The 144,179-nt window shown below is 42.3% G+C and overlaps 1 protein-coding gene across 1 annotated transcript; it reads right to left on the bottom strand.

Moving 5' to 3' along the window:
• Nucleotides 1-35,744: 35,744 nt before the first annotated feature.
• On the bottom strand, nucleotides 35,745-133,616 carry LOC126474515 (juvenile hormone esterase-like). Its single transcript, XM_050101985.1, has 10 exons — nucleotides 133,575-133,616; nucleotides 132,808-132,942; nucleotides 119,266-119,542; nucleotides 88,551-88,736; nucleotides 76,991-77,190; nucleotides 66,343-66,493; nucleotides 61,903-62,084; nucleotides 57,131-57,260; nucleotides 49,711-49,849; nucleotides 35,745-35,913 (listed from the first exon to the last, which is right to left on the bottom strand). Exons 1-10 carry the CDS (start codon nucleotides 133,614-133,616, stop codon nucleotides 35,745-35,747), a joined length of 1,611 nt encoding a protein of 536 aa, XP_049957942.1.
• Between the last annotated feature and the right edge of the window lie 10,563 nt (nucleotides 133,617-144,179).

The following is a 144,179-nucleotide window of genomic DNA, read 5'->3' as shown; positions in this document are numbered from 1 at the left end:
GGCAGACTAAATGCACACTACGCTAAAGAGATAGGTAATTCTATCATTTACGTGAGAATAAAAGGAATAACTACAATATGCCACAATAAGGTCGTCTAATCCAGAGAAATGTCCCATATGTTTAAAGAAATATTTTTGGAGCACGATAAAAGAGGCACCTTAATGGTATCCATGGAAAATTTTTCAAAGAGAATCAGCAGGTTCACATAAAATAGGCATCCTTCCCTTATAATCAAATAGTGGAGCGACCTTTAAAGTTATAAGCAAGGTGAGTTTAAAATATTTCACGTAGTTTCAAACAATACGACACTATCGCAACAAGAGATGTTTTCAAAAAAAATATCGAACGAAACTGTTTCACTGAAAACACACGACCCTCATACAACAGGGGTTTTCCCTATAATTTGATAAGATCAGATATGAATGTGGCCAGGCACGTTATGTTATCGAATGATTCTCGTAGTTCTCAGGAAGTGTTAAAATTGGAACCGAATACCTCATTTTTACCTGTGTAAATAGGCTGTTTAGGTTTTTATATTGGCAACGCCACGTAGCGCTCTGTATGAAAATCACTGGCTGTGCTGTGTGCAGTCTGTGGGTGGTTGGCATTGTTGTGATATTCGCTATTGTAGTGTTGGGAAGTTCGATGTGAACAGCGCGTAGCGTTGCGAAGTTGTAGGTGAGCCGCCAGCAGTGGTGGATGTGGGGAGAGAGATGGCGGAGTTTTGAGAGCAGATGATCTGGACGTGTGTCCATCAGAAACAGTAAATTTGTAACACTGGATGTCATGAACTGATATATATATTATAACTTTTGAATACTATTAAGGTAAATACATTGTTTGTTCTCTATCAAAATCTTTCATTTGCTAATTATGCCTAGCAGTAGTTAGTGACTTCAGTAGTTAGACTCTTCTATTTAGCTGGCCGTTTTGGCTCTCACTGTATTGCAGTAGTTCGAGGAAGGAAGATTTTTGTAAGGTAAGTGATTCATGACAGGTATTGGTTATTGTCAGTCAAGGCCATTCTTTTGTAGGGATTATTGAAAGTCGGATTCCGTTGTGCTAAAAATATTGTGTGTCAGTTTATTGACGATCTGTATAAGTAAAGAGAGAAATGTCCGTGCACGTTCAGTTTTGCTCAGCTGTTGGAAAATCAAATAACGTAAGGGGTTGATCAGCACGGTAATTGACTAATTTTTCTAAGGGGACGTTTCATATGTCGACCCTTAGCCGAGGAAATCTCACTGGAATCATCTGATTTTTTCTTGTAGTTTGTGTAATTAGTGTAGCTATTGTTTACTGCTAGCACGTAATTGTACAGAGAATCTTCTTTGTAGTTGTAGTTTTTCATTGTTTACAGTAAAACAGATGTGGCATGCACGTAGATTTGCACCAAGTATTTCGCAGTTGTGCTTGCAATTAATTAGATATTATTTTCAATGCTATGTTAATGTGTTTTCTTATTTTGCTCTTCAAATTGTGCTTTTCTGTGTTATCGTGTGAAATATTGGGACAATAATGGCGTGTGAAAAACGTAATACTAGTCTCCAAAGTAAACTGAGAAATGACAGTGAAGACAAAAGCAGTGTGTTAGCGCCACCGTGTAAAGAATTACCTGATGTTCAACATAGTATTTGGTAATTGTGCATAGGGGAATGGATCAGGCAATAAATAATCGTGTAGACAGTGAAACAGCTAGTGAAGGTAGTATTGTCGATCGGTCGGTTGGCAACAGCTTACCACAAGGATCTGAAACGACAGGACACAATTTTGCAAATACCGTAAATTCGGGTTTTGAGTCATTACCCATTTCTCAATCACGTCAAGACACATTTTCTGCTTTTCAAAATTCGAATATTGGCTTTTCAAATGCACTGCCGAGTAGCACTGGGGAACATGTTTCAGACACCAGTGCATTGTTATTACAATTAATGTAACAAATGGGACAAAAGCTTCAAAAGTTAGACACAATCGCAAAAAATCTTCACAAGTTAGACACAACAATGGAACAAAATAAGAGACAAACACAGCAACAGCTTCAAAAGTTAGACTTAATGAAACAAAGGCTTGAACAAACACGTGAAGGTTTAACTGCTGAGTTACTTAAAATCGAATCGAAATGTCAAAAAGTCTGTAATGACGTAAAAACACAAATTTGTGAGAATTTTCAACCTATTATTTCGCGTCACGAAAATGCATTGCAGAATCACGAAGCAGCCATAAAAGAACTGTAAACTATTGTTCATGAAAATAACGAGACCTTGCGGGCTCAGATTGACTCAGTTGCATCTACCGATTCGGTTACACAACTTGAAAAAACTCAGGAAAACTTAAAGGACACAGTAGATACTAGTAGGGGGACAACCTTTGTGCCAGTGCCCGTTGCATTGTTGCCAAATTTATTCAAGATGGCGGCGATGACGTCATCCAAGATGGCGGCTTTTGGCGGGAAAATAGGAGAATTGTGCTACGTCCACTAACCTAACCTCAACACAAAATGGCGGGAATTTTGAATTTTGGCTATGTCCACTAACCCAGGCCTCCAGAAGAAAAAATGGTGGGAAGTTTGAATTCCAACAGGGTAATGCATGCAAAGACCGTACATGTCTTTTTAATATTATTGATTATCATTCATTAACATTCATTATTATTTATTATCATTCATTATCGTTTACTATCATTTATTATTATTTATTATCATTTATTATTATTTATTATTATTGACCTGCCTCCACTAGAAAACTCCCTCCAAATTCAAATTCCAACATGACAATCACTGCTAAACCTTACTTTGGTTTATTATTATTCATTATTATTTATTAACATTCATTATCATTCATTGTCATTTATTATCATTCATTATCATTTATTATCATTTATTATTATAGGCCTACCTCCACCAGAAAATTGCGCCAAATTCAAATTCCAACACGATATTTTCTCGAAAACTGTACTTCTATTAAATATTATTATTTATTATTTATTCAAGATGTCCGATTTTCTCGGTGAGAAAGCCATTTTCCTTACATCCACAACAAAATCTATCACAAGTTCAAATCCCAACACCATAATTGATCACATGTACGAGGTTTCTCTGTCACTTATCTTTTTTCATTGGTAGCCTATCATAATCACATCAAATAATAAACTGCACTTATTGTAATGTAATTTACGTCCTTTGATTTTGCAGGGGGGAAGGAACAGAAAACTATATTTCAAGCTGTACGGTCATCACTTGTTCTCCAAACAGTCATTACACACAACTTTGATATCGCAGTGCAGTCACCACAACGTCCGCACTCCAACTGAATTAGTTCAAATCCTCGCCACCCGCTGGCCAGCGCACGGAGACACTGCCTACACCTGTCACGTGAGACGGCCGACCACTAGCACAGGGGGCGAGCCCAGGATCGCTCCCACGTCGTAAACATGTTTTCGCTGGACACGCTGGAACTTGCCGAGTTTGACATCACAGTGGCCCCTTGTCCGCTCACCATGTGTATTCGTCGCCTCCGTATGTTTCCCGCACAAAATTGTCTACCTCGGAGCTGTATCACACAAGGGTCGGCCGTTTCCCTGCAATACTTTCGGCGCCAAAGTTTTTTGTCCTTGGCACATTCAGACCTGTCAATGCAGACCGCCCACTGTCCACCACGTGTCCCTGTGCGAGCGAGAACGCAGTGCTACAATTTTGGCGGCAAAGTTTGCTCGGCAGTGCAATCCCCCATGACTATATGACAGCACGTTTGGACCGCACTAGATCGCCTGCTATTTGACTCGCTCTCGCGCGCGTGAAATAATGGTACAATCGTTCCGCTGCCGCCCCGCTTACGTCACACACCCTCCGTACACGCGACGGACATAGCCTTCTCTAAATACCTGGAAAATGACTCTTTATTTCAGACATTATGGTCATACAGGTGTGTTCCAACTGACTTCTCCATGCTCACACAGCGAAACACCAGAGCGCAGCTGACGTACGCGCGGCCGGCTGAGCCCGCTCCATCGACAGCTCCCTGGCCAGCTGACGTCAAGCAACCAGCAGTGCCTGCACACCCCCACGGCCAGCGCGGCAGGTGGGTGGCGAGCGGCGCCTCAGGGTCCCGCCACAAACGGTCAGCCGCGCTCACCTCAGAGTCCGACTACGTAAACATATTTCCGTGCCCGCGAGCACTTTATGCTGGACAGGCTGGAACCTGTAGACTGTGTGCCGGACAAAAGATACGTTTGGCGCCGGAGTTTGACCGACAGTGGAATCCACCATGACCGTATAACTCACCACCCCGCTATATTAATATTTGCATTTACAATTTCGTATACATATGCAAACATGTTCAACTCCCTAATTTCAACTACTTTTCGAGGACCTGACCACCACCTCCTCCTTCTAGGAACTAGCGCCAAGTTTGAAATTCGCCACTAAACAAAGCTCACTTGCATTTCCGCCACCAACCTAAGAAAATTGTTTCATACTAAGCCACCAGCACTCAACCTCTTCCTACAGGTTTCTGGTAAACGGACTCACCCTGCACTAGGTCCATTGATGGAGGAACGAATTTACTTTATTTAGGAACGGAGTATATGTATCACACCGACATGTGCCACATCATATAGACCTGCAAAACACTCCTACATAACTCATTTATAATGTTCTAGAACAAGCTTGCTAATTGTAAACAGTTAAAAATAACTCATAGCATAGCCTACAGACATGCGAACTGCTTGTAAATAATGCAAAACATTTACCTCCAAATGGCCAAACAACTGCTAATTTTCGGAAATAAGTTCAGTGCATGGGCTGATGGAAGGAGGAACAAGTGTGCTTTTATTTATTTGCGACATATCTTTTTGAAATTTTTACTTCTCGTAGGTTTCGATATGTAAGGCTGACATAAGGCAGTTTCTGGATTCCAGTAGTGCACTACACATGGCAACACAACCACACCCATCAAGATATTCTGTAACCTCCCCATAAAATAAAATAAATATTATGGATAATGATTCTGATTTAGTGTAACCTCAAAACAAAATTCTTTCACAGTGTAACCTCCCCACAAAAATCATTTACATTTAATCTCCCTACAAAATTCTTTCTGATTTAATCTAAGCTCAAAATTCATTCACATTTAGCGTAACTCAAAAACAGAAAAATTCCTAAACCTCTCAACACTAAAAATTATAATTATGTCGTTCACATTCAGTGTAAAGTCCCAATAAAAAAAATAAATTCGGTAACCTGGTAACAAAACAATGTAACTAACCTCTCAATTAAATTGTCACTCACTTATGACTTTTCAATAATTCACTGTGAATTTAACCTGGTAAATTTTGGACGACAGCAGTGCTGCGTCATGGCCCTGAAAGATCATTCTGAATAAAAAAAGGAAAAATTCTTACCTCAATGAAGTCGCCGGATATATCTGCTCTTACAATAAATTTTTCCGGCACAGATCTGTGCAATGCTGGCCGACCTACCTGTCATTTATGAAAGGGAGCAACTAATTTTTCTATTGCAATAATCGGGATGCTCATGGATGGGAGAAATTAGTAAATTCTTTAAATTGAAATGAATGGTTGTTAAAAGTTACATTTTATGAGGAAGATTATTATTACGAGAGGTTTAAAACATTTACATGCGACTGGAGATAACATTTGCGCGAGGCTGCTTTTTACCTTATACAATAATACTCAGGCTCCAGCGTCGCTGCACCGCGACCGGCCCAGGGAACACGATACACCATACCATACCAGAGCAGACTCCAGACTACCAACAACTTACTGCTACAGCTACGCAAGTCCTACTGCAGTCAACACTGCTCTCTGGTCAGAGACCTTGCATATTGCAGGCAGCGCATGAGCAATGCATCGACATTGCATCTGCTCGGACCTCTTACAATTCATTCCAATCCAGACCTGCAACTCCTCTACACATAAATTTGTCCAGTTATTTGTCTACTCACTCACATTCTGACCAGATTGCCGTTATTGCGCAAAAACAGCTCAGACTGCGCTGTGCTGCTCGGGGAAGTAAGGAAGGGGTGCACTCTATTTAATTGGAGCCCTTTTATTTAGTTGTGGAGTATATTTGTCACAAAACACCCACACTAATCCGACTGTGGTCATCTGACACAGGCCGCAAACACGTAAACAACTCCTAATTTCACCACGCAATAGCAAACAGCAGTATACAGTATCAGTAGACGAGCTCTGTACTCTTAAACTGTCCAAATGAAGCACCACACATTGCACAGACACGCTCGCAAAATAGTCCAACAGACGCGCCCAAACACCACCAGGTGCCAAACCGACCAAAAGTCTCTGCTCGGCCTCCCCCAAACATGACCTCAACGCAGTCGCATTCGCACCGATCACCGGAGAAATTGATATCACCTATGCATCTTAGATTACGCTCCAAGGCAGGCCATGCATGCATGCGGTTGGGGGGGGGGGGGGGGGGAGGGGGTTCCAGAGTCTCCAGCCAAGTTCAGCTTCCTAGCGCTCGACACAGCCGACACATGTGAAAGCTGCATTGTTCTTCTCATGTACACCACCAGCGTCTCTGGTCTGGACCTGCCTTCACATCTGTTGTCAGAATAGCTCATAGCTCGTTGACACACTCGATTAACGCAGGTGGGAAAACATTTAATACTCGCATGCAACCGAGATGGGGACGGAAAACCAATCACACTGATCTGCGCTGCAGGCGCGTGTAATCATTGAGAACACTCTATATATTTTTTTCGAACAACTTATTTAACCATACATTATATGTATCACACTATCACAAAACACCAATCCCAGATGTGCCCTGGGCCATGTTGTACAGCCCACAGACACACACCCAATCATAATTTCAGTACACACTATAGCAAACTGCTACTAAATAATACATCACACAGATGTGTAGATACGCTCAGTACTCGTAAACTGTCCTAATAACGCATAGCAGAGCCTGCATATCCGCTCGCAAAATAACTGAGCAGACGTGTGCAGGTACCCCCACTCTGCACCCTGACCACAGGATCGTGAAGTCACCCATCCGTCTGATTTCAGACCTCGCACAGCCCCTGCTCGGCTTCCGCAAGCGTGAGTTGGCGCGGTCAACGCGCTCGTCAGCTGTCAAAGCACACACATACGTCCGTCCAGGACCGCGATCCCGAGGCGCGACCACCCAATGTGGGTGAAAGTCAACTTTATATCAACGTAGCATAATTCCAAAGCGCAGCCTCCATACGTGAGACACTTCATAGCAGCAAATGTCTTTACCTCCTATGACACTGTAGCATACTGCACATTGCTCCTCACACGACATTTCACGGCCCTTTATCTAAACATAACTACACATCCCTGCTCTCGCCTCGTCGCATGACCTGCCATCTAAAAATCTTCTCAATATTATTCAAACTTTACAACATTTTTTTAATAATAAGGTCTAATTTACACCAGCGACTGCACCTAACCTCACACCCATCCCACCATCAACATACGTCCTCAACCCTAGTTTGACACTCATATATCACCCCACAAACCATGCCCATCAATCAATTTACCATTCTCATCCCCTCTTTTCGAATTACAAACGTAACCTCTATCTAAACACCAATCAACTCATTTTTCTCGCACTTTCAACAGTATAATTAGTTTTACACATACTCAGAAATACCGAACGCAATTCAAGAGTCAAACTTTTATACAGAGGATCAAGCACATACGACACTCACACCAATATTCAAAGCCTGGTCCATATTTACCACCTCCACCTTCAATTAAATATTATTACCATTGCAGCAACATTCTGCCGGCGTTCTATTTGTACCTATTTTTCAGCTCTTAACTGTTGTCACTAGCAGTCGAATATCACTATCTATAGATTACATAAATTTCCACATAAAAAAAAAATCTTACCCCGCCATTTAGAGACTCCTATATCCAAACACATACCATCATTCAACTATCACATGCCCTTATCTAATAACTCATCCATCAGGTCTGGAGCAAGGTCATCCCTTTCTTTCTTTCTTTCTTTCTTTCAGCAACAGACAGCTATTTTCTACAGTGGTAGCTAATCTGCGCCATCAACTTTACATCACCATTCACGAAAAATATCTTCAAATACGTAAACACACTTACTCAATTACACAGCGGTCCCGCTGAGTACATGACCTTCAATATTACTGTTCCTAATCCAATAACCACCGAAACAAGTACTAAATGCTCAAACTAATCCCATAGCGCCTTCAAAGCGAATGTCCAAGCGCCGCCGGCGTCATGTCAAAGCCACATAGCTGTCCATCTAAACAGCCGTCCACTCAGCCCCAGGACCAGAATGCTGAAGTGGGCTCTCCCTATACCTGCTCTCCAGCTGTTGTCTAACGACATACAGTGCACAAATGGATTCCTGAATAGCGCATATCTCTATCTCCCCCTTGCATCTCCAACAGGGCATGTAAACAGTGTCTCCCCCAGCCAGCGAACCTGACATCATTCACCCTTCACTTACAATTTCCACTCGCATATATAAAACCATATTCACTCCAGCCAAAACTCAATAATAAAAAAGCATTTTCCCTTTCTAAGCATAGATGAGTATGCATTTATCTTCACCCATCTGATCTCTGCAATTTAAGTTGGAGAACGACATATCTATTCCCTTCTGCAACCTGTCTATAAACAGAACAATCTCAGTTACTACAACAGGACCTTGTTTTGACCATTCGCCGGAAATGCATGCAATGTTGTACGCCTCAAACTAGGTACAAGTACAACATCTCCTCAACACCCTATCATCTTTATCATCTACCATCAAACAGTGAAAAAGTCAGGAAGGAACCAAAGTGATCCACCTTCAAGGCGGATAAACGGAATTCACTATACTCCCCCCCGAATAACTCAGAGGGCAACCATCCAAGAAATCCTAACAGCTCGCCAAATCCAACACCTCAAACTACAGATGCCTATATGAAAGAGATCATATTAAATATACACACACGCTGCAGAGATCCCTCTAAAGTTTGATCACCAATACTCTAAGCGAATGAGAAGCTGCCTCTGGCCCTTGTTCAAACAGTGTTTTCTAACACGCTTTTGCACACTGCCGAGCGTTTCGTCTTTCTGCCACATCTTTGAAGTCACTGTCTGATTCTAAACAGACATTAACACGGACTGATGCGTGGCCTCTCACAGGAAACTATACCTTGCACCTTATAAATCATATTCTTACAGTCGATAGCATAACACTGAATGATTTTAAATAAAGCACATCCACAACACAAGGAAACTAGAAGAGCCTGCTGGCGTTGTAGCGACTTCCCTCGAAAGTGATTGACCACCTCTGCATTTAAACTCATATGTCGCAGTGACTAAATAATTTATAACTCTGCATTCCACTTCTAGTGATTGGTCATTGTTGCACACAAGTACAGGATCACCGTTTTCGGTGCTAGCAACCCTGGAAGTTGCGGTCCATCAATCAATATTTCTCCCCCAACTCAAGCAAGCATTGTCAGTCAATCATTATGTCGTACCCAATGTACAGATGCGATGGATAAGACACCACCGATCTACTTTAATATGATTCATCACAGCTGATATCGCGAAAAATTTTACAGTAAGTCCAACACTGGGCAGTCATGTGACAGCTTGTTTTCTTAATTCCAGCATCATAGCTAAACCATACATCCTCTACTTTGCAAGTATCATTGCGACTATTCATAGATGACTGCTCAGCATTTCCATTCTCACTTAATTCTCGAACACATAAAGATGATCAAATTATACCATACAATGCTATACATATTTCTAGGACCTTGCACATAGTACTCGATCAATCTCTCTGCGTATGGTGGTCACAGAGCTATCTAGTCCTCTTACGTTAAAAGACAATCCTCACCTTGGCATTGACCTACCTGCACCGCAACATGGCTACCCAATTATTCCCCAATCGAGCAGACGAATACAGCTACACTCCACCTCTCTTGACTGAATAGAGCTTTCCTAGTCCTAACCCATCCAAGTGCACCACATTTCTCGAAATGTAACCAAGCCTTGGAGCTTAGCACACCATATCGACCTATAGTAACAGATCTCAAAGTGCCTTAATTGAATAGCATACAGTTAAGAAGAACAAGAATGGAGCGATATTTATACACAACGTAGCTCGATAGATTTTTAAGCAAATAATCCGACCTATCATGTGTAAAGTATTGTTCTAGAGTCCATGATCAGTGCATTGAGGGTACCGGTAGGAGAGAGAGAGAGAGAGAGAGAGAGAGAGAGAGAGAAAGAGAGAGTGACAGAACATAAACACAGACACACTCCTAAGACTAGAACGTTGAGCACTTAAAAACGGGCAATAACCTTAGATTACTTACTTTTCCGTCCTGTCAGACATACATCCTTCTTCCCGTGTACAACATTGTGTGCATTTCCGGCGAATGGTCAAAACAAGGTCCTGTTGTAGTAACTGAGATCGTTCTGTTTATAGACAGGTTGCAGAAGATAATAGATATGTCTTTCTCTGACTTAAATTGACAGATGGGTGAAGATAAATGCATACTCATCTATGCATAGAAAGGAAGAATGCTTTTTTCTTATTAAGTGAGTTTTGGCAGGAGTGAATATGGTTTTATATATGCGACTGGAAATTGTAAACGAAAGGTGAATGAAGTCGGGTTCGCTGGCTGGGGGAGGCACTGTTTACATGTCCTGTTGGAGATGCAAGGGGTAAATAGAGATATGCGCTATTCAGGAATCCATTTGTGCACTGTATGTCGTTAGACAACAGCTGGAGAGCAGGTATAGGGAAAGCCCACTTCAGCATTCTGGTCCTGGGGCTGAGTGGACGGCTGTTTAGATGGACAGCTACATGGCTTTGACATGTCACCGGCGGCGCTCGGACACTCGCTTTGAAGGCGCTGTGGGATTACTTTGAGCACTTAGTACTTGTTTCGGTGGTTATTGGATTAAGAACTGTAATATTGAAGGTCATGTACTCAGCGGGACCGCTGTGTAATTAAGTGTGTTTACGTATTTGAAGATATGTTTCGTGAATGGGAGGTGTAAATTAGACCTTATTTTAAATAAAAAATGTTGTAAAGTTTGAATAATTTTGAGAAGGTTTTTAGATGGCTTGTCACACGACGAGGCAAGAGCAGGGATGTGTAGTTATATTTAGTTAAAGGGCCGTGTAATGTCGTGTGAGGAGCAATGCGCAGTATGCTACAGTGTCATAGGAGGTAAAGACATTTGCTGCTATGATGTGCCTCGCGTGTGGAGGCTGCACTTTGGAATTATGCTATGTTGATATAAAGCTGACTTTCACACGCATTGGTGGTCGCGCCTCGGGATCGCGGTCCTGGACGGACGTATGTGTGTGCTTTGACCGCTGACGAGCGCGTTGACCACGTCTCGCGTCCGTCGACCGTCGTAATTTAATACATTATTATTTTTATTATTATTTGATTGTTGCCGACTTACGTTGTCGGCCTTAATAAAAATGATATTTCATTTAATTTTGATTTACGATTAAATGCTTTCCTGAAGTTCTCCTTTTTAACAATATTAATCTCAAATTATTTGTTACGTTAATGAATGTTAGACTCGCAGAATCTTTTAAAACATGAGCATATAAGTTGAACAATGTAATAAACTTTTCATATTAATTTCCTCGGCTAGTCAGTTCACTTTAAAGCAAGAAATCTGTAGTTATTAATTACAATTACGGCCCACACACGCGCGAGAGTATTTTTCTTACCTCCGTTAACCATTGTATTGTAGTCGGAGTCCTGGCTCTGGCTGTCGGCTATGGTACTGAAAATAAGAATCTTAAAGCTACGTATCTCTGCAACTTCGTGCGGCTGTGGAGAAAAATTAATATTATGTCAATAGCGGGCGAGTATTTCGCTTCCGCTCATTTTTCATAAGTTAATATCGCCACGTAATGGCGTCGCTGGTTGCATCGGTCGCTGCGATTGTTGAACTGTAAATTACTTGAATGCAGGTTAATTCACAGAAGGCGGACATGAAATCGGGATCACCTCTTACAAATTAATAGTGCACAATAATATTAAATGAATATATTATATGCTTAACTCATACAAATATGCTTACATTTGCCAGCACTCGCAAGATGTCCGTCTATACACAATCAAGACAAGAGAAGAAGTGAAGACGACTAAAAAATTAACAAAAGAGCGTATCTTGTCATCTCTTTAGATCATTTTGTTATAAATTATTCCTTTGCAATCGAAACCTACTCAAAGAAATTATTTTTTTACGGCTACATGATAAAAATATATTATTCAATTTTTAAATGTCTCTTCTTTATAAGTACTGTTTTTTAAGTCTTTTCGTAATACAGCACTGGGGACGCTATATTGCCCTCCGAAATGTTTATGTCATAATAAATGTTCGTGTTTTTTGACATAAATAGTTCCTCTTTCATGTCCACAGTGTCCACACGCAGATTTTTCTTTCACAGTCTGCATATGTCACATCATATGTTTAAACCGTTGTAATTACTGAGGTGTGTTGCACAGAAAGTGTAATACAGATGAAGTTATCTACATAACAATATAATATACAGTTGGTTACGTATACAGTCATGTACAAAAGGACATAGAGTACAATTAGTTTCATTTTGGCTGCTTCTTTTTAGTGCTGCAACTTTTGCCGTGTTCAAAGGTATACAAGCACGAGTTAGTCCGGAATATTTGAAGTCCCAGGGGTGTCAACTGTTCGCTACCCATTTGGCGCGGCCGTAGGGAAACCCTGGGGGAAACCTCGGCGGAGCGACAGACTAACAGCTTTGGTCACTGTCACTTAATTGTTTCTGGGATGTCATTGGAGTACAGGATGTGCATACATTACAAATGTTTTTTGGTTGCACTATGCAAAGAAATGAGGTCATTATCACAATTGATTGCTGTGTCGTTGATGATCTACGCCGCGACGTTTAGCTCGCGACGGCGTCGGTTGGTGTGTTCGGTGCTCGGCGTTCGCGGCAGCTGCGGAGAAGTCAACGCTCGCTCGACGCCGGCGTGTCTCTCGCCGTCGCGGAACGTCAGAATCAGCTGATCGGCTGCACGGTTGGCGATGCGCTTCTGTCTCGCCCGGGCGTGGCGGAGTGGGATGATATTCGCCCCCCGCGCTTGTTGGCAGGAGTCAGCTCTGCAAAGCATCTCCGACGTAGTACATGAAACATACACACAACCAACGTAATATTTGTTTCCCGCTGCAGATGGTTACGCTAGTGGGAAAGAAGCATTTATTAGTGCGGCAGTTGTTAAGTTTTCGCCAGTTTCCGAGTGTCAACCCAGCACTGTCCCACAGAATACATGACATGGATCTTCCCCCGTGAATGCAGTTTTGATGGAATACTGTTTCCATTACACGTCAGCTTTTGTCTTGACAAAATTATTTATGTTTTCGCCGCACTCGCAGGCACTGGTGAGTGTCCCAATACGAGTTTAGCACAAACATTCGCCGTTTCTGCGGTCGCTGTTTTGCAACAGTCCACGCATCGCTTTCCAATCTCGCGTTGTTGTACTCTCTGAAATTACAGTTTGTCCCAAAAATATTGACTCTGGGTTCACTTCACGTTAATCGTTCACATTTATAAGTAAATTCACAGTTTTTCGTGCGTAATATTGGCGTTTGGTGTCTTCACCGCTGTTGAACGTTCAATACTAGCACTTCACTGTCCGTATCACAGTTTCACCTTCACAGATTCTCACACTGCTTAAAGTAACTGTTTCGATTAGTTCACAAACACTAATGTATTTCATTCAGTATGAACTGGAATTTGGCTCGTGCTGGATTTTACCAGTCTCTCGCACTAATTATCTCTTTTCATTTTCCACTTAGAGTAGTACTTGCCTTCAGATTTTTTTGACTGTACAATTGTACTTCCGTCTCATCTGTAAGTCCCCACGTCATGTCTGCCCACTCATTGCGTACTTGCAGTCCAGAGCCAGGCTCGACTTTACAAAACTTTGCCTCTCGCATTACTGTACACATTTTATAATCTAGGCCTAGCGTGCAAGTTCCTAGATTAGTATTAGAATTGTGACTTTTGTTTACACGATAAATTCGTGCAAATCTCTGCCTTAGCAGATGGCAATATATTTTAACAGTGCTTAGCGGTAGTCGCGTTTACTGATGTGCTTTGTACCTTGACCACAACACATGAGGTACCTTGGGTGATGTACATCCTGCGCTCATGGTGTTTAGTAAATTATGATTGAGCATATCTCAAAATCGGTATAGACATAAATACATGGAACAACATATACTCTATAATATTGAATTTCATAACTTGCATTACTACTACAGTTCAAAAACATTCATGACACACTAATGAAAAATTCTTTCATCATTACATGCTGTTGAATTTTTTTAAAATGTTTTTTAACGCATTTTTAAACATGAAAATTGTAAAATATTCTTAAGCCTACGTTCATTTTTTTTCTTTCAAAATGCAATTGCTTAAAAATACTGTTATTCCTTAACATCTACAAAATTGAATCGCACTAATCCTGTGTGCCTCATTGTCTTTAAATGTTACACTAAAATCTGAACATTTACTCACCAAAAAAATACACTATAAAGTTAATCTACTACTCATATAATATGTAAACGTTGCTCTACTGAGCCAACTTCTTTAAGTCTTTGTATGAATTTTTCTTGTTTCCTTCGTAAATGCCGCCTTCTTTGACCACGGGATGGTGTAGTTTGCGTGACAGAAAGTATCGTGAGGTACCACTTCGATGTTATAGGTGTAGCCCTCGATAACACCGGGTTTTTCCGAAAACACATTCACATAATCTGTAAGTAGCTGAGTCAATTCGTTTTGTTGTGCTTCAGTCAAATGTTCTGGCTCCCTGACTTTCACGGCTATCAGTTTCCTTTTTTCCTCTTTGTCCTCAGTAATAAATTCTTTATAACATGCTTGTCTTGTACTTAAGTCAGAGTATAAATTCATTACCTGTATTCCTTCGAATCTCGACTGAAAGCTCCGGCAATATTTACCGTGCACTTCCCGTGTCCTCAACAACGGCAAAATTACCCGTCTACCCTCATTCATAAGGCTTACTTCCCCGCACAAGAGGTCGATTTTTGCGTCCCTCTGGCGTAAAAATTCCATCCCCAGGATGCAAGCAACACCTAATCCTTTAACTGCTCGGAACGAGCTTTTCATTGCTTCATTTCCTGCCGTAAACTCGACTTGCACCTGGTGCTTTATGATATGAGAATGTGCACCTATTGCACCTGTCACACGACAATTCTTCACTGGAAATACTGGTATTTTATTATTTTGACTCAAGTACTTGTAAAAATTTGCACTCATGACATTAGTTGACGCACCGGTATCGACTATTATCTGTATTGGTGCTCCGTACATATCTGCTTGCAATATAGCCTGCACAACACTTTTGTCGGTTCAGTTACATTTCTGCGGTATGTCTACATACCATTTGGTACTAAGTTACTACCGTTACTGTGGCTGCTATTGTAATCGGCTCTTTGTTGATTACAGCCTGCATGGTTCCACTTGTTTTCGGTTTTCATATCTTCGATCAATAAGTCAACAGAATCCACTTTTTCCATGAATTGTTCTATATCGTATTCTGGCACATTGATGAAATATCTTTTAATTTCACTGGGCAACTTCATTTTTATTAATCTGATTATGTCACGATCGGACATTGGCTCGTCCCAGTACCTGGTTTTGTTTATACACTTCTCGAAATATTTGCGTAACGTTCCCATCTTAGGATTGTACATTTCTGGACTGTACAACTCCTTTCGTAGTCTTTCTTGGACGCTATCGGACCAGAATTTTTGCAAGAAAGCACCTTCAAACTTTTGCATCGTTAGACATTTTTTGGACACGTCGGTCGCCCACAGTGCCGCGTCACCGTGAATAAAGGAGACCACGAACTGTATTCTTTGTCTTTCCGTCCATGTCCTGGGAAACACATTCCTGAAGCTCTTAATAAATACAACAGGGTGGAAATTTCGTTTCTCGCTATTGAAGGGTTGGAATGTCCTGTGTTTTATTACATTGTCCTCTTTCTTGCACATCTGATTGCTACAATCTGGGACATTCATTACTTCGTGATGTGCGCTGCACGGTATCGCAAGTTGTTCGTGCTCATAATTCACATTACGTTGCGGTTGCGCACTCGCACCCTGCATACAGTCTGCGTTATTATAGTAATCAGTACGCGGAGCTGGATTCATTATCTGTCCGCCACTGCTTACATTGCTTTCCAACGCAGACAGTCTCCGCGCGACCTCGTGTTGCCAATTTGGCAACTCCGCTGTCACACGGGATTTGATCTGTGTTAACTCAGCACGTAGTGCGGCAGTGCTAGCGTCAATATTTACATTCGCGGCAGCAGTCGCTTGTTCTACAGCTGTTTTTACGTCGCTTTCAATCTTTGCAGATATCTCGCGATCCTTTATTTCTAGCCATTCATTTAATTCTTTTTCTACTTTTTGAGCTTGCACTTCCAAATATGAGTCAATACTTTTCCGTGCATCTATCTCCACATTATCCACGCGGTTGGTTAAAGCCTGGACATTGTCTTCAAGCCTAGCCTGCGATATCTGTAATTTTTGCATTTCGCCGGCTAAGCTTTGTACAAGATTGGGGATTTCTTTGCAAGCGTCCCGCATCTCGGCAAGTTCGCTTTGGCTACTATCTAGCTTCGCTTCACTGCGCTGCTCTTGCTCAATGAGCTTTTGCGTTAGTTTTTTCTGCTGCTCATGTAGCATCTGAGCCAGTTTCTCGTCTCTTTGTTTTTCCCTCTGTTCTGACATTCTTTCTTTTTCCCTTTCTTTCGGTTCTCTTTGTTGCTCTTGCTCATGCAGCATCTGAGCCAGTTTTTCGTCTCTTTCCCTATCTCTTTCTTCTAAGCTGCGCAGAAATTCAGCAAAAGGGTCTGCAATCGGTGAGCATACTGGTGCCCCGCTTAATCTAGCACTCGATTGGCCCCCCTGCCCAGGCAGTGGAGTCGTTACTCTATTCCCATTCTGCTGTGGAGCGTCATCCACCGACCACAGATCCTCGCCCCCCACTCCGGAAATTATGTTCTCCGAGGCGGTGGCTTGGGATTCGTTTACGTATTGAAATTGACCCTCACTTTCCATATTAACAAAATTTTGTTCGTCTGGTACGGATGCTTTAGCTTGTCCTATCTTACGCAAAATACATTCACTTTAAGCCACTGACAAATCTTTAACACTGATACACACACGAATAATTAACCCCTCCAAAGATAAACGCATAAATACTCAAATGCACACAATTTAAATTGCACTTTACTTACTATTTTTTTTCTCCGAAGGTATCTCATGTGCATATGGGTTCGATATTCCGCACAGAGCTAGACAGGATGCTTGCACAATAGGCCTTACCTTTGTTTTTCTTTCTCGTAATCCTTTTTCTTTTCTACACTTTTTCTTCTCCAGCTCTCCTCAGGGTGTGGTTTTGTTATTGTACATGTAAAGGAATTCATATAGGCATTAATATTTTACAACAATTACACACATACATAATTACATTCATTACAATAGAGTCAGATTTACTAAATTTCGTATTTTCTTTGATCGGGCACCAAAGTTGCGGCGCCAATCTCGCGTCCGTTGGCCGTCGTAATTTAATACATTATTATTGTTATTATTATTTTTTGATGGCTGCCGACTTACGTGGTGGGCCTTAATAAAAATGATATTTCATTTAATTTTGATTTACGATTAAATGCTTTCCTGAAGTTCTCCTGTTTAACAATATTAATCTCAAATTATTTGTTACGTTAATGAATGTTAGACTCGCTGAATCTTTTAAAACATGAGCATATAAGTTGAACAATGTAATAAACTTTTCATATTAATTTCCTCGGCTAGTCAGTTCACTTTAAAGCAAGAAATCTTTAGTTATTAATTACAATTGCGGTTCACACACACGCGAGAGTATTTTTCTTACCTCCGTTAACCATTGTATTGTAGTCGGAGTCCTGGCTCTGGCTCTCGGCTATGGTACTGAAAATAAGAATCTTAAAGCTACGTATCTCTGCAACTTCGTGCGGCTGTGGAGAAAAATTAATATTATGTTAGTAGCGGGCGAGTATTTCGCTTCCGCTCATTTTTCATAAGTTAATATCGCCACGTAATGGCGTCGCTGGTTGCATCGGCAGCTGCGATTGTTGAACTGTAAATTACTTGAATGCAGGTTAATTCACGGAAGGCGGACAGGAAATCGGGATCACCTCTTACAAATTAAAAGTGCACAATAATATTAAATGAATATATTATATGCTTAACTCATACAAATATGCTTACATTTGCCAACACTCGCAAGATGTCCGTCTATACACAATCAAGACCAGAGAAGAAGTGAAGGCGACTAAAAAATTAACAAAAGAGCGTATCTTGTCATCTCTTTAGATCATTTTGTTATAAATTATTTCTTTGCAGTCGAAACCTACCCAAAGAAATTATTATTTTACGGCTACATGATAAAAATATATTATTCAATTTTTAAATGTCTCTTCTTCATAAATACTGTTTTTAAGTCTTTTCGTAATATAGCAGTGGGGACGCTATACGCGCCAACTCACGCTTGCGGAAGCCGAGCAGGGGCTGTGCGAGGTCTGAAATCAGACGAATGGGTGACTTCACGATCCTGTGGGCAGGGTGTAGAGTGTGGGTACCTGCGCACGCCTGCTCAGTTATTTTGCGAGCGGATCTGCAGGCTCTGCTATACGTTATTAGGATAGTTTGCGAGTACTGAGCGTATCTACACATCTCCGTGATGTATTATTTAGTAGCAGTTTGCTATAGTGTGTACTGAAATTATGATTGGGTGTGTGTCTGTGGGCTGTGCAACATGGTCCAGGGCACATCTGGGATTGGTGTTTTGTGATAGTGTGATACATATAATGTATGGTTAAATAAGTTGTTCGAAAAAAATATATAGAGTGTTCTCAATGATTACACGCGCCTGCAGCGCAGATCAGTGTGATTGGTTTTCCGTCCCCATCTCGGTTGCATGCGAGTATTAAATGTTTTCCCACCTGCGTTAATCGAGTGTGTCAACGAGCTATGAGCTATTCTGACAACAGATGTGAAGGCAGGTCCAGACCAGAGACGCTGGTGGTATACATGAGAAGAACAATGCAGCTTTCACATGTGTCGGCTGTGTCGAGCGCTAGGAAGCTGAACTTGGCTGGAGACTCTGGAACCCCCTTCCCTGCCGACCACACGCACACGCGGCCTGCCTTGGAGTGTAATCTAAGACGCATAGGCGATATCAATTTCTCCGGTGATAGGTGCGATTGCGACTGTGTTGAGGTCATGTTTGGGGGAGGCCGAGCTGAGACTTTTGGTCGGTTTGGCAGCTGGTGGTGTTTGGGCGCGACTGTTGCACTATTTTGCGAGCATGTCTGTGCAATGTGTGATGCTTCATTTGGACAGTTTAAGAGTGCAGAGCTCGTCTGCTGATATTGTGTACTGCATTATTTAAGAGCTGTTTGCTATTGCGTGGTGAAATTAGGAGTTGTTTACGCGTTTGCGGTCTGTGTCAGATGACCACAGTCGGATAAGTGTGGGTGTTTTGTGACAAATATACTCCACAACTAAATAAAAGGGCTCCAAATAAATAGAGTGCAGCCCTTCCTTACTTCCTCGAGCAGCACAACGCAGTCTGAGCTGTTTTTGCGCAATAACATCAATCTGGTCAGAATGTGAGTGAGTGGAGCAAGAACTGGACAAATTTATGTGTAGAGGAGTTACAGGTGTGGATTGGAATGAATATCTCGATGGGTGTGTTGCCAAGTGTAGTGCACTACTGGAGTGTAGAAACTAGCTTATGTCAGCCTTACATATAGAAACCTGTTGTTGTGGTCTTCAGTCCTGAGACTGGTTTGATGCAGCTCTCCATGCTACTCTACCCTGTGCAAGCTTCTTCATTTCCCAGTACCTACTGCAACCTACATCCTTCTGAATCTGCTTAGTGTATTCATCTCTTGGTCTCCCTCTACGATTTTTATCCTCCACGCTGCCCCCCAATACTAAATTGGTGATCCCTTGATGCCTCACAACATGTCCTACCAAGCGATCCCTTCTTCTAGTCAAGTTGTGCCAAACTTCTCTTCTCCCCAATCTTATTCAATACTACCTCATTAGTTATGTGATCTACCGATCTAATCTTCAGCATTCTTCTGTAGCACTACATTTCGAAAGCTTATATTCTCTTTTAGTCCAAACAATTTATTGTCCATGTTTCGCTTCCATACATGGCTACACTCCATACAAATACTTTCAGAAATGACTTCCTGACACTTTAATCAATCCTCGATGTTAACAAATTTCTCTTCTTCAGAAACGCTTTCCTTGCGATTGCCAGTCTACATTTTATATCCTGTCTACTTCGACCATCATCAGTTATTTTGCTCCCCAAATAGCAAAACTCCTTTACTACTTTAAGTGTCATTTCCTAATTTAATTCCTTCAGCATCACTCGAATTAAATCGTCTACATTCCATTATCCTCGTTTTGCTTTTGTTGATGTTCATCTTATATCCTCCTTTCAAGACACTATCCATTCCGTTCAACTTCTCTTCCAAGTCCTTTGCTGTCTCTGACAGAATTACGATGTCATCGGCGAACCTCAAAGTTTTTATTTCTTCTCCCTGGATTTTAATACCCACTCCGAATTTTTCTTTTGTTTCCTTCACTGCTTGCTTACTATACAGATTGAATAACATCGGGGAGAGGCTACAACCCTGTCTACTCCCTTCTCAACCACTGCTTCCCTTTCATGTCCCTCGACTCTTATAACTGCCATCTGGTTTCTGGACAAATTGTAAGTAGCCTTTCTCTCCCTGTATTTTACCCCTGCCACCTTCAGAATTTGAAAGAGAGTATTCCAGTCAACATTGTCAAAAGCTTTCTCTAAGTCTACAAATGCTAGAAACGTAGGTTTGCCCTTCCTTAATCTAACTTCTAAGATAAGTCGTAGAGTCAGTATTGCCTCACGTATTCCAACATTTCTACGGAATCCAAACTGATCTTCCCCGAGGTCGGCTTCTACTAGCTTTTCCATTCGTCTGTAAAGAATTCGCGTTAGTATTTTGTAGCTGTGACTTCTTAAACTCATAGTTCGGTAATATTCACATCTGTCAACACCTGCTTTCTTTGGGATTGGAATTATTATATTCTTCTTGAAGTTTGAGGGTATTTCGCCTGTTTCATACGTCTTGCTCACCAGATGGTAGGGTTTTGTCAGGACTGGCTCCTCCAAGGCCGTCAGTAGTTCCAATGGAATGTTGTCTACTTACGGGGCCTTGTTTCTTGTACTTCAGCGCTCTGTCAAACTCTTCACGCAGTATCGTATCTCCCATTTCATCGTCATCTACATCCTCTTCCATTTCCATAATATTGTCCTCAAGTACATCACCCTTGTATAGACCCTCCATATACTCCTCTCACCTTTCTGCTTTGCCTTCTTTGCTTAGAACTGGGTTTCCATCTGAGCTCTTAATGTACATACAAGTGGTTCTCTTATCTCCAATGGTCTCTTTAATTTTCTTGTAGGCAGTATCTATCTTACCCCTAGTGAGGTAAGCCTCTACATCCTTACATTTGTCCTCTAGCCATCCCTGCTTAGCCATTTTGCACTTCCTGTCGATCTCATTTTTGAGACGTTTGTATTCATTTTTGCCTGCTTCATTTACTGCATTTTTATATTTTCTCCTTTCATCAATTAAATTCAATATTTCTTCTGTTACCTAAGGATTTCTACTAGCCCTCGTCTTTTTACCTTCTTGATCCTCTGCTGCCTTCACTACTTCATCCCTCAAAGCTACCCAGTCTTCTTCTACTGTATTTCTTTCCCCCATTCCAGTCAATTGTCCCCTTATGCTCTCCCTGAAACTCTGTACAACCTCTGGTTCTTTCAGTTTATCCAGGTCCCATCTCCTTAAATTCCCACCTTTTTGTAGTTTCTTCAGTTTAAATCTACAGGTCATAAGCAATAGATTGTGGTCAGAGTCCACATCTGCCCCTGGAAATGTCTTACAATTTAAAACCTGGTTCCTAAATCTTCGTCTTACGATTATATAATCTATCTGAAACCTTTTAGTATGTTCAGGGTTCTTCCATGTATACAGCCTTCTTTTATGATTCTTGAACCAAGTGTTAGCTATGATTAAGTTGGGCTCTGTGCAAAATTCTACCAGGCGGCTTCCTCTTTCATTTCTTACCCCCAATCCATATTCACCTACTACGTTTCCTTCTCTCCCTTTTCCTACTGACGAATTCCAGTCACCCATGACTATTAAATTTTCGTCTCCCTTCACAACCTGAATAATTTCTTTTTTTTCATCATACATTTCTTCAATTTCTTCATCATCTGCAGAACTTGTTGGCATGTAAACTTGTACTACTGTAGTAGGCATGGGCTTTGTGTCTATCTTGGCCACAATAATGCGTTCACTATGCTGTTTGTAGTAGCTAATCCGCACTACTATTTTTTATTCATTATTAAACCTACTCCTGCATTACCCCTATTTGATTTTGTGTTTATAGCCCTGTAGTTACCTGACCAGAAGTCTTGTTCCTCCTGCCACCGAACTTCACTAATTCCCACTATATCTAACTTGGCACAAGTAATACAAGAATTACATATTTCAGAGGAGACTCGCGCTCAAACACGGGAAGAGGGACTTAGATATACGGAAAAGCCACAAAATAATAACACAGGGCATTTCGGAAGTTATGAAAGAAATTGGCAAGGTGCACCGAATTCTGAGATGGAACGGTCGACACGACGTAACAATGACCGGTATCCGACTCGCCGACACGATGACTTTGACTATAAGCTGTTCATTACTACATGTAAACTCAAAACATTTTAGAATTCTGGCAACGACATTCATCCACAAGTTTGGCTTCATCAATTCTCTCATTCTTTTCCTCCCAACTGGTCATTGGAGAACAGATTACAATTTATGTGTGGCTACTTAGAGAATGAACCAGCTGTGAGAATGCGATCGATCATTCACAATTGTCACAGTGAAGGAGAATTTTATCATGCCTTCCTCTCAGCATATTGATCTCAAGCTACACAAGACCAAGAAACACATAGCATCATAATGATGAAACATTTCGAACAATCTGAATTTTCCAGTCTTGTGAAATATTTTGAAATATTGCACAAGAATCAGTACCTGTCAAACCCATACAGCCCCTCAGAACTCATCCGCATTTGCTAAATCAAACTGCCTGAACGTTTACGACATATTATTTAGACAGGACGTTGCAAAGACGACATTGAAGCTTTTCAGGTACTCTTACAAGAATTGGAAATTGACACTGACAATCGCGGGACGCGAAAACAGGAACACAACAATTACAGGTCACGTCCGTCACAATTCCACGATGAAAGAAATAATAACTGGACACGGCAAAACTATTCTGACAACGCAGTTCGTGAACAAAACAGACACCACCCGTATGACAACCGTTGGCAGAGTAGTAATAATTACAGGGAAAGATCACCTCTCTGCATTAATGACTATGACAGAGACAATCAGAGAAACAGACAATATGGGAACCAAAATAATTATTATCAAGGGAGACACAATAACTTCAGACACAACGGTCCACCGCGCAGTTACGATTCCGGTAGAAATTCTCCACCACATGAGCGAGAAACAAGAAACTATGGAAACTACCGACATAACGACAGACCTGAATTTCATAAGAACTGGAGGGATTCAAACAGGGCAGGACCCTCTCGGCAAGGTGAATTTGTAGAAGTTAGGTCTCCTAATCTCAATAACGATGTGCGCCAACAGAGAGAGAGTAGGCAATGACTCACACTGCTGGCAGCCACAAAACGTGCTTATGAAGCTGACGACGTAGCTGCCGTGGCTAGGAAGACATTAGGGACGTCTTACTCCAGGAACACGACGTAAAACATAACAACATTGCATATCCTGTAATTCACATGACGTAAAATTTACGGCAGTACTTGACTCTGGCTGTCCCATTTCAGTAATTCGTGAAACAGCCTTTAGCAAATGCAACAAATCGAATGATTGCCCCACACTTCCTTTACGTAAGATTAGATTACAAGGTGCAATCGTTGGAAAAAGTGTACATGTACGTCAACAAACCAACTTAGAATTCTTTTGTCAAAGCCACCCCTTCTCTATGAACTTTCTTATTGTTCCATTATTGTCGACGGAAATTATATTGGGAGTAGACTTTTTGAATGAATACAAAGCAATCTTGAACTTTCGCGATGCTGAAATAAGTTTACAGAAAGAAGGCAAGTCAATAGCTTTGAAATTTGAAGATTGGCTCTCAAACCATGAAGAGGACATTAATCTGCTTTACCTTCTGTTAGACAACAATTCGGAATTTTCGACGGAACTAGACAGTAACAATCACTCTGTAAGTACTGACAGGGATGGTATCGACGGCGTATTTGATACTAATGAGTTAATTCATAATAAAATTCAAACAATTGATAATTGTAATGATAATGATAGGCAGGACCTTTTTGAGATTTTACAAGCACATTCCACAGTTTTTAATCACAAAACAGGAACAATCAAGGGATTTCAATACCAATTTCGTGGTCGTGATCACACTAAATTTTGTGTTAGACCATACGTAAGTCCAGCACATTATAGGGACTGTGTTAGAACAGAAATACAATCTATGCTTGACAAGGGCATTATTGAGCCTGCAGTAAGCTCATACAACAATCCATTACATGTCCTAGGAAGAAAAATGCATCGATCAGGCTTGTCTTAGATTCGAGACAAAACAATACTATCATCATTCCTAAAACAGATAGGCCGCAAAATTTGAATGGTGTGAAAGTGTTGTCTTCCATTGATCTCAGATCCAGCTTTTATCAGACCGAACTTCATCCAGAATGTAGAAAATACACAGCTTCTCTTTGTTTCTGCGTTTGTTATCCATTTCGGAAACCTCCTTTTGGTTTGAACATTTCTTCTGCAGTATTCACTCGTGGGCTAAATTCCATATTACCTGAGTTCTTAAAACGTCACATCCCCTTATTTGTGGTCGATATTCTGATAGCAGAAGCCTCATGGGAACAACATAATCGCATCCTCAACAGCGCGTTACATATTTTTGCAGAATCTGGAATTACAGTTAACTTGGAAAAATCTGAATTCGGTAGGACAAAGGTGAAGTTTTTGGGACATATTATTTCTTCTGAAGGCATTCAATCGGATCCTGAAAAGTTAGAAGCAATCAGTCATTCCAGTTCCATCCACGAAAAAACAAGTCCGCAGTTTTCTAGGTCTCGTAAATTTTTACCGTCGTTTTCTTAATATGCAAATTCTAGTTACACCAAAACTTTGTTCTCTCACTGGAAAAAATACTATTTGGGACTGGGACGAACAAGTACAGTTGAAATTCAATTCTTTGAAAGAAGCGCTACTTAACGCGCCAATACTAGCTCATCCAGATCTGTCACAAGATTTCTGCCTTAGCACAAATTGTTCTAAAGTCGGTCTTGGTGCCCATTTATTTCAAGAAGCCATAGAAAATGACACTACTATTCAGAAAACCATCGCTTTTGCTAGCCGAGTGCTAACAAAATCTGAAAAAAAATATTCCGTTACCGAATTAGAAGCTTTAGCTATCGTTTGGGCGTTTAACAAATTCCGTTTCTTTGTTTCTGGTAAGCACGTAAAAGTATACAGTGATCATCGTGCATTACAATTTCTTATGTCTTCAAAATTACATCATGACATCTACATCCATACTCCACAAGCCGCCTAACGGTGTGTGGCGGAGGGTACCTTGAGTACCTCTATCGGTTCTCCCTTCTATTCCAGTGTCGTATTGTTCGTGGAAAGAAGGATTTTCGGTATGCTTCTGTGTGGGCTATAATCTCTCTGATTTTATCCTCATGGCTTCTTCGCGAGATATACGTAGGAGGGAGCAATATACTGCTTGACTCTTCGGTGAAGGTATGTTCTCGAAACTTCAACAAAAGGCCGTACCGAGCTACTGAGCGTCTCTCCTGCAGAGTCTTCCACTGGAGTTTATCTATCATATCCGTAACGCTTTCGCGATTACTAAATGATCCTGTAACGAAGCGCGCTGTTCTCCGTTGGATCTTCTCTATCTCTTTTATCAACCCTATCTGGTACGGATCCCACACTGCTGAGCAGTATTCAAGCAGTGGGCGAACAAGCGTACTGTAACCTACTTCCTTTGTTCTCGGATTGCATTTCCTTAGAATTCTTCCAATGAATCTCAGTCTGGCATCTGCTTTACCAACGATCAACTTTATATGATCATTCCATTTTAAATCACTCCTAATGCGTACTCCAGATAATTTATGGAATTAAATGCTTCCAGTTGCTGACCTGCTATTTTGTAGCTAAATGATAAGGGATCTATCTTTCTAAGTATTCGCAGCTCCTTACCCTTGTTAAAACGTTGGGCATTGTTTCTGCAAGAATTCCACTTTACAATAGTCTACATTCCCGGCAAGGAGAACACTGTTGGGGACACACTGTCACGTGCACCTGCCGGGCTTGAGAAAAGTAACACAGAAGGCAACCTCGAGAAAAATTTCAGTGTTCGTTACATTCAGAAAGTCGCCTTTGAAAACTTTATCACCACATCTTTAAAGGACATTGCTCATGAGCAAGATAAAGATCCGATTTGGAAAGATATCAAAAGTAAATGGTATGAAAAGACGCACACACAGATTCGGCATTATTATCTGGTTAGAAACAACATACTCTTCAAACGCTGCACTGTTGATGACAAGCTATTGGTACTTCGCATTCCTGACGATTCTGATACTAAGCTCAGTTGGTACATTCAGCTACGTACATTTTGGTCCAAGAAAATGTTATATTCTTCGGACGACTTGTTATTTTAAAAATATGGAAAAGAGAATTCGAAGAGTCTTGTCTATTTGCAAACTTCGTCAAAAAGCTAAACCATCTACCATCTCACATCGTGCTCCGTTGTTTCCTATCATTCCTTCTAAATTAAAAGAATTTGCTGCTGTTGATCTCTTGGGACCCCTTGTCAGGCCATCGAATGGATTTTCGTACTTTCTAGTCGCTGTTGAACTTACTTCAAAATTTGTTTCTTTCACACCGTTACGTAAAGCCCCTGGACGGTCTGTATCCAACGCCTTTGTTAAAAATTTCTTACGTGAAGTTGGACACGTTAGTAAAGTCATTTCAGATAACGGTCCTGAATTCAGATCTGCTGTTTGGTCACGCATGCTTCGGAATCATAAAATCAAACCTGTTTTTATTTCATTGTACCCACCACACTGTAACCCGTCAGAACGGATTATGAAAAAAATCAATAACCTTTGCAGACTTTATTGTCACAGAAAGCATCAGCATTGGGACAGATATTTCCACTTATTTCAAAACGTGCTGAATGAAATGCCTCATGACTCCACTGCCTTACCACCTATTCTTGTACTGAGGAATGAAGAACCACCAAACAGAATCAGAGAGCTTGTGTCTTTTTCGAATATACGTAAACTTCGACACAAAGACAACTGATTTGACTATTAAAAATATAAATTGTGCAGCAAACAAAAGGAGAAAACTACACAGTAAAGCAAATGCAAAGAAATTATATATTGGTCAAAAAGTTCTCATTAAAGCTCATTCATTGTCACATAAGAAGAAACACTTGAGTCACAAATTCTTACTGATTTACAGTGGACCTTACAAAATGGCTCTGAGCACTATGGGACTTAACATCTGTGGTCATCAGTGCCCGAGAACTTAGAACTACTTAAACCTAACTAACCTAAAGACATCACACACATCTATGCCTGAGGCAGGATTCGAACCTGCGACCGTAGCAGTCACGCGGTTTCAGACTGAAGTCCCTACAACCGCACAGCCACACCGGCCGGCTGGACCTTACAGAATCCGTCTTATACCCCATGATAATTGCGTTGAAGCTGAAACTCTGCATACTAGGAAGAGTAAAAGATTGCACCACATTTCACATGTAAAACCGTTTATTGAGAGATAATCTGCTTTTTAACTAAGTCTTTGCTATAAAATTTTTCACTCCACATTACTAGTACGCTTTGACACACTTAGAAACTGTTAACATGCAACAATGTTTTGAAGTTAACTATCCAGTCTAGAACCTAGGGAACATATTTAGTCAGTAATTACAAATGCATTGTTATAGTGAACAGACGACACAGTGTTATTGTGTGTGTACATTCTTGCTTGTTAGTTGCACGATTACGTAACGACTATAAGGCTTATATACTTAGAACATATACCGGTACTGCCAATGAGATTTTAATGCAACGTTTTGGAAAATACAATCTGGATTTAAAGTACTTTCTGAGACATACCAGATAACACAGTGGTTAGTTTATTTGACTGCTACACGATTATATCACGATGCTACTAGTGAGTGACACAATTTATATTACTGCTTTGGCGCTGTATCTGTTTCATATCTGCACAGTTTTTCTGAATTCTTCTGGAAAGTAAAACATGTTTTAGTAATAACTTTGTGGTATAGCTACAATGAGACAGCCTTTTCCTTAGCACAACAATACTTTACAGTACAGTACCTTCTTGATAATGGCAATAAGCGTAATAACTACGAGATCTATACGCAAAGCATTTCTCTTTTGTTTATGAAGAGGTGAGTACATTGACTTCTGCAGAACTTTGCTTATGGAGGACGATAACTACGACATTTCCACAGAATTATCTTACAGCAAGACCCACATTTAGCACTACAGGACAAGCATTTGAGTGATTAATTTTTTACTTAAAACATTTATTTATAAAGATTTTTGAATTACGAAGATACAAAGGTTTTCCTTGATACATTTCATTCCACTGCTGTAATCTATAACACCTGAGGATGTAATTACTTTAATACTCAGGGGGTACACGCTTACTTTGTGTGCCATGTGTTTGGCAAGCACAAGGAGCCTTAGCTAATATGGTATTTGCTTCAAAATGGCTCTGAGCACTATGGGACTCAACTGCTGTGGTCATCAGTCTATGGTATTTGCTTACACACCTTTACGCATCGGTACCATATTTCTCTAACACATAATTACACAGCTATCTGATCATTTAACTGAGAGAGACCAACTTCTTTTTTATTACTACATCAGCGACACTTGTTTAAGCAATTACCCAGTTAGATAATTTCACACTTATGTAAATGTATTTTGTCTGTACTTTGTGAACTGTTCATATTTTTTTCCGAACCATTGTGATACTATGAGAGCTTTGAATGATGTATTTGGTATGGGATCATGATTTTTAAAGTACGTTTGAGGTAGATGACACTACTGAAATGAGCAGAGAATTTTTTTTAGGTTTTGAAATTATTGCAGAAAGCTACGACATTTTTGACTTTTGATGAGGTTTTATGATGTTATTATTACGATGACGATGGGTATTATGCTGTTGAGGTATGTTAATGATCAATACGCTGATGCTGCGGTATATGAGGAATATGATCACGTGTTTATATGTATATGAATAATGAATAGAAGTTAGGGACTCTGGTTTGTGAAAAAGGATATTGGAAACCAAGAATCGTACTTTAAGGGCTATGACTTGTGTATCCATGCATGAATGTATCACAACACTGCTGTTCATAAGATTTCGTTTCTACGCATTTCTACTGTAATTTTTCGATCTGTGAAATTTTTTTATAGGAGACTATCATTGTAGCACAAACTGCTCTCGTAAATATTTCGGTAAGAAAGCTAGGTGACCTTGACGTCATGCGTCATGGGCGCCCAGCTGTGCCAGCTGCCTGGAGAAAAAGCCATTAGGTGGAGAAGAAAGAGGCCATTAACCTTGCTATTGACGTTCCTTTGTAGAAAGCATCGCAAATATGACACGCTATTACTTAAAAAAATATGATTATACTGTGGAGCACGTACTTTGTGCTACTTACCGAAATACTTATGAATTGATGGGAAATATTCTTACATCTGCACGCCTGATTATGACAAGTGTCTTTCTACGAGAGTTGAGACAATTTCTACTGACTTAATAAATGCCACATGGCTATTGAATGATGTTTTTATGCTTTGCTTTACATAGTTGTTTATTTCGTTTGGTATCTGGTTTCCAGCTGCGTTGCAGCATTGGTTTTATAAAATAAAATTAAATGCAATTGCTAATGTGAACACTTTCTGTCAACAGATCTATTAAATAATTATTTAACGATCCACATTCTTCGGGAAAGGAGCACTTGGAAAGGAAATAACTATGAGAAGGGACTAATAACAGTAACTGCATACATAATTTTCTTTTCAACTACTTGGTAATTTTTTTGATAGAATAAGTTGTTGTGGTGCACCACTTTAATGACATAGACACTAATATGTGAATAGATGATTCCCTTATCTGCATTGTTGTCTTTAGTGTACTATTTTTTCTACTTGAGTTGTGTCATATTTAGGTATCAGTTACTGAATTTGCTGCTGTTTTTTGCCAGGCATAGTGCTACTGAATTTCACTTTGCATTACTCTGTTAAGCCAGTTTTACTACTGATTTATTTTTCTTGTTGCTGCACATTGGCTCATATTAGTTGTAATGTTGCATTTGCTTTGCTAATTTACATTTATTGCTACTAGCTTTGACAATTTGCATTTTTTTGTCACTGTTGTTTATGTTAATAGTTTTGTGTTGCTGCCTTGCCTTGTGCCTTAGTTTATACATCTGAGCTCAGTAGATTTAAGTTAGCTTAAGAGGGCATAGGCTATATAAGAGAATGAGTTGTGATGAATTGGAAGAAATGCATTGAGAAGTTATACGAAAAAAGTTTATTTTTTTTAAAAAAAAGCTTGCTGTACAATGAAGAATAATTATTTTGGAAGAGGATATGAATAGATTACAGAAAACAGGTATAGAGAGGACTTTTGGGAATAATGATGAACGAAGGGAGATCTCCAAGAAGTAAAGAATGTTTTGTTTGCAAAATACTGCAGTAGAAGAAACCCTGTCCTTTCCTTTTGTGTTATTCCGCTCTGTGTTTGTGTACCCTTGTGTATTTGTGTTCTTCCTGTCTTCATGTATTTATCTGACAGGAGTTATGTTGTATAATTTTTCTAATAATGTGTTATTTACTTTGTAAAGATGTTTAGACATTATTTATTCTGTTCTCTTTTAATGCTCATGTGTGAAATTAATGTTTCGAAAACTATTCTCATTATTTTATTAATTTATTTACGTCATAATTCCTGTAACACTGATATACAAGTTTATTTCTATTCTTTTGTAAAGCCCATATTACTACAAATGTTATCTGTACTACTATCTTCCTTAATGATGTATTTTGTACCTTTGTAATTGTATTCTTATGTTGTAAATTTATAATTGTATAGATACCAGTTCTTCAAATTAAGTTTCATTTCACTGCACACGTTCTTGTTGATGATAGTACGAGGGCTATTCGGAAAGTAAGGTCCGATAGGTCGGGAAATGGAAACCACGGTAAAAATCTAAAATGTTTTATTTGCAACAGTTAGATACACCTTGCAGCTACTTATCTCCATAGTCGCCGATCCGACTTAGACGTGTATCGTAGCGTTGTACCAACTTTCCAATACCCTCGCTATAGAAGGCAGCCGCCAGTGCTTTCCGCCAATTCTCTACGCTGGCCTACGGCTCGTTGTCTTGTGCCAAAATGTTGTCTTCATAGCCAGCGGTTCATGTGAGCAGAGATGAAACTCAGAGGAAGACAATTACGGGCTGTATTGTGGGTAGTCAAACATTTCCAATTGAAAACGATGCAGGAGCATCTTCATTGCCCCTGCAGAATGCGGCGGAGAATGGTCTTGAAGAAGAAACAGCACGACAGTTATGTAATGTTAGCTGCATAGCTTCAGGCGAAATTTCTCACCAGGCCCTCGTACTTGGCGGCAGACACTATTTTCTAGACATCTTTACGCACTCACTGCGAGCTCAGAAATGGGACGAGCGACGTGATGGTAACTGGGGTTATACTAGAGACACTACCCAACACATCTGTGCAAAGCTTTATCGGATTGTCATAGTCGTTTCCATTTCGCGACTGATCGGACCTTACTTTCCGAATAGCCCTCGTATATGCACAATATGTGCGAAGTTGGGACTGTTAGTATTTGCACATGTGTTAATAATTCAGCAAGGGACTGGTTAACAGCATTGCTGGTTCTAAGGACAATTCCAAAAACATTGTAAGTGCACAAGTGGGAACTTTGTGAGTGCACAAGTGGTGGTTTATGGACTTGCTATACTGTCCGCAAGACTCTTCGATGGTGATTGTGCACCTTCACAGTCGCAGCAGATGGCTGCTGGCAATCTCTACAAGGACTGCAGTGGGTCTGTACCTTTGATAGCCCACCAATACCATACTCTCTACCAGGACTACTGTGGGTCTGCTCTGTGATGACCTACCTACCAATATTCTTTAACTTCGACTTATTCTGCTGTGGGTTAGCTCTGTTGTGGATCATTACCTGTCTACATGTCAAGAGTCAGCATTATCTTTCTGTTGGAAGGACAACACTACTTTTTCAAGACTGCATGGAAATCCGCTACTTCCGTGTACATTTTCTTTTACTACTCAGACTTTGTGCATAAAATTGTAATTAATACTGTGATGAATGATCAGGAATGTCTTTATGGACTGTTAGAAAATTTTAGCTTTTGACCAACATTGTATCGATAAGTGTATGCATTTGATATACACTCCTGGAAATTGAAATAAGAACACCGTGAATTCATTGTCCCAGGAAGGGGAAACTTTATTGACACATTCCTGGGGTCAGATATATCACATGATCACACTGACAGAACCACAGGCACATAGACACAGGCAACAGAGCATTCACAATGTCGGCACTAGTACAGTGTATATCCACCTTTCGCAGCAATGCAGGCTGCTATTCTCCCATGGAGATGATCGTAGAGATGCTGGATGTAGTCCTGTGGAACGGCTTGCCATGCCATTTCCACCTGGCGCCTCAGTTGGACCAGCGTTCGTGCTGGACGTGCAGACCGCGTGAGACGACGCTTCATCCAGTCCCAAACATGCTCAGTGGGGGACAGATCCGGAGATCTTGCTGGCCAGGGTAGTTGACTTACACCTTCTAGAGCACGTTGGGTGGCACGGGATACATGCGGACGCGCATGGTCCTGTTGGAACAGCAAGTTCCCTTGCCGGTCTAGGAATGGTAGAACGATGGGTTCGATGACGGTTTGGATGTACCGTGCACTATTCAGAGTCCCCTCGACGATCACCAGTGGTGTACGGCCAGTGTAGGAGATCGCTCCCCACACCATGACGCCGGGTGTTGGCCCTGTGTGCCTCGGTCGTATGCAGTCCTGATTGTGGCGCTCACCTGCACGGCGCCAAACACGCATACGACCATCATTGGCACCAAGGCAGAAGCGACTCTCATCGCTGAAGACGACACGTCTCCATTCGTCCCTCCATTCACGCCTGTCGCGACACCACTGGAGGCGGGCTGCACGATGTTGGGGCGTGAGCGGAAGACGGCCTAATGGTGTGCGGGACCGTAGCCCAGCTTCATGGAGACGGTTGCGAATGGTCCTCGCCGATACCCCAGGAGCAACAGTGGCACTAATTTGCTGGGAAGTGGCGGTGCGGTCCCCTACGGCACTGCGTAGGATCCTACGGTCTTGGCGTGCATCCGTGCGTCGCTGCGGTCCGGTCCCAGGTCGACGGGCACGTGCACCTTCCACCGACTACTGGCGACAACATCGATGTACTGTGGAGACCTCACGCCCCACGTGTTGAGCAATTCGGCGGTACGTCCACCCGGCCTCCCGCATGCCCACTATACGCCCTCGCTCAAAGTCCGTCAACTGCACATATGGTTCACGTCCACGCTGTCGCGGCATGCTACCAGTGTTAAAGACTGCGATGGAGCTCCGTATGCCACGGCAAACTGGCTGACACTGACGGCGGCGGTGCACAAATGCTGCGCAGCTAGCGCCATTCGACGGCCAACACCGCGGTTCCTGGTGTGTCCGCTGTGCCGTGCGTGTGATCATTGCTTGTACAGCCCTCTCGCAGTGTCCTGAGCAAGTATGGTGGGTCTGACACACCGGTGTCAAAGTGTTCTTTTTTCCATTTCCAGGAGTGTATTTCTTAGCGTTAATATAAAATTTTTTTAACAAATATGTATTGGCCAGTGCCCAAAACAATTTGTAGAATTTTTTGTGGGGAGCATGGGGGCTATGTAAGCAGGCTGTTTAGGTTTTTATATTGGTAACGCCACGTAGCACTCTGTATGAAAATCACTGGCTGTGCTGTGTGCAGTCTATGGCTGGTTGGCATAGTTGTAATATTCGCTATTGTAGAGTTGGGCAGTTCGATGTGAACAGCCCACAGCTTTGCGCAGTTGTAGGTGAGCCGCCAGCAGTGGTGGATGTGGGGAGAGAGATGGTGGAGTTTTGAGAGCGGATGATCTGGACGTGTGTCCATCAGAAACAGTAAATTTGTAACACTGGATGTCATGAACTGATATATATATATATATATATATATATATATATATATATATATATATATTACAGCTTTTGAACACTATTAAGGTAAATACATTGTTTGTTCTCTATCAAAATCTTTCATTTGCCAATTATGCCTATCAGTAGTTAGTGACTTCAGTAGTTAGAATCTTTTATTTAGCTGGCCGTATTGGCGCTCGCTGTATTGCAGTAGTTCGAGTAATGAAGATTTTTGTGAGGCAAGTGATTAATGACGGGTATTGGTTATTGTTAGTCAGGGCCATTCTTTTGTAGGGATTATTGAAAGTCAGATTGTGTTGTGCTAAAAATATTGTGTGTCAGTTTATTGATGATCTGTATAAGTAAAGAGAGAAATGTCTGTGGTTGTTCAGTTTTGTTCAGCTGTTTGAAAATCAAATAACGTAAGTGGTTTATCAGCACAGTACTTCACTAATTTTCCTAAGGGGCGTTTCAACTGTAGTGTTTTACATCAAGATAAACCATTTTGCCACAACACTGTCAACCATTCCAAGTATATCTCTAAAAATTTCCTCTTGTTAGTGTTCGTAAAACAATTACACAAATTGAGGAAATTCACATTCTATTAGAAATTTCTTGTGAAATAAGCATTCAAGAATTTTGGAAGCAAGCCTGCTCTGTGAACTTGCAGTTTTAACTTGTTCTCTGTGACGAACATTGTATGGCCATATGGCAGATGTGTGTGGACAGAAACTAACTCCTCGTCGACTTAGACGTCATCAAGGTCGGCGCAGTTACCAAAAGGATTTGAAACGTGGTAACAACCGAGGTTTTTAATGAAACCACACCTGTGGCTTAAAGAATACCCTGCACTCTATTACAGTATAGGATGATCGAAAAAAGGTTATTCCGAAGGAAACAGTTACCTACAGAGAAATGGTAGCGTAATTATAATTTCGCAAATAAATATTGGTTGTACAAAACAAAAAATAGTGTGACGTGCGGATACGTCACTTGTTTAAACAAAGAACACAAAGCAGAGATATAGGAAGAAATATCTATACTAATATTTTATTTCGCAGCGATTTTTGTAAAAAGCTACTTTTAAAACATGCAAAACTACTTATGTGAAATATTGAACAAAAGTTTCGTAATGTCGAGGTGCTAATCCAGTATTCAGAATCTCATGTAACTCTCGTCAGTAGGTTCCGGGGAACGCCTCCAACGGCACGTTATCGTTCCAGAAGTCCATGCGCTCACCAAGCCTGTTGTGTGCGAGCGTGAAGTTGGCCTGCATCAGGAGGTAGCTGCGATTGGTCAGGTTATAGGGCTCCCACACCACAGGATCCGCCTCGGGGGTTGGATTCCTGGGAAAACGTTCGAATGAAACCGTAATTACATTTAATTTTGATATGTTACCTACAGTTCAATTAACACATCGCTTAAGCGATTTTTCTTACTATTTTACAGTAGCTGTTAAGGAGCGACCACATAGGAGAGAGAGACGAAAGAGGAGAAGCATAGACTTGTAGGCAGTGGTCTTGAGTTAGGGATTATGTGAACGATTATTAGTTTTCCTTACATGTTTTTGGTACATGTCGCGCAATAGTGTAATACAAGACTTAATCTCATAGTTATGTCCATACGGCAGCCTAAAGTAGCTGCATAGTGTAACATACATTTATATAACTTTGAATAATGTACCATCATACTAGTCTTCCTTCAGTTATCACTATTCTTAAGCAAAGTGTAGGATGTATCGGAACTACAACCACAGATAAATAGTTGATGAACTGCAGAATATGATATAGTATAAGACGACACTAATGGAACTATGGGCATACCGGCCCATTGATCTGGGAGCCCATTCCCCGCCCTTCATGGTCAAGTACACACTCTCTCCTCTCCTTCGCCCCTCCCGTTAATGTTGGTTGGTGAACTTGCATGAAGTGTGTTTATTTAGGACCTCCTATTTATCATTCACTTTATTGCCCTTACGAAAACAACTTATTACTCAACTAATTTCTGATCAAACATTGTCCCCAATTTGAGTGCCAAAATCAAACATGGCGGTCCAAGATGGCAGGAAGGTAAAGAGTCACCAACATGATGGATGTGTAAGAGTTCATATTAGCCGACCCTCGACGTCACCCCATGACATCACAGTGGACATAATCCAGTGTAAGACGACGTTAAATTAAGTAAAAATCTTACTGAGATAGCTTATTTGACATTTTTAAAACAGCTACATATTTCATGATAGTTGCTGATTACGCCAAAAACTGTTGATTATAACGGAAACCGCTTGCAAAATTCAATTTTCTGGTTTTTAATTTTTGACTGAGGCGCAATTCACGTTTGACGCGTTTTTTTAGGTTGTATACTGTACACGTGAAATGTTGGAAACAAGCAGGAACAGCTAGTGTTTGAGAGCCGTCGTGCCGTCAGCCTGTGGAAGCTCTGTGGCAGTGAATTATTTGTTTAAACAATTAGGGACGTTCTTGAGTCCCTACAGAGATGTGTGTAGCAATAATACGTTACTAAAATACAATGTAAGAGTTCTTATATTTTTCGTGTGGTTGCGCTGTATCACAAGGATTATCAAGGATCTACTTGTTTTACGCAGTTACATATTACGTGGTCTATTTATTTAAATATTTAGGAAAGTTTGCAGCTCGTCACAGGACATGTGTGTGGCAGTATTTAAATACAAACTCACTGGAGGTGGCATGCTCAGACTTTCAATACATCGCTGATTGAACGGGCCAGCACCTTCTGCCGGCTTCCACAGTGGACCTCACGTTATGTGTGCTGCCACTTGTTTGTGGCACCCACACCACGCCAGAGCTGGAACCGTCTTTTCTCCCAACCACAGCCCCACACCACGCCTGTTGTGAGTGAAGTGCAAGGGACATATATTTTGACTCCAGTACGCAAAGGAATATCAAGGAGAGCATGGGCCAGCACAGCTAAGAGATCCTGAATATTATTAGTACATTTCTCGACAAAAATTTCTTGTAGAAATTCAGTTTAACTATTCATCACTAAGGCTGAAAGTCAATTTACGTTTTACTCCTTTATCGAGTCATACACTTCCATGTATGGAATGTGCGAAATATGCAGGAACAGCTAATGTTCGTGAGCCATCGACTCTACTGCATGAGGGAGCTATGAGATACTGGACCGATCACAGGCAGTCGCACACTCCAATGAGTAGGCCTCCATCCCGTTCTACGAGTCGCCTTTTCTTGTTACAGTGTGCATGCACATAAAATGGACGGGTGTTATGGCTAAACTTCATTTAAACACAGCATGGTCTACAGCAGAAGTTTTCTGAATATCAGAGGCAACTGCATCAGTTGTACATCGGTTTTAAATAAGCATGTGACAGCCTAGATCGGAATAGACCCTCCAAAGTATGAAAGGTTTTAGAATCCCAATAAAATCATTGAGGCTGATGGGAGTGAGAATAAAAGTGACAGTCTGTAAGGACAGAATAGAACAAAAGTTGACAACAGAGTTCCATGTAGGGAGGGCAGGAAGATGTGATCTCTGCACTACTCTTTAAGTTAGCACTAGAGAAGGTAATGCGCAAAGACCGATTAATCCTGGGAGTATATTATTTAACCCATGGGTCCACGTGGTTTCGTACGCTAATGGTGTAGCATTAAGTATGAGGAATGACAGAAACCTGAAGGATAATTATGGTCTATTAGAAGGAGCATCACGGAAGTTAGGACTGGAAGTGAACACAGGCAAAAAAAGTATCTGATGATGGGACGTAAGGAGGAGAGACTACAACAAAAATAAACGGTAAAGAATTTCAAAGAATGGAAGAGTAAATACGTGGGTTCGACACTAACCGAAGATAACAGGACAGCTGTAAAAATGGAAAACAGGTTCCTTTCAGAATACATTGAAGTCCAGAAATAAAATAATTGAAATATAACTGACTATGTTAAGACCTACAGTAACGTAACTTATGGATCTAAAGGCTATGAAAGAAAATTTCAGGTTACTGAGATGGGGTAGGAAGACTTTGTCTGATATACACTCCTGGAAATTGAAATAAGAACACCGTGAATTCATTGTCCCAGGAAGGGGAAACTTTATTGACACATTCCTGGGGTCAGATACATCACATGATCACACTGACAGAACCACAGGCACATAGACACAGGCAACAGAGCATGCACAATGTCGGCACTAGTACAGTGTATATCCACCTTTCGCAGCAATGCAGGCTGCTATTCTCCCATGGAGACGATCGTAGAGATGCTGGATGTAGTCCTGTGGAACGGCTTGCCATGCCATTTCCACCTGGCGCCTCAGTTGGACCAGCGTTCGTGCTGGACGTGCAGACCGCGTGAGACGACGCTTCATCCAGTCCCAAACATACTCAATGGGGGACAGATCCGGAGATCTTGCTGGCCAGGGTAGTTGACTTACACCTTCTAGAGCACGTTGGGTGGCACGGGATACATGCGGACGTGCATTGTCCTGTTGGAACAGCAAGTTCCCTTGCCGGTCTAGGAATGGTAGAACGATGGGTTCGATGACGGTTTGGATGTACCGTGCACTATTCAGTGTCCCCTCGACGATCACCAGTGGTGTACGGCCAGTGTAGGAGATCGCTCCCCACACCATGATGCCGGGTGTTGGCCCTGTGTGCCTCGGTCGTATGCAGTCCTGATTGTGGCGCTCACCTGCACGGCGCCAAACACGCATACGACCATCATTGGCACCAAGGCAGAAGCGACTCTCATCGCTGAAGACGACACGTCTCCATTCGTCCCTCCATTCACGCCTGTCGCGACACCACTGGAGGCGGGCTGCACGATGTTGGGGCGTGAGCGGAAGACGGCCTAATGGTGTGCGGGACCGTAGCCCAGCTTCATGGAGACGGTTGCGAATGGTCCTCGCCGATACCCCAGGAGCAACAGTGTCCCTAATTTGCTGGGAAGTGGCGGTGCGGTCCCCTACGGCACTGCGTAGGATCCTACGGTCTTGGCGTGCATCCGTGCGTCGCTGCGGTCCGGTCCCAGGTTGACGGGCACGTGCACCTTCCGCCGACCACTGGCGACAACATCGATGTACTGTGGAGACCTCACGCCCCACGTGTTGAGCAATTCGTCGGTACGTCCACCCGGCCTCCCGCATGCACACTACACGCCCTCGCTCAAAGTCCGTCAACTGCACATACGGTTCACGTCCACGCTGTCGCGGCATGCTACCAGTGTTAAAGACTGCGATGGAGCTCCGTATGCCACGGCAAACTGGCTGACACTGACGGCGGCGGTGCACAAATGCTGCGCAGCTAGCGCCATTCGACGGCCAACACCGCGGTTCCTGGTGTGTCCGCTGTGCCGTGCGTGTGATCATTGCTTGTACAGCCCTCTCGCAGTGTCCGGAGCAAGTATGGTGGGTCTGACACACCGGTGTCAATGTGTTCTTTTTTCCATTTCCAGGAGTGTATTTAGGACAGTGAGAGAGAAAGAAAGCAGGGCAGATAAATATTGCATTGAAAATAAAGCAAGGAAGAATATTATCAGATAGTCATGTACAGAGAAGACCCAGAAAAAGATGGATTAAATTTATGGAAGAAGAACTCAAAGCAATAAGAGGAAATGGAAAAGGAAAGGAATGGACACAGAAAAATGAAGTCAGGTGCAACGGAAGACCTGGTTTTATCAGTATTTAAACATCCAGGATCATTTGTAATAAATTGCAGGGCATCCATAAAGCAGTATTTAATTATAAACACAGTGCACGTGACGGGCTCGGTCACGCAATACATTCTGACCACGCAAGACAACGCATGCCGCACTCCTCTGCAGTGCTACGCTCAGTATGGCTGTGGCTATCCTTTTGCAGCAACCACACCACGCCAGTGACACAGGTCACCTTAACTTCCAACCTCACACCACACCCAGCGCTAGGGGCGTATTTTTGCCTACAAACACGAATGAACAGTCTCAGAGACCATGCACCGGCACAGCCAATAGTTGCTGATTACGCCAAAAACTGTTGATTATAACGGAAACCGCTTGCAAAATTCAATTTTCTGGTTTTTAATTTTTGACTGAGGTGCATTTCACGTTTGACGCGTTTTTTTAGGTTGTATACTGTACACGTGAAATGTTGGAAACAAGCATGAACAGCTAGTGTTTGAGAGCCATCGTGCCGTAAGCCTGTGGAAGCTCTGTGGCAGTGAATCCATCGCAGGCAGTTATACTGAACAAAGTTTGCACTGCTGTGCACTCCTGCAAGTCGCCCTTCCTTCTTCAAGCATGCTCATAATGAAGGTGGGTTTTATGTACACATTTTATTTCAATACAGAATGGTTTATAGCAGAAATTTTGTATCCCACTGTTGTACACAAGTTTTTCTACACAATTTGTTTAAAGTAATTTGTTAGCCTTACTTGCACGTGTTCAATAAGCTGCTCTTTCTCCGGTAGTAGTTAATATTATTCCTTCACGGCAATTCCTTTCAACCATATGCCTCAGCTTTCATATTTTCACTTTGATCCCCTCCAGATCTAGTATTAGTTTTTGTAGACATAAGCATTAACTGTACCTAGAGGAATAATAACTTTAATAGATAATGGTTCAAGTCTGTTTGACATAGTATTTCTTTTTCTTTCCTAAGACCTGTGGAATAATATTGTTTGCTTCACAGATCCAAACACACAGTCCGTTCCATGGTTATAAATCGTACTTCTAGTCTGGCAATACCACGTTCTTTTGACAGTAAAAGTTTCTCACTGCTGCATATATGGTGACCTTACAAAATCTGTAAAATGGTTACCAGCAACTTTGTTCACTCCTGAACTTGTGTTTTGACATATCTGAGAGGGATTGCGAAAAGGAGTATCTTGCCAATATTGGATTTTGAGTTATTTTCATTTTTAAATTCAGCAATAATTTATGAACATCTCTTTAAAAATAGATTTCTATTTCTAAATTTGGGTAAGTTATGAAACAGCGTAACTTTGGAATGGAAAAGAGGTGTTTTGAGATAATACATTTTAAAGTTTAATTTTATTACAACTATTTAGTTGGGCATATTTGAAAAACAAATACAGCGTATATCCTACTCTTAAAATGCCTTTTGCCAAATGGTACATAATTTTTTTATTTAAATTTGCATGTTGTGTGGCTAATCCCTTCAGACCTATATTACACTTTATTGTATATAAATTTAAAACCACATAAATTGGCCCTACACTGAGAAAAATTAGTGAATCCTCTGCCCTTTTATTCTGGCAAAGTGTTGTACTTTTATTCTGTGATATGACAAATTGCCATTTAACAACATCTGAAAGGGTTTTTCACTCTAACATAAAAAGTGAACACTTGCCTTCTTTGAGATTATTGTAAGCAGAAAATGTTCTTCTTTTATATAGTACTACTCTGGGCTCCTTAAAATGCCTTTAACATGTAGGAGATGCCATTTTGTGAAGCGTTGCATACCAGGTGCGAGATTTCGAAAAGGTGTCTTTCGTCAGGCCTATGTTATTTCCCCATGACGACAAGAGAACCATTTGCAGAAGACTGGCATCCATTGCTTTTGATGATATTATTGCCTCCTTTGTAATCGATACAGTCATATACAAAATAAAAAAGTATTATAAAACACAAAAAACGAAAATGGGTATTTTAGGTATTACCGAAAGTTTTTGTGTGTACTGAAAATTTCGATACTCCTACAAGAGCTCCTTTCACGCTTTCTGTCAGCTCTGTTAAACACCTTTATTCTACCACAGGATCTTGTCCATGTTAATCAGTATATTCCGACTGTCTTATCGTTGCTTCCAGTCAAATTCCTTTTTCCTTGGTAGTCTCCTCTCACACCAAACTCGTCGTTTGATGTTAGGTAGTCACGCATTCCCATTTCCGTACAGAGCTCTGCAAAATCATGCATTATATCCACGTCCATGAGATAACAGTCGTGTATACGATGATGTAGCAAACTGTAGGCAGTTGATCCATTTGACATCCATTTTAATATCAGACAGTATCAGTCTGTGTTACACCTACATGATTTGTGTATTTCTTCGAAATTGTTCTAACACATCTATTCGAATATGCATCTTTCTGTCATGTTCCCCTGTGGAAAAGTGGTACTTTTTTCCTTTACACCTTGTCTTGCAGAAATGATCTTGAAGAATTTATCAAGTAGATAAGTGTAATTTTTTCTTTAACATTACAAACTTGCACTTCTTTCGTTGTTCTTGACATCCCACATGATAACAGACGTTAACCACCACAATGTTGTCTCTAAACAGTACCGCAATGTATATGTAAATTTTTCTTTTCAGGGAGAATGCTATTTTTGGAATAATTCACGTTACCAATGTTAATAAAATGTTGTCCAGAGTCTTCAGTAACAACCACAAACCAAACTGTTCATCGGTTGGCCTCATCTGCATCCCTAATAGCTGAGAGATGTTTAGCACTTTGGAGCCAAATATGATGACACTGTCTGGTACCACAGAACACTGATGTGTCTTGTTATTTACTACGAGGATCCAACATGCTGACGCTTCTGGTCATGTGACCAAGTTAACAGTTCCAGTTACACGCCCTACATTTAAAAGGCAGTCGAATGCCGCACTCCTGTTTCATGCAATTAAAAAGTCATAGCATTGTGTATGTATAGACAAAATTTACCGAAAAGCAATTACTTTTAAAACATGTCATCACCTTTTAACGTCTCCGTTAATAAAAATACAGTTCGCCCACGTTAGCTGAGTGGTCAGCGCTGCGGAATGCCCGCCAGGTAGCCCGAGTTCGATTCTCGGCTGGGGCAGGAGATTTTCTCCGCTCGGGAACTGGGTGCTCTGCTGTCCTCATAATCATTTCTTCCCCATTTCCGACGGGCTAGTCACCCAATGTGGCGTCGAATGCAATAAGTACTTGCCCTCGGCGGCCGACCTTCCCCGAATGGGGGAGTCCCGGCCCACAATGCCGTACGCTCATTTCGATTGCCAATAAATATACAGTCCTAAGGGTAACAGTATGCATACAAAACACATGGAATTTGCTTATCATAATACGTACAGATCTCTAATCATGAACAAAGGAATCTAATTGATGTTTGATCCAAGCAAAGGTGTGTTATCACCATATCTAAATTATCTGCATCATTTTGCTAAAACCAACTGGTCTTATTTCTTCTAAAATCATATCAAAGTCTTTCATTCATTAAAGTGAGCCCCCAAGCAAGGATACCATTTGACATTATCACCTGGTTGTCATTACCTTGTTTTTCTTAAGTTATTCTAGACATTTTAATCGGTGGGATGTAATGTTCACTTGGGAGAGACATCTCACAGTATTAAGACATTGAGGCTGCTCCTTTACCGACTGCACACCGCTAAATTTCCTCCATGGGAAAGTGTTTCGGTGTGAAGAGCAACACCATGCATACAAAAAATTCCCAAAAGTTGCTCGTCGTGATGCACACTTATGATTACAGCTCCAAGATGCTGATCACAATCATCGAAAACGTTGTAACAAGATAAGTGTTTTTCAGCATGTACCACTTCACTGTGCAAGAGAACAGTTTGGCTGCCAAAAAATACTAAAAATGGAGGGGGGCGGGGTGATTGTGTTTCAATACATATACACCGAGAAATATCCAGTCAGTGTAAGCGTTGTGGGGTGGAGAGTAATAGCATGTGTGTGAAAGATGTGCAGGTTGCTTATCATTATATGCAACTACTCCTACCGATCTCTGAACAAAAATTTATTGGATCTTGTTTCATAATAAACTTCTCCATATTATTATTTTTGAAAATACATTATATTTCGAGTATAAATGCCCATGACACTTCAGTGGTAAATAACTTCTTCTTTAGTAGTAAAAAATACATATGGATCACACATAGGCACTATCGATGAAATGTCACTTGTTTGGATATGGCTAACCTGCAAAGCAGCAGCACCAATATAATTATCCTGTGGATAAAGTCTGAAACTTTGTGAGGCTGGTTGCAGATGAGGAGATGGGAATGTGAGTAGAGCGTAGCGAATTGCAGGCAGATTTGCAGAGGATAGATGGTTGCTACAGAAACTGGAAGTTGGCGCTGAGTTTATGTATGTGTGATGTATTGTACCTACATAGGGCAAAATATCCAGTCCTGTATGGTTACCCGATTGATGAAGAATCACTACAACCCAAAATAATCGCGGAATGCCTGGAAATAACCATCCAGTACAACATAAAGTGGAACGATTACATTAAAATAAATGTACAGATAAGCAGACGCTAGGCTCAGATGTATTGGTGGTATCTTAATGGAGTGTAATTCATCCACAAAAGAAGTGGCTTAAAAATACTCCTTCTATAGATTTTAAGAATATTATCAGGTCACATCAATGGAAGAGTTAGACTAGTTCTAAGAACATGATCGTTTAGATGGCGAAGCGACATTAGGGCGTTACAGAGACGCTAAACGAACTGCAGTGGACGCTGTACAAGAGCGGTGCATCACGGAAATGTTTTCTGACGAAAATCCAAGAGAATATTTTCCAGGAAGAATTTGTAAACATATTACTTCCTCCTAAATAAATCTCGTGAAATAACCACAGCGAGAAAATTAGAGGTAATATGGTGGTTTATCACAATCGTTCTTTCCACAAATCATCCACTAATGAAGCGGGGACCAGAAGTACTCTCCACTACATATCACAAGGTAGCATACGGGTGTTACACGTCTGATCATTGGTATGGTTTTCGTATATACAGTAGCATTGCCTGGGAAAATCTTTATGACGCGTACAATGTTATCTATTGTAAACAGCGCTGGGAGCGCACACGTGGATTGAGTAACGCCTGAAACGTAAATTAGACACGTCCTTGCCTAGGAAACTATCTGTCCTATATCGTAAAGATTCCGTACCACGCGGCAGTACACTAAAAGAGGGCTAACAGGCGTAATGTAGGCAATATCTTTTGGTATATTTACTATACTTTCTAAGTTTCCTGACAGTAACACACAGTATTCAGCTTTCCCTTCGCTGTGACCTAAACACTGTTGTAGAGAGCAGTCGCGTTACTTCACACTTTCTGTGTATGTGCAGGTGTTATTCATAACGTGAAACATGCTAAGTAATGCACAGTTATTACTAATTTAAAAGAGGGAATTTTTTGCATTATGCTCCATTGGCACAGTAATACACATTTAATGGAACAGAAGAAATCTATGTCACGTATCTGACCCATTTTGCTTCCTCACAGTCAGTGTCAGCTCGTGGATGCTATAAAGATTATAATACTATGACAGCTGACAAGTCTTTCTGAGTCTGTGCATAAGCAACGAGCTGAAATTTACACTGTGTGACTACTAGTTGAGATAAACACAACAAAATAAGTTTTGCATTACCCCGATTCCCAGAACACCTAAGACAGACTTTGACTGTCTATATTTTATCACAGACACATTCCCTTTGACTGTTCAGAGATGTCACTAGACCGGCCCAAAGATGTAAACAACCAGGCACGAGCACCGCCTATTAGGCGGAGGGGGTCCGACAGCCGATCAGTTCCAGTCATTCCACCAGGAACGAGGTACATGGCTCGTGTTGCTTTTAACATTAACATTTAGGTGGGTACTCTACAAATCACATTCAAGTGCCTGGCAGAGGGTTCATCTCTATTATTCCAATCTCGTATGGTGCCTTGAAAGAACGAACACCTATATCTTTCCGTACGAGCTCTGGTTTCCCTTATTTTATAGTGGTGATCGTTTCTCCCTATGTAGATCGGTGTCAACAAAATATTTTCGAATTCGGAAGAGACAGTCGGTGATTAAAATTTCGTGAGAAGATTCCGTCTCAACGACAAATGCCTTTCTTTTAATGAAGTCCAGCCCAGATCCTGTATCATTTCAGTGACACTCTCTACCATATTTAGCGACAATACAAAAAGTGCTGAACTTTTTCGATGTATTCCGTGAGTTCTATCTGGTAAGTATCTCACACAGCGCAGCACTAATATAAATGAGGACGGATAAGCGTAGTGTAGGCAGTCTCCTTAGTATCTCTGTTACGTTTTCTAAATGTCCTGCCAATAAAACACAGTCTGTGTCTAGCGTTCCCCAAACATATTCTGTGTGTTCCTCCCAATTTAAGTTGTTGGTAGTTGTAATTCCTAGGTATTTTGTTGAATTTAAGGCCTTTATATTTGTCTGTAGTTCAACCATGCCTAGACGGTCAACACCGCGGTTCGATCGCGTCCGCTTTGTTACTTTGTGCCAGAAAGGGCTCTCAACAATGGAAGGGTTCAGGCGTCTCAGAATCAACCGAAGTAATGTTGTTCGGACTTGGAGGAGATACAGAGAGACAAAAACTGTCGATGACATGACTCGCTCAGGCCGCCCAAGGGCGCTACTACTGCAGTGGATGACCTCTACCTACAGATTATGGCTCGGAGGAACCCTAACAGCAACGCCACCATGTTGAATAATGTTTTTCGTGCAGCCACAGGACGTAGTGTTACAGCTCAGTCTGTGAGCAATAGGCTGCATGATGCACAACTTCACTCCCAACGTCGATGACGAGGTCCATCTGTCCGCAGCTCGTGGTCATGCGGTAGCGTTCTCGCTTCCCACGCCCGGGTTCCCGGGTTCGATTCCCGGCGGGGTCAGGGATTTTCTCTGCCTCGTGATGACTGGGTGTTGTGTGATGTCCTTAGGTTACTTAGGCTTAAGTAGTTCTAAGTTCTAGGGGACTGATGACCGTAGATGTTAAGTCCCATAGTGCTCAGAGCCATTTGAACCATTTGAGGTCCATCTTTGCAACCACGACACCATGCAGCGCGGTACAGATGGGCCCAACAACATGCCGAATGGACCGCTTAGGATTGGCATCCCGTTCTCTTCACCGATGAGTGTCGCATATGCCTTCAACCAGTGAATCGTCGGAGACGTGTTTGGAGGCAGAACGGTCAGGATGAACGTCTTAGACACACGTTTCAGAGAATGCAGCAAGGTGGAGGGTCCCTGCTGTTTTAGGGTGTCATTATGTGGGGCCGACGTACGCCGCTGGTGGCCATGGAAGGCGTCGGAACGGCAGTACGATACGTGAATGCCATCCTCCGACCGATAGTGCAACCATATCGGCAACATATTGGCGAGACATTCGCCTTCATGGACGACAATTCATGCCCCCATAGTGCACATCTTGTGAATGACTTCCTTCACGATACCGACATCGCTCGACTAGGACATGCTACCGGGTATTAGTGGTACCGGTGTGCACAGCAATCTGGACCACCACCTCTGAAGGTCCCACGGTATGGTCGTACAACACGCAATATGTGGTTTTCATGAGCAATAAAAAGGGCGGAAGCGATGTTTATGTTGATCTCTATTCCTGTTTTCTGTACAGGATCCGGTGCTCTCGTAACCGCGGTGATGGAAAACTTTTTTTCGTGTATGTATTTAATCTTGTCCGTTAACTACTGTGCAGTGTATGGTATTTAAACAAAATGTGGAAGTAAGCAGCTATCTGGTCTATGTGTACACACACTACAGCGAGAAAAGGCGACTCCCAGAACGGCGCTGTGCTGTACGCATCCCAGCACAGAACTGCTTGTGATCAGCCCATCGCCTCTTAGTTCCCCCATGCTGATGGCTCGCAAACATTAGCTGTTTCTGCGTATTTCCCACATTCTACATGCGCCAGCTAGTGATATCGACACTTTTATATGTTGTCTCACAGTTTTCATGATCATATAATGAAATGCAAGTGCCTAGTCTTCTCACTTCTTTAGGATTCCTGCTAACTGATTTCAAACCTAGTGAAATATTGAAAAAATGACAGACTTTTGCTCTTTGGGTGAGGAGGAGGGAAGTTAAAATTCTCGTTCACCCTTACAGATCTTTTTCCCTTGAATCGCTGATTCACTAGAGACCAACATTGTAGTGGTTCTTTTAGGAAATGCGTGGACGATTCCTTGTTCCATGTTTCTCAAATCGGAGTTGGTGCTTCGCATCTAACGTCGACATATCACTAAAACATTTATCTTCCCTCCTATTTTCTTTGCGGAGCTCTGCGTATGGAACTGCTTCAATAAATTGTTATTGTGTTTAATATATTCATGATGTCTAACGGATTGTCTCTATGATACTTAAGTATTTAATAAACTTTAACATGACTATGCAGTTTCACTCCCATGAATGAAAACATATGTTGATATTTTACTACTGTAACTATTTTCTTTCCAATTCCAAGGCAGTGTGTCGCTAAATCTCAGAGCCCGAGTGCGGATGCTGTTAATAGTTTTTAATAGGAGGTGGAATATATGGCACGTCTATTGAAGTCGCTACTCCGGTTACACCATGCTGACGCTTACGTACGGGAGATCCAATGACGCTGTTCACAGAGAATAGCACGGTGCACAGCTGACAGAACATATTTAACGAATTTATCGCAACTGTTCTTCTTTTTCTAGTTTTTAAGGTAACTGCTAATGACATATATTTCCCTCACAGGTCTGCGCGTATAACTGCTCAAAGCAAGCAAATGAAAAGCAGAGAGTCCAACAAGCTTTCGTCTTGAAATGTATTTGTGCGACACAAAAGATTAGGCGGTCGCACTCAAATTCAGGTTCCAACACGCATTTCTGTATGTACTACCAAGTAATCTCTGCAGCAGCTAAGTAAGGGAATCTCTTGCCGAAGGAATGTGAAAAGCAAAACCCACTTCGTTAGCATAGTGAAAAATTTCAGTTTGTAGTCATCTTCTGTAGAATTTCACATAAATTAGGCACTCTCGTAATTTCTAATTAGCGATTTCAAGAAAAAACAGAATAAAATTTTTGCCGGTAAATTTTGGTACATTACACACTGATAGTGATATCCTGAGGAGGACTACTAAAGTAAAACATCGGTGCCTTCCATATCTCATCTTTGTAATGTGGAAGACCGAAAATGTGATTTTATTTCTATAAGTTGTAATAGTTGTTTGATAAATATAGCATTATCATTACATAAGAACGACAAATACTACAGATTACTGAAACAATATAAAACCCTTCAATAATTATTTACATACAGACACCACATATTTGGACTTAGCTATGGAGATCCCCTGATCTCCTCTGTTAATCAAACTTTTGTACCAATCCTATTTAGTAAGAAGAAGTATTCATACCCGTATTTTACGAAGTTGGTCCATAGACGCAGCATGTTCCTCCGCACTTGATCCTCTTCAGATTGTGGGTCCAAGTTGTAATTGAGGTCGTTATTATAATGGAGGAAGAGGAATCCTTGCTCTCCACCGTGTTCAACGCCTGAAACAGAGACGTGTACCGATCACAGATAACTGGTCGGAGCACAACATGATGGGTTGCACCTGTACCTTAAGTAATTACATAGAATGCAACAATAGTGTAAGAATGACGTCCCTCATTAATTTGGGAAAGGTAGGTTGATACTGAACCAAGAAATCTCTTTCTCAAGGAAAAAAATCTTAATTAATCTAGAGTCTTGTAACACTTCGCTGTACACCATTAATAAGAATCTACAAAGCAGTCACCTAGCCTTTGAGAAAAACAGTAGCAGAGTTTATAGTGCGAGCGCACTGCCCGCCGCCAAATTTGTGGCAAGTTCCCATGGGACGAAACTACTGAGGCTATCTGTCCAAAGGCTTAATATAACTTAAACTAAGTTACGCTAAGGACAACACACACACCCATGCCCGAGGAAGGGCTTGAACCTCCGACGGAGGGAACCGCGCGAACCGTGGCAGTTGGGTAAGGAGTGCAGCTCAAGATTACTTTCTTTTAGCAAAGCTGCGCAGTCAAATCATCGAGGCGAGCCAACCTACGTCCTTGTGAATCTGCACATCACACACATTTCATTTGCGACATTCCTCTGGTCGAAACCCAGAAGAATCTAATATACATTTATTACAAGGATATGAACATCAATGTATTCTTCTATAAAACTGGTACCAATGAGAGTCTTTCGGTCATCCATTTCTTAGCGTTACTTTGCACAGCACAGGGCTAATCATTTTAAAATACGGGACGATACCACTGTGCCGTGATTATCGCGGCACGGTTGTAGTCCTGTCCGGAACTACAGGTGGCGCCAAAGCTGCAAGAAGTTTTCACTCTGAGAGCAAAAGGGCACTGGAATCATCAGGGCAGGCCGCAGTTAGCGCCACCGGTGTCCACTTAAGAATGACTGGAGCCAACACGTGGGGTCTTGCTGAAATGAGCTGAACGAGTGGCTCACCTGGCCAGCGGCATAAGAGATACACTTGGCGGCTGGCGGCTTTGAAGGCGGACGAAACATGGATCTCATTTTAGCGTATTTAAGAGACTTGCAAAACTGCAAAGCGAGGTGCTCCGAGAACGTTTGAGGAAAAATAAAAACACTGCAGAGCCCTCTCTTTGTTAGCCCATTGGCTGTCTAGTTGGCCAGTGTGCACAGGAGCATTACGGTCACTTTTGATCCTGGCACTACGAGAGTTTTTTTTCCTGAAGTGTCCCGGCAGCGCTTATGCATTGACTTGAATTGTGTGCTCTCTACTTCAGTCCCAAAGTAGAACACTTTTGTGCTTTATTGACGTTACAATGAATTGACTGTCTGTGTCATACGGTAGAGCATGCATAATGTTCATCTATCTTAAAAGGTGAAACTTTGCAGTGTATTGGTAGTGAGTGCACTACTGATTTCCTGTTGAAGCTTCTAAATACGCTAATTCCATTTCGTTTTACATATGTTTCCCGCACTGTTAAAGGGTGTCAGTAGGTATCAGGAGGAGACTGAAACCCAGGAGCAGGTAACAAGCAGCTTGGCCAGCGGTGAAGAGGCTAAACCGTATCTGTTGAAGGACTCGACTGTGTATGGCAAGGCACTCTATTACCGCCCTAAGATTACAGTCCACGCTGAGCTTATCATGACGCTTTTGGCCAACTGTCATCAGTTACTCTAAAAGGTATACAATACTTGTGTCAATATTTCTGAGGAGCTTACTTTTAAGGGTGTGGATTTCAGCATAAGAACGATGATACGGACCTGTAGAATATGTTCTATTAGTAAACCTTCGCAGGACACCAAGCAATATGTGATGATTTCGCAGCTAGCAGACAAATGTGGTGGTTGTCTCACTCAAGTTTCGGAAACCAATAAGTGTGGATATTTTTCGAGGGTTTCTTGGCTGTTTCCCACCTGTGTAGCCACGACAAAGGCGTCGTTCGGTTATGTAAAATGATTATTTGATGTCAGTGGACTTTACGAAATTTTGATATCGGATGCCGCTACCATTTTCAGTACCATTCAAGCAGTTTTGTTTTGTATTACAGGTAAGGTACTCTGTCACCACTGGTTGTTATCCGAACCCCTCATTCGCAGAGAGGGTCAATGGGAACCCTTGCAGTGCGATTATTGCTTAACAACATCAAAATCATGGGATGACACATTGGGGTTCAAATGGCTCTGAGCACTATGGGACTCAACTGCTGAGGTCATAAGTCCCCTAGAACTTAGAACTACTCAAACCTAACTAACCTAAGGACAACACACACATCCATGCCCGAGGCAGGATTCGAACCTGCGACCGTAGCGGTCGCGCGGTTCCAGACTGTAGCGCCAGAACCGCTCGGCCACCAGCGGCCGGCATACATTGGAGTTGTTGACGTATGCCTTCAACACTGATAAAACGTTTTACACTCATGATCCTATTCATTAATATTTATTATTGACGACCGTTTTCAGTTGCTGATACTGCCATCTGCAGATCTTCAATTTTTTTTCGTAAATCGTGTTCAATTTATAGACAGTAAATTTTGAAGATCGTAAGATGACACTTCCAGCTATTGAAACCGCTCGTCGATAATAAATATTAATTAATGCGATCTTGGCTATAAAATGTTTCATCAAGTTAAATATAGATCGCTCTTTCCATTTTGTCATCATAAGAAACTTCACCCTTCATCATTCCCAAAAATGAGTAACGTAAGGACACACCAAGGGGGCTTCGGTCTTCTGTACGGTCGAATGCACTAGTGTGATTTAAGGTGTATTTACATATAACTACCTAATAAAAGAAATATTTATTTGAATTTCACGCTACGCGTACACCCTGCTCTTATTGCATCATTATTATCCCCAGCAGCATTTCTTGTGTATAAGTCTTTGAGACTATTTATTTCCAATAGGTATAATTAATGTCGTAAATGCCGACAGTTGATAGTACACGGTACTAGAAACAAGAAAGTGTAGTAAATGTGGGCTCAACAATGCAAACGTGAAGAGCTGTTCAATTGAACATACGTCTTTCGCAGTCGTGAAGATGAACAGCTACTCATAGCCTTATAGGTATACACTTCAGATCCCAGATTAAATGGACCTTTTTTTCTTTTATTGGTCTAAACTAGTACTGGTGGTTGAGCAGATTTGTTTCCCAGTATGGAAGAGGAAGAAGTGCCAATACCTCTTGAAGGTTTAGAACCCTTGCTTACCGGACGTTTGTGCTCTTATTTCATTTAATTTCAACTGCATGCTTTTACGCCATTAATTATGACGCATCTTGTATTTTATTATGGTTTCATAATACCAGACACGTTTCTATTATCCTATCTCGTTGTTTCTTAGATATATATCCATTATGTGATCAAAAGTATCCGGGCCCCTGGCTGAAAACGACTTACAATTTCGTGGCATCCTCCATCGGTAATGCTGGAATTCAGTATGGTGCTGACCCACCGTTAGCCTTCATGACAGCTTCCACTCTTGCAGGCATACGTTACATCAGGTGCAGAAAAGTTTCTTGGGGAAAGGCAACCCAATCTTCACGGAGTTCTGCACTTAGGAAAGTGCGATCCAAAAAATCCCAAAGGTATTCTATAGGGTTCAGGTCAGGATTCTGTGCAGGCCAGTCCTTTACAGGGATGTTATTATCGCCCGCCACAGGCCGTGCATTATGAACTGGTGCTCGATCATGTTGAAAGATGCAATCGCCATCCCCGAATTGCTCTTCAACAGTGGGAAGCAAGAAGGTGCTTAAAACATCAATGTAGGCCTGTGCTGTGATAGTGCCACGCAAAAAAAAAAAAAAAAAAAAAAAAAAAAAAAAAAAAAAAAAAAAAAGGTAAAAGACCCCTCCATGAAAAACAAGACCACGCCATAACACCACCGCCTCCGAATTTTACTCTGGCAGATAACGTACACAGGGCAATCGCCATATTCACACGCTGCCGTCGGATCGCCACAGTGTGTACCGTGATTCATCACTCCACACAATGTTTTTTCCATTGTTCAGTCACCCAATGTTTACGCTCTTTACACCAAGCGATGCATCATTTGGCATTTACCGGCGTGATGTGTGGCCTATGAGCACCCGCTCGACCATGAATCCAAGTTTTCTCACCTCCCGCCTAACTGTCATAGTACTTGCAGTGGATCGTGATGCTGTTTAGAATTCCTAAGTGATGTTCTGGATAGATGTCTACCTATTATACATTACGACCCTCTTCAACTGCCGGCGGTCTCTGTCAGTCAACAGACGATGTCGGGCTGCACGCTTTTGTGCTGTACGTGTCCCTTCACGTTTCCACTTCACTATCAGATCGGAAACACTTGACATAGGGATGTTTAGCGTTGTGAAAATCTCGCTTATAGACGTATGACGCAAATGAGACCCAATCACCTGACCATGTTCGAAGTCCGTGAGTTCCGCGGAACACCCCACTCTTTTTTCTCAAGATTTCTAATCACTACTGAGGTCACTGAAATGGAGTAATTGGCAGTAGGTGAAGGCAAAATGCACCTAATATGAAAAAGTATGTTTTTGGGGGTGTCCGCATACTTTTGATCACATAGTATATATAAAATATTTTGCATCACCTCGGTTCCGAGAGTTCGGGAACCTGCACAGGAAATTGGAACAGAGATCAACATAAACATTATTTCCGCCTTTTTTATTGCTTATGAAATCCACGCATTGCATGTCGTATGACCACACACCGAGACCTTCAGAGGTGCTGGTCCAGATTGCTGTACACACTGTTACCTCTAATAGCCAATAGCACGTCCTCTTGCACTCATGCATGCCTGTTTTCTTCGTGGCATATTGGCCACAAGTTCATCAAGGTACTGTTGGTCCAGATTGTCCCACTCCTCAACGGCAATTCGTCGTATATTCCTCAGAGAGGCTGGTTGATCACGTCATCCATGAACAGCCCTTTTCGATCTATCCCAGGCATGTTCGATAGGGTTAATGTCTGAAGAACATGCTGGCCACTCGAGTTGAGAGATGTCGTTATCCTGAAGGAAGTCATTCACAAGATGTGCACGATGGGTACGCCAATTGTCGTCAGTAAGACGAATGCCTCGTGAATATGCTGCCAATATGGTTGCACTATCGGTCTAAGGATGGCGTTCACATATTGTGCAGCCATTGCTGCGGTTTCCATGACCACCAACAGCTTACGTCATCCCCACATAGTGACACCCCAAAACACCAGGGGACCTTCACCTTGCTGTATTCTCTGAAACCTGTGTCTAAGACGTTCATCCTGACCGGGCTGCCTCCAAATACGTCTCCGACGATTCACTGGTTGAAGGCATATGCGACACTCATCGGTGACGAGAACGTGACGCTAATCCTGAGCGGCCCATTCGGCTTGTTGTTGGGCTCATCTGTATCTCGCTGCATGGTTGTAAAGATGGATCTCACCATGGACGTCGGGAGTGGAGCTGTGCATCATGCAGCCTGTTGCTTACTGTTTGTTCCTAACACGACGTCCTGTGGCTGCGCAAAAAGCATTATTCAACATGGTGGCGTTGATGTCAGGGTTCCGCCTAGCCATAATCCTTAGGTAGCGGTCATCCACTGCAGTAGTAGCCCTTGGGCGACCTGAGCGAGTCGTGTCACCGACAGTTCCTCTCTCTCTCTCTGTATCTCCGAACAACATCGCTTTGGTTCACACCAAGATGCCTGGACGTTTCACTTGTTGAGAGCCCTTCCTGGCACAAAGTAACAATGCGGACGCGATCGTACAGCGGTATTGACAGTCTAGGTATGATTGAACTACAGACAACACGAGCCATGTACCTCTCTCCCGGTGAAATGACTGGAACTAATCGGCTGCCACACCCCCTCCATCTAATAGGCGCTTCTCATGAGTGGTTGTTTACATCTTTGGGCGGGTTTAGCGACATCTCTGAACAGTCAAAGGGACTGTCTCAATGTTACAGTATCCGCAGTCAACGTCTGTCTTCAGGAGTTCTGGGAACCCGACCGATACAAAACTTTGATATAAAGGTCAACTTTATTGCCTGTAATACAGCATACAGTCACCTACAATCCTTATTTTACAATCGTTATTGCCTACTTTGGCCCAAAGTTGAGCTTCTTCTTTCTTCCAGTACACAAAAAAAGGGCCTATCTTGAACCAAAGTACCATACGGGACCTTAACTAGCAGTCCTGTACTGTCTGTTATAGTCCAGATGTTCCAATCAAGATTATATGTATCAGGGAAAATTTCAAGGCCACCATAATGTGCATGGTTCCCCCATATAGAAGCAAGGTGAACCAGGTACTGCTTCCAATCACAGCACAAACATCACAAATGAACTGCACTCCAAGTTCACAAAAGTCTTTTTGGACCACCAATAAGCTGCTGCTTATTGAATTGGCCAGCAAGGTCAATGACTACTGCATTCAAGCACTTGCACACATGCACACTGCACCGCCAACGGCGACGATAATAACGTCGGATATGCATTGCACCGGTATGTTTACACACAGTGTATGGGGGAATCATGCAAATTATGGTGGCCTTGAAGCTTTCCCTGATGCAAATATTCAGGTCTGGAAGACTTGGAGTGCATCAGAGACATCAGGACTACTATCTAAGGTTCCGTATGGCACTTTGGTTACAGACAAGCCTTTTGTTTTGTTAACAGAGGAAAGAAGAAGCTCAACTCTGACGAGTATATGTATATTATTTATTATTATTTTCGATTATTCCCTTTGAACAGAGCGATTGAACTGGAGTAGTTCTGGTTTCTTCTTCTTTCTTCGTTCTCCCAAATTCTCTTCATAATTTCACTGTGTTCTCTCTTTCTTTCTTCTGGCCATCTTCCCCCCCCTCACCCCCACCCCCGTTGTTCTTCATGTGTTCTTGTTTACATAAATACCATAAGCTGTTATCCGTGCGTCACAAGTGTAGTACTAATTCTGGCAAGGTTATTCCTTATTTCATATTAAGAACATCCTAACCTTAATAACGTGAACTAGCGGAAATTTCCCAAACTAAACTTAGAAACAACTGAGGGCAATACTGTAATAAGGATCAGATTTTTTTTTTGTCCAGAGTGTCTGACACGATCTAAATGGAGACACAGGACATCCTTAATTATAGGGAATAATTTTGACGTAATTTCAACACCAGATATATTTATTTCACGCAGTTTCGGTTTCGGCCCCCAAAGCCATTGTCAAGTGTGATTATCTCAAGTGTCATGAGTGACGAAGGCTGAGATAATGCCCTTCGGGACCGAAACAAGTGATGTGCAAAATAAAATTGCAATTGGTGTCGAATTTTTTTTCACTTACCCCATTCGTTTGTAGGTACGTTCTCTCCGCGGTAGTCGAACTCGTAGTAGTAGACTGGTAGATCGGTAACTTCCACTATTTTCCTGACGAGTGCATCAGTGGGATTGAAGAAATCTATGTCCACCTTAAGCTGTAAGAAAATGAGATATATGTGTTACTGCCGAGTGTACAGAACATTCTTGACTTACTTTCCAAATACATTCAAAATTTGCAGATCTTGCAGTAGCCGTGTTAGCGAAAAAATTACTGGATATCAGTTCTACCAGTTATGCAAATAACTGATTTTTACATACTGGTATTACCTCCAACTTGTTTCAGCACATCTTTGACAGCGCGAGTGGGAATTCCTTATTTAATTTTGTAAAATACTAATTTGTTTTAAGTAATAGTTGTTCCATCGGAATTAGACTAACAAACGGTTTTTCTCTGTTTCTGTCATTACCTTCATTTTTCTACATTATTATGTTATGTAAGACGCTTTGTGCATAGTTGGATATTGGTAGCTTGTCATCTGCATCTGAGTATTGTTACTGTGAGTTTTGATGATGCTCTAAGACGTGCCCATAAGACCTTGCGCAACAAGACCGAAAAACGCAACACACAATGATCGCACACAAGACACAATATGTATCGTGCAATGTACCGAAATTATTATTTTATATGTCTCTATTATCTGACGGTTTGTAGCATTAAGGCATAGCAATTTAGTTGTATGTAGTATTAAAATGAATATTTGGAAAGAAAGTGCGAAGATGCAGGTACAAAAATATGCCAGTAGGAAACGGGCGATCGACATCTTAATTAGTTTTAGTGTCAGACAGACACAGAATATCGTTAAACATTACAATAATTGTCAATTACTGATTAATTATTTCAGGTTAACAATTTCATCGAATTTAATGATTATTAATAGCATTACATCATACATATACCACTACAAATTCTTTCTCGTAGACATATCAGCATAATGGGGATAAAAATGGCAGAAAGGTATTTTATAGTTTCTCTTACGTCGCGATCGAACAAAGTACGACAAGAATCAAGGTGTGCTTGCAGAGCATCAATGGATTCTTGCATTACTGAGAGCACAGGCTACTATGGTCGCAGATAATAATATTCTAAACTTCATATTAAAACATAGCAAGAACCAATACACAAAACAAAATGGCACATACTCACCTACAATAATAAAGTAGTTTACAAAATAGGCAATATGTTAAGGAAACAGCGACATCAAATAGGACACAGCACAAAGAACACAGCATAGAAAAGCTTGGGAACACAGAAAATATCCACAGACAGATCCAACGGATCAGACGTATATCAACTTATATGTAACTCTTATCATTCATTATACAGAGTGAAAACATGCAGCAAGTTTAAAACCAAATATTCAGAAAGTCTCACAGCTCTATTAGGCACCAGCTCTAATAGCACATTTGGGGACCACTGATTAACCCATAATCATAACTCAACTGCAACAGAAAGTGATTTAAAAATGCTAAAATCCTACCATATCGATATCATAAATTTGCTCTTTCAGAATCCATTAGCAGAAGGAAGACAGATTATGAACAACAACACTACACTATGCCATTACAGACTACGTATGCCATCAAAAGGAACTCTACCAAAAAGTTAAAACACACAGACACACACACACACACACACACACACACACACACACACACACAGGAAGAGCAATTACAAGTAAATGTTAAGGTCTGGTGCTAAACGGATATAACAAATGAACATCAACAGGGCTGGGCACACAACAGCTTTATTAATAACGTGTTTTGTAAACCGAATGAGATAATTGCTAATGAGGTTCCGCAAATACCTACGACGTATGTGTTTGTGATTCAAGAACAAATGAGACTGCAGAGGAAAAAAGATATTTTGAAAGCAGTCTTTAAATAATCACAAAATATAGTCACGAGATACTTTTTCACAACAGAACTGTGTTTGGAAATAAAGCCATTCGCTAACAAAATGCACAGTAACATAATTTAGTTGCAGGTGACAAGTTACCGATGCCCAGTAATGTACAGTGGGTCCTACATAACCCAATAATAGAAAAATTAAGGTAATGACAACAAGAGACAAGAAAAGATTTTAGACATAATGTCATTAGGATAATTGTTACTTGAAACGTGTTTACGTATCACAGGAATGAATACGGACTATCCAGTGGCTTTGGGGCATAGGTTCTGAAACATGTTTGGGTTTATGCATAAAAAGTAGTTGTTTGCGTAAGAAGTGAACGTCATAGGAGGTAAATTCGAAATACAAGCTACGGACTTGAATTCTGCACGTGGGTATGATCTTATGTGGAAACATATACAAACAGCCATGGCTGAATCAATTATTTTATAAGTTATTGTGTTTCATGTCACTATCAGGTGAACAGCGACTGTCGTAAAATGTGCTTATTTAACATGAGCTGACACTTGCAAGTAAACGACATGCACATATAAATTTTTAAAGTTATTACTTGGAGCAGATGGCACGAAATCAGATCCGCCTCATATCATGTGCCACAAGGGGCCTGTAATTGTGACATAAAATCAAGCAGGAATAATGGAACAATGCGAAAATATTTTTTTAACTCCCGCCTACATAGGAAGAGACGACTGTCATAACAAACAAGAGAAATTACACCTCTCACGGAAAGATTTAGGTTTCTCTTTTCCCGTGTGCTACTCGGGAGTGGATCGATCGGGGAATACTCTGAAAGTGGTTCTCTGTACCCCTGCCCCGTAATTGAGCGTGAATTGCGGAGTAGTCATGTAAATGCATATCTAGACGTAGCTGCTGATATAGTGTTGATGGTTGTTTACTTTTAACACATTTTCCACTGCTGTTTCTCTGTCTGCGTGTCTTCTCTACTCTGTTTGTGACAGACTTCATGTCTAATTGTCTTTAACATGCAACGTTCTGATCAGTTAACTGTTGTTTATGGCTATTTATAGCGAGATGGCCAAGTAGCAGAGTCATTTCGTAGAAAATGTGTCCCCAAATCTCACAGTCGTACGGACTCAGAAAGACGGCGACTTGACGATGTTATGTTCCATCTTCGGGTAAATGACTTCAATATCTATTTTTTTTATAGAAACGATTATTACTGATATGATAACATTTCTGAGCTGGGGATGCGAGCCCTGCTTCCGGTGCTTAGTGGCAGTATTGCTCGGTATGGCTACAAAACTTCAACATGCCATAGGGTTGAAAATCTATGGTGCCTTCCTATTAGCTGATATAGAAAGAATAGGTGAGCCAGTGATGCATTCATAGTCTGACACAGCACTCAATGATCTGAAAGCAAGAAGTCACCATAAGCTGATGATACACTTTTGCAGCTACTCAAGTCTGTGGTAGTTGAAGGAAAGGTTATTTGTATTGATGTTGAAGTATCTATGAAAAGTGTGAATTAAGCATCGGATACGGTACAAACCATTACCATCGCATTACAGAGAGAAGTAAGTATGAAAAACTGTGAAAAATTTGTTTACTAAGCAGTGCGTCATTCTCACTGCGCGCCTCTATCCAGCTATAATAACGTCAACGATATGGAGGACAGACAGCTACAAATAAACTTAATCAGAGGTGTTTCGTAAGGAAGTAGACGCTCGTAACCATGCTCGTAACGTAGTATTACTAATACCACTTGTTGCTTAGGAAGGAAGACGGAAGCTCATGGTCTAATATACAGTCCACGATGAGGTTATTAGAGATGGAGGACGAGCTATGAAAGCATATTTTTCTAAAAAAAATGGAAAATATGACTCCCTTGGTCTACTCAATAACACCGTACTCTAAAAACATATAATACCAGAGATTTGTTGCTACTTTCTAAGGTGCTGCTTACACGGCTTTTCACTTATCTTTTATATAGGAAAGTGTCGGAATCCCCCTTTTGGCTGAACAAGGTCACTTACTATTTTAAACATATTTACCTTGGTTGGAAACATAATGTGTTGTTCATATAAATTATTCTCTGAATAATTAATGAGTTATTTATATAAATGTATTCTATTTGGTAGCAGTATATGAAACACATAGTTAAATGTAATTAATTAAACGTAACTGTAAGTTAGCATTTTCACAGGAGGCCGTTTTGAATAGGTTTGCAACCCCAGTGTTCAATGACTAAACGATTTGAGCTTCATGTTGGCTCTTTCATTAATCATTCCCGCATTAGAGAAAGAATCTATCCTTATATCAGAAGAAGTTCGAGCGCATTAATTTTTTTCTTTGCGCTTTCGCTGTCAAAAGGTCATGGAAAAGTAGTAAGAGATACCCAACGATGGGAGATAGGTAAATGAAAGTGTTTAACATCAAAGTAATTACGTTTTCTTGCAGCAATCACTCAGATTATGAGAAATAATCCCATGGCTATTAAAATGTGCTCTCAGCCGCGGCATAATATGTACGCTAAACTTTTCGATTACTCGCATCTTAACATACCACATGACTGGAGGATCTTTCCTTTGTGTACTTACCACTCAGTTGAAGGTTCATTTCAAAGTTCGGAATGGGAAAGAACGTATAAGAAACTTAAAAATGCCTATTCAGACGAATCATCCCGCCATTTACCTTCAATGATTTCGCAAATTCAAGGAAAATCTTAACCTTCGTTATCAGACTGGAATTTGAGCAACAGTTCTCCAGAACACAAGTCCACATTCTTCCCATTGCACAAGTCATAACCAAAACACAAGTTTCATAACATTTTTTGGATTGAATATTTAATTATCACAGTATTTACTTACCTGGACCAAAGGCTCAGGATTATCTAGGCTGATAGTTTCGTTGCCAAAATAGAAATTCCTAACTGTAAGTGCTGCTTGCGTCTGTTCATTCGTCGTCTGTAGATGAAGACATGGCCCCACCACAGCTTCAAAATTTTCGTTGAGGTTGGCAACAACGTCTGTTTCATTCAGAATATTGGCCCCTAGATGAAACAACGTGTTATTAATGACTCATCGAAAAATTAAAATGTGCAGTAGTACTAGTAATCCATATCTATCTTTACTTACTTTCTGAGCCGGTCTCACCGACTTTATTGTTCACTTATCATGATGAAATCGTGAAGTGTTACTGTTTTATAAAATTTCGTCACTCAGCAATGAGTACGATGTACACTGACTTCCTAAACCAGTTAATTATTTCTTAAGAATAAATTTGTCAAAAGCTGTAACATCTATCTCACGACCCACAACACCAAACGACTCTTAACATTCGCATACACTATATGAAAGTCGTAAATATCTATTGTGAATATGATCCATGGCTTAAAGCGATCGTGGAGTTACTGAGAGACTTCATCTTCGATGCCTTAGCTGTGATTCATACGTTTATACCATGTAAAATCCTAGTTTCGAACTTTATATTCATATCAACAATCTGTAATAGAAATACAAGTGACTTTTGCTTGCATCGCCGAGAGTGACGGTATTCACTACAAAATTTGAAACACGTCTAATAAAATATAAAAATATAATATACATAGAATGAGACGAAGACGGTTTTGTCAAATAAATAAAAACATACAAATAAAGATGGTTACATACGGTTGCACCTAAGTACAGACGAAGTTTTATAAAACTCTGTATTGACACATTATTCTTTCAAGAATAGTTTACACCCCTAAACATATGATTATAATTTACAATACTGTTACAGCATATATCACAAAACATTCAGCTCTTATCTGTACTTAGAAGTCTATATAACAGACCTCTGTTGACCGACATAAATGTTCCTCCTTTGCAGCCAGCAACGTAATAACTTGCATCGAAATTCAGTTTTCTTATATAATGAATATGGATCAACGACATGCACTATACCGATGGGGTCATACTCGATAACTGTTTACAACGTGCCACAGTGTTGCAGTCGAGATGACAAATTTGGTATGTTATACTTACGTTCTATCAGACCGGGAAACAAGCTGAAACTGGCCTACACAAGCCTACACGACTGTCGTGCGAAATGTTTCAATATCCTTTCGTCTTAGTCGGATATTTCGTTAACCTTGTGCATTTAAACTTTCCCTTGGGCATAATGAAAGAAAAAAAACTTTTGTAAACATTATGCTAGAACTACTTACGTTTACAATTCGATAAAAACTTAATACTTACAACAACAGTATTTACATAGTTAGAACGCCAGATAAAAAATTGATTTAATTGTTAATTTTGTGTTATTAACATTTACTACATTTTGAAGTAAAATTTACACAGCCGTCAATTTTACGTTTCGAACGTTCAAGAACAGGAAGCTTTTAGTATTCAGGGATGATTTTAGGCAAACTGTCGCACGGCGCGTATGTGATGTAGCTTAGGTGGCTTTTGTTGGTCTGCTTCAGGTTGTTTCCCAGGTTGACAAGCCACAAATGTGACATATCTGTTCCTCCATCTCGACTTCATCTATTATTCTTTTCGACATATCTACACCATTGTCTTACGTTGCAAGCTGTTGTTGTCAACACACTGTACACTACCTACACAGCTGGTCAACATAATAAGACACAGCAAATCACTGGACCTATTCATCATCACCAAACAGAAAAAAATGGTTCAAATGGCTCTGCGCACTATGGGACTTAACTTCTAAGGTCATCAGTCCCCTAGAACTTAGAACTACTTAAACCTAACTAACCTATGGACATCACACACATCCATGCCCGAGGCAGGATTCGAACCTGCGACCGTAACGGTCGCGCGGTTCCAGACTGTAGCGTCTAGAACCGCTCGGCCACTTCGGCCGGCACCAAAAAGAAAAAGAAACCATTATAGTATCAGAGACCTTTAATTGGTTTCTAAATTCAGACACAATGTTAATACTGTAAGGCAACACTTTTTTCTGCATTTCACTTTTTTCTGCGTTTCTTCTTTTTATACACTAATGAAGAATAACATTTCTTTTCCTAGGCTAGGTAGAATCTAAGGGCGCGAAAAACAATGCCTGTTGATTTTGTTTTTAGTTTCAACAGAATCGCTTCTGAATACCGTTGAGAAAAACGATAACAGTGCCATTTATCTGTGAGTTGAAGAACTCTTGAAAATGACAGTGATGTCATTACCTGTGAATGAGGTGGAGTGCACGCATAGGCCAACTAGAGGCGTAATATTCACCACCAGTTCAATTCTGCTGGCTCAAAGTAATGAAAAATTACTACTATGTGTCATTTATGGTGATGTGACATATGCGTTTTATTATTTGATGGACATATACTTATAAGGACATCAGACACTAATATAATCTTAAGATTCGTCTGTTTTCATATGAGAGGAGAGATAATTTTAAGAAAAGAAAACTGCTTACACGTTTGAAGGACTGCAGCTTAAAATTTCCTATGTATAAGCTGCGTCTTTAAAAGTAAACCCCATAAATAAAATACCTTTAGGTCCGGACATACCCCAGAGTACTTAAGATACCATGGAGATCGAGAATAACAAATGAAGTTTTTAAATAACTTTCCAGAGACTGAGAAATAGTCAATTAGCTAGGAAGAGAGAGGTTGCGCATTTAGGATATATCAAGCGAAACGAAAGATAGCAATCTCGTGCCGATAATGGTAGGCAGAAGAGGAAATGGAAGAAAAAGGGCGGCTCGGCTGAAACAAAATAGGCAGTAGGAGAAATTAACAGCAATTCAGTAGCTGAGGCACCTGAGAAGCTGCGGAAATACACTAATAGGCCAAAACATTATGACCACTGTCTACCGCAAGGTTGTATGCTGCCTGGTGACGTTGAGGCCAGGTAACATGGTAAGAGAAGCATAGGAGTGGAACAGAGACGGATAGGGAATCATTCTAGGAACGATAAGTTGAGCAAAAGGGGAAATCCGACGACTTAAGCTACTTTGACAAAAGCCAGGGTGTTGTGGCCCGGCCGGCTGTTGTGGCCGAGCGGTTCTAGGCGCTTCAGTCGGGAACCGCGCTGCTGCTTCGGTCGCAGGTTCGAATCCTGCATCGGGAATCGATGTGTGCGCTGTCCTTAGGTTAGTTAGATTTAAGTAGCTCTAAGTCTATGGGACTGATGATCTGAGATGTTAAGCCCCATAATGCCTGGGAGCGGGAATCTCGGAAACGAAACTCGTAGGATGTTTGCGTGCTGCTGTCATGAGCACCTATTGGGAAGTGGTTGAAGAATGCTAAAATCACGAATAAGCGACAAGAAGTTTGACGTCCATACCTCATCACAGAACACAGCATCGGAAGGTTGCCCGCTCTCTAAAACAGGATAGACTGCGATCTGTGGCAGATCTGACGACAGAGGTTAGTGCTGGCGCAGCCACATGTATTTTGGAGCACACAATTCTGTGTACAGCGTTGAGGATAATGTTCCGCAGCAGCAGGCTCTTAAGCGTTCCCACGTTGACACAACAACATCGTCAATTATGATTATAATGGACACGGGATCACCGAGTTTGGACCGCGGATCAATGGGATAGCGAAAGTTGATCGGATGAATCCGGTTTATTGTTAATCCAGGTCGATGGTCGTGTCCACATACGCCGCCATCCAGGCGAAACACATAGGGGGGCCCGGACGCAGGCTGGTGGGAGCAGTATGTTATGGGCGGCATTCATCTGTGCTTCCATGGGACCTGCTGTAGTAATCGAACACACCATAACAGCAGACTACGTGATTATTATTAGGGAACACCTGTAACCACTTCCCTCAACGGCGACGGCATCTTTCAGCAGGAGAACTGTCGGTGCCACAGGGTCGGAATCGTGCTCCAGTGATTTGAGGAGTGTGATAGTGAACTGGCGTTGGTGCCTTGGCCAACAAATTCGGCTTGTTTGAATCAGATGGAACCAAACTGGGTCCGCGCCCACAAACCTACAGCCAGTAAATTACGGGAAGGTTGTGACCTGTGTGTAGGCATCTGTTGCCACAAACCTCTGGAAACCCATCAAGTACTTGTCGAATTCATACCACGCAGAATCACTGCTGAATTGCGCTCCAGAAGTGGTCCAACGCGTTTTTAAGTAGGTGGTATAGTGTCTTGGCGCATCAGTGCATGATCCCAAATACCCTTTATTTGATAAGCATTATATTAAAAAGAAGAATGAAGCAATTCTGATAATAGGAATACAGCGTAGAACCATTTTTTAAACGGTGACTTTAGTAGCTTGACAGCCCGTCGCATTACACCATGGTTTGTCGTAGTCGAGACACGCTCGTTACGTACACTTACCGTTCTCAATAGATGTAACGCCGATCATGATGGGCACTCTGTTGAAAGTGCCTGCACTCACAGTCCGAATTGGAGACTCTCGTACGAAAGCACCTTCGATATCCGGTTCGATAGTAGGTGCCCAAACGTTGTAAGAGAAGTACAGTTTTTCCTGAAAGACAAACGAAAACACTGCATTAAATTTCCATTTTCAGTGCAAAGGTTTCTAAGCGTGTTACTCGAAGCACGTAACGTAAATCGATTTGCTCTAATTTATTTTTACAACATTGTAAGTAGGTAACTGATTGTGTAACTATAAATTCGATATTTCTACACACATTTACTCGCTCTCGACAAGAATTTAATTTGTAATGCTACAGGTATCCAGACAATTTGTACTCTGTCTGCACAATTATGGTCTGATATTGTCCATCATAACTCCGTTTCACCTTCGGCGCCATCAATGTAATTGTATAATGCAACTTTCGTTCATCGAGAAACCCCACAGGAAGGAAATAACCAGAGAGATACACGTAAGAGATACTGTCTGTGTGCACTGTCAGTTTGTGTAAGATAATATACAAAGTAAGGAAAATAATAAATTAGAGTACAATATTAATGGATTACTTCTCAAGCGCATCACAATACTCGAATATTTAGGTGTCGTTTAAAAATTGATACGAAAGTAACGGACGCATAGATGCCGTGGTAGGGAAGGTGATCCAAGACTTAGTAATAGTAGCAGTTTTATTCATCCATGGATTATTTATACAAGTATGCAGACATTGTCATAACATAATAGTTCAAGAACACACGACTAAAACATTGGCACGCACATAAAGACTTTTACGCACTTACTGGCCTAATTTGACTGGGACGAGACAGATTGTTGCCCATGGCTTTGTAACAAGAACCATGGCGGAATTAGTCTCAAATACATATAGGCAAACCACATAAAAATCTAGACCACATTAGCCCCATGGAGACTGGAGCCCCCGTCCAGATTTCAGTGCCAAGCATTTCATAACAACGCAGCTTCATTCACTTCGTTTCTATGTGCCGTTTGAGAACAAGCTATTTGATACTGTGAAACGCTAGTTCTACACTGTAAACTCATCTCTCACTGGCAGTGACTCCATTCACTACAGACTCTGTCAGATGACATCAGGATCTCATCGTTTATGTTTTGTGTACAGCAACTTCTCATTTGATTGACTGAAAAATTGAATCAGAACTCTCCATAAAGAGTGAGAAGTTGACCTCGCAAAGAGCATAACGTGATGTTATCATACATTACAGAGGTTTTTTACTAATATATTCCAGAAAATAAAAAAGTAGAATGAAACATTGCAGCACTAAAGTATAGTGTCAAGTTACAGAGATGTTTTATTCTTGTTGTTTACCAGCTGCCCCCGACCCTCCTTGATGTAATTCAGTCTGGTTAAGTGGAAAGGAAAGAAAAGAGAACACGTACGTTTCTAATATGCATGGCAATTAAATATGCGTCCTAAACTCCCTCTTCCCCCTCTCCCCCTCCCCCTACCAGCTCCGTTCATTCGACCCCTATGTCCATCACCTCCTCTCCCTTCCTCTGTAAGTGTCTTCCTCCCCATCTCCTCTAGTCCCCTCTCTCCCCCAAAATTTCTGGCCATCATCTCCTCCACCTTTCTATGTCCATCTTCCCCATCCATCCGCTCGTGCCCTCCCCCTGTCCATCTGCACTTTTCCCTCTCTTTGACCTTGAGTCTCACTTATTGATCTTCCAAATTCAGATTCTGTAGCAGTATTCTAATTATAATCCAATATACCATAAATAGAATCTTCCTGATGGTTAACAATGTTTTGTTGTTGCATACTACATATATTTATATATTGCATCTACTAAAAATATATAGACTACGCCTGTCTGTATGTTCATTAGAGTATTGTGTAAAAATTATCATGTGTATTTATATACCTATATATTTGAATGCAACTTTGTGTGGAAACATCAAGGGAATTGGTGAAGAACTTTCGGATATTTGTTTTCAACAGTGGAACATAAAGTTTTTGCTAACAACATATCTGCTTTACGAAGTGTATTAATATGGCATATGATGCTCTAATAGGTATATAGAAACGCGCTCGTATTTAAATCCAACAGTCTGTCAAAATTTCAAAGCAATCGGTGTCTAACTTTCGGAGGCATACTATTTGGAACCACCGAACATTTAAATTTTCATTCACATAAATTTGCGTTACTTTTTTGGGGAGTTCGAGTTAGTATTCACACCAAGACTGCTGACATTCTTAAAAATATCCGGAATCCGATACATCGATATTTATAAGAATGTTTTTATTGAATGTCGATATATCGGGGAAATATATCGTTACATCGAAGAAAAAATATAGATTTACCGTCCTATAAAAATATCGGCTGCACTTGTAAATATAATGCCCATTTTAGAGTTGTATATTTAAGTATTGATTCATTGTTATATATTCCGTACATCAACAAGCCAGCAGCCTACCGATCCCCCTTAGAACACGAACTGAAAGGAAAACAATGCACTTTCATGCTTGGCGATAACCACTTTGCTAACAATGGTAACTGCATGTAAGTGCCGCGATAAAAGTTGTCCGTCGTCCAGTTTCGACCCATATGGGATTTGTCCAGTGTACTTTATGACGATTTCCCTGTTTTTCAATTCTGCCAACCCCAACGACCTAGCAGTTGTAGTTTCAAAATTGCGTGGTGAAGTTAAACGTTGCAGTTTCAGTTGGTAGCGCCGAGCGCCGATTACATCAACATTTCCCCCCACACGTCACCAACCAGCAAGACCAGTCTTGTTATTTAGATTTTTGTTCATTTTGAAGAACGCTGATGAGAGGAAATAACACCCTAGTTCCGTTAATTTTTTTTTAACGCTACTTCCTCACATCGGGAATCTTGTTGTTCCATTTACACCGCCACCTTCCCTTTTCCCTCGGCCCCCAAGTGCAATCGGACCACTTCTTTGTGTCACCTATACTTGCTGGTGCTGCACACAGCCAAAGAGAAAGATTAGACGTGATGCAAGCGCAAAAAGTAGTATGACTTTTTCACATGGTGAAACTAAAAATTATTTTCTATTACTGTTTCAAATGAACAATTCGAAATATTTACCGAAAATTGCGGAAAAAATAAAAATAAAAGAATTGGCGCTTGATATTGCCATTTCGATATTGACATATAGACATATCCTGCAAAAATGTATCTACGACATACATACAGATTCTTATCGAAAAAATATCGATATGTAATATTCTTGAAGTAAGAGTGGTGAGACAATAAAGAAGACAACGGCCTAGGTTGAAGCATTTGGAAGACATCTAGAAGAGGAAGCGTGTGAGAATTACATGGAACTGAAACGAACAGCCAATAGTAGACGAGAGTAGTTGCAGCGTAGGGGTATTACGTTTCGAATATGTGTATGCTACTGTTTTCACCAAACCCAACACATTGTTACGTAAGTAAATCTTCGCTGTAAAAAATATATTGTTGAACAGGTACTTCTTTACCACTCATTTAAATTTTATTTTATTGATCTCTTCAGCCTTCTTGCGCGAATTATTGTACAAAAGCTGTTTTTGAGTTCAGATTTATTCTTCCTTGTTAAATGTAAATGAGGTCAGTACCTGGTACCATGGATATGTACTCACTGTTCCTGCAGTGATCATCAAAGGTTTTTTTATGTGTATTAAGAACTGGGAAAATTACTCACATGTGTAACTGAAATACCCAATGTTTTTAAGAATTTTTTGCAGTTGGCCAGATTACTGCATTGCCTGTATTTTGAAAACTGTATTCACATTTTACGCATTTGTTCTCGGGAACAGAATTCCATAGCTAAAAAATCAGTACCGTTACTCATCCGAACAGCAACTAGACAACACTGGCTATTACTCACTGATGACAGTACCCTATAGCCATAATCTGCTAACAACATTCTATTTCCAAATATCTGTGTGTATTTGTAATGTTCTATCTCAAATATACGGTTCACCGCTTTCAGTTCGTTTTGGATAAAGTACACTTTAATAGAAAAAATTCAGTGCTTGTAATGATAATAGATAGTCACTGGAATACGACAGAGTAAAGAGAGTTGTAGAGGCTGGGACTGGTGCGTCATCCCATCAGTGAATGCGAAACATGCCACACGAGAGGGTGCGCTAGTCAGACAGACGGAATTCGTTCGCGGGCTGCGGTGTTAACAGGAGATTTGCACAGCGAGGTAGATTCGAAAACGGCAGATTATGCTTGTGTGCATTTGCGAGAAGTGAGTTAATTTAGCAGCATGGGAGATTCTCGCAAGCCTGATATTCATGACTTGCAGGGGGTAGGGACGGAAACCGAGACAAGAGCTTATGCTACAACACAATATTAATAAGTTGTCGCTAGCTTCGGATATAGAGCTGTTCTACATTATTGTTGTCGCCGACCAATATTTCCACAAGATTACAACATTTGACGACGCCGGCATCCCAAGACTGTACGATTGACGCTTAGAGTGATCATCAATTTAAACTGCAAATCCCAGTGATTATTTTGAAAAATAGTTGTTATTGTGTAATTTAGTATCTTGTAACGGTGTGGAATCTGTGTGGAAACTACATTATAGAACTATAATGCTGTTACCTAGGATAATGGTTCAAATGGCTCAGAGTACTATGGGACCCAACATCTGTGGTCATCAGTCCCGTAGAACTTAGAACTACTTAAACCTAACTAACCCAAGCGCATCACACACAACCATGCCCGAGGCAGGATTCGAACCTGCGACAAAGCGGTCACGCGGTTCCAGAGTGAAGAGCCTAGAACCGTACGGCCACAACTGCCGGCGTGTTACCTAGGATAGAACCCTAATTTTAAGATTTCTATTCGCATGAACTAGAATCACGAATACGTAGTAGAATTTAACAGAAATGCACCAAGTATTGTTTCTTTAATAACTTCACAAGGAAATCTAAATTAACTAACAGCCAGTTTGCGCAATCACCGCCGTTCAGGTTAGTATTGTTGTTCAACGCTAGCAGTGGCAATGTATACTAACAATAGGGAGGGAGGGAAGAGGACGAATCCATGAACACCGCAAACAAATAAAAAATTACAAATTTCGGTAACTGTTGTTCACTTTCAACAACACCAAGAAAATATTTGTATGACATTCGCTGTGAAAAGTCGCATCCACTGCTACTGCCTTCATTTTTGGATGAAGTTTAAATGAACAAATTTAAATGAACTATAGAATATGGTACATAATTTAATTAAAAGTAATATATATTTCTTTTAAAAAGATAATTACAAAATGTGGGTATTCCTTGGGTTAAAGTAGGCCTACTTACATTATTTGTATACCGTTACTTAACAGATTTAGATAACGAAATAAATTGGCTTTTGCTTCTACATTACTGTGTGTTGATCATTTGGGGTGCCTTATTTCAGCTTTGTTTCAACAGTTCATATTTCATAGTTTCAGTGGTGTGAACTTCTATTTTCCTTTTCTCAATAATACATTTAAAAATAAATTTATGAAGGTAAGTGTTAGTGTAGTGGAAATCTGTATGCTGTTGTTTTCAAGGTCATTTCAGTATTACAGTAATCAAAGTATGTTTTATCATATTAAGAATATTCTAACAAAACTATTCGGCAGGGTAATTCAGGCTTGTTTATTCAGTAATTCCTGGATATATTTGCATCAGCAGAGAAAATACAGAACTATGTAAACGAGTTATATATGAAGTTGTAGATCACGTACTACACTGCTCTTATCATCTGACTTTGCAAGACGTTTGTTCAGTTCAACAGCTACAGTACTATTCCTAAATCACCCATGTTCATCTGAAGAAACTGAAAGAATCACCTAGCGCTAATGTCTGTTTTTGAGAAAGATCGTTAATAAATGGTTCAAATGGCTCTGACCACGATGGGACTCAACTGCTGTGGTCATCAGTCCCCTAGAACTTACAACTACTTAAACCTAACTAACCTAAGGACATCACACACATCCATGCCCGAGGCAGGATTCGAACCTGCGTCCGTAGAGGCCGCGCGGTTCCAGACTGTAGCGCCTAGAACCGCTTGGCCACTCAGGCCGGCGATCAGTAACAATTGAAACCCTTTAACCCATTAATAAATCCATGTCAGATATACTATAACAGTTAAATCAGTTGTTATTGCCATTCTCGGCAGCGAATTGAATGTGTTTTCTGATATAGACAGTGGAGTATTAAAACGTGGTAGCTTTTGCATTTGAAGTCCCTAGGTATCTATAAGATCACATAGTCAAGTGTTTTAACTGATTGGGTTATGGTGGCCCTGCATGGTCATATCACTCCAACTGAGAATCACTATTTATTCCTACGAATTTTGTGTTTGTCATCCACTCTGTAGAGGTACCAACTACATTTAACAGTTTTATCCTGACCTGAAAGTCGTGGCATTTGTTTTCTTGTAGTTCAGCGTAAGTTTACTGAAAGATGGGAAATGTTAAACTTTATTGAGTTTTTATCTGATTTTGGAACAAGTATTTCGCTTGTTTTCTCAGCGATTGTAATATTAATGTCATGAGCGAAGAGATTTTATTCCTCATGAATAACACTATTGGGTTATGTCATTTATGCGTACCAGGAAGAGTGTTGATCCTATTATGCTATACCGAAAAACTCACACGTGTTTGTATTTTGCTCGTACAGGCGTTTCACTAAGAGTTCAGCCGTTTTCCAGTTTTGTGTAGTCTCTGTTCCATGTAACCGGCCTGCCTGGCATTATTGAAACCAGTAATTAAGTACACCTCCTTCTGGTAATGATTCTACTCTAGTTAGTCGAATATCATGATTAAGACTATAAGAAGCCACAGAATGGGCTAAGAGTGTGTTTGTGGCGCACTAATTCCCGTCATGGCCATCAGGTACCACATCTGTAAGTTCTTATGTAGCTGATTATGTATAGCTAACACTTGTGGAATCCCTGCTGCGATCCTCTTAGACGGTTGTAATTATTGAAGTAATTCATTAACTAGTATTCCATATACGATTGTATTACTTTTGAAAATGCTGACAGCAGGAAAATGGGCTAGAAATTTTCTAGCTCTTCTACATTATCTTCCTTAATTAGAAGCACCACGCTTACATGTTTTAAATAGTTTTGAAAATTCTCTGATTTGAATAACTAAAATATGAATTTAGTGTGTTTCTTAAGATTGCATACTACTCTGAAGCACACATACTGATATTTCATATGAAGTTTTGAACAATTTTACTGACTTCTTGTAATGTGCTTGGTAATACGTTCATTGTACTTAGTGCAAAATTTTACAGGTGTTTTATTTGTTGTAATTTCACTGTAGTACCTGAAAAATGACGTTTAACATAGTTCGCTAGTTGATGTGGGTCATTTATTACTTCATCCTCTCTCTTTTGTTTGTATGTTATTGCGATTTTGTTTTTCGCTCTCTGTTCAGTAACGTCCAGAATGCTCTGCTTTTATGCCAGTAATGGGAAGGTTGTTTGTGAGGGTACTACTGGTGGAGTCTATGACACCTGTGTTTATCTACATCTACATCTACATTTATACTCCGCAAGCCACCCAACGGTGTGTGGCGGAGGGCACTTTACGTGCCACTGTCATTACCTCCCTTTCCTGTTCCAGTCGCGTATGGTTCGCGGGAAGAACGACTGTCTGAAAGCCTCCGTGCGCGCTCTAATCTCTCTAATTTTACATTCGTGATCTCCTCGGGAGTTATAAGTAGGGGGAAGCAATATATTCGATACCTCATCCAGAAACGCACCCTCTCGCAACCTGGCGAGCAAGCTACACCGCGATGCAGAGCGCCTCTCTTGCAGAGTCTGCCACTTGAGTTTATTAAACATCTCCGTAACGCTATCACGGTTACCAAATAACCCTGTGACGAAACGCGCCGCTCATCTTTGGATCTTCTCTATCTCCTCCGTCAAGCCGATCTGGTACGGATCCCACACTGATGAGCAATACTCAAGTATGGGTCGAACGAGTGTTTTGCAACCCACCTCCTTTGTTGATGGACTACATTTTCTAAGCACTCTCCCAATGAATCTCAACCTGGTACCCAAGCATAAAATTATATTAACTGTTGTTGTTGAGACTTTATCTACACTTCTGGAAATGGAAAAAAGAACACATTGACACCGGTGTGTCAGACCCACCATACTTGCTCCGGACACTGCGAGAGGGCTGTACAAGCAATGATCACACTCATGGCACAGCGGACACACCAGGAACCGCGGTGTTGGCCGTCGAATGGCGCTAGCTGCGCAGCATTTGTGCACCGCCGCCGTCAGTGTCAGCCAGTTTGCCGTGGCATACGGAGCTCCATCGCAGTCTTTAACACTGGTAGCATGCCGCGACAGCGTGGACGTGAACCGTATGTGAAGTTGACGGACTTTGAGCGAGGGCGTATAGTGGGCATGCGGGAGGCCGGGTGGACGTACCGCCGAATTGCTCAACACGTGGGGCGTGAGGTCTCCACAGTACATCGATGTTGTCGCCAGTGGTCGGCGGAAGGTGCACGTGCCCGTCGACCTGGGACCGGACCGCAGCGACGCACGGATGCACACCAAGACCGTAGGATCCTACGCAGTGCCGTAGGGGACCGCACCGCCACTTCCCAGCAAATTAGGGACACTGTTGCTCCTGGGGTATCGGCGAGGACCATTCGCAACCGTCTCCATGAAGCTGGGCTACGGTCCCGCACACCGTTAGACCGTCTTCCGCTCACGCCCCAACATCGTGCAGCCCGCCTCCAGTGGTGTCGCGACAGGCGTGAATGGAGGGACGAATGGAGACGTGTCGTCTTCAGCGATGAGAGTCGCTTCTGCCTTGGTGCCAATGATGGTCGTATGCGTGTTTGGCGCCGTGCAGGTGAGCGCCACAATCAGGACTGCATACGACCGAGGCACACAGGGCCAACACCCGGCATCATGGTGTGGGGAGCAATCTCCTACACTGGCCGTACACCACTGGTGATCGTCGAGGGGACACTGAATAGTGCACGGTACATCCAAACCGTCATCGAACCCATCGTTCTACCATTCCTAGACCGGCAAGGGAACTTGCTGTTCCAACAGGACAATGCACGTCCGCATGTATCCCGTGCCACCCAACGTGCTCTAGAAGGTGTAAGTCAACTACCCTGGCCAGCAAGATTTCCGGATCTGTCCCCCACTGAGCATGTTTGGGACTGGATGAAGCGTCGTCTCACGCGGTCTGCACGTCCAGCACGAACGCTGGTCCAACTGAGGCGCCAGGTGGAAATGGCATGGCAAGCCGTTCCACAGGACTACATCCAGCATCTCTACGATCGTCTCCATGGGAGAATAGCAGCCTGCATTGCTGCGAAAGGTGGATATACACTGTACTAGTGCCGACATTGTGCATGCTCTGTTGCCTGTGTCTATGTGCCTGTGGTTCTGTCAGTGTGATCATGTGATGTATCTGACCCCAGGAATGTGTCAATAAAGTTTCCCCTTCCTGGGACAATGAATTCACGGTGTTCTTATTTCAATTTCCAGGAGTGTATAACTGTTAATTTGTCGAAAGTAATCCCGACCGATCACCGTAGCAACATGTGCAAAAGCAACTGCCATCGGTGGCATTTCCAACCACAGCTCTATTAAAGCGTGACCGAGCATTAAGTCAGAAAAGATCGACAAAATGTAAATTGGAGCCACAAGTGAACGACGCTATCGTGTACAGGTTACCACCCAATTCTCAAGGCACAACACTGTCCAAGATGATGGCTGAATTGTGGTACATATGTGCTGCTCCCAGGCCTACTGATGCTCTTCTCCTTTTAACTCTGACAATGCTTGATACCCCCCGGGTTGGAGTGACAGCATAACGTCACTTTCTCTTTCTCCTTGCCTTCTTACCAACAGCCAGTTCCAAATCAACCTCGTTTCTTCTGCCTTGCATTTTCCAGCTGTTCCAGGAAGATATATTTCCTACAAGATTGAAGACGAAGATACCCTCTAACTAACCTGTAACAGATCCCAAATTTCTCACTCAGTATCAAAGTAATTTAAGAAAGAGGAGTAAGTAAATAGTGAAAGACTGTACATAAGTTTTTCATGCACATGAGTTGAGTTACATCTAAACAAAAATTGTGCTGTTGCAGCTTTTTGGGCTGATTTAGAGGTTCAAATGACGGAAGAAAAAGTAATTAGTTGATTTTTATTGAGAAAATATGCTTCAGCAAGATTGTTTAGTTAGATTTTTAGACGTTTATAATTCGAAACATTTAGGCCCTCACAAAAGTGTAGCAGGGATGCTCATGAAACTTAAATGGGAACCTTTGGAAACTACAATATCCGCACTTTTACTTGGTGGCCCATCGCGTCATATTACTTGATGACTGATGCATACTTCGTCACAAAAGTGTTCGCAATCCTCGGATTTCCTTTGACCGTGAAATGTGCAGCGATCTAATAATATTGTCATTTAAATGCTTGCAGAGCGCTTGCTGATACTACTCATCCTTTTTTTCTTTTTTTGAAACCAAGGTGAAGGTTTCGGCGCCTGATGTAGTCTCATTCTTCGTACGCTGCTGGTGCCGGTATTACGTTTCCTCCAACTTCGTGAAATCTTCTGACACAAGAACAGAGCAGGGCTCACCTCATCCGTCATTAAGAGCGACTGGTCCACTAGAAGGTCAGTGGCGTTGACAGATCGTAAGAACTCCACCAGCTGCTGCGAGTTTTCCGCCTCGTAGCCGAGGACGGAACCCAGTGCGAAGGCGTGGTGGCGGGCATCGCGCACCAGCGACATGCGGGCGACGAAGGTGCCGCTCTGGTCCACCAGCTGTGAGAAGAGACCTGCAGCAGGCGTACACACACACACACACACGTCAGCCACTCAATACATGCATACCTAAACGTCGTAGTCAGCATTTGTCGGGTAGTCTGTGGTATGATCAGCATTACTTAATTCGTTTCTATTTGGTTTTCCTTGCCTTACAAGGCCTTACAGTTATCTGCTTACGATTTTTGTTACCTTAGTTGTATTAAGCACAATAAAATCTTTATTACTTTCCACTGTTTGGAATTCCAAAGAACATTAAATGGAATGCCTAAATAGTCTCAGTCGTAGGTAAAACCAGTAACAGATTCGAAAGGATTCTGGGAAGACGTAAATCAGATTAGAGGGGGAACTGCTTACAAAATACTCGTGTGATCAGTCCATAATATTTGACAAGTGTATGGGACCGAGCGAAGTGGCGGAGTGGTTAGCAAACTGCACTCACTTTCTGGGGGATGACGGTTCAATCCCGCGACCGGCCATCCTGATTTAGGTTTCCGTGCTTTCCCTAAATCTCTACAAGCAAATTCCGGAATGGTTCCTTTGAAAGGGCACGGCCGACTTCATTCCCCGTCCTCTCCTAATCCGATGAGACCGATGACCTCGCTGTTTGGTCTCTTCCCCCACACAACCCACTCAAGTGTATGAGACCCATGCTAAAAAAGACTCACAGGGTTTTTATGCTGCACCTACACACAGTAATTACAATTTGAGACTGCTGTCAAATACAGAACTTTTAATTAAAAACCTGTTTATAATGTTCTGTATACCATAATAACAACCTTAATGTCGTTTTTTGTAAGGAAGCATTGGTTACAGAATGAGAAGCCATTTCCATTAAATACCTACGGTTTCTTAGAAGAAAAGGACGTACAAACAAACAATTATAGTGTGACTGTTTGACTAATGCTGTCAACAAATGAAAACTTGTGCTTAGTGAACAGTGATTTCGTGTGTACGGCTCGTATATCCTTACATGCCATAGATTTACGTGACATTATTTCCTTTTTATTTGATTATAGCTTATTCTTTCACTGTATTCAGGCTGACTATTGATGATAGGTACGCGACAGTACGTCGAATAATATCCTCCTTTTGAAAGAGTGCAGGAAGGTACATTGCTGACTGCCAAACGGAAACAGTATTACAGCTTCAAACATTTGCGGTACTTCCTTGTGAACCACGTTGCTGTTCACTCGTGGAAAAGCTTTATTCTCACATACTGATCCATGGGTCGTTTAATATTTGAATAGGACGTGAGAAATTAACTCCTGAGTTGCAAAACGAAGTTGCAGATTCGCGCTGCGAACAGGCGCGCATTCGAGGATTTCAGTGCGAAGTGTCTCAGCTGTGCCACTTAGTACACATTCTCTCTGACTTTTTCGTGAATCTTTATGGGGTGCTGTATAGTAAACAAATTAACAGGAATGATCATTGTATCGTAATACAGAATAAAACAGGCACTACCATATCGTAAATATTCGCCCACAGGAATGTATATAATGGATTTACGAGTACAGGTTGTAGACACATGATTGATATATGGAACTTTGGGTCTGGGTGTGAGTCGTGCTTGGACAGCCTACTGGTTCGCAGTTCGCCATCGGCAGCGAAGCGGTGCGGATGGAGCTCTTTACAAACTCGCTGCAGCGTGTGCCTCACGGTTGGTTGCTTTCACAGCGATATTCGGGCGTGTTAGGACAACGACGGAACTGCCAACTCCTGTCGTAAAACCACATTGAAGTTCATCTTGTGAAACGAATATGCCTGACCAAAATCAGTGAGTATACTCCGTGAAGACATGATCGGAATACGTCTGTCCACCGTTAGTAGCATGGCTTGTATCAAACTAAGAAACGACGCAACATGCGACGAAATCTTAGCATGGACGAAAGACGGCCACAGATCCCAGAATTTGGACAGCCACATCATCTCAATAAGTGCTGAAAACGCCGGCCTGGGATTATGCATGATTTGTATCTTCGAACTTCCGTTCTAAATGCCGACAGAAGATGTGATAGTGTCGCAGCGCTCGTTTGGAACAGTACTTGCTTCTCCTCTTTCAGCTGTGACATCCCTTTCACACACCTACGTGTTAGCATTAACCTCATGCCCTCCAAACACCTGCACAAGATCTTTCACAACCTGCAGAGACTGGGAAGGACGATGCTGACCACCTACAACAGAGACTGGCCCTCTCCCCTTGATCCTAGTGCCGGATGAAGATATTGACAAACGTCAAAGTTATATTGATCTTCATGCCATGGTTGTGTCTACAGCCTCCTAAACATCGTGACTGTATCCTATCGTCCGACTCGGAACCACATCCCCACAAACGGAGGTCACCAAAACGATCCAAGAAGAAGGATGACGTCGATGACGGAGTCGGACTCGTGTTTCCAGGATGAATACGTCAGACGCCCACCAGAAGATTCCCAGGAGGAGGTCTGATGTGCAGTTGCCAATGTCCATCCCCATCACGAACAGGACTATTCACCAAGTGACTCCAGAACACAGCAACGCCCTGTAGACACCCAGTTTGATCGATTCTTATGCCACCAGCATACACTCACTAATGAAAATGACTCATTTTGCATCATCGCTAGTCGGATCTGATTGCCCCGTTTCGTGCGTGGAGGACGTTGTTCCTGAACCCTCACCAGACGAAGAAGAGCCACAGTCCACCCTGGTCAACAGGGCATGATCAGTAGATAGACAATGCTTAAGACTGTACGACATTTCATTCTAACCGATATGAGAATGCATGGCAAGGTGTTGCCGAAGCTGGCATGCTGAATTGCTACCATCAGTTTAAATATAATCGGTTCCTACCTTATACTTCAATTGCTATGGGACACGTTATGAGCATCAAACATTTACATTGCGCTATTGTGCTGTTCCAAGAGATACAGACGGAGAATTGGTCCGATTTTTGGGTTATGGTGTGTACATCAACCCAGCCACCAACCAAGGTTGTGGAACAGTCGTTATCAGGCGTGAAGGTGTTGCAGAAGAAGATGTCACTTTATTTCAGCAAGCATGAGAGCTGGCACTAACAGTACTTGGAATCACGCTAGTGAATGTCTATGCGCCATCCAGCACACACTAACGACGAGAGCCCTCAAGTTTTATTCTAAAACAATTACGCTGCTTTTTCTGAGACGATATTACATAACTATCGGCGGGTGTTCTCGAGAGGGAAGACCAATACCCGAATTTCACCACCTATCTCAAACTTCATTACTTGGTGCATCGACTAAATCTCATACGATACTGGGAAGTTGTGTCCGTCCCGATAGCTGAGTGATCAGCGTGACGGATTGCTGTCCTACTGGCCTGGGTTCGATTCTTGCTTGGTCAGAGATTTCCTTCGCTCAGGGACTGGGTGTTCTATTGTCTTCGTCATCATTTCATCCCCATCCGTCGCGCAGGTCGCCTAGTGTGGCGTCGAATGTAGTAAGGCCTGCACCAAGGGGGTTGGACCTGCCCCACAAGGAGCCTCCCGGTCAATGACGCCAAATGCTCATTTCCATTTTCTGGGAAGTGGTACGCGGCGATCGCTTGAGATATACGTAATTCATGAACTGCTCAGTTGGTCGTTTGGATCTCATCTGACTTCCCTGGTAGCTTCGGACGTCCGGAACGTGGAAAGGTGGCTCTCGAAATTCTCAAATCATGGTTCTTAGGTGTACATGATCAACCTCCGACGTCAAACAATATGGTGCAGTTGGGGTCAGTGGAAACTTAACATTACCTACTTACAGGAACTGGAATTTCGACGATTGGTCACGATGACATGGAAATCCTGCGAAAGACGCTACCTACTTACAGGAACTGGAATTTCGACGATTGGTCACGATGACATGGAAATCCTGCGAAAGACGCATCACACAGTACATGTCCAAAATTCTGTGGTAATACAATGTGTAAATCCAGCCCTACTCTGCACATTGGTCCGGTGTGGAAAGAAATAAATGCACTGGCGCAGAGACATGACAGAATTTTACTAGATAATCCTCCAGGACCTTATCGAGCACCATATTTCCCCATAAAGTCAGGTCGAGGTTCAATGTATCAAGTTTAAAATTTTGGCCCATACTCAGTGCAGACTTCAAGGTGTAGTTGCCCGAGTGTGGTGCAAAGACAGCATCAATGGAGAAACGCCCTCAATGCATGATGTCGTTGCAAATCTCATACACCACCGGTAAGTGCTGATCTGGTTTTTGCATTTACCTGTTGGTCAGTGGTTGGTATCACAGGCGAATATCGCAACAACCTTCGAAGGTCACTGTCGTCACTTCTGTCGTGAGGACTACCATAACGTTGAGGCACTTGCAGAAATACTACAGACAGACCATCATAACCTTGATGGCCAGACAGCAGACTCTCTTTTAACAAACTTCTCCACTGAAGACATCACTGATAGGCTCACCAAAAGGGCTCTCAGCCGATCGATAGGACCAGATGGTTTGCTGTTTTAACTTTATAGGACCTTCGAGGACTGCGATAGAGGTAAATTCACCAGGAACTGCTGCCCACTATGACGTCGCCATCTCCAGAATTTCTGGTTAGCCTTATTATTCCGATACCTAAACATCAGGAGAGACTCAACCTGACAGCTATCGGCCAAAAACTTTACTCAACTCAGATTTTAAGATCTTTATGCATCTTCTCTCGATGCATCACAGACGAGTCGTATACCATATCGCTGAAGTTCTACGGCGGAGATCCTACTATACTATACTATCAACGCTATGTGATTATGAAGACGTCATAACCATTGCAGCAGTCTGTCGATTGCAGGGATCCATGACTGTCATCGACTTCGATCAGGCATTTGATCGTGTGAACCACACTTTCCTCGCAAAAACGATGGAACGTATGGCTTTCCCACTTGGCTTGATTCTGATGGTCAGTGGACAGATGACAACATCGATGTCGATAGCACTGTTAGTCAGACAGTGTTATCTCCTTTCAGTGACCATGTACGCCATCAAACTAGAATCACTTTTCTACAGCCTGCAACGTGGTTATCAGGAATCATTCTGTGAGGACACACATTCAAATACCATGCCTATGGCCGATCGGAGTGGCCGAGCGGTTCTAGGCACTACAGTCTCGAACCGTGCGACCGCTACCGTCGCAGGTTAGAATCCTTCCTCGGGCATGGATGTGTGTGATGTCCTTAGGTTAGTTAGGTTTAAGTAGTTCTAAGTACTAGGGGACGGATGACCTCAAATCTTAAGTCCCATAGTGCTCAGAGCCCTTTGACCATGCCTATACAGATGACCTCACCAGTAATTGAACTAGGTAGTTTCTGGGTCAACTTACATTCTACAGTCTGGAACCGCTCGACCGCTACGGTCACAGATTCGAATCCTGCCTCGGGCATGGATGTGTGTGATGACCTCAGATGTTAAGTCCTATAGTGCTCAGAGCTATTTGAAACATATGAACCAGCTTACATTGCTGACACATGTATCCAAGATGGCGGATGTAAGAGAGCGGACATAGATGCGGCAATGTCGCACTGACGTCGTGACAGGGTTCAAATGGCTCTAAGCACTATGGGACTTAACATCTAAGGTCATCAGCCCCTAGACTTAGAATTACTTAAACCTGACTAACCTAAGGACATCACACACATCCATACCCAAGGCAGGATTGGAAAGTGCGATCGTAGCGGCCTAGAACCGCTCGGCCACAACGGCCGGCACGTAACAGGGAATTCAAATTTTGGCAGGAAATAGGACAAATAGGGTGCCTCTACTAAACTAACTTCTTTCACCCCTCTCCCATTCCTATGCTGTTACCCAACCCTCATCACGGTTAGTCTCTTTCCAGCTGCCAAAGACGAAAGTTAAGTTAGTGTACCTCATTTATTTTTGGTGAAAAACTAAAGATCGCTCCAAATTACACATCTATAGGCATTGAGCTACAAGAGTGCCTAAAATCATAATAAAATTGAAGATGTCACACAACTGGTGTTACCCTGCTGGAAAAAAATTCACAATACCCTGCTCCACTGGACAAATGGCGAGAAAGAGACTCATCTAAAGTGGTAAGTGAAACAACCCCCTGAACTAATATATGAATAAAAATTATAGTGTTAAAAAACTAGAACTGCAGTGATGTTAAAAAATCGGACTACACATACCTGCCACTGATGATAAAATATGATTACGCAGAGAGTAACATCACTTCGATTATAAACAACTGCCGTATGCTGCTGCGGGATAGTATACCAACAGGAAAAAGCTTGTTAAATTACTGGGTATTACCACTGAGGAGGTTAAAGACTGTAACACACAACACTCATAATCACGTATTTCACGCACAGCGTGCCGCAGCATGAAGTCCCGGGATGCTGGTCGGGAGGAGCGGGGAGAGGGGGTTGATGCGTTGTGGTGGGGTGGGGTGGTTCGCTCGGCGCTCTGACCACAACTGCAGCTTGTAGCAAGGCTGTCACACATGCTGCCGAATGTCGCGAAACCTATAGCCGCCGGCGGAATTATAGCTGTTGCCCGCAGCGAGTCATGCAGGTTCATTACACGTGGCTATTGTTTGACGAGACAACTACCTCTACATAAGCTGGCTTCGTGAACAATTGAGGAACCCTCAACGGACAGTGGTCACTCCCCAAACTGACGAACAAAGGCTGGACTGGTTCACCTGGCATAAAGGCGTCCGCAAACAATACTCTTTTTGGTCTGGCCAGCTTGCTGCCGTGATTTTCTGTAACTACCTGCTATCATCTCCAGATTCTGGGATTAGAAGAATATTTACTTTCGGAGCTCTGTCAGTGAGAAATTGCTTCGCCAATCGCGAGTTAATTTACCGATCTCGAAACTGATGTCAGCTGCAATATCCGATTTCACGCTCCAAAATGACGAAATTTGTGACAGTTTTATGCTGAAATCATCGAGGAGAATATAAAAACTTTCAGAATCTCGAAACTGATGTCAGCTGCAATATCCGATTTCACGCTCCAAAATGACGAAATTTGTGACAGTTTTATGCTGAAATCATCGAGGAGAATATAAAAACTTTCAGAATTTCTCGTATTTTCAAATCGTTTGCCAGAATATCATACAATTTACACGACTGTTCTCGATATTAACCACACAGCAGTATGCTACTGATTGCTTTTATAGTACAACACGGAAGATGTATAGTGGAATTTATATCTCTGGAGACTCTGAACTTTGGCGAGATCATTATGTGGCACATGCTGCGAACCATTAATACGGAGAAACTTACCTCGTGTGTGAAGATTTTTACACGAAAACTCGAAAATAAAGGAAAGTGATAGTTCAACTCGTATTTTTTAAAGAATACCGATGACAGTGACGTAACAGATTCCAGATCATCGTTGTACATGACAAAGTCAACTAAGGATTTAATACTCATAATAACACTATTTCTCTTGTCTTGAATACCATTAAATGCGTCTTCCACCGATGTTTCACCATCTAGATGCAAAAAACACATCAAAATCGATGTTCTCGCAGCCAAATAAATAAGGGAAATCTAGAATGGCAATATACCTCTCAGTCGAACAAGAGGCTTCTCGAAGTCACTGACTTGCTGGACCAACGATACAAAGGGAGAGAAAGAGACTTTTAACGACCTGTCTCACTACACCCCCGATAAAAATATGCGACATCACTGATCACACCTCCTCACGAGTAGAACAAGAGGCTTCTGTTTCTGGTCTGCAGAAATCAGTCACAGATAAATAAAATGCACAAGTAACGACACTTCCAGCAAGCCGTTAAACGTTTTTATTGGAAAGACTGGTCGTCCTGGAACCAAAACCGAAATATTTGACTGTTCATCAAGGATTAATAAGTGAACAGTCAATTGCTGTGTGATTTCAAACTTTATGGATGTACAGGATCTGTCTGAAAGTGGTACTCGGGTAAGTAAAATCGGTCCCATGTAGGAAATCATTCGGCTGGGCAAAGCTCTTTGATGCTTCTCACTACAGATACCTCTATTCCTCCATCATACCTGTATCCACCGGCAACTTTTAGCACTGAAATATGGTCTCCAGTGCGTATTCCCGTTCGTCATATTTAGAGCTGTGCGTTAAATGAGTGCTATTTCGTGTTGAAGTTTTCCAGAATAATTTCTCTGCATCCCTTCAGCTAGTGTGTTAGACTGGCCGAAGTCACCTTATGGTGCTTCTCACGGGCTATCCCATCTTTCACAGTCCTTCAGCTAGTGTGTTATACCGGTAAAAGCTACTCTTCGGCACTTCTCATTGCTCATACCTGCACACCTATACAGTGATGGCATGTCGGATCCTAACAGTCGTCGATGTCCATGTGCTGACAACAGCTCTTTACGTACATACAACCACTTTTTAATGCGGACTCACCGCCGGAGAGCTGTCGAAGGACGTCACCCAGGGGTTAGGCAGCTGGCGGCGTGGCACGCAGTTCATCAACCACATTTCACCACGGAAATGAGTGCCGCATCATACATCGTCGTTACTGGTAAATACCCGACGAAATTCAAACTCCATACCATCATCCTGGCAGCCGTTCCCACTGCCTGAGTTGCTATGTGGACGACACAACGAACACCGTTTCTTCTGCGATGCTGCAGCGGGCGTATAGATCCCTCTCAAGCACAAACTGGATTTTTATCCCTGGGTACCAGAAATGGGCCCTAGAACGTAACTGATTTTTTTGAGATCTTTGCTAACAATACTACATAATGAGACATGTCAGATACCAGTCACATTTGCTGACTACTTAGGGAGCATACTTTTCGAACCATCGCGCAATTGGAACCTCCACAGTGAGCGGGTTTGACAGGTGCAGCTCTGTTCTCATGATCACCAAAGGCTCGACGTTGCTTTCTGAAGGCATGTCCCCAAACGGTGTCTTCAAAACGAGCGGTCGCCGATTCGTTTTTGGATTACGAGAGCATCTTTGAGTTATTTTTTTCTGTTTCAGATGTTAAATAAATGAGTTTTATGTTATCCCTTTTACGCTGTATACCTAAAAAATACACAAAATTGTTTCCTTCGCTACCTGTGTTCTGTAATTTCTTGTCAATGGATAAAAGTTAATTTGGGGGAAAGTGGTGTTTGAAGTAAGAACTATGATTATTATGTTCATGTTTATAAATTTGTTTTGTTATCAACATTCCAAACTAAATCTTTGTATTTTCTAATGACGGAAACCATTCTTGTAAAATTTATTTATAAGTGCAATAAAGAGCGGTAAAAAGAAAAAGAAAATATGCAGCACTGTGGTTTAACAAAGAAAGAAAGGAAAAAAAGGCGATGAGGTGACTGTTTGCGATAATCAGGAAATCCTGGTTCGAGTTCCGGTCCGGTACAAATTTAATTGTCGTCCTTCCCTCGTATAGCTGATGATTGTCGATATTCGCAACTGCGATTACATTTCTTGTATGAATGTAGTTGGTTCGGTGAGCCTTTGTGTCATTTTGAATGTCGTGTCGCACCAATTAACTTCATGAAAGAAACGAAACTCAAAGCAGTAGGTGGTAGCTTGTCGTCTGCATTAAAATTGGCGAAGTCGATTCTACAGAGGGGTTCAACAATTAATGCAATACTTTTTTCTGAAAACAGGTGGGTTTTATCCAAGATCCAATACACCATATTATTTCCCACTCTCTTTGCTACAAAACCCTATTTTTCAACATAATCTCCTTTCAATGCGATGAACTTACACCACATTACTGGGAGGACCCGTATTCCCGCACCATACCACTGTGTTGGTCGAACTCGGAGCGAATGTCTTGCTGCATCAATAACCACCCCATCATTCACGTATTGCTTCCCGTGGAGTGCATTCTTCGTTGGGTCAAACAGATGGAGGTATGAAGGTGCGAGACCCGGGATATGGGGTCGATGAGGAACAGTCGAATTGAATGTTTGTGAGCTCTTCTCGCATGCACATACTTGTGCGAGGTCTTTCGTTGTTATGGAGAAGTTCATTTGCTTTTTTTATCGCAACGAACACACTGAAGTCGTTTCTTCAATTTCTGGGGCCGGCACGCCAAAGATTGGGCAGCTTTGCGTGACCATGTTGCGATGATGAGAGAGGGCTTGCGAAACGACTCACTGTGCTTTTGTTCATTGCCAGGTCGTATTAGACATTCTGCAAGAGCCTAAGCGTGTCTGCGATGCTCTGATTTTCCACACCTCAGCTACAGACGCCATGTGGGTGGCTATGTACAGAACCGCCAGTTATTGGAACGTCATGAAATTACCGTAGTCGAGGCGGGAATATTCCGCAAAATGCCACAACAACCTCGGCATTTTTTCAACCAAAGCAGGTGGAGAAAAAATGTGTTGCAATACTTGTGGAGCGCCTCTCAAATCTACACGACAACTAAGGAACACTTCCGTATCAACTGGACAAAAAATAATATGCATTTAAAAGGTAGTATTGGGAAAGGAAATGATATGTTTATCATCCAATGCCAGTGCTCAAGTAGCAGCTTCAACACAGCTAAGCTGATGAATTTCATGTACGAGATATTGGAAAGTCCACGTTTTAACTTTCTACCCACTTCATAGTTAACGAAATTTTTAGAAGGAAAGCGTCTCCAATGAAAACGTTATGGCAGCTGCAAACCTTAGAGACTGACACTAAAAGGCTGGGATCTATTCACTTGAAAAATTATGAGCCAGAGTGAACTGACCCTTTCATTGCATTTAAAATGTTCAATTAACGGTCGCAAACTTTATCAGGACTATCAGAATCTATGTATTTTGGGGCAAAGAAATTATATACAGGCGAACAAGGGAAGGTGAAAGGCTGAGAGCATGTGCCTGTTCCGAATCCCGTGTACCTGTTTCTATCTTGGATATAGCTGACAGCATTTTTGGTGGTGGTGGTTGTTAGTGTTTAACGTCCCGTCGACAACGATGTCGTTAGAGACGGAGCGCAAGCTCGGGTTAGGGAAGGATTGGCAAGGAAATCGGCCGTGCCCTTTCAAAGGAACCATCCCGGCATTTGCCTGAAACGATTTAGGGAAATCACGGAAAACCTAGATCAGGATGGCCGGAGACGGGATTGAACCGTCGTCCTCCCGAATGCGAGTCCAGTGTGCTAACCACTGCGCCACCTCGCTCGGTCAGCATTTTTGCATCGACACTTAGTAGGTAATATGTTGCCTTTCGTTACACTTAATTACTATGAAGAAATACTTGCTGTTAACGTCACTGTTAGTTACACAACAATTCAGCCTCCCAAAGAATATGGTACCGTCGAACGATTTTGTATCCTTGCACTAGGAGACGACGAAGTCCGAAAATCGGCGCATATTTACTTGACAAACACCACAGCCTGTTACTGTCCAGTTGGTAAGGTTCACTTTGCCTTGTACAAACCTGCAGTCAAAGGTGACGTGAGATGCAGGGAGACAGCGTCGCCGCCAGCGCTGCGTCCGTCCAGCGTCACACGTTGAGGATCACCGCCGAAGCGCGCAATGTTGCTCTGCACCCAGGAGAGCGCCAGCAGCTGGTCTTTAAGTCCCGCGTTGCCAGGGATCACCACGTCCCTAGTACTCAGGAAACCTGAAATCAAACTGACATCTTAACAGCGCTATCGTGTCTGGACCTCACACGACTGGTAGATAACGGGTGATGCAATAAAGGCAACATCTGCGAATTTCATCACTCAAAAATGTTTCATCAAACTTAAATGTTTACTGGTAAGTGGAGTGGTCCATCTTCTAACAAAAGCCTCTACAGTGCGAGTAAAACTGCTTGATGGTGGACAGATGACGCATGTTGTAGCCCTGGATTTATGCCCACGTCCTGACCGAACCACAATTTCCTGATGGGCAATGTACCGAGAATACGTCAGTCAACAACAGCCGCAGGAACTCACTTTGTTCACAGTGATTAAAGCTAAACTTAACCACTTGTCGGAATGTGTGTGGAAATCCGTTAAGTTGGAAAAAAATGGAAGAACATTTTTGTCTACCGTTATGCATTTAGCAGTTTGTAGGGAAGCAGCCTACTCACGCCGTATAAAATTCACATCAGTCTTTCCATTGTGTGCCAGCCAGTCCGCTGTAACTAGCTCTGACATCATAAATGTTTCACAATACTTTAAAAATCAAGTAAATAACCTGAAACGTTTCTAGCATGTCTGGAGTAATACTAAATCAATATGTGTTACTCTATCAGTTCAATAACTTTAACCATTTTCGAAATTTGGATGTTTTTCTGTAAAAATCATTGGCGCAAAAGAAAAGAGCTAGAAACTTAAAATTTATATTTAGATTCCTTTTTCATAATAATTTAGTAGAAACAGTATTCTGGATCTCACAAATTAAAATTTATGTTGAAATTCATGATTTTCTGGTTTTTGTCTTAATAATTAAGGAAGCAAGATAGATTAAGTAGGCGAATAAATAAAGCTAGGATGTTTAAATTTAAGTAGAACGGAGATCCGCTATAATCATAAAGATATGAGAAGTTTCAACTGAATAACTATAAAACTATAGCGATAGCGTATCTCCAAAGGGCAAGTTCAGAGCTCGTCTACTGCGTGTAGTGTAATTAAAGTAATTCTCTCGTCTAAAATATTTGACTTAGCCACGTCAGACTTTTATTGTGATTACTTACCTGTGTGCTGATTGCACATTGAAATTGAGAGCTTCATCGGCCATCAGCAAAGGAACCAATGATTTATTCAATAACTTAAAATGGTGCATTACTAGCCCAGCGGCTAGTCGGGAGAGCCGATTTGATCAGGCGTTCCCTTAGCCGTCCGCACCGCGGCTTTATACACTCCTGGAAATGGAAAAAAGAACACATTGACACCGGTGTGTCAGACCCACCATACTTGCTCCGGACACTGCGAGAGGGCTGTACAAGCAATGATCACACGCACGGCACAGCGGACACACCAGGAACCGCGGTGTTGGCCGTCGAATGGCGCTAGCTGCGCAGCATTTGTGCACCGCCGCCGTCAGTGTCAGCCAGTTTGCCGTGGCATACGGAGCTCCATCGCAGTCTTTAACACTGGTAGCATGCCGCGACAGCGTGGACGTGAACCGTATGTGCAGTTGACGGACTTTGAGCGAGGGCGTATAGTGGGCATGCGGGAGGCCGGGTGGATGTACCGCCGAATTGCTCAACACGTGGGGCGTGAGGTCTCCACAGTACATCGATGTTGTTGCCAGTGGTCGGCGGAAGGTGCACGTGCCCGTCGACCTGGGACCGGACCGCAGCGACGCACGGATGCACGCCAAGACCGTAGGATCCTACGCAGTGCCGTAGGGGACCGCACCGCTACTTCCCAGCAAATTAGGGACACTGTTGCTCCTGGGGTATCGGCGAGGACCATTCGCAACTTTCTCCATGAAGCTGGGCTACGGTCCCGCACACCGTTACGCCGTCTTCCGCTCACGCCCCAACATCGTGCAGCCCGCCTCCAGTGGTGTCGCGACAGGCGTGAATGGAGGGACGAATGGAGACGTGTCGTCTTCAGCGATGAGAGTCGCTTCTGCCTTGGTGCCAATGATGGTCGTATGCATGTTTGGCGCCGTGCAGGTGAGCGCCACAATCAGGACTGCATACGACCGAGGCACACAGGGCCAACACCCGGCATCATGGTGTGGGGAGCGATCTCCTACACTAGCCGTACACCACTGGTAATCGTCGAGGGGACACTGAATAGTGCATGGTACATCCAAACCGTCATCGAACCCATCGTTCTACCATTCCTAGACCGGCAAGGGAACTTGCTGTTCCAACAGGACAATGCACGTCCGCATGTATCCCGTGCCACCCAACGTGCTCTAGAAGGTGTAAGTCAACTACCCTGGCCAGCAAGATCTCCGGATCTGTCCCCTATTGAGCATGTTTGGGACTGGATGAAGCGTCGCCTCACGCAGTCTGCACGTCCAGCACGAACGCTGGTCCAACTGAGGCGCCAGGTGGAAATGGCATGGCAAGCCGTTCCACAGGACTACATCCAGCATCTCTACGATAGTCTCCATGGGAGAATAGCAGCCTGCATTGCTGCGAAAGGTGGATATACACTGTACTAGTGCCGACATTGTGCATGCTCTGTTGCCTGTGTCTATGTGCCTGTGGTTCTGTCAGTGTGATCATGTGATGTATCTGACCCCAGGAATGTGTCAATAAAGTTTCCCCTTCCTGGGACAATGAATTCACGGTGTTCTTATTTCAATTTCCAGGAGTGTATATAAGAACGCTGCGTGAGAGGGAAAGGTCCCAGTTCTCTCCAGACGCTGATTAGCATATCATCTGTGCCGGGAGTCGCGTCGCATCGGTATCATTGCTATAAACAGCCTCGGATGCCGAAATAAGTTACTCGGGATACGCGTAACCATGAAATCGTTTTCGAGTGAAATGTTAATTCTGGGATGACTAATGATCTATCCTCAGTTTGCATATGTCGTATTTTCACGTGCCGCCACGGGACAGACTTTCTACTATTGTTTAGCGTGGCGTTTGATGAACATTATCATCAAATTATGGCGAGCATTCACTTAAACCTTTAATTTGAACAGTTATAGTTGCATCAGCGCATTAGACTCTGAACTGCTCTGGTAGTTGGATTGTGTGGATTCCTTTTTTTTCTGTGACTTTCAGAATATAGTGAACCTTTTATAGAGAATGTTTTTTGATTATGAATCCCAGACAATCTCCTTATTCCTCAGAGCTATAAGCTGTAGCTATAAGTGTATTTCTCAGATGAAGTGGGCACTAGGAATTCTAATTACTGGCTTCACATTTTGCTAATCACTTTCTGGTTGCCAATATTGTAGTTAGAGAGCCAGTGTTGAGAATGGCAAACAACAGCAAAAAATAAATAATAGGAACATTCTACATTTTATAATAACAATTATTCCACCCATGCCCCACATACGTTGCTAATCGGCCGTGAAATGCATCTTTCTACATTACATTCTACATTATATATAACAATAATTTCCACCCGCCGCCCCACATATGGTGCATCGGCCGGGAAAGAAACTGAGTAAAAGTGAAAGTGATTTTTAAATATTCGGATTCGGGAGTGAAATGTGACACGCAACTGAGTAATAGAACAGTGATAGTGTTACGTGTGCATGTGGACGACGCAATTGGATTAACAACGCATCTGGGTTGACGGAGCTGGCACTGAATCTAGCGGCGCTGCTGGCATCGCGAGAAGCCAGTTTCGCCTCACCGCAGTCGTCCGCCGGATCAACCGGAGCCGCGCCTGCAGTTGCGGGCCACGCAAACACACAGCAGCCGCCGAAGTGCCGTCTGCAGTTCAACGTGCCGCGTCGCATCAGTAGTCCCGGTACGCTGCGCCGGCAATGCCATACGTCGTGCGGAAGGAACTAAGTGAAAAGCTGTTAAAATTTTTACTAACCTGCACTAAAAGACTGTCGGCGATGGAACTGCCGGAAGGAACCGAGGTTAAACTTAAATCATAACCTATGTCTGGTGAGGGAACTGTAAATCCCGACAACCGTTCAAGTGTAAATATGCATGAAAATAGTAATGTTAAAGTGAAATGTGAAGCATTGTCTCCTGACAGTAGTGTGAAAAGGGACAATGATTCAATAATAGAGACCCCTGTAGCAAAGCAGAAATCAGAAATCGTTAATTTATTGGATGATAGTTTGTCTGATGAGTTAAAAACGAAACAGTCATCAGAGGATAAGTTAGATATGACAGAACAATCAGATGTTTCATTCCTTTTTGATGATTCTGGTATTGGAGCTAGTTTTTCGTCACCTGAGTGTGATAAAAAAAACAGCTAGTGAGCAACCCAAAGACACTGGGGCTATTGATTTAAATGCTATATTACAAGCAATTGTTGCCAGTAATGCAAAATTGTCAGCCACTAATGCTAGAATGACAGCTGAATTAATGTCTGAAATAACTGAGGTCAAAAGCAGTAATGCTGAATTAAATTATGAGATTGTGGCCAGCCAAACTAATTTTAATAAACGATTAGAAGTAATGGACAATACCTTCAAGGCTGGTAGCAATAAGTTGAAAGAGGATCTGGACAGTTTGAATTATAAAATTGATTACAATCATGAGGATATTAAGAAAAAGGTTGCTCAACAATTTTCTGAAATGTATAAAACAGTAAAATCCGAAGTTGCTGAGGTTCGCAAAGACTTCCAAATGGAAGTTGCGAAGCTGGAGCACAAGTTAACAGAAAAGATCGAGGCGGAATCTGAACTGTGCTCAGATAGGTTTAAGGATGTTAATATAAAAGTAAACATATGTCAAGCAGAAATAGATGCAATCAAAACTGATACTACTCATATTGTGCAAAGAGTAGATAATGTTGAAATGAGACTAGAAAATATTAGTACTAACATTCCTGACATTGAGAGTAAAGTAGCTTCAGTAACTTCTGGTAATGGTAGTATGCAACAAATTGTAGCTGCAAACGCCGCTTTTAGCGCATGTCGGCAGTTCTTGCGGTTCGATCCAGATAAAAATATCCACCCGCTAGATTTCTGGAACGATTTTGAAGATGTGATTCCATCAACTTGGTCTGAACGAGAGAAAATCTCTTTTATTAGAAGCCGTTTAGCAGGTGACGCCATGGGTTGGTCATCTGATGTTATGTTGAAGTGTATAACATTAGCGGAATTTAAAACAGCTTTCATTAATGAGTATTTGTCTAGCAATAAGCAAAATGAAGTGTTGAGAGAATTTTGGAGTGGAAAACGCTTCAATGTAGGCAAGGAATCTATTAAAGAGTTTGCCAGGTCATTGATCTCACGTTTGTCACATTTGGCCGAAAAGCTAAAACCTGAAATGATAATACTAGCTCTTGAAGCCAAACTGCCATGGTATTGGCAAACTAGAATTATATCTGCCCCTAGAGACAATATGGATCGTTTCATTGAATATTTGGAACGTGTAGAGCGTGTTGCTGCCAATGAGGAGCAAGCACGTAATAACAAAAATGCTAATAACACTAGTAGTAATTTTAAGAACGAGCAGAATGGCAGTGTAAACATCAGAACAGTAGGTGTTCGTCATCCTAAGAGAGGTAGGAATTGGAGAAATAATTGTCAGAACCAACAATGGCATCCAAATGATAGTAATTTTGTTCCGAACAAAATTATGCAGGTAAACAACAGTGCGGAAAGCAATGCTGTGCCAGTTAACTATAATGGAGATAAAGGAAGCAGTATTAGGCCGAGGCAGGAAAACTAGTCCCCGTCTATGAGGACACTGGCGCTCACCAGGTGGTTATTTTTCCTAAGCCAGTAATTACAGTAATTGGTAAGACAGATCAGAATACTCAGACTGAATATGTGGATGAGAGGTTGGTAGCATCTAAGGATACAGCAGAAATATTAGATCACTCACAGTATTTGATAGATACCGTGAGAGACGCTTTCTAAGTGGGAAGAGAAAAGGCGCAGCAGTATAACGGTAGGGAAGAGCTACAAAATACTGAATTGTCAGGTGAAGAAGCAGAAGAAATTCATGCTTATATTTACGATGAGGATGATGTGCTCTTATCTAAAGTGCCTGTGCAGGATGTTGATACTGTACTAATGATTTAGGACAGGAGGTAAGTGAGAATGCCTGTTGGGGGTCGATGAACCAGGTAGCTGCGACCAGTTGTCACTTGAGAAGGAACCCGACGATAATAATGAAAGTGGTTTAGCTGTAACTAGTGTTATGCCCTGTCTGCAGGCGCAGAATCGCTCAGGCTACAGTAATTTGGGTCATGTTCAGCAAACTAAATGTAATGAAGTCGTGCGGTGTTTCGATTTGAAATTAATAGACCGACTGGAAAAGGCAGCTGAAAATGTAATTCAGGAAACCCCTACACACTTTGACCTAAGTGTAATGAAGACAGATGTCGATCACTTTAGTTGGAGACAAATCCAAAAGGAACTATTGGATGAGTTTGAGGAATAACCCGTACAAACTGGAATAAGCCACCCTGTAATAATAGTGAATATATTGGGTATCAATGTACGTTGTCTCTTAGACAGTGGAAGTGAGGTGAGTGCGATATCTCAGTCCTTCTTTGATGCATTACCTGGTAAAGGCAAGCTTACAGTAATGAGGTTATCAGGACTAAGAATAATTGGTGCTATTGGCAAGGTGTCAAAAACGGTAAAGCAAGAAGCTTTGCTGCCCTTTGATATTAATGGTAATATAATTGATCATCCATGCTTAATTGTACACAATCTCAGTATTGAGGTTTTAATTGGCATAGATTTCTTGTCGAAATATCAGAGTGTTGTTGACTTTGAAAGAAGCCAGTTAAAAATGGTCTTGCCGATAACCGGAGTAATTACGGTACCTTTTATTGATAAACATGTAGTAACTAATGATGAAACTTGGGAGCTGCCTATACGAGTTCTGAAAAATAGGAGATATTGGGACGAAGGTGTTAGTCTTAGTAAAAGTAAGCTAAACACAGAAGAAGAAAAAGCAATTATTTTGGACAAAATTGAAGCTAAATTGCAGGAAATCGATAAAATTTTAGATAATTAGAAGGAAGAACTGAGACAGGTTTTAAAAAGGCATAATAAGGTATTTTCAAATCGACCTGGCGTGGTCAAAGGTTATGAATGTCAATTAAAGGTGAAACCTGGCCAAGTGTTTTTCAGGAAGCCATACCAAATACATGTAGCTAGGAAGGAGGCGGTTCGAAAGGAGATACAGAGAATGCTAGAGTGGGGTGTGATTGAAAAAGCGGTCAGTGAGTACAATAATCCTCTTACTGTTGTACCAAAAAGAGACGGAAGTGTCAGATTGATCTTGGACGCTCGCTGGTTGAATGAAATAGTGGTTAGGGAAAGTGGTAGACCGCAGAACATGGACGAGTTATTGCAAAAGTTCCTGGGAGTAAAATTCTTAACTTCTATGGAATTCACGTGTGGATATTGGAATTTGCCACTGGCGGAGAGTTCAAGGAAGTACACAGCTTTCTTGTACGAAGGGGTTTGTTACCAATACCGTGTGGTGTCTTTCGGACTTAATATCTCTGTTTGTGCCTTCGCACGTGTGATGTGCCATGTTTTACGACCAGTCTTAATTAATAAATAACAGTCTACGTAGATGATCTGTTAATAGCAACTCCTACCTGGGAAGAACACATAGTTTTATTAGAGGAAGTGTTAGAGGCTATTGAGAGAGGTGGCATGAAACTAAAGATTGAAAAGACAGAGTGCGTTAAAGAGGAAGTACGTTTCTTGGGATATATGATAAGTGGAAAAGGTATTCTGCCTGACCCAGGCAAGCTAGCAGTCATTGAAAAATTTGAGGCTCCCAGAAACAAGAAGCAGTTGAGATCGATGTTCGGTCTTTTCGGCTTCTATAGGCGTTTTGTTAGTGATCAGGCTTTTAATGCGCCCTGTCTTCACCTCCTCCTGAAAAAGAATACCCCTTGGGTTTGGACAGTAGAATGTCAACAGGCGTTCGAGGTGCTTAAACAATCTTTAATTAATAGTCGTATTTTACATCATCCTGATTTTGAAAAATCATTCTGTATGTCTGTTGATGCTAGTGGCTATGGTATAGCTATGGAGGTATTCCAAGTAGAAATAGAGAACGAACAAGAAGTGCACAAGACTATAGCTTTCGCAAGTCGATTTTTACAGGCAGCAGAGAGAAATTATGGCATCTCAGAACTGGAAGCATTGGCAATTGTATTTGGGGTACAGAAGTTTGAGCAGTGTCTATTAGGTCACAAAATAATTGTTTACATTGACCATAAGGGTTGACCTTTTTAAAGACCTGTGAGTTGAGGAATGCTCGTTTGGTAAGATGGTCATTGTATCTCCAGCAGTTTGACCTTGAGGTTAGATATAATCAAGGGAAAGACAAGCTGGTAGCTGATGGATTATCTAGAAGTGCGGAGCTCTGTGATGACGCGGGAATTACAGCAACAGACCTAAGTGAAGTACTAAAGTTTGCGTTGCACGAAGTAAAGGAAGAAAGGGCATTAAAGAGAGTGATTAAGAACTTGAGACGTGAGCAGAGTGTAGATGACCAGCTGAAATTAGTGAAGAGCTATTTAGGAAATGCGAACTATCCTAAGGTTTCGCAATACTATTGTCTGCGTAAAGGTATTCTGTTTAGGAGGGTCCGCAGCTCGTGGTCGTGCGGTAGCGTTCTCGCTTCCCACGCCCGGGTTCCCGGGTTCGATTCCCGGCGGGGTCAGGGATTTTCTCTGCCTCGTGATGACTGGGTGTTCTGTGATGTCCTTAGATTAGTTAGGTTTAAGTAGTTCTAAGTTCTAGGGGACTGATGACCATCGATGTTAAGTCCCATAGTGCTCAGAGCCATTTGAACCATTTTGTTTAGGAGGAAAAAGGTAGGTGTTTCTGACTGGAAGCTGTGCTTTCCCTCGCAACATGTAGACTTACTAATCGACTATGTACACCTGAGGTACGGGCACTACGGTGCAAAGAAGTGCATTGCAAAATAAAAAGAGAAGGTTGTTGAAAGGTCTCTGTTGGATTCCTTTCATGTTTAATTTCTTAAATCTGTTGTCATTTATGGAGTAAATTCCTCTCCTAAATTTACTGTGGCGTTTCTGACTATCTGGGAGGAGTGAGACCTGAGTTTCTCCTGGCGTATACAACTTTCAAATGACTTCCGGGAATTCAGCCAGGTAACACTTTCAGCGACCGCCGATATTTCGGCGGGAGAACACCCCGCCATTTTCAAGGCAAACTGCAACGGACTGGCGACGTACATGCAAATTTAATACCTCGGTTCTCGGACCCAAGCAGGAAAGATAACACACACACACTGAACACTAGTGCCACCAAAGATGGCCAAAGTCAGAGCTATCGATAGTGAGACTATGAATTCGCAGGTGAGGTAGCATTGAGTCTGTCCCTCTGTTTCTTGACAAGGGAGAGAGCCGGATTCCAAACAGAGTTTAAACAGAAACCTCCATCCCTGTTAACAAGGTTGCTCGCTAATTTAATCTCAACTGCCTCCCGAATCACACTGTCCCAATAGCTGGACGTGCATGCCAATATCTCGGTGTTATTATATAACATGGAGTGACCAGTATCCAAGCAATGTTCGGCAATAGCAGATCTATTTGGCTGCTGTAATCGTGTGTGCCGTTTATGCTCAGTACATCTGTCCTCCACGGTCCTGATAGTTTGACCAATATATGCCATGCCGCAGCTACAAGGGACACGATATACACCCGCCTTACGCAGTCCAAGATCATCCTTAACGGAACTCAAAAGTGCTCTAATTTTAGATGGAGGTCGGAAAACACATTTCACATCGTATTTCCGTAAAATACGACCGATCTTATTGGACGTGTTTCCTACGTAAGGCAAGAAGGCAGTAGACTTAGGTGTTGACTCAGAATTATCATCAATCACCTGATGTACAGTTGGTCGATAGGGCAACGCACGTTCAATCTGTCTATCACTGTAACCATTTTGACGAAATGTAACTTCAAGATGGGACAGCTCAGCTGGCAAAGTCTCAGCGTCAGAAACGATATGTGCCCTGTGTACCAAGGTACGAAGTACCCCTTCACGCTGAGCCGAATGGTGACAACTATTAGCTTGTAAGTACAAGTCGGTGTGAGTACGTTTCCTGTACACTGCATGTCCCAATGATCCATCATCCTTCCTCCTAACCAACACGTCGAGAAAGGGAAGGCAACCATCCTTTTCCACCTCCATCGTAAAACGAATGTTCGGGTGGATCGAGTTCAGATGTTCTAGAAAGACATTCCAATTCTCCCTACCGTGAGGCCAAACGACGAAGGTATCGTCAACGTATCTATAGAAACAGGCGGGTTTTAAAGGCGCCGACTCCAATGCACGTTCCTCGAAGTCTTCCATAAACAAATTTGCGATCACAGGAGACAACGGACTACCCATCGCAACTCCATCTGTCTGCTCGTAATACTGGTCATTAAATAAAAAGTAAGTGGATGTCAACACATGCCTAAAAAGATTAGTTAAATCAGCACCAAACCTGGCTTCAATTAACCACAACGAATCAGACAGAGGAACACGAGTGAAGAGAGAGACCACATCGAAACTCACTAAAATATCAGAGTCATTCAGCCTCAGTCCCTCCAAACGACGTAAAAAATCAGCTGAGTTCCTGATATGATGTTCACACCGTCCTACTTGTGGACTCAACAGAGATGCAAGATGCTTGGATACACGATATGTAGGCATGTGTTGACATCCACTTACTTTTTATTTAATGACCAGTGTTACGAGCAGACAGATGGAGTTGCGATGGGTAGTCCGTTGTCTCCTGTGATCGCAAATTTGTTTATGGAAGACTTCGAGGAACGTGCATTGGAGTCGGCGCCTTTAAAACCCGCCTGTTTCTATAGATACGTTGACGATACCTTCGTTGTTTGGCCTCACGGTAGGGAGAATTGGAATGTCTTTCTAGAACATCTGAACTCGATCCACCCGAACATTCGTTTTACGATGGAGGTGGAAAAGGATGGTTGCCTTCCCTTTCTCGACGTGTTGGTTAGGAGGAAGGATGATGGATCATTGGGACATGCAGTGTACAGGAAACGTACTCACACCGACTTGTACTTACAAGCTAATAGTTGTCACCATTCGGCTCAGCGTGAAGGGGTACTTCGTACCTTGGTACACAGGGCACATATCGTTGCTGACGCTGAGACTTTGCCAGCTGAGCTGTCCCATCTTGAAGTTACATTTCGTCAAAATGGTTACAGTGATAGACAGATTGAACGTGCGTTGCGCTATCGACCAACTGTACATCAGGTGATTGATGATAATTCTGAGTCAACACCTAAGTCTACTGCCTTCTTGCCTTACGTAGGAAACACGTCCAATAAGATCGGTCGTATTTTACGGAAATACGATGTGAAATGTGTTTTCCGACCTCCATCTAAAATTAGAGCACTTTTGAGTTCCGTTAAGGATGATCTTGGACTGCGTAAGGCGGGTGTATATCGTGTCCCTTGTAGCTGCGGCATGGCATATATTGGTCAAACTATCAGGACCGTGGAGGACAGATGTACTGAGCATAAACGGCACACACGATTACAGCAGCCAAATAGATCTGCTATTGCCGAACATTGCTTGGATACTGGTCACTCCATGTTATATAATAACACCGAGATATTGGCATGCACGTCCAGCTATTGGGACAGTGTGATTCGGGAGGCAGTTGAGATTAAATTAGCGAGGAACCTTGTTAACAGGGATGGAGGTTTCTGTTTAAACTCTGTTTGGAATCCGGCTCTCTCCCTTGTCAAGAAACAGAGGGACAGACTCAATGCTACCTCACCTGCGAATTCATAGTCTCACTATCGATAGCTCTGACTTTGGCCATCTTTGGTGGCACTAGTGTTCAGTGTGTGTGTGTTATCTTTCCTGCTTGGGTCCGAGAACCGAGGTATTAAATTTGCATGTACGTCGCCTGTCCGTTGCAGTTTGCCTTGAAAATGGCGGGGTGTTCTCCCGCCGAAATATCGGCGGTCGCTGAAAGTGTTACCTGGCTGAAATCCCGGAAGTTATTTGAAAATATCTGGGAGGAGATTGAGTAGTGGAACGTGTTACTTTTACACATAAACAAGAACGATGTGTCACACTACTACACTTTAAAACACAGTTTATATGTAATTCATGTCACACAGTCTCATACGGAACCTACATCCGCTTTCTTTTATATACTGTATATGATAAGATACTGTCATCCCCCTTCCCTTCTGTGTGAGAGTATGAATGAGCAAATGTATTTGTAGTTGCATGCTTGAGGGTAGCAGACAAGGCTGTCTGCTAGAGAACAGTAGGGCCAACGTCGGAACAGGTAGCTACGCTTTCTTAAAGCAGAGAGGTTTCTATCCTTAGTATGGTTCTGTCCGTCCGTTGTCCTGTTGGTATAGGAAGCTGCCCCTCTGGCCCCTTCCGTTTGTCTTTGTGAGCCACCCTCAGGAAGCACGCTCGGTAGTAGCGCAGTTGGTGTGGGACCGTGGCGAGTGTCTGAAGTGGTAAGATCTCCGGCTAAGCACGTGTCTGCTAAGTCCGTAGGACAATGGATTTCTTAAGTTCAGCCTAACTGAAAACTTAATACCTTGATTTCAGATTTAGCTCTAAAATATCTAATGCTATCTTAAATTGCAGCGGAGTGTAATTCTCGTGTGAAGTTCAGATTATTTTGCGGTAGTTGCTTTGTCATTACTTTGTGAGTAAAGTGGAACCACGTGTTGATCAGTAACTCTAATTAAGTTCATCAATCTTAAATGTGAATGCTTGTGTGATTATAACGTCTCGTCTTGACAATATTTTACAATATAGCAACTTTTCTTTATGCTTTTCTTTATGTTCAATCCACGTGGAGTGTACTTTGCGAGACCAGTACCACGTGCTTATATAACTGTTTGACCCATCAGGTTAATAGTAAGACGTTAGTAACCAGTTCAAGGTTTTTCTTTTGTCAATTGCTTTTCGATCGAATTTATTTTAGTTATCAAAATTACTGTGGAGTTATACGCTTTCTGTAAACCAAGTTGACCACGTGGAGCATGTGGTGTAATCATCAAAGTAGCCTTCAGCTACTCTTTTTGGGAAGATTTCACAAAGAGTTAATATGAATTTAGTATACCAGTGTGTGGTAATTACATGACGGACAGGATTGTGTTACGAACGTAATTTCTTTGGGTGAAAACTGAATCTGTTGGTTGTGGTTAATTTCTTCTTGCTTATGTTTCAACGTTCTTTGGGTGTTGTTTTGTGAATGCAGTGTTGTAGGCAGTCTCCCAATCTTGGCTCCACATTTGATGTGTTCCGTAAGATTAAAATCTCACATTTTTACAATCCTTAAACAGGGCACCAGCTCAGTCACAACTCACGTATAATATGCTGAAATTTCAATGAACAATCTTAAAATAAATTTCCAAATATAAACTGATTTCTTTCTTTTTATTTAAATTCTCTTTTTTATATATAGATATATTACCGGTTGTTGTATGACTGTAAAAGATTATAATCAATGTTAGTCTGATTGGTAATGTGGTAAACCTAGACTAGTTACCTGGTGAAACAGTTGCGCAGTAATGCACGGTTAACTTCTCCCCAGACAGCTCACAGCTTTTAACCCGGTTTTATTGTCAGTCAGTACCGCTTTCATCATAGCAAAATTAAAGTAGCAACGTTACATTGTGTTTGACAACATGTACCGCCGTGTTGCCAAGCGTCTAGCATCTTGTGTAGTGTGCCAGAAAGTCCGTGCTGCTAACACCAGAATACAAGGGGATATGCATTCAGTAGAGCCAACTGAAACCCTAGAATTACTGGCTTGTGATTTGTTTGGCCCTCTTCCTGCTTCGAGAGGTGGGTGCACCCATGTTTTTTTTGTTGTGGATGGATTTAGTAAATATGTTAAGCTATACCCAATTAAGAGAGCAAATGCAAAAACGTTGGTAGAAAAGTTGGAAAAAGATTTCTTCGTGAACGTTGGCGTTCCGAAGAATTTGCTGTCAGACAATGGGCCTCAATTTACTTCTGATACATTTTAAAGAATGTCTGGATAAGGCCGGAGTGAAACGTGTGAAAATATCTGCGCATTTCCCACAAGGAAATATGGGTGAACGTATTACGAGAGAATTGAATAGGCTTTGCGGGACTTATTGTACTCGGAAACACTCAAGTTGGGCAGAGCACATGGCGTATTTTTTGAATGTAATTAACAATTTAAGGCATGATGCAACTGGTTTTGCGCCTTGCGAATTGATGTTTGGCCAAGAACCACACAATGTGATTGCAGATATGGTAGAATTCCCCACAGACGAGAAGAAGTTAAAGGCTAGGGCAAATATAAGAAAAAGAGCATTGGAAAGGATGAAGCGTCATGACGCAAAAGCTGTACCCACCAGTTTTGAAATAGATCAGTTAGTCCTTGTCAAAACCAAGGAAAAATCAAAGAAAATAAATGCAGAAACAAAGAAATTCATGTTCGTATACCAAGGACCTTTCAGGCTCATAGGACAACCACATGCCAATGCATATAGGCTAGAGTACACTAAGAGTAAAAACCTATTAGGTCTCAGGAACGTGTTCGACCTAAAGAAGTTCATAGGTAGTGAATGAATTCTGTAGGGAGGAGGTTGTTCTGTAACCTCTACACAGTGTGGCAGCTGTGCAGTCCCAGCTGTGTGAGATCTTCTTTCCTTTTCAGGTCTCACTCATTCTTCATCTTTCCTATCCACCTAAAATTTCGACCTCTTCTTTCCAACACATTAAATTTTCCGTTATGGTTATCAAGCCAATAATAAACTAATGAATTCTGTAGGGACGAGGTTGTTCTGTAGCCTCTACACAGTGTGGCAGCTGTGCAGTCCCAGCTGGGTGAGATCTTCTTTCCCATTTCAGGTCTCACTCTATCTTCATCTTTCCTATCCACCAAAGTTTCGACTCCTTCTTTGCAATACAAAGTAACCATTCTATCCACCAATTAGTGATGAAAATACCTAATGTGACAAACCTAACAGTGACATAAACAACAGAGAAGTATGATGTAATTAAGATACAAATGTATTTGAGTAACAAGTATGTATAGAACCCCGGTAATATTATAAGTACAAAGTTGTTGTTTTATTGGAAATGGTCCACCAACAGTAATTTAAAAAGGTATACAAATTCGTGTACAAGCAGGATCTGAATTGGCGGTGAAACCTATTGTATGCTGTAGAGCTAACCAATTAATAGTAAAAGAGATTGCTTAGTGTTACGAAAAATATGCAGATAAGTTGTAAAAATGAACTCACCTTGTGTAGCAAGGAATGGCAGTGTAATAGAATTGAACAGTGTTTGTGGTTGAAACGTGTAGGATACGTCCCTGAAGTATTTATAAGGTTGGAGCTGGCCATTATTTTGGTGTTGGGTGTGCGGTGACACACCTACAGGTATTGAGGTTATGAGTTGGAGGCGTGAATGCGACCTTTGGTGCCCTTATGTTAGATGAGACAGAGTAGCTCATGGTGTCCTATAGGTTTAAGGAATTTAGCATTACGCTCGTCCATAATTACTTAATGCACTTTAGTGGTAGGTCGAGAGAGATTACCTGTGGTTTGAGCGTCCGATCGAGTGGAAATGGATTGCCACGTGAGCAAACTGATCAGCTGCAATACACTATAGATATGAAATAAATGTGCTATCCTATGCGTTAAATGTCAATAGAGTGAGTGTTAAATAAGTACATACACTAGCAACATAATTGAGTAACATAATGGCAGACGTGAAACATTATTTATAGCTCAGCATAAATTCACTTCGATGAAGTAAGTACATAATTGCAGATGTGGAACTGACACAGTAGCAGAGGACCAATAAGTGGATTTAGTAGTCAACTAAACGTGGTACGTTTTGAACACTCAGAACTGTACTATTACCACAAGTTACTCACATATACAAAGAGGCTGAGAAGACAACTACTAATCAAATATACTCATCTACTAATCAAATATACTCATACTATCTCTAAGAATAAGGTAATCGAAGATGAGTCAGCTAAGTAAATAAAATACAGATTTGTCAGGAATGTACCGAGCATTGGTTCAGTGTTCCGGCCCAGAAATAATAAATTGAAATTAAATAGGATTTATGATTGTATGCCTTGAGCATAAATTTTCTCTAGTATGTGACTAACGATTGTTTACCAATTTTATGACAGGTAAGTAACCGCGAGAGTAAAATTGAAAAATTTCTGTTAACTTTGTTCCAGTAACATATTGAAAGATAAAATGTATATATATCCCCATTTCATTGTGACTCACCCTTAGAATTTAAATGAACATAGTCTGAGGCACTCTTTTTGTTTGTTCTACAGGACAAACCAGATAATGGCAGCCTGGTAGCTGTGTGAAAGCGTGGAGTGACTTGGACACAACTCACAGTGACCCCTCCCCTTTCCCCATGTAATTCAGAGTGAACGTGAAGGACGCACACCATAGCAACTTCCCCTCCTCTACCCTTGTGTGTAGAACGCCAGCCAAAGCGGCTACAACCACGTGTGTAAAAATGAAATTGTCATGATTTGTGAAATTTTCTTTCAGGTTTAGAAAAGACTGCCAAGATATAATTATCTGTTTATGTATCATGAATAACTGTGTTATTTTCTTTGAATTTATGTATGTAGAAATGTATTTAATGGATTTAAGATTTTCATAATTTTACATATTTTTATGTGTGTGTCTGTCTAAGGCAATATGTATGCTAGAGTGTTTCATTGATTTTGCTTAAATTTTGGGTGATAATGTTGCTTGAGAGGCAGTGAACATGCAATAAATTTAAATAATTGAAGTAGGTAATCAGTTTTTTTTAAATATTTCTATATGTATACATTTAAATTTTAATTTTCATAGGGAGTTAAGCTGTACTCTTGCTTCCCTTTTTGTAATTAATTTTTTTCTTTCTTTTTCCCATTTACATTAAAAAAATTAAGTAAAAGGTGATGTAGGGAAGCAGCCTACTCACGCCGTATAAAATTCACATCAGTCTTTCCATTGTGTGCCAGCCAGTCCGCTGTAACTGGCTCTGACGTCATAAATGTTGCACAATACTTTAAAAATCAAGTAAATAACCTGAAACGTTTCTAGCATGTCAGGAGTAATACTAAATCAATATGCGTTATTCTATCAGTTCAATAACTTTAACCTTTTTCGAAATTTGGATGTTTCTCTGTAAAAATCATTGGCGCAACAGAAAAGAGCTAGAAACTTAAAAATTTATATTCAGATTCCTTTTTCATAATAATTTAGTAGAAACAGTATTCTGGATCTCACAAATTAAAATTTTAGTTGAAATTCATGATTTGCTGATTTTTGTCTTAAAAATTGAGGAAGCAAGATAGATTAAGTAGGCGAATAAATAAAGCTAGGATGTTTAAATTAAAGTAGAACGGAGACCCACTACGATCATAAAGATATGAGAAGTTTCAACTGAATAACTATAAAACTATAGCGATAGCGTATCTCCAAAGGGCAAGTTCAGAGCTCGTCTACTGCGTGTAGTGTAATTAAAGTAATTCTCTCGCCTAAAATATTTGACTTAGCCACGTCAGACTTTTATTATGATTACTTACCTGTGTGCTGATTGCACATTTAAATTGAGGGATTCATCGGCCATCAGCAAAGGAACCAATGTTTTATTCAATAACTTAAAGTGGCGCATTACTAGCCCAGCGGCTAGTCAGGAGATCCGATTTAATCAGGCGTTCCCCTAGCCGTTCGCACCGCGGCTTTATATATAAGAACGCTGCGTGAGAGAGAAAGGTCCCAGTTCTCTCCAGACGCTGATTAGCATATCAACTGTGCCGGGTGTCGCGTCGCATCGGTATCATTGCTATAAACAGCCTCGGGTGCCGTAATAAATTACTCGGGATACTCATAACCATGAAATCGTTTTTGAGTGAAATGTTAATTCTGGGATGACTTTAATGATCTATCCTCAGTTTGCGTATGTCGTATTTTCACGTGCCGCCGCGGGACAGACATTCTACCATTATTTAGCGTGGCGTTTGATGAACATTATCATCAAATTATGGCGAGCATTCACTTAAACCTTTAATTTGAACAGTTGTAGTTGCATCAGAATCCCAGACAATCTCCTAATTCCTCAGAGCTATAAGCTGTAGCTATAGGTGTATTTCTCAGATGAAGTGGGCACTAGGAATTCTAATTACAGGCTTCACGTTTTGCTAATCAGTTTCTGGTTGCCAATATTGTAGTTAGAGAGCCAGTGTTGAGAACGGCAAACAACAGCAATAAATAAATAATAGGAACATTCTACATTTTATAATTACAATTACTCCACCCGCCGCCCCACATATGTTGCTAATCGGCTGGGAAATGCATCTTTCTACATTACATTCTACATTATATATAACAATAATTTCCACCCGCCGCCCCACAAGTTGTGACGTTCTGCATTCCATACATTGTTTCAAGTATACTATCAGCTGTTTGTATTCTTTTGTGGCAAAATAAATGCAACATTGCAAAATTTCCGCTGATTTCTTTAATTTTGGATACCAGTGTACTTATGGTGAGGACATGCTACCTTCAGTGCAGATGCACACCAAACTCCTACTTTTATGTGAATTGGTGAAAGGCCTCGAGTAATGAGAATAATGGACAAGTGGCACTACATCGGTAGTGTGTGGATAAGTTGCGAATTTGAGTCTACCAGGTGCGCTAGCGTTGCTGCACTGATTATTGTGTCCAGCAGTCAGCACATCTGCCTACTAAGAAGGAGACGGTTCAAATCCCTGTCTGACACAAATTTTCAACTTTTCCCATTGGTTTTAATTAATGACCTCTGGTAGCTGATGTCTTTAAATCCTTTTTTGTGTTGATTCTTAGTGGCTACGGGATTAAAATTGTGTCTTTGCTTTCGTACATCACCTATGAATGGACACTAGGTAATTATCGAAAGAACTACTACCCAAAAATATCAGTGACGTGGGTCAAAGAAGTTAAAGGAGATTTCAGGAAAACAGGAAAAAGAGAAACATTCAGAGAAAAAGTAAAATGTTGCGTGGGATTCCAGGAAGAAAAAATAAAGCTCCAAATCGACAGATTAATGATGACAACAACGAACGCAAAGAAAGAAAATCTACTGTAAAGGAAAAAAGCTAAAAGAAAGAGATGAGTCACTTCAAGTGGTCTTCGAAACACCCAAGAAATTGAAAATCTTGATGCGTGAAGAATAAACTATAAGCGGCGATCAAAAAATTAACGAGATCTACGGCATCGTTATTACCAAATGTGTCCTAACAGGACGCTGTGGTAGGAAAAATACTCGTAGACGTCCACTGGAGACTCAAGAATATATATGGGGCAGCATGTCTAGTGATAACCGCCACTATGGAATGCTACGCCAAGTTCGATACTGGTCGAAGTTCACAAAAGAGTCTGACCGATCTGGAAGGCCAGCCTCATCATTATGGACAAGTGGGAGACACTCAAGCATCCGTCCTACAGACCTGATCTTTCCGCAAACTTTCTGTCCCCTAAAGGCCCGCATCTCGTGGTCGTGCGGTAGCGTTCTCGCTTCCCACGCCCGGGTTCCCGGGTTCGATTCCCGGCGGGGTCAGGGATTTTCTCTGCCTCGTGATGGCTGGGTGTTGTGTGCTGTCCTTAGGTTAGTTAGGTTAGTTAGGTTTAAGTAGTTCTAAGTTCTAGGGGACTGATGACCGTAGCAGTTAAGTCCCATAGTGCTCAGAGCCATTTTTGTCCCCTGAAGGGTTCCCAATTCCTGTCGGGCAGAGATGCACAGGAGGAACTTCCAGACATCTTCGGCAGCAGGACACGGTGTTATACCAACGGTTATCTTCAGCCTAGTGCGTCGGTGGGATGATTCCCTCAATGCACACGGCGATTCTGCCTGACTTGTATACCAGTTCATCTACATCTACATCACATGGATGCTCTGCAAATCACACATAAGTGCCTGGCAGATAGTTCATTGAGCACCTTCACAATAATTCTCCATTATTCCAATCTCTATCAACGTGCAGAAAAAAACGAACACCTATATCTTTCCGTGCGAGCTCTGATTTCCCTTATTTTATTATGATGATCATTTATCCCTACGTAGGTCGGCGGCAACAAAATATTTTCCCATTCGGAGTAGAAAGCTGGTGATTCAAATTTCGTGAGAAGATTCCGCCACAGCAAAAAACGCCTTTGTTTTAATGATGTCCACCACAAATCCTGTACCATGTCAGTGACAACACTCTGACCCCTATTTCTCGATAATACAGAACGTGCTGCCCTTCTTTGAACTTTCCTGATGTACTCCATTAACCCTATCTGGTAGCCGGCCGAAGTGGCCGTGCGGTTAAAGGCGCTGCAGTCTGGAACCGCAAGACCGCTACGGTCGCAGGTTCGAATCCTGCCTCGGGCATGGATGTTTGTGATGTCCTTAGGTTAGTTAGGTTTAACTAGTTCTAAGTTCTAGGGGACTAATGACCTCAGCAGTTGAGTCCCATAGTGCTCAGAGCCATTTGAACCATTTGAACCCTATCTGGTAAGGATTCCACAAAGGGCACCAATACTCCAAAAGAGGACAGCAAGCGTAGTGTAGGCAGTCCATTTAATAGATATGTTGCATCTTCTAAGTGTTCTGCCAGTAACACAAAGTCTTTGATTTCCCTTCCCCAAAACGTACTCTATGTCTTCTTTCGAATTAAGTTGATCGTAATTGTAAGTTCTAGGTATTTAGTTGAATTTACGGCCTTTAGATTTGACTGATTTATGGTGTAACGGAAGTTTAACATATTTCTTTTAGTACTCATGTGGATAACCTCGCACTTGTCATTATTGAGGGTCAATTGGCAATTTTCGCACCATACAGGTATTTTTTATGAAACTTTTGCAATTTTTTAATCTTCTGATGGCTTTACTAGGCGATAAACGACAGCGTCATCTGCAAACAACCGAAGACTGCTGCTCAGATTGTTTCCCAAATCGTTTATATCGATTACGAACAGCAGAAAGCCTACAACACTGTCTTTAGGGCCGCCAGAAATAGCTTCTGTTTTACTCGATGACTTTCCGTCAGTTCCTACTCGATTGCTCGGCCTTCGAATGGAAACATTTTGATTGCCTCCTATAATTCAACGAGAATCAACATCAAGTGATGAGGGAACAAGAACTAAAATATTAACAGCGGCCCACAGACCACTACGAGGCAAGCTGAGTGAGTGAGAGGATTGTTCTGTCAATACTATATTCAAAAGCATTTCTAATTGTCCACATATCGTCACATCTAAAGCTTCAGGTATTACATTTCTGTATATGGCATAGACGTATTTTGGAAAATGATACGGAGTCAGTGGAAAATTCTCCCTAGCTAAGGGAACTGGATAAAAAGCATCGTTAATTTATCACCGTGTGATGCACGTTATTAATGAAATGCCATTGATTCCTAACTTATTGATACGAGTCTAAATAGCCAAAGGTGTCTAACAGACATGCTGCCGCAGGTCAGAAGATATACTATGGGACATACACCTGTCAGTTTGATATCAACATGGTGGATGTGCTGACAGTCCCACACATATACTGTATATTGTGAAAAGCAATGGTCCCATAACACTTCCCTGTGGCACGCCAGAGGTTACTTTAACGTCTGTAGACGTCTCTCCATTGATAACAACATCCTGTGTTCTGTTTGCTAAAAACTCTTCAATCCAGCCACACAGCTGGTCTGATATACCGTAGGCTCTTACTTTGTTTATCAGGCGACAGTGCGGAACTGTATCGATCGCCTTCCGGAAGTCAAGAAAAATAGCATCTACCTGGGAGCCTGTATCTAATATTTTCTGGGTCTCATGAACAAATAAAGCGAGTTGGGTCTCACACGATCGCTGTTTCCGGAATCCATATTGATTCCTACATAGTAGATTCTGGGTTTCCAGAAATGACATGATACGCGAGCAAAAAACATGTTCTAAAATTCTACAAGAGATCGACGTCAGAGATATAGGTCTATAGTTTTGCGCATCTGCTCGACGACCCTTCTTGAAGACTGGGACTATCTGTGCTCTTTTCCAATCATTTGGAACCCTCCGTTCCTCTAGAGACTTGCGGTACACGGCTGTTAGAAGGGGGGCAAGTTCTTTCGCGTACTCTGTGTAGAATCGAATTGGTATCCCGTCAGGTCCAGTGGACTTTCCTCTATTGAGTGATTCCAGTTGCTTTTCTATTCCTTGGACACTTATTTCGATGTCAGCCATTTTTTCGTTTGTGCGAGGATTTAGAGAAGGAACTGCAGTCCGGTCTTCCTCTGTGAAACAGCTTTGGAAAAAGGTGTTTAGTAATTCAGCTTTACGCGTGTCATCCTCTGTTTCAATGCCATCATCATCCCGTAGTGTCTGGATATGCTGTTTCGAGCCACTTACTGATTTAACGTAAGACCAGAACTTCCCAGGATTTTCTGTCAAGTCGGTACATAGAATTTTACTTTCGAATTCAATGAACGCTTCAAGCATAGCCCTCCTTACGCTAACTTTGACATCGTTTAGCTTCTGTTTGTCTGAGAGGTTTTGGCTGCGTTTAAACTTGGAGTGGAGCTCTCTTTGCTTTCGCAGTAGTTTCCTAACTTTGTTGTTGTACCACGGTGGGTTTTTCCCGTCCCTCACAGTTTTACTCGGCACGTACCTGTCTAACACGCATTTTACGATTGCCTTGAACTTTTTCCATAAACACTCAACATTGTCAGTGTCGGAACAGAAATTTTCGTTTTGATCTGTTAGGTAGTCTGAAATCTGCCTTCTATTACTCTTGCTAAACAGATAAACCTTCCTCCCTTTTTTTATATTCCTATTAACTTCCATATTCAGGGATGCTGCAACGGCCTTATGATCACTGATTCCCTGTTCTGTACATACAGAGTCGAAAAGTTCGGGTCTGTTTGTTATCAGTAGGTCCAAGATGTTATCTCCATGAGTCGGTTCTCTGTTTAATTGCTCGAGGTAATTTTCGGATAGTGCACTCAGTATAATGTCACTCGATGCTCTGTCCCTACCACCCGTCCTAAACATCTGAGTGTCCCAGTCTATATCTGGTAAATTGAAATCTCCACCTAAGACTATAACATGCTGAGAAAATTTATGTGAAATGTATTCCAAATTTTCTCTCAGTTGTTCTGCCACTAATGCTGCTGAGTCGGGAGGTCGGTAAAAGGAGCCAATTATTAACCTAGTTCGGTTGTTTAGTGTAACCTCCACCCATAATAATTCACAGGAACCATCCACTTCTACTTCACTACACGATAAACTACTACTAACAGCGACGAACACTCCACCACCGGTTGCATGCAATCTATCCTTTCTAAACACCGTCTGTACCTTTGTAAAAATTTCGGCAGAATTTATCTCTGGCTTAAGCCAGCTTTCTGTACCTATAACGATTTCAGCTTCGGTGCTTTCTATCAGCGCTTGAAGTTCCGGTACTTTACCAACGCAGCTTCGACAGTTGACAATTACAATACCGATTGCTGCTTGGTCCCCGCATGTCCTGACTTTGCCCTGCACGCGTTGAGGCTGTTGCCCTTTCTGTACTTGCCCAAGGCCATCTAACCTAAAAAACCGCCCAGCCCACGCCACACAACCCCTGCTACCCGTGTAGCCGCTTGTTGCGTGTAGTGGACTCCTGACCTATCCAGCGGAACCCGAAACCCCACCACCCTATGGCGCAAGTCGAGGAATCTGCAGCCCACACGGTCGCAGAACCGTCTCAGCCTCTGATTCAGACCCTCCACTCGGCTCTGTACCAAAGGTCCGCAGTCAGTCCTGTCGACGATGCTGCAGATGGTGAGCTCTGCTTTCATCCCGCTAGCGAGACTGGCAGTCTTCACCAAATCAGATAGCCGCCGGAGGCCAGAGAGGATTTCCTCCGATCCATAGCGACACACATCATTGGTGCCGACATGAGTGACCATCTGCAGATGGGTGCACCCTGTACCCTTCATGGCATCCGGAAGGACCCTTTCCACATCTGGAATTACTCCCCCCGGTATGCACACGGAGTGCACATTGGTTTTCTTCCCCTCTCTTGCTGCCATTTCCCTAAGGGGCCCCATTACGCGCCTCACGTTGGAGCTCCCAACTACCAGTAATCCCACCCTCTGCAACTGCCCGGATCTTGCAGACTGAGGGGCAACCTCTGGAACAGGACAAGCAGCCATGTCAGGCCGAAGATCAGTATCAGCCTGAGACAGAGCCTGAAACCGGTTCGTCAGACAAACTGGAGAGGCTTTCCGTTCAGCCCTCCAGAATGTCTTTCGCCCCCTGCCACACCTTGAAACGACATCCCACTCTACCACAGGTGAGGGATCAGCCTCAATGCGGGCAGTATCCCGGGCAACCACAGTCGTAGTCCGATCAGGGGATGCGTGGGACGAGCTGGCCGTCCCCGACAAACCCCCATCCGGACCCCCACAGTGATGCCCATTGGCAACAGCCTCAAGCTGTGTGACCGAAGCCAACACTGCCTGGGAGCGAAGGGATGCCAACTCAGCCTGCATCCGAACACAGCAGTTGCAGTCCCACTGACAGAACCACAGGCACATAGACACAGGCAACAGAGCATGCACAATGTCGGCACTAGTACAGTGTATATCCACCTTTCGAAGCAATGCAGGCTGCTATTCTCCCATGGAGACGATCGTAGAGATGCTGGATGTAGTCCCGTGGAACGGCTTGCCATGCCATTTCCACCTGGCGCCTCAGTTGGACCAGCGTTCGTGCTGGACGCGCAGACCGCGTGAGACGACGCTTCATCCAGTCCCAAACATGCTCAATGGGGACAGATCCGGAGATCTTGCTGGCCAGGGTAGTTGACTTACACCTTATAGAGCACGTTGGGTGGCACGGGATACATGCGGACGTGCATTGTCCTGTTGGAACAGCAAGTTCCCTTACCGGTCTAGGAATGGTAGAACGATGGGTTCGATGACGGTTTGGATGTACCGTGCACTATTCAGTGTCCCCTCGACGATCACCAGTGGTGTACGGCCAGTGTCGGAGATCGCTCCCCACACCATGATGCCGGGTGTTGGCCCTGTGTGCCTCGGTCGTATGCAGTCCTGATTGTGGCGCTCACCTGCGCGGCGCCAAACACGCATACGACCATCATTGGCATCAAGGCAGAAGCGACTGTCATCGCTGAAGACGACACGTCTCCATTCGTCCCTCCATTCACGCCTGTCGCGACACCACTGGAGGCGGGCTGCACGATGTTGGGGCTTGAGCGGAAGACGGCCTAACGGTGTGCGGGACCGTAGCCCAGCTTCATGGAGACGGTTGCGAATGGTCCTCGCCGATACCCCAGGAGCAACAGTGTCCCTAATTTGCTGGAAAGTGGCGGTGTGGTCCCCTACGGCACTGCGTAGGATCCTACGGGCTTGGCGTGCATCCGTGCGTCGCTGCGGTCCGGTCCCAGGTCGACGGGCACGTGCACCTTCCGCCGACCACTGGCGACAACATCGATGTACTGTGGAGACCTCACGCCCCACGTGTTGAGCAATTCGGCGGTACGTCCACCCGGCCTCCTGCATGCCCACTATACGCCCTCGCTCAAAGTCCGTCAACTGCACATACGGTTCACGTCCACGCTGTCGCGGCATGCTACCAGTGTTAAAGACTGCGATGGAGCTCCGTATGCCACGGCAAACTGGCTGACACTGACGGCGGCGGTGCACAAATGCTGCGCAGCTAGCGCCATTCGACGGCCAACACCGCGGTTCCTGGTGTGTCCGCTGTGCCGTGCGTGTGATCATTGCTTGTACAGCCCTCTCGCAGTGTCCGGAGCAAGTATGGTGGGTCTGACATACCGGTGTCAATGTGTTCTTTTTTCCATTTCCAGGAGTGTAGTTACAGACAGTCTTAACAGATGATATGGAGATCAATGGATGGTTTGGGAAACACAAAATGACCTACCGGTACTCGCTCAGCATACGAAACTCCTCTGTATTTTTATTTGTAGGGAAAACCAAAGGAATAACGAATGCCCGTGAAATGAAATCTGACAATTCGAGATGAAATATGGTTGTTGTATGGTCTGCCCAGAATAGATTTATAGCATGTACCGTTGTTCAGGATAAGTAATCTGTGTACTTGATATGGTAACCATAGAGATAAATACAGGAGTTGCTTGTTGTATATATTTGATACAGCAGGGTAGGGGTTTGTGGTACCACACCTCCCGACTGCGGGAAAGTGGTCTGTGCTATTGTTATCTTGCCACCTTTTGTTCAAGATCAACACCTGTCAAGTCCCTGAAGCTCTCTTCGAAGACTCTTCCAAATGTCATATGAAAATAATACAGTTACAGTTTAAAAAATGTTTCTTTATTTAGAAGTCATAAATGGCCAAGATTACTTGAATATTTCACTGGTGTAGGACGGTGTCTTTCACTAGTAAGCATAGTATCCTAAGGCCTGGTTTCTAACCTCATAAGTAATTCAGTTTTGAAGCAAAATCATGAACAAAGACGGCCGATATTTTCCAGCATACGAAGCTACTCTGGTTCTGCCAACAGCCTTGTCACAGAGGGCGGAGAAACGGATGGAGGCTCTGGGTGCTCTCTTGCCCTTGAGGTGGGAAACTACGTCTAAAAGGCGGAAGAATCAGCAACGACCGCCCGCACGGGAATACATAAGGCTATGGAAAATGTGATCCACAGGACAAGTGACCAGTAACTGGAAAGGTGTCGTGATGATCTCTTCATTGGCAAAAGATTCTGGACTAGTCCTCTCTCAGATCTCTGGGAAGGGTCAGCCATGTTGGATACGACCAAGAAGAAAATGTTAAATAACCAACGAAACCATAAGGTTCTACGGGTCGGGAAGTGATTTGTCAGAAGTCTGAACGTAGTAGAATGGCTAGATAAATTGAAAAGGAAAATACCAAGGCTCAATCTAGACATACTGAGAGGACGTACTGAGAGTCACGGAAGAGAAATGGAAAGATGACGAGGACCTTTGGTAAGTTGAGTATAGGGTATTATCAACAGCAACAGAAAGTGGTATAACTGGAGTAGGACTTTTCATGAATAGAAAGGTAGAACAGACAGTGAGTAGTTACGAACACTTCAGTGATAGAATTTTTGTCATCAGAATCGACTGGAAACCAACGTCGATAGCAATAATTTACGTTTACACGACGACATCACAAGCAAAAGTTGAAGAGATGGAGAAAGTATATGAGGATATGAGGAAGGGGTTATTAAGTACACATAGGGAGATGACAATCTAATAAACAGGCGGACTCAAATGCTGTTGTATGGGAAAGAATAGCTGAAAGGATTATGGGAGAATATTGACTTGATAGTAGAAATGTGAGCGGAGAAAGATTAATTGAGTTCTGCAGTAAATTAAATGTGGTAATAGCCAATTCTGTGTTCAAGTACCTCAAGAGGGGGAGGTGTTCCTGGATAAGGTTGGGAATAGCGGGAAGATTCCAGTTAGATTACATCATGGTCGGGCAAAGATTGCGCATTCAGATATTGAATTTTAAGCAGATACAGACTCATATCAAAATTTGTTAATAATGAACAGTAGAATGAAATCGAAGAGACAAATCATGAAGCATGAATGCGCAACGAAGTCGGATAGGGAAGTACTTAGAAATGAACACATACGCTTGAAGTCCTCTGAGACCATAGAAGAGGAGCGGAAATATCTAAATAAGGCAATCACAGAAATTGGACAGGAAAGCATAGGTATAAGGAGGGTAACTGCGAAGAAACTATGGATAACAGAAGAAATACTTCAGTTGATCTGCGAAAGAGAGATTAAAAGTGTTTTGGAAATTCAAGAATAGTAAAATACAAGTCACTTAGGAGTGAAATAATTAGGATATGCACGGAGCTGACGGTGAACTAGCTGCATGAAAAATCCGAAGAAGTCGAGAAAGAATGAGTCTCGGAAAGACTGACTTAGTGGATAGAAAAGGCAAAACAACCTACTGTGAAATTAAAAGCAGAGGTGGTTGTACCAGAAGTACTGTCGGGTTTCCAACGTTATATGCAGTGGAGAGAGTGGACATGTGTAAAGTGTACACTGCAGTTCTTCGTGAAGGGGAAGACATGTCTTGCGGTGTAACAGAAGAAACAGGAGTTGAAAGGAAGAGATAGGGGATCCAGCATTAGTATCAGAATTTTAAATATCTTTGGATAACGTGACATCAAAGGATGCGTAAGGGACAGATAACACTACATTGTAAATTCTAAAATCATTGCGGGACATGGCAACAGATCGACTATTCACATTTGTCTGTTGAATTTATCGACTGATGATTTACCACCAGAATTTCGCAACAGCATCCTCGACACAATTCGGAAGCTTGCAACAGTCGACAGGGCGATCATTATTGAACAATCAGCTTAAAAACACTTCCATGCAAGTTTCTGACAAGATTAATATACAGAAGAATGAAGAAAAGAATTGAGAAACTGTTAGATGCTGATCTTTTGGCTTCAGGAAAGACAAAGGCATCAAAATGGCTCTGAGCACTATGGGACTTAACTTCTGAGGTCATCAGTCCCCTGGAACTTAGAACTACTTAAACCTAACTAACCTAAGGACATCACACACATGTATGCCCGAGGCAGGGTTCGAACCTGCGACCGTAGCGGTCGCGCGGTACCAGACTGTAGAGCCTAGAACCGCTCGGACACTTCGCCCGGCGACAAAGGCATCAGTGAGGCACTTTTGCCGTTGCGGTTCTAATGGAAGCACGTCCGAAGAAAGATCAAGACACGTTTACGGGATTTGTCGACTTGGAAAAAACGTTCGTCAATATAAAATGGTGCAAGAGGTTCGAAATTCTGAGAAAAATAGAGCTAAGCTATAGCGAAAGACGTCTAATATTCAATATGTACAAGAATCGGGAGGGAACAATAAGACTGGAAGACAAAGAAAGAAGCGCTAGGACTAAAAAGGGTGTAAGACAGGGATGTAATCTTACGCCCCTATTGTTCAATCTATACATGGAAGAAGCAGTTATGGAAATATAAAGAATCTTAAAAATGGGTTTAAAATTCATGGTGAAGGACTGTCAGTGATAAGATTCGCTGGTGACATTGTTGTTCTCTGCGAAAGTGAAGAAAAAGTGCAGGATCTCTTGAACTAAATGAACATTCTGCTGGGTAAAGATTATTGATTGAGAACAAACCGAAGACAAACGAAAGTAACATGAGGTAGCAGAAATGGGAACAGCGAGAAACTTAACTACCGGATTAGGTGAAATTAAGGAATTCTGCTACCTCCCATGAGGGACTGAGCAAATGGAGACAAAAAGCAGACTAGCACAGGGAGAAAGGGCACTCCTGGCCAAGAGAAGAATTGGGGATCAAGAAGCAGACGAAGTTAAGGAATTCTGCTACCTAGGCAGTAAATAACCTATGATGGACGGGGCAAAGAGGACATAGAAAGCAGACTAGCACTGGAAAAAGGCTATTCCGAACAAATAGAAGTCTGCTAATATCATAGGCCTTAATTTGAGGAATAAATTTCTGGGAATGTACGTTTGATCCACCACATTGTATAGTAGTGAAACATAAACTGTGGGAAAACCAGAACATAAGAGAATCGGTGCATTTGAGATTTGGTGCTACAGAAGAATGTTGAAAATTAGGTGGACTGATAAGATGAGGAATGACGACGCGCAGAATCGGCGAGGAAAGGAACATATTGAAAAACACTGAAAAAATAACAGATTGGCTGCAAGGTTATCCGTTAGGACATCAGGGAATATCTTTCCTGGTACTAGAGGCAACTATAGGGTTGCAAAAACTGTAGAGAAAGACAGAGATTCGAAAGTATCCACCAAATAATGATGGACGTTGGTTGCAAGTGTTGCCGTGAGATGAAGATGTTGACACAGGACAGAAATTCGTGGTGGGCCACATCGAAACATTCAGAAGATTCATGTCTCAAGAAGTTCAGGAAGTCACCGCGTTGTCCGCTACTGTTTAGTTTTTTACTCGCGTTGGATATATTCTCGGAAGCTTGTCTCCCTGCCTCACCCTGCAGTAAGTGTTCCAAGGAGGTAATTTACTTTGTATACGTAACAATATTTTTTGTAAATACCCTATTCTATAGCCATGGTTCAGCAACCTAATCGATATATTTTCAATAAGAAAATTAGCATAGGTTGTAATGAAACCAGAAGCTTTATTGACCCATTTCGCCCTTTTGAGGCATCTTTAAAATTTATTTATGAAATGCGGGTAACTCATTAGGCCTAAAAACTAAACCGAACTCCTTCCAAATAGGCCATGAAGGCCAAACGTTACTGACCGGCCTCCGTTTTATCGTCTGCTCATAGGCGTAACTGGATGCGGATATGGAGGGACATGTGGTCATCACACCGCTCTCCTGGCCGTATGTCAGTTTCCGAGACCGGAAACTCATTACGCATAAACAGCAATATTGAGGTATGCACCTCCAATCAAGCCGTGCAGCTATATGCGGTCATTCATTCACGCCCACTGCAATAATTATTCCAATACTTAAGTGTCAGGATTAGAAGTGCAGTTCTGTCTTAGCACAGCTACCTGCATGTTACGTTGTGTAATACGTACCTAGCGGCCCAAGGCGATAGTTGATGGTGACCAGTATAACTCCATATGAGACGAGGAAGTCTGGTCCAAACTTCTGGTCGGAACCGCTGCCCCTGACGAAGCCGCCGCCGTGCACGTAGAAGAGCACGGGCAGCCCGGCGCCCTCCTGCGGCACCCCTGGCACGTACACGTTCAGGTAGAGGCAGTCCTCCGAGCCCTCGCCCGTCTCCTGCACGCAGTCGCTGCCGTACTGCGTGGCGTTGCGCACGCCCTCCCAGCCACTGGCAGCTTGCGGAGGCTGCCGGGAATTAACTGTCAGCTTATGTAGTAAGCGTACATACACAGCATGAACACTGATAATGTCGACAAACTGCAGGACGGATTTCTAATTGGAAGTGGAGGAAAAAGATCCTATGAACATGGTCGAAATGGACGGCGTGCATGCAACGATAACAATTTGTCCTGGAACGCATTACAGAGCTGTGTCGCTTCCATGTCACAACAGATGTTTGAAGTGGCTTCAATGGTATGCAGTGCACGTTTCACACGTTGCATCATGGATTTCCACACTCTTTCACATGTTCCGGTCTCTCTCTCTCTCTGAAAAGCGTCACAGACTCGTCAACACGCTGTTGAAGGATCTGCACATCAAGAACTGGTTCAGGAGGCACAAAGCTTTTCAGATGCCCCCAAGAGGTTTAAGTCCGGTGATCTAGCACACTATGCTACATGGCCTCCGTGTGCTATCCAAGACTTTTTGGGGTGACGGTGAATTCTAATGCGGAAATGGGACGGTGCTGCTTCATTCTGAAACCACGTAAACTGTCGTACTGCCAAAGACACATTCTCAAACTTCCCAGGGGGAGTATACCAGAGGATGTCCAGGTATGTTTCTCCGTCAAGGCAGTGGGGAATAATGACCGGCCCTGTCCACACATTGATGCTGAACCGAAGCCGATGGGACGCCTCAACCATTCCCCATGGATTGCCTGTAGCCCACAGATGACGATCATGAAGATTGATGATGCGTGTTCAGGTACAGGTTTCTTGCCAGCCCAGCTAGCCACGCGGTCTAATGCGCTCCTTCCCGCACGGGAAGGCGTACCAATCCCCGGCACGAATCCGTCCAGCTATCCGCGCGGTCTAACACGCTGCTTCCCGCATGCGAAGGCGTACCGATCCCCGGCACGAATCCGCCCAGCGGAATAATGTCGAGGTCCGATGTGAGTGGTTTTTAAGGCGGCTTTCCATCTACTTCGGCGAATGTGGGCCAGTTCCCCTTATTCGGCCTCAGTTACACTATGTCGGCGATTGCTGCGCAAGCACTGTCTCCACGAAAGCGTACACCATAATTACTCCACCACGCAGACATTTGCGGTTACACTCGTTCCCCTTGTGGGTGGGGGGGGGGGGGCTGTCCACTGAGGGTCGAACCGCACAATAACCCTGGTCGTGAACCACTGAGTTCTTCGGCGGGACGAAGCCTCTCCGACGTTTCTAGGTCTCCGGTTTAAATACACAATACACAAATATTGCTTTGTCGGTAAACAGGACAGATGACAGAAATCCCATAGTTGTGATGGTCTGGTGAAAGAAACATCCAAAAAATCCTTCTGTTGTAGAAAATTCGCTGCTAATAATCCTTGCATTCGTTACAAGTGATAAGGATAGTACCGGTTGTCAAGCAAGATACACATAGTCGTATTTCGCCTTGCACCATGTTGACGGGCCGCTTTCCTGGAGCTTGTACAAGGGTTCGCCTGAATATCCTGTAGAACCTGGTCCTCAAATCTGGTTTTTGCACCGTCTGCCGCCTTCCTGCACGTTCGCCTGTCTCAAAGGAACCATATCACACAAACGCTCAAAACTAGCTTCAAGTATTGTATGATGTAGTTGGTGTCTGTGAGGGTTCTTGTTTTAGTTTAGCCATGTTGACTCTCGACCGTTTCCACATTCTTGCCAGTACACAAATACCATCCCAGCTTGTTCCCGACACGAATACCGAACCACTCTGCCGCTTACAACACACTGCGTCAATCACTCAGCGTGCAACACACAAGAAACACGCGGCACGTGATCAGAGGAACTATCACTCGTCAGCGCCATCTGCCGTGGCAACGATTTATTTCCGTACGCGTGTTGTTAGGACCTTTCCAGCCATTTCCAGTCAGGAAAATGTCCTGCAATTTGTCGGTTTTTTAACGTTAATAATGTATATTCTGCTGTCTCGTAACAAGATGGTCCGAAAGTGAGTGCCTTATAACCATTGGAGGTTATAAACATGTTCAGGTTCTTATTATAAATAAGGTGTCACGCCTTTTATAATGGTGGCAGTTCGTCAGTGGTCAGTCCATGATTCACAACCATAAGCTGCATTTGTTTAAAGTTATAAAAGATACCGACAAATCGGATATTAATCGTCGACCATGCTTGACGTCCTCGTAACAGATGGACTTTTCATCAGGACTTTCGAACAAGGAGCGACATCCTTGGAACGAGATAGCTTTAGGCACATGAATTAATTATCTCTGCCTTTTTGGATGGGAAACACATTTTTATTTGAATGGAACGGAATAAGACAATTTACTGAAAGTAGTGTACTTCGGCAGCCACAAACTTTTCCGTCTTTAACAAATGGATTTCACAATAAAAAGAAATATGTTCTTTATGGAGACAGTTTCTGAGGTAATTAAAAGATGTGAAATGATGTTGAGAAAGGCCATGCTGCATGAACAAAAAAGTGGCACTCCCAAGGGGTGATGTCTGGTGAATGTGGTAGTTGCGGTAACATATCCCATCGACGTCCCATGAATGGTTTCTTCACTCGATTTACAAGTAATTGCGCATTGTCATAAAGCAGACTGACTTTCACATGTCTCTAAGTATTACAGGCGTTGTCTTTATCCACACAATTCACATTGAGTAATTAGGCTTCATAGCATTCAACATTCACCGTCTGACTGGTTGCAACAGCTCGTGGTACATCACATTGGCCAGGAGGGATGTCATAATTGTCGATATCAGTCTCTGCACGTTGTTGAACTAGTAAATGAACAGACTGTGGATGAAGTAGAGGACATTATTCAGTCGGTCGAACGTAGTCCTTCAACAAGCACACGTAGAACTTCTGCACATATCAATGTTCCATATACAAGAGTGTAGCGGACATTACATATGCACGGGTTCCATCCGTGTCATTTACAGCCCATTCGACACTTTCTGGCAGGGGATGAAGATAGACGATTGGGAATTTGTCCAGTCCCATTTTTCCCATTGTCACTCTTCCTGATGAAGCCAACATCGCTATAGAAGGCATCAGTGACATAATTCACATCAGTGGTCTGAAGAAAACCAACCCAGTGCCATTGTGGAGACACATTTTCAACAACGCTTCTCTGTAAATGTGTGGTGTGGTTTGACAGACAATCAGCTGATTGGGCCTGTTGTGTTTCCGCGTCGTCTTAGACGACCTTGTTATCTGCACTTTCTTGAAAATGAGCTTCCACCGTTATTGTTAGAGATTGCCTTCGCTGAAAGAATGCCTTTGCTCATCCAGCAGAACGGGCTCCTGCACACTGTAGCCGTCAGCTGACATCATCTAAACCCAACATTCTCCGGGAGATGCGTCGGTAGATATGGGCACTTTTCACGGCCACCAAAGTCCCCGAACCTTACCCCTTTGGATTTTGCTTGTGAGGATGGTTGAAAGGCGAAGCCTATAAAGCAAAAATAACCACAAGAGCCGATTTGATAGCTCGGATTATGAATACTGCAGCCCTCATAAAAGAACTCAAAGACGACCTCAGAAGAGCTACATGCGGTGTTATCAAGAGAAATCAAACGTACATTGCAGTTGGCGGTGTATTTTTTTGAAAATCAACAGTTAACGTCCTTATATCCCTTTGCTTTAAGTGGGTTTGTGATACATACTAACGGCTTTATTTCTATACTCAAAAAAATTGGACATATATTATAGGTCATTTTTATTGCAATTCATTAATACTACCGCCTCCTAAAATATTTATTATTCCTCCTGATACACTTTGTCTATGCTTCAGAATGAAATTTTCACTCTGCAGCGGGGTGATATGAAACTTCCTGGCAGATTAAAACTGTGTGCCGGACGGAGACTCAAAGGTAGGAGACGAGGTAGTGGTGGAAGTAGGCTGTGAGGACGTGTCGTGAGTCGTGCTTGGGTACTTCCGATGGTGAAGTCGGCTCTCAGCGGTGTTGCGAAGCGGACGTGCGCGGGGCTCTGTGCGGCGCTCCGCAAGCGGTCCATTGTTTACTCGCGCGGGTAGCGGTATTGCGGTGTAAACAGATCACCTAGAACGACGAAGGCGCTTTCTTATAGAAAGGCCACGATTAAATTAACGTTCCACAAGACCTAAGGTAGATTATTTCCTGCTTGAAGTAATGCACGTCGTTCCACAGGAACTTCTCGGTATAAATCTTTCGATCGTCTCCAGCACAGCTTACCTGAAATTTGTCGATGAAGCTGCGTGCGAAGGGCTTATTCACTGTTTCACCGATGTATATCGTTGACCATGCAGGACTCGGCGTTCGGAACATCCGAATCTTCGAGCTGCCGTTTGAAGTTCCGGTCACGCTTGTCGTGAACGCGTTGCGGCCTTACTGGGAAGTACAAAGTCACATGGAAGAAAAGTGGCATACGATCGAGACGTATCCTGTACTGAATGAAGTGCGTCAGGTGCGAATCGAACTGCGCAAACATATCTCACCGTACGTGATCTTTGCTGGCTGTCGAGTGATCGTCATTTATGACGGTCAACGGCGGACTTGTTCAGGGTGCGGGCAGGAAGAGCATGTACACTCTGAATGCCTGCAGCGACGACTCGTGCAGGTACCACGTGCAGACACACCGCCTACATCGTAATCGACAACGCAGCCTATTACATATGTTGAGGCAGCGAGGAACATGACGGACGCGGACGTTGTTTCATTACAGTTACCGACCTCCGCGGGCCCGGTTTCCACGACCACGACGACAGCGGCCACGTCTTTACTCCAGCCGTGTGGGGAAGGAGAACACCAGAAGGTCGATTCGAGATCGGACACGGGGATGCGGGAGGTGCCTACTGTTTGTCGTGATCCACAGGACGCGGACACACGTTCCCGCAAGCAGAAGTTGCCCAAGCGACGAAAGAAGAGGAGGCTGTCTGCATGAAATGCTTCGCAAGATGTTGACACACTGCAGGAGGACGAGGAAAATCCATATGCGGCCCGACCTGTCGATCTCACTCCAACGGTTCCTGGCTCGCTGCTGGCAAGGTCCGCCCGAGGACAATGCCAAGTTGACGATGCTCACTTGACCGACGAGCCCCCTGGCGATTTTGCGGCTATGACATTAGATGAACGCCATGCGTTGCCTAACGTACTACCCCACAAGTTGGTGATTGGGGGTGCGAGATGGAGATGAAAATAATGATATCAGACTCGAGCGACAACCAGATGCCAGGGGCCGGCGGATCGACGGACGGACATCTTATCTTAGCCGATCAATAATAGATTCGGTGCGGGTGGCAGGGACGGCCGGACGGGCGACGTGCCGCTTACTCGCTTAAACGACTGCAGGATACGTCATCGTACTATCAAATGACCCTGGTGTATCAGACAGGTACAGTCAATGTCAACCGTATTAGTTCTACGACCAAAACCCGGTTGTTAAGGGACATCATTATGACGGCGGGCCGGCCGGTGTGGCCGTGCGGTTCTAGGCGCTTCAGTCTGGAACCGCGTGACCGCTACGGTCGCAGGTTCGAGTCCTGCCTCGGGCATGGATGCGTGCGATGTCTTTAGGTTAGTTAGGTTTAATTAGTTCTAAGTTCTAGGTGACTGATGACTTCAGAAGTTAAGTCGCATAGTGCTCAGAGCCATTTTTTCGGCGGCGGACATATCGTGTTCCTTCAAGATGTACGGCCTCATCTGCGCCTGGATGTTTACGGATATGCATTTTACGTCAACCCAACTTCATCGGTGGTGGTGGTACGGCCATACTACCATGCGATGGCATCGAACCAACGGATATTCAGTATTTTCCATCAGCGAGAGGCATTGCTCTCACCATCGGCGGCAGTCCGCCTTGTGAATCTGTATGCCCCGTCTGGTGCTGCAAAGCGTCGAGAGCGACCACTCTATGTACTCCACTGACCTAGTTCCATTGTTTCAAGGCGCTACAGAGCACTTCGTGGTGGGCGTCTTACGCCCTGAGCGTCAGATCCCTCATATGTCCCATGTCCAGCCGTTCATGCTATGGTCAGGGATCTCGTTTTGCGTGATACATGGACACTAATCCAAGGTGGCCGACGTGGATATACACACTTCACCAGCCACTCGGCCAGCAGGTTGGACAGGATTTACGTCTCCCGAGGTCTTCAGGCGCCAACTGTCGGTGCTGAGCTGTGGCCCACTGCATTCACCGACCATCAGGCCCTCATCTACGCCGTGACTCTGCCACGACAACAGACGAGCCGTAGTAGAGGACCTTGGACTCTTCAGTTCAACATTCTCCAGTAAGAGAATGTTGCCGTGTAACCGTCACTGCTGCCTGGCACAAATGTGAGAGACGCGTCATACCTATGGTATCACAACACGATGGTGGACATACTGCTCCAGACCAGCTCTTCGCCGCACCCTCATGGCGTATGGACGAGATAGGGCACTTTGGTTCCGATCGACCTCTGAGTTTTACTGCACGGTCTTGCGAGAACTAGCGTCACAACAACCTTCGCCAGAGCGCTAAATGGCCGTCTACCGGACACAGGCACGGCTTCTGCAGATCACGGCTGGCAGATTGCACGGCACGCAGGTTCGAGTGAGACTGTAAGATTACATCTCAGAGGGACGTAGTTCTCTTTATCACGTCGTCAGAGAACGGAGACACCGTACGAGATGACTCATCAAAGCAGTTATTTCTGCAGACGAGCAACGCGCAGAGACACACAAAGCCATGTCCCGTGCCCTCACATATTATTACCCCACTATCTGTCAAGCAGATCAACGGCGTGACAATGACATTGAGGACGGCCTGCACGATCTGCCACCTTCGGGTAGGGCGCAATGCAACGCCACTTCTTGGAGGCCGTCACGTAGGAAGAAACGCACATGGCCCTGACGCGGGGGGCGAGAAACAAACCCCCTGGACCGCATGGTCTTCCGCTAGATGTTTTACAGCACCTTTTCTGACCTGATGGGGGAAGTTTGGCAGCAGATGTGCTGCGAACTCCTGGATCCTGACTTTCACGTCGCCCCCCCCCACCCCATATTTGTTGGAGGGCATGATCATCACTGTGCCAAAGCCAAAGGGGAGGGGTGGGTGCAGTTCACAAGACTACCGGTCGCTGACGTTAGTGAATTCGTATTACAAGCTATTCCCCTCATTCTTCGTGCTCGCCTCCTCGATGTTCTTAAAGATGCCTTTCATGTCGACCAAGCATGTCTGGGAGGTGGCAGTAATATACATACGGCGTTAAGCTCGTATAGAGATATAGGGGCGATCATGTCGGCTTGACCTAGGTCACGCATTTGACCGAGCTGAGCTCCATTTCTTGCAGGCTGTCATAGAGAAGATGTAACTGTCCCCAATATCCGCAGGTGTGGTTCTCCGTCTCATCCACGGAGCCCTTCCGCAGTCCTGGTCAATGGCTACCGCTAGCTTAAAGTTCACTACTGAGCGCTTGCTCTGTCAGCCTTTCTCTTTGCCGTTGCCCTCGAGCCTGCAATTCATGGTCTACGACAGTCTTTGGAGGGCATTCGCTTCCACCATGTGCATTTTAAATGTTGTGCTTGCGCGAACAATGTAGTTTTCTTGTCGAGTCGGCAGAAGATATGAGTACGGCGGTCGTGTGGCATCAACGATACGGCGAGGTGGCCACAAGTGAAGTCGCACAACATGGATATGGGCAGAGGACTGAATATGAATACGCCAGTGCCGATTACCAAAGTCAAGAACCGTTACGAGACGCTAATGTTGCTCACACATGCACGCGGCATTGGAATAATAAACGTACACAATAGGGCGCGCGCTCTCTTCCTGCGTGCGACGCATCGCTTACGTACTTCGGACAAGGACACCCTCCCTGGTACATTGATTCAGGAGGTGATGCCTCAGTCCTTGCGGTCGCCGATTCCTGTTGAGCATATCACGCCAGAACTGTGTCACATTCGCACCTACCTGGTCGATATGAGTTATCTGTTGGATGTCTTACCGACCACGCGGGATCCAAAGACTTCTACCGCTACTTTCAACGGACGCTGCCTGCTAATGTGGTTGAACGCCGCCATCCTGCGGTTGGCTGGAGACGGGTGTGGAGTAACATACACTCGCCTTTCCTTCCCACCACGGTCAGGGCGCTGTGGTATGCGATTACGACTGATAATTTCCCCAGCCGACAACGCTTACACATGATACACCTTGCCAAGGACCCTCTCTGCCCAGGATGCGCCGCTGTCGACACCGACATGCGCCGTTTCATTTGTGGTAGGGCTGCCGACTGCTGGCGCCTCACACGTCGCATGTTGGTATTGTTGCTGCGACGGACGCCTAAGTCCGTAGAGCCCATCGAGCTGATCACTTACTTCCCTGCTAGTCGTAACAACGCCACTGTGTGGATTAAGTGTATAACATTGTGGTACTTTTTTAGTGAGAGCGATGCAGGGTTGTTAGATTTTTGACATTATTTAACGAGCAAGTGGTCGGTTTTACTGCCCGACAGCACTTAACTTCGGTTATCTGACGGGAACCAGTGTTACCACTGTGGCAAGGCCGTTGGCCTAGAATGTGTAATTTTCGTTAATTCAGTTTGTTGGATTCCGAAGACTTGAAAGACTATCTAAACTGGTAAATTTTTTTGTTAATTTTTGTTAGAAACTTGCAAAAGATCAGGAAAGGCTTCAAATGTTTTCACAATTCAGGCGAATGGAATACAGAGGATATCACGACAAAGAAAAAAGAAGAAGTGACGTGGGTGTAGACCGAAGCAAGAATTATCATGCATATCGCCAATTGGTGACATTTGGGTAGCACTGCACGGCCAAGTTCTGAGGTTGGTGAAACAAACCCTCGGTTGAGACGCAGACGAAGCTTATTGGAAGTCAGAGACGCCGACGGCAAAAAGAAATGAGGTGGTGATGCCGCACCATTTTCCCATATCTTGTCGTAGGTCTAACAACCGAAGGAAACAACGCAGAGAGAGAGACAACAGTCCTTTCACAACTATCTCCAAATGCAACGATCATCGCTACAGCCATGAGAACAAATGTCGTGAATGAGTGTTGTTAAGTGGGAGAGAGTAGTAGGAAGTGAGATTCAAAGCGAAGAGAAGGAAACAGAGGAGTAGGCATTATGAACTTGGTAGTATCGGGAATCTCAAGTGCGTTAGTTTTTATGTCCAGCAGTTAAATCTTTTGCAGGTTATTTATGATTTTTAAGCTAATATAATAAAGCAAATAATATGACAAAATAGGTCTGGAATGAAGGAGAAGGTGGGAGTAATAGACGTGAAAGATTAAGTTATTTAAAACTAAGAGGTTGTATTTGCAGTTAAGATTCTCGTTGTGACAGAAAATTCTATTGCAGGTATTGATTTTCAAATGTCTTGGACTTTTAAAATCAATGGAGACGAGTTGAGACGTGACAGTGATCTGGCAGCTCACTGACCAAGCTCATTTTCTAACACTTAAGTTACGTAATCGAGTCAGTACAGAAAGGAATACACGGTCGTGGTGGATATCATCACTACACGCTCTGTTTGGTTTAATTATGATTGGTGCAAACCGCATCTTAAATCCACCTTAGAATCGGTAGATATTTCATGTGAGTGCTTGCATCGAAATTCATGGGAGTGTCCGATCCTTGTAGCACTGATGGCCGCTGGCGCCAGCTAAAAACGCAAGTGAGACTTGGCGGGCAAGGAGCGAAGCGTCAGGAAGTATTTATGCAGGGATATTGTCGGGAAAAACTAAAAATAAGACACAGTTTGTGGGAGCAGACACCCCTTAGCAATAGGCAGTTGGACTCACCTCGAGCATTGAAAGATGGGAGAAGCGAAAGGTCTCCGTGTAAAAAAATACGTTTTTGAGGAGACAGCACAGTCATAAAGTTATTTCGCGTAGAGTTGCCGGAGATAGGTATTGTAGGAACTGGCATGTAGCATTATCATAACAAAATTGTATTTATTAGGATACGATTCCATAGCCGAGTGGTCAGCGTATCTGACTGCCACGCAGTCGGCCTGCGTTCGATTCCCGCCCGCATCGGAGATTTTCTCCTCTCGGGGACTGGGTGTTGTGTCGTCCTCATCATCGTCGACACACAAATCTCCAAATGGTGACAACTGAAAAGATCTGCACCGTGGAAGTCGAACTTTCCTGGGTGGAGAATCCCGGCCAACGATGTAGTACCCTCATTTAATTTCATTTGAACTTACCAGGGGAAGTGATTTGCCTGATGTTACAAGAAGCTAAAATATGATAAACAGAGCTCACAGGCCTTGTACAAAATAGGATGCTTCTGGTATTGATCTGTAGCTGATGGCATTTCCAACTCAGTGGCACAATAAACTTTTTCGTCGTTCAACTTAGACTGAGATTGTGAAAATATAAACAATTGCACAGGAACTGACTTTCGTTGTTGCTTTGAAGATTCATTCTTGAGTGTGACAATATCTACAGCCTTAGAGTTGGTGACTTATATCAACAAGGTTTATGGTGGTTCATTTCATCATCTTGTTGCTGGTAAGTAGGGCGATGGTTGTCAACCTTTTGTGAACTTTCTTGGCATTGTGTTAAATAGTCACTGATGATCTTTTGTCCATATTTGTAGGTGCCAGTAGTTGATATCTGGAAGAAAATGGTGCGTAGTTCTCTGTCAGATTCAAAACTGCCGTGTAAATTTGGTTTCAAAGTTCCACGTGATAGCAGTATTACTGTGATCTCAGACGAGAGTCGCTAGTGAATTAAATGCAAATGAGTTACTTCTCTGGATAATTTGGTGGATACCACATAGGCTCCATAAATTCTGGGTCGTGGCGGCTGTGTCTGCTATTGTTTTGTTACTACTGTACTCAAAAGTATTTGGAGAACACTGGAGCTCTAAAATATAGTGTGTTTTTGCCACAGTGCGTGCTATTTATTTAATAGTGTTTGGTCTTCTTCCTGAGTTGCGTTTGTATTAATTCAGTGTGTAGCTATCACACACCAGTTGACGTACAGCGTACGAACGATTGCAGAGCAGGTAAGGACAGGCAGAGGACGTGTGTATGGGCTACGAGTGCACAGAACCAGCAGGTTGATCTTATCACTCGACTGCACGCACCTGTCATTACTGCACTCATGGCTCCAAGCAGTTCGCTGTTACACATGTTGCAAGGCTTGGGTGCTGTGCGTCTTCCTCCAACCTTTTTTCAATAGATTCACTTATAATTAATGCTTAGGGATATTTGACATTACACAGTTACCTCACAAACTTCAATTTTATGCTGGATAAGTCACATGATATTGAATTTCGGCTATTTCATTTTTCTTGTAAGGTTAAGCCATCACACGCCTGAATGTTGATTTCAACACAGCAGTGTTATACACTCAGTTCTACAAGAAAGTGTACACCATAATTTTAAAGACAACGTCCGCATCTCTGGTAGTGGTCTCGAATCTGAAATTAATGCGCTTTTGCACAGTGTATGGATAAACAGTGTGTGAGTTGAATGTTTTGATCTGCCGGTTACAGTTTAAAATGAGTGCAAAATATCTGAAGCGTCACGAGGCAGTGTTCCTTGCAAACCATCCAAGAGACCAAAGCTTTCGTATGGAGCTGCTGCTAAAATTTTTAGAAACTAAGACGTTCGTGGCGAAGTGAGTCAAACGATGTTTAGAGATTGGAAACGTGGCTGTTTGCTCTTATTTACAGCCAATTTAAAGGCTGAAAAAATGTGCAATATTTATCACAGTTGCCTTATGAGGTCCGTTAAGAAGCTATTTGGTTCGAAAGAGGCATACTGTGTGCTTCGAGAGAAAAATGATTCGAGGCATCGCAGCCATCTCTGTACAGCGTGGAAACAAGACAATAGGGCGCCCACGATGGATGGGCTTGCAATGTCTCCGGATGCAAATTCGAAGTCTTGCAACAGACTGGGGATAGAATTAAAATGCCTTTGCATCCACAGTTTAGATGTTAGCAACTAAGCCACCGCGCCACTGAAATTTTTTCTTTTATTCACAGATTTAGTTTGTTGGTTCAAGAAGTGGCCAACAAGCAGAAAGAGTAAAGTGTGAGGCTGCAGATCTACACCTTGCTTAGAACTGAAGCAAGAAAAATGTCAAACAAGACACGACATATTGTATGCTTTGTGCGCTAAACGTTCACACCTCATCAGTAAGTTAATAACAGCAGACTGAGCTCACCTCCAAATGAAGACACGAAAATGATCTTTCCTTAATGAGGACCACAATCACTATGATGTCTTTAAACTACAAGCCTGCTACCATCTCATGTATATTTGTTTATTACCTCTTCTTTCAAAATGTCGGCTTTTGGCCTTTAGTAAGTGCATCTGGGAATGATCAGTAAGTAAATTATAATATTCTGATGAGGACATGTTATGCAGTCATACCAGTCCTGTATGCTTAGAAGCCGAAATATCACTAGGGAAAATAATAAAAAAGTAGTTAAAGACAAATGGTGGTACTATTATCAATGAGAAATTGGAAAGAGTAGTTTCTCTGAAACATTTGTAAATTGTGACTATTTTTGAATATAAGCTCTTTGAAAGAATGAACCAAATGGTTAAAATGACTCCAAGCACTATGGGACTTAACATCTGAGGTCGTCAGTCCCCTAGACTTAGAACTACTTAAACCTAGCCAACCTAAGGACATCACACACATCCATGCCCGAGGCAGGATTCGAACCTGCGACCGTAGCAGCTGCGTGATTCCGGACTGAAGCGCCTAGAACCGCTCGGCCACCACGGCCAGCAAAGGATGAACCAATTAGTTCTCCCAGAACTAAGTTCTTTATTATTCGTAGTTCGGACTCTGATATCTCTGCAACAGAATGAGATCATAAACACACAAATACTTGCATTTTAATTTTGTAGCAGTTGTGGATAATTCCTAACTAAACAACATACCCATTTCATTAAAGGTAAAAGTTGGTAGGCTACTTGGCCACATCATGTCCCACTTCAGTTTTTTCTTATGTAAATGACGTTTCTGTACCTCTGATGGACTCTTCTTCATGATCTTTTCCCTGTTACAAAAACGCAGTCAAAAAGCAGTGTCGTTTTCATTTATCCTGAAGAAAATTCCATCAGAAGTATCGAAACGAAAATTGAAGAAGGAAATGACGATACCACGAAGTCTGGTGACATACATACCGATTTAGATTGTTTTTTTTCCTTTGTTAGTTTTACGTTTCCTTTGTGCGTTATTAAGCACTAATTCGTTGACTGCATGCTTTCAGATTAAGCCTCGGTAAAGCAATCAAGCCGTACATTTAGTTTCAGGATGCACAACGTGAATATATCTAACTTTATTGGGAATCACCTCGAAACGCAGGTCGCCCACAGGTGGTTCGGCGTACGGGATGCCGAGGAATGCCGTGTAGGACGTGTTGTAGACGCTCGTGGCCGTGGTCCCTCTCAGCGTGCCCTGCTGTACGGTCACCAGCACTTCGTCACCCTGTAGCAACGTCACATAACTTTGATTACAGCATTACACAAATTATTGTAATTATTTCTTATTGTATTCAGCTGCTAGGCAACTCCCAAAATGCAACACAGAATACACAACCGTTAATTAAGCCAAAGGTGGTGCAGCTGCAATATTTTATTTTTTTAATTCTATGAGACAATCTTGTAGGCCAATTCCAGACGACTATTGCAATTGTTTGGTTGATTTTTCAAACATTTCTGAAAAATTTTAAAAAGGGAAAAAAACTAGATGTGTAGCACCAATATACGCAAGTTCTATGAGAATAATGCATTTTTATTTACAACTACTAGAATCAAAAAATGATGAGTTGAAACAGAGGTTACACATTCGTTTTTTCTGAGAAATCGTTTCGCAGTTATGGGGTATTTTTTACATTCTTCAACAACATCGTTCCCAACAACTGTAGTCTCAATTTTCTTTGCTCTACTTTTCTCAGTAGGATCATTCTTACACATCGAAGGATTTTTTGTCGAAGTCGATATAGATATAAAATATCCAAGGAAAGCTATTCGACCTGGAGCTCAAAAAGACGAGAACCCGACTTTTGAAAATGAAGAAAAATCACTTTGATGCTGGATGTAGCTCTTCTATTATTTTACTCTTTCTTCACTCCCACCTGCCTGCAGCGTATCTTCAGCCATATTTGCCTTAAACGGTGTTGTATCTTCATAAATAAATAAGAGTAGGGACATAATTTCAGGAATTGAATACCAGAGATGGTTGGATAATTTTTCTTGGGATCAGTATTGTGATGTTTATTAGTTTCTGCATAATCAGAGGGTGTTGATTACGCTACGGGATGATCAATTAATGAAAACCTGTCCAGTTGCTAATAAGAAATTTATTAAACCCACGAATGGTTTCAACCTTCAAATTAGGCCATTTTCAAGTGGACCCGAAAGTGACTGAGACGGTTCGTGGAGTTCTCATTATCAGATGTGAGGCTTTTCACTAATTCTAATAGTTTATCGGTTGACGTTTGAATAGCAAATCATGACAATCTGCCGTAATCACTTCCGATACTAAAAAACCAGGTTCATAGCACGTTATTCTTCTTAATAGGTTACTTTCCTCATAAGAGAGACTGATCTTGAAAAATGTAAGTCATCAGACTATTAATTGCCTTCATTTCTCACCTCCGAATGCCCCAGAATGAAGTACCTCGAAGAGAAACACGCATTTTAAGTGTAAAAGTCTCGTTAATCTTTTCATTCGTAACAGATCTTAAATAACTGCAGAGGTCATCGGTCCCTAGACTAACACAGTACTTAAACTAACTTATGCTAAGAACAACACACACACACCCATGCCCGAGGGAGGACTCGAACCTCCGGCGGGAGAGGCCGTACAATACGTGGCATGGCGCCTCAAACAGCGAGGCCACTCCTCGCGGCAAATAACTTACTTATAGGGGGGTCAGGTCTTCCAGGGGGCACTCGTACTGGAGCTTCCTGAACCATAGTTCCTGATAATAACAATGTAAATTTAGATTATAACACAAACGAAAAGTCGCACAACATTATTCGCATGGCCAGTGATTTATTATACTGACTTAGCAAAAGCAATTTGTCTGCAACTGTTCTGTAATTCAAACAAAAGCAGGCCAGTGGGAAAATGCGATAGCCGGATACCGTTTATAGCCAAATCCGTCGCCGAGGCAACTCTTTGTTAAGAAACGCTCTGACAAGAAGGTGCCAGTATGGTGGTGGTGCATCATTTTCAGTATGTTTTCGCAACTGAGTAAGCAGCCATAACTTCAACACGTCCTCAAAAAAAGGGCACTCCGAAATTTTTTTCGGGAAACGACACAAAACGCGTGAACCTTTGGGAGTCTCTCTAGTGCTCGACTACAGTATGTGACAACTGTGTTCTCCATGTTCTTACGTTGTGACGGCTCACTTCCACCGTTAAGTGGAATGTAGCCTGATCAGTGAACACTAAGGTTGAAATGGCATTGTTATCTTTCATCTAGACGTTCATAAGCACGCATAACCCCACACGTGTTCTTCTGTCATCAAGTTCTTGTTGCAATTAAATCCTGCATTGTTTGAAAAACAAAGATTGCTCAACGGCATGTGGACAGCAACATGCTTAATGGCTTATTCTCGGCTGGCATGACGAGAGTGCTTGTGAGGACATCGTACAAAATTCACGTGAATGTTTTCTACGTCACTGGGGCGACCAATGGATTTCACCTTACATCAACAACTAGTGTCTTGAAACTGCTCATTCGGCCGTGGAATACCTTGGTCTGTAGGCGGCATAGTCCCTCACTGTTGTCACTTTATCGCATCCCTTGAAACGAAGACGCAGACCGCCTTCTGTGCTAAGCTATCGTAGTCTGAGCTAGCGAGCCAGCTGTCGGTACAGTGGGACCTCTACCAGCGAACACACAAACCGTAAACTTACAACTGGTGCTAAGATAGACGTTTAGTTTATATGCTTGAGAGAAGATTTTCCTCAAATCTTCATTCTCTATGCATCCTGTGTCCCAAATTTCCCGACATATCTTTCATTAGGGGGAACATGTTACATTCATGCACATACACAAAGCTTAGTACATTCGAAGAAATAAACTAGAGAAATTCGATGTGACAAATAGAAGTATAGGCAGACGTTCTTGTAACCCGGCGTTCAAGTATCAAGAGTAACCACGGTGAGGCGCTTTCTATGGGCTTCACGATTTACAGCTTGGTAGTGGATCTAGACCGCATTACCTTCTCAGTAAATAGTAGAGTGTAGAGTAAAACACTGATAAGCCAAAACACTATGAATTCCTGATAGCAAATAGACAATCAAACACAGCATCTACCGTTATACGAAAAGAAAAGTGTTTCTTCCACGGACTTTAGATTCGTTGAAATATGCTTATGAGACTGAACAAAATAACACTTCATTTTAGGATGAGGAGATGTGAAAGCAGAGTGTACAGCCTCCAGTGACAAAAATGAACCAAGGCGTATGCCCAGTCAGATCTACGGTGTACCAAAAGGGTTAAAACGATTAACAGATTTACAATACATGCAGATACGGACCAGAGAGTTGATGATGCAAATTAGGAACCAGGGAATACAATGAGGATGGAAATAGTACTTCGACTGTCCACAAAGACCTCTATAAAGTATTACAAACATTCATTTTACACTATAGGATATTATAAATCTCAGTCTGTTTCTAACAAAGCAGGTCGTTGCTGTTAATGCAGACTCATTCTGAACTCTGTTGAACTGTAAGGTAAACAATGTCACAAGTGAGGTATCACTAAAGGTGGGGCTGCGTTTACCTTGACCGCGGCCGCCAACGAGAGCAGCAGAAGGACGCACGTGGCAGACATTTGGATTGACTGCATGGATACGAAACACTGGGGCACGTTAACTGCCTTATAGCTGCGGCACAAACTGTTAGCCACGTCTCACGTAAGTGCGTCACTGTACAAAGATTAGCTGCTTAGCAGCTGGAGGGAGACAGGAAAGCACGCTGTGCCCTTTGTGCCCAGTCGCTGTATTTGCACTATCACATTTTAATCACATTACTTGATAAAGTGTCTGTCGAGTGGGTTCAAGAAAGTGATTGAAGTGGGAGCGTCTAATTCCTTTACAGTCCAGAGATAACAAAACAGCAAATGTTTCTGCTTATGCGACCCGTCTGTATAGAAGCACTGTAGCAACGAAAATTACGCAAAGGTATCACAAAGTGGTCATTCAGGGAATATTACCACAAGCATAGGGGATACCTGTGGGAAAAAGGGAAGGAGAAATTCGAAATTATTGTGAGGGCTTCTTGCACCATGAGTCTGCTAAATACGTCGAAAAAATGTGATCATGTCAAGAGAACCACGAGTAACAGACAGTGACAAAACTAAAGACCACTTATACTCAACTGTAACACGTTAAGTTTTTTAAGATGTTGCAGTCCATTCGAGAAAAACCAGTTGCGTCCTTACCTGCGGTTAGTCATACTTTGGATACTGGGGCTACGCACGACGCTGTTTAAAAGCAACAGCTCGATGTAGTTATAGGGTCGAGGAGTGCACGTCTGCTTTCATAACCCGCAGCTAATTCGGTGTAAATAATAACCTGTAGTTGTGATGCTGCAGTCAAATACACTGTGCGTAAGCAAGAACTGTGAATTAATACATTACACGGAAATATAAAATAAAATAAAACATAAAAGATTAATTTAATAATACGGATTCTACTGCAACGTCTAAATTGGTTTAGATGACAGGGAATTGTGGTGAATAATGTTTATTCAAGAAAGGACATCTCAAATAAACCGGAAGTGATCCTACATTATTGAATTGAAATGGAGATAGAAGATACCTTTATGAAATGCAGTAAAGTTACGTTGAGAGTGTTAGGAGAATGGTATCAAAATCTCCAAATTAAACAATCATCAAAGATACGCGAAAACTATGTCCATTTCGTAATAACAATTCACGAAAGATCCACCAACTTAAATAGTCCACAGTTCAACTCGATTATTAGCAAATTAACATACGCAATACGAACAATGGTTTTCATACTCTGTCTGTTCTCAGTTCCGTAAATCAAGATCCAAAAGTTAAGAGTCCTACTCTGGAGCAGGTTTGAAAATTTCTCTCTTCAAATACTGTTAAGAGATTCCTTCTACTGTTCCACAGATAGCACAGCTTCCACATCAGACTATTTGACTAGCCCTCTATGTGATGTGTACATCTTTTCTAATGCTTCCAAAGCAAAATTCTTTAAATTATTATTCTACATTACAACTTCTTCTGTCAAAATATTCTTTGATTAGCTACTCCACAAAGTTTCTCTACTTTTTAGTTTTGTTCACTTTCTTATTATTTCTGTTATACTGACACTAATCTTTTAACGACTCGTTACTTCACCAGTATTGTGTCTTTATTAGACACTTTACACTATCTTCACTAGCTGTTGATGTCTACAAGGTAAAGTTGTTCTGGTCCACTGAGGGTCCTAGCTTACACATTTATTTGTCCTATAAGGTATTTCAGTTGAGGTATACAATTGTGAGTCTTCTTACTAAGCCCTGTTTGTCTAAGTACAAGACGTTCCAGGACGAAACAACCCATATCATAAAAATTGACGTGTGTGTGTGTGTGCGTGTGTGTGTTTATGTGTGCGTGTGTCCGTGCGTGCGTGTGCGTGTCTGTGTCTGTTTTACACAGTTCCCCCTAACTTACTGGACCGATTGCCACGGAACTTAGTACACACGTCCCTCATAGTCATAAAACCTACCTATCACAGTTCAGGAGATATGACGTCATAAACAATGAGATGCGTGAATACCTCCCGCATCATGAATGACGTTTAAATGTCTTACATTTGTGCTGATGGCTGTATTCGCAATAAATTTCGCAGGCAGCATTCACATATGCCACTAAATGTATCGCAAAAGTATATCATGTTACCACACTAAGTTCAGGAAACACGAAGCAATAAACACAGAGATGCTTGAAAAACTGATGCATTGCTAATAATTAAAGATTAAGGAGTGTAATTATGTCTACACAAACTAGACATGATTGTCTTATTGGGATTGCCGCGATCGTTCTTTGAATAAAAACATGGCATTTAAGTCTTTGGTCGCTACTTTTTATTTTCAATGAGCGGTTTCAGGCTGTCAGGTAAAGTTAAAAATATAATTAACAAAAGAGATATAGTTACAGATAGAACTATCTTAGTTTACAAAAAGAAATTTTGGAATGCCAACATACCATACATTGCAGTTACTAAGGTAATTTTTAATCTGTGAAAACCTTATATCACAGTTTGGAGAAGCCTGATCGGTAAAAGTAAAAAGTGCCCTCTATGTGTAAGATTCATGCATTTTTGCTAAGTTGTTACTTTTTACCATTCATATTAATGGCGAATATATTTTCAATAATAAGACAGTTTTAAAGAAATAGCATATGAATAATCTTTTTTGAGTGGAACATGAACTGAAATAAATTACGCTAATTTAAAATTTTTTAAATAAATTTAAAAATATAGTAAAATATATATATTCTTTTCGAAAATGTGCGTTTCCTCTTCTTTGTATTGAGTGGTGGTGGAGAGAATTTCCCTACGTCAGAACGTGTACAGCGCCCCGCCAAGTCCTCTTCCGCCGAACCCAATTCACCTCGCAGCCAGTAGGCTGAGGGCCGTTCCGCTGCAGCTGGTTCGTACTGGAGCGTGCTGTTGCATTCAAGAGTAAGCCTCAAACATGTCTTTAAAAATCTCATAATAACTCCTGTGCATAAAATCACTTGCTCATTTAGTAGGAGGCCTGGGTTTTTCTATTTGATGAGCATATATTTCAATCTCTTCGAGATTGAGACTTCTTGGAGCTTTATGTAGCACTCCATTTGTTCATTTATATTGCTCACGACATTGCTATGACTGGAATGTTCCCTGTATCGAATTTCAAAATTCCTCCCTGTCCGCCCTATATAATAACTGTCACATTCAGCACATTTGATCTTGTACACTCCGAAATAGTATTTGATTTGTTTTGTCGTTGCTGGTTAAGGACGTTGCAATTCCAGAGGACACCGTCCTAGCCCCGTTTGAAATCGTGGACCTCTACACTAATATACCAGTTGAAGAAACTTTGCAAATTATAAGGAAAAACCTGATAAAGAATAGGTCAATGAGCATGGGTGAAATCGTCGAACACGTGGATATGCTAGAGTTCACATTGAGTTTTAATAGTTATGTCTTTAACGACAAGGTTTTTATTCAAGATGAAGGTTTAACTATGGGAAACAGTCTATCAAGCATAAAAGAGAGTACTTTCATGCAATGTGCAACAGAGCCCTGAGATTGCCACTAAATGAGGTTGAGTTGCAGAAAGAACTAGGCATTATTAAGCAAGTAGCAGCAGCTAATGGGTACAGGACACAAGATGTTACAAGTACGTTTAACAAGATCAAAAACATATCCGCGGGTACCGGTAATAATTCTAGGAAAATTAAAGTTAAGAAGAAGTTTGTCACCTTGACATACAAAGGGCGTGTGTCGGAAAGAATTGGTAAATGCTTTCCAAAAACATTGCTGTGGTATTCCAGAATGAAGGGGAAATGGCACATAGACTAAAACATAAACCAGCAACGACTTTGCAGATAGCAATTAACGCCCACATAAATTATTTACTCCATCTCCTGTAAGTGCTTCTCTTATAGAAATCCACGGTCGCGATATGATTCTACTCCTAACAGAGCGCAAGAGAACACGTTTTCAAGAGCGGCAGCATTTAATCAATTCAGAAATGTGCTACAGATGCAGTTCCGCTTCGAATAGTAATAAAAATAAATGACTGCACTAATCAGTGCATAGAAAAATTGCCTCCAAGTGAGACAAAATCTGTCTTTTAACTATCCGCGAGTAATTGTGGAGGTCACACCTCTGCGTCACCCACACTCACGTGAACATGCATGGAAAAGGCACAAAAATTGGTAAACAAAATGACTAAAACGTAAAACAAAATTGTATACCTAAAATTACATACAAAGAAGAAACACAGAACTAAAACACTCAAACATGGTACGAAATACTGTCGTAATAATGAAACTTGGTTGGTGAGTACTCAACTGCTACTCAGTGTATGTCCTTGTGAGTATGTCTCGTCTCTATTATAACATGTGTTTCTCTGCGTGACCACTGACGTCTCTGTCACCTCTCAGCTCTCCACAAAATATTTTCAATCGACTATAATTGGTACACAATTATCGTCAGGAAAAAAAATCAGGTCAAGATATTCGTCTGTCTGATAACATGTAAATGGCATAATCCGTATCACTTTAGGCAGGGGGAGGGGGGTACCTTCATAGTCTCGGATGTTACTGAATTTAGCACATATTAAAATTCAGGAGTAAGTAAGAAACACGTATTTTTTTGTTTTCTCCAAAAAAATTCCTGCCCGAGATACGGGCCTCCAAAGATGACACAGCGAACACCATTTTGAAGATGTGGATTTCGGAATTTTTTTAAAAATCCCCACTCTCTGTAACAGTTTTAGATATTTTGTTAGAGGTTATTTCAGCCGGCCGAGCGGTTCTAGGCGCTACAGTCTGGAACCGCGCGACTGCTATGGTCGCAGGTTCGAATCCTGCCTCGGGCATGGATGTATGTGATATCCTTAGGTTAGTTAGCTTTAAGTAGTTGTAAGTTCTAGGGGACTGATGACCTTAGAAGTTAAGTCCCATAGTATTCAGAGCCATTTGAACCATTTTAGAGGTTTTTGTCATGTCAAAGATAACTGCTTTGTGATTACAACGGTATCTTCCGTTTGGGCGTATCTGTCAAAGGTTCTTTACTGTCGTCTTCTGAATTTTTTTTATAATTTACATTTTTTTTTTTCAGAAGTACTAATCCCGGAAAGATAGAATTTTTTCTGTTGATTAGTACCATGTAGCACTCTATTCTCAGTAAAGCAGAGCTTCCACTTTTAAGTTTGTAGAGAAGCAGCCAACTCGCGGATTGTAAAATTCATATGCTTTCCATTGTGTGCCAGCCTAGTCCGCTGTAACTAGCTATGACGTCATAAATGTTGTGCAATACCTCAAAATGAAAGCAAATTATCTGAAAAGTTGACAGCATGTCTGGATTGAAGCTAAAATAATGTGTTAAGTTTTGGTAACTTAAACAGTTTTCGAAATTTGGAGTTTTATGTAAAAATCATCGGAGCAACAGGAAGGAGCTAGAAACTTCAAACTTTATATTCAGATTCCTTTTTCATTGTAATTTGATGGAAATAGCATGCTGGATCTCACGAGGTAATATTTTGGTTGAAATTCATGATTTTCTGTTTTTGTGTCCTACAAGTTCGGAAGCAAGATAGATTAAGTAAGTGATTAGATAAAGTTAGGATGTTTAGATTTAGGTAGAATGGAGATACGCTATAATAACAAGTACGTGAGAAGTTTCAAAAAGGTAGCTATAAAACTGTAGCTGTAGCGTCTCCCAAAGGGCAAGTTCAGAGCTCATCTATTACGTAGAGTATAACTAAAATAATTCTCTCGCCAAAAGCATTTAGCCTAGTCATATCAGAATTTTATTACAGATACTTCGCTGTGTACTGATTGTACAATTAAATCGAGAGCTTCATTGGCCTTCAGCGAATGAAGCAGTTAATTATTTAGTTACTTCAAGTGGTGTTCTGCTAGCCACAGTGGCTAGTCAGTAAGGCAAATGTTGTCGGCTGCTCCTTCTGCGGTCCGCACCGCGGCTATATAAATAAGAGCGTACGAGCTAGAGTAAGGCCCCAGTTCTCTTCTAGATTCGAATCAGCGCGCACTCCGTGTCGGAAACCGCGTTGCGTTTGTGCAGTTGCCTGGAACAGCTTTGGATGCCGTATTATGTAACTCGGTATGCAGGTAACAATGAGTTCGCATTGGGGTAAAGTGTTAACTGTGAAACGACTTCAGTGATTTAGTCTCAGTTTGCGTACGTCGTATTTTCACATGTCGCGGCAGGGCAGACTTTCTACCATTACTAGCGTGGCGTTTGATGAGTATTAACATCAGATTTTGGCGAGCATTCACTTTAAACATATACATCGATAACGATTAGTGAACAGTTTCATTTTCTAGGGATAATAGGATCCATGCAATAGACTCTGAACAGCTCTGATATTACAATAGCTGATATGGGTAATCATTTGTCTGGAATTTTACACTTTATCGTTTTCAGAACACAGGGAAAATCGTTATAGTAAAGTGCATTTTCTATGAATCCCGGGCATCATCCTAAATCCTCAGAGTAATCAAGTTCAATAATCAATAACTTTTATTCTCCATCAGAGTGGGCACAGTGAACTCTAATTACAGGCACCACGTTTTCGCTAATCACTTTCTGGTTGCCAACGTTGTAATTAGACAGCCTGTGTTAAGAACGGCAATACAAAAGAAAATATAATAACTAAATTTTTCTATCCGCCACCCCACATATGGTGCATCGGCCGGGAAAAACACTGTTAAACTGAGTGAAAGTGATTTTAATTATTGGGACTCGGAAGTGAAATGCGACACGCATCTGAAGAATAGAACAGTGATAAACAGTGTTACGAGTGCACAGTGACGACCCAATTGGATTTACGACGCCTTGGATTACAATACATCTGGACTGACGAAGCTGGCGCTGAATCGAGCTGAGCCACAGGCATCGCAAGATGCCAGTCTCGCCCCACTGCAGTCGTCTGTTGTGGCCGGAGCCCCGCCTGCGGTTGCGGGTCGCACACACATACACACGCGCTGGCGCGCGCGCGCGCGCGCACACACACACAAACACAGCAGCAGCTGAAGAGGTGCCGTCTGCAGTTCAACGCGCCGCGCCCGCATCAGTAATCCTGGTACGCCGCACCGGCATCGCCATACGTCGTGCAGAAGGAACTAAGTTAAGTGAAAAGCTGTTCAACTTTTTACTAACCTTCTGTAAAAGACTGTTGATGAAGGAACCGCTAAAAGAATCTGAGGTTAAAATTAAATCAGAACAGGTGTCTGATGAAGAAAGTGCAAATCCAGACAACGGTTCAAATGTAAATCTGCTTGAAAATAGTGATGTTAAATTAAAATCCGAACCATTGTCCCCTTACAATAATGTGAAAGGAGACAATGATTCAATGACAGAAACCCCTGCAGTAAAGCAGAAATCTGAGATTGTTAATTTATCGGATGACAGTTTCTCTGATTATTTAAAAATGAAACAGTCATCAGAGGTGGTAATGTTTAAAAAGGAGAAGTTGAATAACAGAGCAATCAGATGTTTCATTAGGTTTGATGATTCTAGTATTGGGTCTAGTTTTTCGTCACCTGATTGTGATAAGAAACCTTCTAATGAGCAACCCAAAGATACTGGGGCAATTGATTTAAATGTAATATTGCAGGCAATATCAGCCGGCAATGCTAAAATGACAGCCAGTAATGCTAAAGTGACAGCTGAATTAGAAACTTCCTTCAAGTTTAGCTGCAATAAGTTGAAATAGGATTTAGATAACCGAATTTTGTCCAGCCGAACTAATTTCAATAAAAGGTTTGAGGTAATGGACAATAAATTAGAATCCACTAAAGCAGAATTGGAAACTTCCTTCAAGGCTGGCTGCAGTAAGTTGAAAGATGATCTAAATAACAGAATTGTGGCCAGCCAAACAAATTTTAATAAAAGGTTTGAGGTAATGGACAGTACCTTCAAGACTGGCTGCAATAAGTTGAAAGAGGA

This window comes from Schistocerca serialis, chromosome 4 (genome assembly GCF_023864345.2).
Source record: "Schistocerca serialis cubense isolate TAMUIC-IGC-003099 chromosome 4, iqSchSeri2.2, whole genome shotgun sequence".
Lineage (NCBI taxonomy): Eukaryota > Metazoa > Arthropoda > Insecta > Orthoptera > Acrididae > Schistocerca > Schistocerca serialis.
The sequence above is the reverse complement of the archived record's forward strand: the minus strand, read 5'-3'. Positions and strand labels throughout refer to the sequence as shown.

What these genes read in the sequence shown, in the direction of transcription:
- LOC126474515 (XM_050101985.1), bottom strand. Translation starts at nt 133,616, where the DNA reads ATGGCTGAAGATACGCTGCAGGCAGGTGGGAGTGAAGAAAGA. An exon ending in ATCCTGAGCCTTTGGTCCAG is followed by an intron (nt 57,261 to 61,902) that starts GTAAGTAAATAC and finishes ATTTTCTTACAG; the next exon opens with CTTAAGGTGGACATAGATTT. An exon ending in CGTACCTACAAACGAATGGG is followed by an intron (nt 49,850 to 57,130) that starts GTAAGTGAAAAA and finishes TCTCTGTTTCAG; the next exon opens with GCGTTGAACACGGTGGAGAG.